Genomic DNA, 143,625 nt, shown 5'->3' with positions numbered 1-143,625 from the left:
TAATTTTTAAAGCCTGTTTGGTAACTGGCCTGGGGAAAGGGGCAGGGGCCTCCCTCTGCCACATTTATCTCCTGTCGGTTGTGTCCCTGGCTGCTTTGCGGGCAGGGGCAGCGACTGAGCAGGACTGGTGTCATCTCCCTCCCAGCAGAGACTTAAAAAATATATATATATATATATATATATTACTGATTATGCTATTACAGTTGTCTCATTTTTTTCTTTTATTCCCCTCCCGCCTCTTCCACCTACCCACCTTAGTTCATGTCCATGGGTCATACATATAAGTTTGTATTTATGTATGTAAGTTCATGGGACATACATAGAAGTTCTTATACAATAAGTTCTTTGGAAATGGAGAAGTATGGGAAACTTCTCCATTTCCCATAGTATTCGCAACCTCCCCCTGTCTATTTTGTAGCTACACTTATGCTTCTTATTCCCTGTACCTTTTCCCCCATTCTCCTCCCTCCATGTGATCTCCATTTCTGTGAATCTGTTCCTGATCTAGTTATTTGCTTAGTTCATTTTTGTTTTTGTTTTTTTAGGTTCGGTTGTTTATAGTTGTGAGTTTGTTGTCATTTAACTGTTCGCATTTTTGATCTTCTTTTTCTTAGATAAGACCCTTTAACATTTCATATAATAAGGACTTGGTGAGGATGAACTCCTTTAACCTGACCTTATCTGGAGAGCACTTTATCTGCCCTTCCATTCTAAATGACAGCTTTGCTGGATAAATTAATCTTGGATGTAGGTCCTTGCCTTTCATGACTTCGAATACTTCCTTCCAGCCCCTTCTTGCCTGCAAGGTTTCTTTTGAGAAATCAGCTGATAGTCTTATGGGAACTCCTTTGTGGGTAACTGTCTCCTTTTCTCTTGCTGCTCTAAATATTCTGTCCTTATCTTTAATCTTGGCTAATGTAATTATGATGTGCCTTGGTGTGTGCTTCCTTGAGTCCAACCTTTTTGGGACTCTCTGAGCTTCCTGGACTTCATGGAAGTCTATTTCCTTTGCCAGATTGGGGAAGTTCTTTTTCAGTATTTTTTCTAATAAGTTTTGAATTTCTTGCTCTTCTTCTTCTCCTTCTGGCACCCCTATGATTTGGATGTTGGAACATTTAAAGTTGTCCTGGAGGTTCCTAAGCCTCTCCTCATTTTTTTGAATTCTTGTTTCTTCATTCTGTTCTAGTTGGATGATTATTTCTTCCTTCTTCTCCAAACCGTTGATTTGAGTCCTGATTTCCTTCCCTTCACTGTTGGTTCCTTGTATATTTTCCTTTATTTCACTTTTCATAGCCTTCACTTTTTCCTCTATTTTGCAGCTATACTCAACCATTTCTGTGAGCATCCTGATTACCAGATTTTGAACTCTGCATCTGATAGGTTAGCTATGTCTTCATCGCTTAGTTGTATTTTTTTTCTGGAGCTTTGATCTGTTCTTTCTTTTGGGCTGTATTTTTTTGTCTCAGCATGCCCGTTATGTAGTAAGGGGTGGAGACTTAGGTATTCACCAGGGCAGGGCAACCCACATTGCTGCGTTGTGGCACTGTATGTGGAGGAGGGGTCTCAGAGGGAATAATGCTGCTTGCTCAGCTCTCTGTTGGCTTTCAGTCACTTCCCCTGCTACTCACAAGTGAATTGGGCCCTTCTGATACTGATTTCTGGGTGGGTGGGTTTGTGTATGTCCTAGGACCCTGTGGGTCTCTCCAATGAACTCTCCTGTGAGGCTGTGAGTTTCTCCCATCACCACAACCCCCAAAGATTTTTTTCAGTCAGAGGTTTTGAGACTTCATTTCCCTGAGCTGGAACCCTGGGTTGTGTGGTCTGTCTTGCTCTCCAGATGTTCCTCCTGGTTTATCTGCATGCAAATGTGGAACTGCCTGTTCCTTCAGCTGCTGCCTTGCTGCAAGTGCTCTTCACCCTGGCTGCCTGTCTCTGCCCCTCCTACCTGTCTGGATGAATGTTTCTTCTTAAACTCCTTGGTTGTCGGATTTCCATACAGTTAAATTTTCTGGAAGTTCTGGTTATTTTTTGTTTTTAAATTTGTTGTTGTCCTTCTTTTGGTTGTGTGTGGAGGCAAAATGTATCTATCTATGCCTCCATCTTGGCCAGGAGTGTCTTCCCAGCAGAGACTTAATAGCATCTGGCTACACCTTCATCTGAGGCACAGATCCCTTCCCAGTCACACCCCCACCAGGGGTCGCCGCCTCTGCTCTCAGGAATGTGGTGTGCACCTCCCTGATGTTGACCTGTGATTCCCGGGGGAATCAAGGATTCTTCTTGTCCTGGTTCTACTTCCCAGGGTCTGTGACACAAGGGCCTCAGTGTAAGTTCCAACACACTCTAAGCACTCATTTCTTTGCTTCTTGTGAAAGCTGTTGTGAATTCTCTTGGAAACCGGGTGGGAGGGTCTATGAACAGTGTGGGGAAAAAGTAGGTTTACAGTTGTGACTACGTGAAACAGAGTTGATTCTTGTATTATTATTTATTAATTATTGTATTATTTTCCATACAAACAACTGTAAACCTACTTCTGCTCTGCCCTGTACACACTGGCTGTGCTATGTTCATCACACAGCCAATGTGTACAGGGCAGAGCAGAATTAGGTTTACAGTTGTTTGTATGGAAAATAATACAATAATTAATATCTTCACACCCAGGGCAGTCAGGTTCTTCTGGAAGCTGCAAAGGCTCAGCCAGTTTTCATCCCTACCTGAGGCCCCCCAGACTGTGAGGAAGACCTGGGTGAGCCCAGAAACCCAGAAGCCCTATCACAATCCCCACCCCCATTCTGGGCTTTGCCCAGCCCAGTGTGCTGCCTGCCCAGCCAGATTATCTGCATCCGTCACCACCAGTCTTGCAGAAGCTGTGGGCTGCTCTGTTCCTGTCCTGGGCCCATCTTTGGTGGCACTTGGATGCAGGAGGCTTGGGAAGCAGCAACAGCTTCAATTTCTGGTTGAGGATGCACGGGCCCAGGAGGTCCTTCCTAGCTCCTCAAACTCCCATGGTCCCTAATTCCAAGGGATTCAGGGAAAGAAGACCCAGAATAGACTCTACAGCAGAGTGATGTCTGGATTGTGCTCCACAAGGCTTGGCACATGGGAGGTGTTATTTGGTATCTTCTGTGTGCCAGGCAGCATTCTAGAACTAGAGCTACAACAGGACTAAGACAGACTTGGGCCTGCCCGGGCAGATGTGAGAGTGTCAGCTGCAGCAGAAGCAAACTCACAAAATGCTTTATAAAGCATTTCTTACTTTTTAAATTGTAACTCCCAGCCCTGGCCAGTGTGGCTCAGTTGGTTGGAGCATCGTTCCATTAACCAAAAGGTCATGGCTTTGATTCCCAGTCATGGTGCATACCTAGGCTGTGAGTTTGGTCCCCAGTCGGGACACATACTGGAGGCAACCAATCGATGTTTCTCTCTCTCTCTCTCTCACTCTCTTCCCCTTCCTCTCTCTCTGGAACCAATAAAAATATGTCCTCAGGTGAGGATTAAAAAATAAAAAATAAATTATAACTCCCCGAGGAGAAACATTGAATTAAAGTAATTAAACTTAATTATAATTATTTAAGTTTAATTTCTTGTTATGAGAAATATAATACTAATGAGTAAGATTTTGTCATATAGATGTACCATCTAAGTTTTTTCACCCCCTCAAGAACCAACTTTTGCCTCCTTTGAAAATGGACGGCTAAGAAAATTATAAACTGCACTTAGTGCCATGAAGGAAAAGGAGGCACAGGTAGACTGGGACTCTTATTGGGTGCTGGGCATGGTAGATAGCCCACAGCTTCAGAAGCCTCCATGTAAGGAGGGAGGGCAGCAGCAGGAGGAGTAGAAGTTAAGTAGGCAAGGAGTGCATCGAGTATGCCAGGAACAGCCTGCCCTGAGGTGGGAGGGGACCTGGTGCTACTTGGGGGGCAGATCACCTGGGGCCCTGCAGGTCATAGCAAAGACTCTAGACTTTATTTTCAGGCATAAGGGAAGTCATTGGAGGGTTTTAAGTAGGGGAGAGATGTGATCTGATTTACATCAAGTGGCAAAGGCTCAGCCGGGGTCCAGCCCTACCTGAGGTCCCCCAAATGGTGAGGCAGACCTGGGTGAGCCCAGAAACCCAGAGATCTCAGTGAATCTCAGTGAGAGAAAGTTGAGGGGAGGCAGATTAGGGCCTTGATCAGCAGAGTAGTCACTCTCTGCCATCTGGTATGAAATGTCCTTGTCTCTGCCAAGTGAATGGATGCCTTTCTGCCTCAGACCCTGCTCCATGCCCCCACCAACATGAAGCTTTTTCTACCCCCATCCCCAGCCCTTGGGTCAGACAGCCTTGATTTGACTCTGTCACTCTGACATTGGAAATGTCATAGCACTTCTCTGAGACTCAGTCTTCTTACCTGCAAATCAGGGGTACCAACACTGATCTGACAGGATTATAGGTGGCTTCAGTAAACCCCTGGAGGACACAAAGACCCATCATAGACCTGGCACACAGTAGGTACTCAGTTAATAAATTTGTCCTTTTGGCTCCTGACTTCCAGCACCCCTTCTGGGCATGTGCAGTACCAGAGAGTGAATGATGAGCATTAGGCACTCTGTTCCTCAGGCTCCAAACTCATTCTTCTCTACACAGTTGCTTTCAAACCAGAGCTTAATTCTCTGTGTTCCCCCTTGTGTGCACATCTGTGGCCAAGATGAGCTTGCCTTTTAAACCCTGGACTCAGTGTCTCTTCTGGACTGAAATATTTCACAGGCTACTGTGGGGACAGACCTGCCTATCTTGGGGTCCCAGGAGCAAAGGCAAAGACTGGCTGATTGTCTGACCCTCTTTTGGAGCCCCTTTGGTCTCCTCTGTTACGTGTGACCTTAAGTAAGAGGTAAACTTCCCCAGTTCTTTCAGGGAAGTTTTGTTGGTTGTGAAATGGAGTGGAGAGAAATACCCCCTCCCCCAGCCTGCCTCTTTGATTGATCTCAGTGAGTCTCAATGAGAAAAACTTGGGGGGTGGGGTAAGGATTACGGCACCCAGGTCTGCCTCAATGTCTGGGGGACCTGAAGTAGGGCTGGAACCTGGCTGAGCCTTTGTCACTTAATGTAAATCAGATCACATCTCTCCCCTACTTAAAACCCTCCAATGACTTCTTCCCAAGATGGCAGTCACTCTCTGCCATCTTGTAAACTTAAAAAATATAAGGGCCTTGCAAGGTAAGAGGCACCAAGCATTAACTGAGATCAGTGAGAATAGTTTTGGGGAAGCTCTGATTCAGGAGGAATCCTAAACAATGCCCAGATAGTATTCTGATTAGGAGACAGGATCAAGGGGGTATTCATGATAAAGGGAAGGGGAACAGTTACATCCATAGAAAGGAGGCATTTCTACTGGTGCAGATAACATAGTGGTGTTAATTCTACACAGTGTTTTAATTTTTCAGTCCAGTAGTCATAATAACTGCTTTCTTGTTATCTTTGCAGTTTTTTTGAGAAGCAAGTTTGCTTAGGCCCCTTCCAAAGGCTATTTTGTCCTGTTTTAACCTTCTAACATTGAGGCAGGTTGTGCAAGGCAGGCCCTGTAGCATAGCAGCTCCGGCTCCACTTTGGAGTGGTTCAATTTATATAAATATTCACAATCTCTTGCTCATTCTCATATTTCTGCCAGAACTTCCCTCCAGAATTCTTGGTTGCAAGGAACAGAAGTGACTCTGTCTACTCTAGGGCTTACAGAAGGTATAGGATCACCTTCAGGGTCTGAGGAGGCTAGAGGGGCCTGGGCATCCAGGCCAATCTGGGCAGGATTCTACTGTGGCCCTTGCCCCAGATATTAAGTTCAAGAGTCTCAGGCAGCGGTGGCATATCAAGCAAACCAATGTCTGGGAAATAAGACACTGTCTACCCAGGATTCTACACAGGCAGCTCCTTCCCAAATAAGAAGGGATTTAATTGTTGTACAGCCACCCCAACCCAACACACATATTCACTACACTTCCCCCTTCCTGCCTGTGAACTTCTACTCATCCCACAAAAGTCACTTCTGCCAGTTCTGCCTTTGTGAGGTTCCCATATTAGTCATGCCTTTTTTGGGGTTCTGCAGACCTTTCCTTCCCTCTCTGCTGCCCCAGTCCCACTGGGCAGCCATGCCTCTGTCCAAGTCTGCTCCCTGTACCAGACTGCTCCCCTGAGACCCCATTTATTAAGTGCCAGGCATGGTCCTGCACACTTTGTATGGGTTATTGCATTGAATTTTCACAACAGCCCTGGGAGGAGGGTTGCCTTTCCCATTTTACAGATGATGAAAATCAAGCATAGAGATACTAGGCCATTTGTTCAAATCACACAGCTGATGAGGGGCAGACCTGGAACCTGAACCCAGGTAGCCTGGCTCTAAGGGTTGGTGTGCCAGGGGTGTTTAGTCTCCTCAGGACAGCTCCATCCAGGAGATGGCCACTTGGCTTCTCTTCCCCTCTCTGATGTTTGAAGACAGTGCCCTTCCTGTACCCCACCTTAGGCTGGGTTAAACGCTCTGCATCACTCAAATCTTGAAGTTGTTGAAATAAAGACAGCACACAGGTCTTAAAACATTGGCTACCTACTGTAGCAGGTGCTGCCAGGCCCGACCCTAACCCAGTCACCGCAGCTCTGCTACAGGCTTTCTCTGGGCCAGTGTAGTGTCTGGATTTTCCCAGCTGGGCAGAGCCCCAGGCCCCTGAGGAATCATGTTGAGAATATATTCATATTGCCCTCGGTCTCCACATCTGCCCCTGTCTCCCTTTTCTGTGGATATTTCCTAGGGTCTCCTTGCATTCAAATCTTTCCCTCAGTGTCTGATACTGGGAAACCCTAAGGAGATGGTGCTTCTGAGAATGATAGTAGGCAAGGCAAGGCAGGGCCTAACATGGGTCCCGTGTTCAACCCACAGGAGTGCTCAATAAGTGGCCCTGAAGTCACCACGGGGAGCTTCGCTACCCATTGGGGCCACCCTGCTCTCCTAAGTTCTCCTGGCTCCCCACAGAATGTGGGTCTGCTTCTCTAGGTTCTCTCACAGCTTTAAGCTTTCCTATCACATTGCTCCTCCTCTTGCCTACCCACCCCAGTCCCTCCCATTCAGTTGTGTGGCCTTGGGTCACTACACCACTCTGATTCTCCTCCACACTCTCAGCCCCCTGTGCAGGGCCCTTCTCAGGGCAAACACCAGCAGGGTTTACTCAGCAACTCAATCTTAGTTCTCATAGCATCTGCCAGCACTCCTGGCTAAGGGCCCCAGGGGAGTGGGACCCTTTGGGGCTGTGGTTCATCTTGTCTGGGCCACAGTGTGAGGAGGGCAGCTGAAGCTGGTTGGAAAAGTTGACAGGGTAGAAATCACAAAGGACCCAGAAGCGCCTACCACCCACCACTTGTGTGCATAGCCTGCAGATCTCCTTATGGGGACTTCATACCTAATGCCCCCTCTTCTGTGCTCTTGGATGACTGCTCACATATTGGTCCTATTTCAGAGAACAGCTCTGGGGCCTGCTTCACCCTGTACAGCAGAGTTGGAGTGCCTGGGAAGTGATACCCACATCCTTAGGTATCACCAGCCAATCTACTACCATAGAAAAGCCCAGCTCCTTGCCTTAAAGTGGCACAAACTCAGAGGTGTAATCTGCATACCAGTGTTCCCTGGGATCAGGACTTGGCCAAGACCAAATACATGCTTGCTTGGCTTCTGCTCTCTGGTGTTTCCCTTGCGACTTTACCGGTTTCTGCCAAAACTTCCTTTATGAAGCACTGACACCTTGACCCTTGCCTGATGCTCTTCTTCTAGAAGAACCTGACATATAACAACTTGCTGGCCCTGGGCATCATGGGGCATTTTAATAGAGCAAATTTATTGGTAAGGATCTAAGTTTGGCTGTTTATTAAAAACAACAACAAAACCAGACTGACAATGGTTTGAACCAAACAGATAATTATTTTTCTCTCTCCAGTAACAGTGTGAGGGTCTGTAGCAACATTTGGGACCACAGGGGATCAGGGCCTAGGTTCTTTTCACTTCGTTGCTCTGCCATTCCTAAAGTGCGTGATGCCTTTATCCATATGACCATGGATGGTTCCCCAGTGCCAAGCCCATGTTCTGTGTGACAGGATGGGGGACGAGACGAAGCATATGGCACATCTCTTTTCTTGAAGGCCATAACCAAGAAGCAGTCCATCACTGGTTCACATTCCATTGACTATGCTTCTGTCACATCGTCATCCTTAGCTTCAAGGGGGGCTGGAAAATGTAGTCTTTACATAGGCAGCTGAGTACCTGCTTAAATACCCGGGGCTCTGTGACTGTAGCTGGTGTGGAGTAGAAATGGGGGAAATCTATCAATTCCCACCAAAAATAAGGAGGACAAAATATTCCTCAAAGCTGGAACACAATTCATCTTTCAGTGAGAATAGTCTTTGTTTAAGAAAACATGCTGGGGATTCTGGGTATATAAAGCGGGGTTCCTGTTTGGGAGGGCCAGCATAGCACAGCACAGGGAGCAGTGGAACTCCGGGCAGCCTTCAGAGACATTCAGTGTGCCAGAACATCCCTGAGCAAGGAGCTGAGAGGAGGGGCAGAAAGTGACCAGAGAGGAGCAGCCTGTGGTGGAGAGACCCTCATTATAAACCCCAACCTTCTCTACTTTTCAGTTAAAGTGAGACATGCACAGCAGCCTGGGAGGATGCTGCAGACCAAGGAAAAGGAGTCAGGTGTCCATGGGAGTCTAGACAGGCAGGAAATGGTTGCAAAAAGATAGCCAAATTGAGAATGTGAGAAGCATAGGGCACTGGAGCAAGTGGGGATATTGAACCATTAGTCTCCTGAGGATTTCCAGAGAAGCTTTGAGAAAGCCAAATTTCCCCTACAAGGGGTCAGGGCAATTTAATTTAAAATATTAATGGGTGGGACATTCAAAGGGTGAGACCAGAGGCAGACCCAACCTCTGGGCTCTGGAGGCCCCACCAGCTGTTCTGTTAGAATCTCCTCTCTGACATGCTTGCTGAGGGCTGGGTGGGGACAGCGTCTGACATTGGCTTGCAACAGAGAAACTCTTGGGAGGCCTGACCAGGACAAGTGGCCAGCTTTAGACAACACTAGAGCAGGATCAAAGGGGCTTCACAATCAGCATATCCAGAGGCTGATCACAGCAGGCACAACAATATGCTGAGCACTTGTACAACAATTTGCATGATGTGCTTGGGTTTGAGCCTCACAGTCAACCAGCCTGAGGGTCAAGCTCACCCATAATGGAGACAACAGTAATCAAGAACCAACTACAACAGGAAGGCCCACATAATCCACACAAGGGACATTCTTAGAGCACCCAGCTCAGGTGATCAAGGAGACTGCACCATTGAGTACCATAAGACAATTATATTACAGAAGGCCACCCCACCAAGTCTAGGAGTCATAGCAGTTCTATTTAATACATAGAAACAAACACAAAGAGGCAGTCAAAATAGGGAAACAAAGAAATAGGCCCCAAATGAAAGAACAGGAGGAATCTCCCAAAAGAGCTAAATGAAATGGAGGCAAGCAATTTATCAGAAACAGAGTTCAAATTAATGGTTACAAGGATTCTCAATGGCATGAAAAAGGACATAGAAAAGATAAAATACAACCAGTTTGAAATGAAGACTACATATTTGATACACTGGAAGGAATAATCAGTAAGTTGGATGAGGCAGAAGAACTAATCAATGAATTAGAAGAGAATGTAGAAAAAAAAATCACTCAATCAGAGTAGCAAGAGAAAAAAAAAAAAACCAGGAGGATAATTTAAAGGATATTTGGGACAACATGAAATGAAACAACATCCGCATCATAGGGGCACCAGAAAAAGAAGAGAGAAAGGCATAGAGAACCTGTTTGAAGAAACAATAACAGAAAACTTCCCTAAACTAGTGAAGGAGAAAAGTCCCACAAGGTCAGGAAGCACAGAGAGTCTCAATCAAGATAAACCCAAACAGACCCACACCAACACATTATAATTAAAATGGCAAAGGTTAAAGACAAAGAGAGAATCTTAAAGGCAGCAGGAGAGAAAGACAGAGGCAGTTACCTATGAGAGTTCCCATAAGGCTGTCAGCTGATTTCTCAACAGAAACACTTCAGACCAGAAGGGAATGGCATGAAATATTCAAAGTAATGAAAAGAAAGAATCTGAAACCAAGTTACTCTATCCAGCAAGGCTACCATTTTTTTAAATTTATATTTTTATTGTTTATGCTATTACAGTTCCTAATTTTTCTCCCTTTCCCCACCTCCTCACCCAGTCCTATCCTCTCCCCACCCCAAACCCATCCCCATATTGTTGTCCATGTCCATAGGTTGTGCACAAATATTCTTTGGCTAATACCTTCACCATCTTTCACATCACATCTCTTTTCCTTTCTGGAAGTTGTCAGTCTGTCTTATGTATCTAAGCATCTGCTATTATTTTGTTCATTGGTTTATTGTGTTCACTAAATTCCACATATATGTGAGATCATATGGTATCTTTCTTTTAATTACTGGCTTAATTCACTTAACATAATTTTCTCCAAGTCCATCCATGTTGTTGCAAAATGTAAGAGTTTCTTCTTTTTTACTGCTGGATAGTATTCCATTGTGTATATGTACCACAGCTTTTTTATCTCTTCATCTACTGATGGGTATTTGGGCTGTTTCCTGCCCTTGGCTATTGTAAATAGCACTGCTATAAACAGGGGTGCATATGTTTTTTGTGTTGGTGTTTTGGGATCCTTGGGGTATATTCCTAGAAGTGGAATCACTGGGACCTATTGAGGGACTTCCATTTTAAATTTTTTGAGGAACCTCCATATTGTTTTCCACAGTAGCTGTACCAGTCTGCACTTCCACCAACAGTGCACTAGGGTTCCCCTTTCTCCACATCCTTGTCAACACTTGTTTGTTGATTTATTGATGGTAGCCATTCTGACAGGTTTAAGGTGATATCTAACTGAGGTTTTAATTTGCATTTCTCTGGTGATTAGTGATGTTGAGCACTTTTTCATATGCCTATAGGTGCTCTGTATGTCTTCTTTGGAGAAGTGTCTATTCAGGTCTTTTGCCCATTTCTTAATCAGGTTGTTTGTCTTCTTGACTTTGAGTTGAATTAATTCTTTGTATAATTTGGAGACTAAACCCTTGACAGATGTATGATTGACAAAGATATTCTTCCTTACAGTAGGTTCCTATTTATCTTGCTGATGGATTCTTTAGATGTACAGAAACTTTTTAATTTCATGTAGTCTCATTTATTTTCTGCTTTGTTTCCAGTGCCTTAGAGGATATATTGGCAAGAATATTGCTATCTCAGATATGAGATTTTACTACCCATCTTTTCATCTAAAACTCTTATGGTGCTACAACTTACATTTAAGTCTTTTATCCACTTTGAGTTTATTCTTGTGTATGGTGTAAATTGGCAATCTAGTTTCATTTTTTTTTGCATGTACCTGTCCAGTTTTTCCAACATAATTTATTGAAGAGATTGTCTTTCCTCCATTGAATGCTGTTTCCACTTTTGTCAAATATCAATGACCATAAAGATGTGGATTTAGTCCTGTGCTCTCTGTTCTGTTACATTGATCTATGTGCCTGTTCATATGCCAGTACCAGGTTGCTCTGACTATAGTGGCCTTATAGTATAATTTTATATTAGGTATTGTGATCCCTCCAACTTTGTTCTTTCTCAAGATTGCTGAGGCTATTCAGGGTTTTTTAGGGGTTCCATATTAATTTTTGGAATATTTGTTCTAGATCTGTAAAATATGTCATTGGTGTTTTAACAGAAATTACATTGAAAGTATAGATTGCTTTGGATAGTATGAACAGTTTAATGATGTTAATTATTCTGATCCATGAGCATGATGTATGCTTTCACTTATTTGTATCTTTTTCAATTTCTTTCTTCAATGTCTTATAGTTTTCTGAGTACAGGTCTTTTCCCTTCTTGGTTAAATTTATTCCTAACTACCTATTTTTTTTGTTACAATAGTAAATGGGATTGCTTTTTAAATTTCTCTTTCTGAGAGCTCATTATTGGTTTATACAAATGGTATCAATTTCTGAGTATGGTTTTTGTAGAGGATATAACCCTTGTAAACATGTATGCACCCAATATAGGAGCATGTAAATATATATAAAAAAAAAAACCGTTGATGAACTTCAAGAGAGAAATTGACTGCAAGTCAGTCATAGTAGGGACTTTAACACCCCAATTACATCAATGAACAGATCTTCCAGACCAAAAATGAACACCTAAAAGAATTAGAAATAGAACAACAAGAAAATCCAAGAGTAAGTAGAAGGAAGGAAATAATAAATATCAGAGTAGAAGTAAATGACACAGAGGACAAAAAATACAAAAGATCAATGAAGCCAGAGCTGGTTCTTTGAAAAGATAAATAAGATTGATGAAACTTTAGCTAGACTCATCAAGAAACAAAGAGATAGGATGGTGGCGAGTTAGGTGGGAGTGGAGTCCTCTTCCCCCTGTGCACAGGTGTAACACCTGGCTGATCTTCTGAGGAACAGAGTGAACAGCCAACGGAATCCCAGCATATATGAAGTTTGGAGGCCAAAACTGTAGAGGACATTGAAAAACAGACAGTAGGGAGATTGCTTTGGAACGGCAAGGTCCCTGGGACCAGTGTGGGGACCAGGGCTGTTGCAGCTCCAGGCCTGGTGCCTGCCCGACCTGCTGCAGGATTCTTGGAAGAGATCCAGGTCAACCGCTCTCTCCCCTGACAAACAGGGAGAATAGAGTGGCATCAGGAAGGACCTGGATGCTTGAAGTTGCTAGTGGGAATAAAGACGAAGCGGCAGACGCACAGGGGCAGTATTCACCTGCTGAGACTGTGGAAGTCAGCTGGGTCATTACCAGAGAAATTGGAGAGTCGGGTGATGCCTGAAGAAGGGAGATGAGTTGGGCTGTGATGGACCCTGACCTGGATAGTCTCTGGTCTGGTTGGAAAGTTGGGCTGTTTGAGAGGCCAGGAGCTTGTTAGGAGCCGCAGGCTTGAACAGGAGGATTTTGTGCTCAGTGGCTGTTTAGGGAACTCTCCCTTAGCTGCCACTGCCAGGCCTCGGCAAGACCTGCCTCCACCACTGCCTCAGCCTCCTTGGTGGCCCGGCCAGCACAGCCTTGGCCACATTCCTGCCCCTGACACCATGACTGGGGCTGCACTTCTGCGCTCCCCACCAGTGGCAGAGGCTCTGTGCCGTGCCTGTGCCCAGTGCCTCAGTGGCGTGTGCCCCACACCTGCCCACTGCAGTGTCTCCAACCCCGCAGCAACCTGACTGGATTCACTGCTGCCAGTGGCCGTGCCCCTGCTTCTGCAGCTGTGCCCACCCAATGCTGTAAGCTGCTGGGGCTATGTTCTGCCCCTGCCATAGCAATAAGGTGCCCCTACCCCACATGGCTGGAGTGGCTCGCTAAGAGGAAGGAAGAGGGTACCTCCCCCACCTCCCTCTGCAAAGGAAAGCAGCAGCATGGATCAGGTAGTCAGTAGTCCCCAGAAAGACTTAACTCACTGGAGCGGTTGAGCTACCCTGAAGAGACTTTGAGAATGCCTAGTACCTAAGACAACAAAGAATGAGAAGGTGGTGTGTGAGTTGCCCCTAATTGGTGTGCTTCAAGGACAGCACAACTGGTGGATTGAAGGCTCTGGCTGGGGGCAGAAGGGCACTGGGAGCCTGGCAGTGAACTGAGGAACTGGGCTGCAGGCTGGGCAACTGTGAAGACTGTGGCCCAGGCCTAGCCTCCATCCGTGCAAAACCATAGGAAGGGAGAAAAGTGAAACCCAGCCCCCCTCAGCCTGCTGCAGCCAAGAAGATCAGCAGAACACGCTTGGCCAGCTTAAAGCCAGCAGGAGGCTTCGCCCCCCTCCCCCTTGCTTTCTTTCTTTTATTTTTAATTCACAAGTGAGACAATAAGACCTGGATCTGTGAAGGGACAAGAGTTAGACCCAAAGAGGGATCATCACAACAACTGAGAAACTGAGATAAATTTCACTTTGCTATTCCAGATAACTTGCAAGTTATAGTTTATTATTATTTTTACTTCTTTTATTTTATTAGTATTTTTTTAAATTTCTCTATTTCTTTTTAGTTTTCTTCATCTTGTTTGTTTAATTGCATTGTTTGACTGGTTTTCCTTGTTCTCTCTTTCATAGCGTATTTTTAATCTTCCTTCTTTCACTTCACTTATGTTCCAATAGCACAGTACTCTATGTCCTGTACTTCCTAATCTCGTTATTCAGATCACATAGATTCTGTCATATGATTGCTGTTCCATTATTGTTGTAAATAATTGTTGTTCCATACAATAGTAAATACTATATAGCACCTGGAACTTAGCCCATTTCACTGTCTCTGGAACTTTATTACTGTTGTGGTTAACTTTATTCTCTCGCACACTAAGCCTATTTTCCATCCTTCACTCTCACTATATCTCATAATCTGACCTCCCACAAGCTCACTGTTTTCTGGATCCAACTCACAATCCTTTCCCCCGCTAACAAGAGTCTTATATTCTGAAAAGTGGCTAGTTAGGTGAAATAACACAGTTAACACTATACCTATCCAAAGGATCTCCTATCTCTTCTCCGTGGGTTGGTACTTTAAATCCCATTGAATAAACTCCCACTGTCTTAATCCATTTTGCCTTACCACTCCAACTGAAAAGAGTAGGCGGGAGCTGTGAACACAAGTATACCTGCTGGAAGAGAGAACCCACTAACAAAGTTACCACCAACAGATAATAATGGAAGAAGGTGAAGAAGTGAGTGTAAGCCACACTAACCTCCACCCAGGACCAATCTGAAATTACAACTAAATGGTGGAGAAATTACCCAGAACAAAGAACTGAACAAGAGTGAGAGAGAAGCCTCAAAACCTTGGGGAGACAGAAGAACCAGCTTCAAAACAACCTGCCCACACCCAAACAACAGCATACATGATGTGGTGGGAGGAGTGCCCCTCAGTTAACCAGCTGGAGGGAAGGACTCACCAAAGAAAGACGCAACAACAATCAAAACCCAAAGACATCCAGAGAGCCAACATAAACGACAGTACAAGAGGAAATCAAGGTGACTGCACTACTGAATCTCACAGGTCTCCTACGATAGAGATTCACACCAGAAACCCAGGGAGTCAAAATGGATCAATTTAAGAAGCAGAGGCTAACAAGAAGAGTCTCACAAACGACGGGAAGAAAAAGAAACAATCCCTAAATTGAAAGGATAGGAGGAAACCTCAGAAAGAATGCCAAATGAAATAGAAGCAAATCAACTATCAGATATTGAGTTCAAAGCATTGGTTATAAGGAAGCTCAATGAGCTCACAGAGAATTACCGAAAACTACAAGGAAACTATGATGAACTCACTACAAACTATAGCAACATGAAAAAGAAAATAGAAACAATCAACAAGAGCCAGGAGGAAATGAATAATACAATTTCTGAATTGAAGGACACAGTAGAAGGAATCAAAAGCAGGCTAGATGAAGCAGAGGATTGAATCAGCGAGATGGAGGACAAAGTAGAAAAAAACACCCAGAAAGAGCAAGAAAAGAAAAAGAGACTAAGAAAGAATGAAGAGGTGTTAAGAGAACTGCAGGACAACATGAAACATAATACTATCCATATAACAGGGTTACCAGAAGGAGAAGAAGAAGAGCGAGGGATAGAAACCCTGTTTGAAAAAGAAATGATGGAAAACTTCCTTAATTTGCTGAGAGAAAAAGTCACGCAAATCCAGGAAACACAGAGAGTCCCAATCAAGAGGAACCCAAAGAGGCCCACGTCAGACACATCATAATTAAAATGTCAAAATTCCAAGATAAAGTGATAATCTTAAAGACACCAAAGGGGAAACAGGAAATAAGATACAAGGGAGCCCCTATAAGACTAGCAGCTGACTTCTCAATGGACATGCTCCAAGCCAGAAGGGAATGGCAAGAAATACTCCCACTAATGAAAACCAAGGCCTTGTAGCCGAAACTGCGCTATCCAGCAAGGCTCTGAATTAAAATGGAAGGCCAAATAAAGAGTATCCCAGACAAAAGAAGCCTCAAAGACTACACCTCCTCCAAACCAGCTCTGCAAGAGATACTAAAGGGACAACTTTAAGAAAAGGAAAAAAAAAAAAGTGAGAGAGAGAGGAACACAGTCATGAAAAAATGGCAAAGAATAAATACGTGTCACTAATAACCTTAAATGTAAATGGATTAAATGTTCCAATCAAAAGACATTGAATAGCTGAATGGATAAGAAGTCATGACCCACACATATGATGCCTACAAGAGACCCACCTCAGAACAAAAAACCTACACAGACTGAAAGTGAAGGGCTGGAAACAAATATTCCAAGCAAATGTACAGCGAAAAAAAGCCAGGGTAACAATACTCATATCAGACAAAATAGACTTTAAAAAAAAGGCCATAAAAAGAGACCCAAAAGGTCACTTTATAATACTCAAGGGAAGAATTCATCAAGAAGACATAAACATTATTAATATATATGCACCCAACATAGGAGCACCCAAATACATAAATAAATCTTGGAGGACGTCAAGAAAGATATGGACAGCAACACAATTATAGTAGGGGATTTTAACATCCCACTGTCAAAAATGGATGGATCTCCCAAACAAAATATCAACAAAGATATTGCAGCATTGAACTATGGGCTTAACTGATACATAGAGAGCCTTTCATCCCAAAGAAGCAAAATACACATTCTTTTTAAATGCACATGGAATGTTTTCAAAGATAGACCACATGATATGACACAAAGCAAGCCTCAACAAATTCAAGAAAATTGAAGTCAGCAACCATTTTCTCTGACCACAAGGGACTGAAACTAGAAACCGACCTCAAGGAAAAATTTTCAAAACACTCAAACTCATGGAGATTAAATAGCATGCTATTAAACAGTGAATGGGTCAAGCATGAAATTAAGGAAGAAATCAAAAAGTTTCTGGAAACAAATGAAAATGAACTCACAACAATCTAAAGCATATGGGACACAGCAAAGGCAGTCCTGAGAGGGAAGTTCATAGCGATACAGGCTTACCTAAAAAGAATAGAACCATTTCAAATAAACAACCTAACCCTACACCTACAAGAACTTGAGGAACAACACCAAAGACATCCCAGAGCAAGTATAAAGAAGGAAATAACCGAGATCAGAGAAGAATTAAATGACATAGAGACTAAAAGCACAATTCTAAGGATCAATAAGTCCAGGAGCTGGTTATTTGAAAAGATAAACAAAATCGACAAGTTTTTAAGCAGCCTCATCAAGAAAAAAAAAAAAAAAAAAAAGAGGACCCAAACAAACACAATGAGAAATGAAAGAGGAGAGACTACAACTGATACCACAGAAATACAATGGATTGTAAGAAATTACTACGAACAACTATATGCCAAGAAATTTGAAAACCTAGGGGAAATGGACAAATTTCTAAAAAAATATAATCTTCCAAAACTCAGTGAAGAAGCAGAAAGTCTGAACAGACCAATAACACTTGATGAAATTGAAACAGTAATCAAAAAACTTCCGACACACAAAAGCCCTGGAGCTGACGGTTTCACAGGAGAATTCTACAGAACGTTAACGGAGATCTAACCCTGTCCTCCACAGATTATTTCAAAAAATTCAAGAAAATGGAAGACTCCCAAACTCTTCTTAGGAAACCAATGTCATCCTAATCCCCAAACCACATAAAGACATAACAAAGAAAGGAAACTTCAGGCCAATATCGCTGATGAATGTAGATGCTAAAATCCTCAACAAAATATTGGCAAATATTTTGCATCCAGCAATACGTTAAAAAGATCATAGACCATGGTCAAGTGGGATTCATCCCAGGGATGCAAGGATGGTACAACATTCACAAGTCAATAAACATAATATACCACATAACATAATGAAAGTAAAAAATCACATGATCATATTAATAGATGTGGAAAATGATTTGATAAGGTACAGCACCCATTTATGATAAAAACACTCAGCAAAGTAGGAATAGAGGGAGCATGCCTCAACATAATAAAGGCAATATATGAGAGACCTACAGCCAACATCATACTCAATGGACAAAAACTTAGAGTTTTCCCACTATGATTAGGAAAAACAAGGATGTCTGCTTTCACCACTACTATTCAACATAGTATTGGCCACAGCGACCAGACAAGAAAAGGAAATAAAAGGCATCCAAATTGGAAAGGAGGAAGAACAACTGTCACTGTTTGCAGATGACATGATAGTGTACATAGAAAATCCAATACATTCCACCAAAAAGCACTGGAAATAATAAATGAATTTGGCAAAACAGCCAGATACAAAGTCAATATTCAGAAATCAAAGGAAGTTTTGTACACCAACAATGAACTATCAGACACAGAAGTCAGGAAAATAATCCCTTTGATACAGCAACAAGAAAAATAACGTACCTAGGAATAAACCTAATCAAGGAGGTGAAAGACCTGTACTCAGAAAACTACACAACACTGAAGAAAGAAATTAAGGAAGACACAAACAAATGAAAGCATGTACCATGCTCATGGATTGGAAGAATCAACATCATCAAAATGGCCATACTACCCAAAGTGATTTATAGATTCAATGCAATCCCTATTAAAGTACCCATGACATATTTCACAGATATAGAACATACAGTTAGGAAATTTATATGGAACCATAAATGACCCTGAATAGCTGCAGCAACTTTGAGAAAGAAGAATAAAGGAGGAGGGATCACAATACTTAATATCAAACTGTATTACAAGGCCACTGTAATCAAAACAGCCTGGTACTGGCATAAAAACAGGCACATAGACCAATGGAACAGAACAGAGAACCCAGAAATAAACATAAGTCTCTATGGTCAATTAATATTTGACAAAGGAGGCAGGAGCATAAAATGGAGCAAAAGTAGCCTCTTCAACAATTGGTGTTGGGAGATCTGGACAGCTATGTGCAAGAAAATGAAACTAGATCACCAACTTACACCATACACAAAAATAAATTCATGGTGGATAAAAGACTTAAATACAAGTAACGACACCATAAAAGTCCTAGAAGAAAACATAGGTAGTAAAATCTCAGGTATCCCATTCAGCAATATATTCATTGATATGTCCCCTAAAGCAAGGGACATAAAGGAAAAAATGAACAAATAGGACCTCATCAAAAGAAAAATCTTCTGCATGGCTAAAGAAAACAGCATTAAAATGAAAAGAGAGTCCACTGTATGGGAAAACATATTTGCCAATGATACCTCAGACAAGGGTCTGATCTCCAAAATATGTGAAGAACTCACACGAGTCCATGCCAGGAAGACAAACCCAGTTAAAAAATGGGCAAAAGACCTGAATAGACAATTCTCCAAGGAGGACATACAGAGTGCCCAGAGACATATGAAAAGATGCTCAACATCACTAGCCATCAGAGAGATGCAAAGTAAAACCACAATGAGATACCACTTCACACCAGTGTGAATGGCCATCTTAAATCAACAAACACAGGGGAACCAAGATGGCGGCATAGGTCGACACACTGCGCCTCCTCGCACAACCAGAACTGACAGAGAATCGAACAGCAAGGGGGACTGACACCAAGGAAATAGAAAATAAACACATCCAGACTGGTAGGAGGGGCGGAGACGGGCACCGGGGTGGAGAGTACTCGCGTGGCTGTGGCGGGACTGAGACTGGCAGAGTGTGGGAGAAATGGTGCAGGCAGTCCGAGCACTAGCAGACCCTGCGGCCCCACATTTGCACAGATAAACCCAGAGGGCCGGACTCAGAGTGGCGGAGAGTGGGGCAGGCAGAGTGGCGGGTAGCACCCTGTGGCACCACATTTGCCCACAGATAAACCTGATGAACGGCGGGCAACGCAGCAGACCGTGCAACCCAGGGCTCCAGCTCCGGGAAATAAAGCCTCAAACCTCTGATTCAAAGTGCCCCTGGGGGTTGGGGCGGCAGCAGGAGAGACTCCCAGCCTCACAGGAGAGGTTGTTGGAGAGACCCACAGGGGCTTAGAGTGTGCACAGGCCCACTTACTCGGGAACCAGCACCAGAGTGGCCCAGTTTGATTGTGGGTAGCGGAGTGAAAGATTGAAAGCCGGAGGAGAGTGAGGCGGACGCCATTGCTCCCACTCGGCCCCTCCCCCACGTACAGCGTCACAGCTCAGCGACCAGCATTACCCCGCCCCTGGAGAACACCTAAGGCTCCGCCCCTTAAAGTAACAGATGCACCAAGACAAAAAAAAAAAGAAAAAAAATGGCCCAAATGACAGAACACTTCAAAGCTCCAGAAAAAATACAACTAAGCGATGAAGAGATAGCCAGCCTATTGGATGCACAGTTCAAAGCACTGGTTATCAATATGCTCACAGACTTGGTTGAATCTGTTCGAAAAACAGATGAAAAAATGAAGCCTATGCTAAGAGAAACAAAGGAAAATGTACAGGGAACCAATAGTGATGAGAAGGAAACTGGGACTCAAATCAATGGTGTGGACTAGAAGGAAGAAACAGACATCCAACCAGAAAAGAATGAAGAAACAAGAACTTGGAAAAATGAGGAGAGGCTTAGGAACCTCCAGGACACCTTGAAACGTTCCAACATCCGAATTACAGGGGTGCCAGAAGGAGAAGAGGAAGAACAAAAAATTGAAAACTTATTTGAACAAATAATGAAGGAGAACTTCCCTGATCTGGCAAAGGAAATAGACTTCCGGGAAGTCCAGGAAGCTCAGAGAGTCCCAAAGAAGCTGGACCCAAGGAGGAACACAACAAGGCACATCATAATTACATTACCCAAGATTAAACGCAAGGACCTACATCCAAGATTACTGTATCCAGCAAAGCTATCATTTAGAATGGAAGGGAAGATAAAGTGCTTCTCAGATAAGGTCAAGTTAAAGAAGCTCATCATCACCAAGCCCTTATTATATGAAATGTTAAAGGGAGTTACCTAAGAAAAAGAAGATCAAAAATAGGAACAGTAAAAATGACAGCAAACTCACAGTTATTAACGGCCACACCTAAAACAAAAACGAGAGCAAACTAGGCAAACAACTAGAACATGAGGGTTGTCAGTAAGGGAGTGGGAGGGGGAGAGGGGGGTAAAGGTACAGAGAATAAGTAGCATAGATGATAGGTGGAAAATAGACAGGGGGAGGGTAAAACTAGTGTAGGAAATGTAGAAGCCAAAGAACTTATAAGTATGACCCATGGACATGAACTATGGGGGGGGAATGTGGGAGGGAGGGGGGTGAGCAGGATGGAGTGGAGTGGGGGGGGAATGGGACAACTGTAATAGCATAATCAATAAATATATTTAAATAAAAAAATCAACAAACACAAATGTTGGCAAGGATGTGGAGAAAAGGGAACCCTAGTACATTTTTTGTGGGAATGCATACTGGTGAGGCCACTGTGGAAAACAGTATGGAATTTCCTCAGAAAACTAAAAATGGAATTGCCTTTTGACCCAGAAATTCTGCTGCTGGGATTATTGTGGGGAACCGTTCCAAGAGTGGGAAATGTGGCTCAGCCCCCACTCGGAAAACCTGTGGGGAGCGAGGTTGGCGGGCAGGACCCCCGTCCATGGATAAGTTCTCCAGTGGGAAATCAGGCCTGCATTGTACTTAGACTGCTATGAGACTTGCTCTTGCTAAAAAATTTCCTCACCCTGAATTGAGGAAGCAAATGTTTACTGAGTATCTTTATCTTCCCAGAATCTGGGCTAGACCCTCCAGGTATGGGACATAGCCCTTTCAACCATTTACATTGCAAATATCCTCCTTTGATGTATTCAGTGACTTCCTCTCCTGTGTCTGCAAAGATAACCACCCAAAACAAACCTTTGTATAGTAAAGAGGACCGTTGATGTTAAGGGCCTCAAAAACCTATAAAGGCTGGTCACCCCAAGGCTCTTGGCCCTCCCCCCTTGAGGGAGTGGCCGAGGCGCTGAGAGGTGCTCTCCTCTTGAGAGAGTGGCCGCCTGTCCCTTTTCCCCCACAGGACGTCTGTAGTCTGTGTGTGTGTGTGTGTGTGTGTGTGTGTGTATGGGAATACTGAAACCTCAACAGCAGATCTTGCGGGCCGAGATCTGCATCAGATTATATCCTAAGAACCCTGAAACACCAATCCAAAAGAACCTATGCACCCCAATGTTCATAGCAGCACAATTTACAATAACCAAGTGCTGGAAGCAACCTAAGTGACCATTGGTAAATGAGTGGATCAAAAAACTATGGTACATTTACACAATGGAATTCTGTGCAGCAGAGAGAAAGAAGTTGCTTATACCCTTTGTGACAGCATGGATGGAACTGGAGAGCATTATGCTAAGTGAAATAAGCCAGGCTATGAGGGACAAATACCATATAATCTCACTTTTAACTGCAACATAATCAACAAAAGAAAAATGCAAACAAAATATAACCATAGACCTTGAAACTAAGTACAATCTAACAATAGCCAGAGGGGAGTGGGGAGGGGACCATGAGGAGAAGTGTTTTTAGGAACTACTATAAAGGATACATGGACAAAACCAAGGGGGAAGGTGGAAACAAAGGAGGGAGGTGGGTTTGGCTGGTGTGGGGTGGGAGGGTAGAAAATGCGTACAACTGTAATTGAAGAACAATAAAGTAATTAAAAAAAACCTAAGGTACATTTACACAGTAGAATACTATGCAGCAGAAAGAAAGAAGGAGCTCCTACCCTTTGCAACAGCATGGATGGAACTGATGTATCATATGATATCACATATCATATCATATATGATAAGATGTGATATATGATATGATATATATCTATGTCTATATATATACCACATCTTCTTTATCGGATTTCCTATTGATGGACATTTTGGTTGTTTCCATGTCTTGGGTACCATGAATAATGCTACAATGAACATAGGGCTACATATACCTTTGTGAATAAATATTTTTGAGTTTTCTTGGGTAGATACCCAGAAATGGGACTGCTGGGTCATATGGGAACTCTATTTTTAGTTTTTTGAGGTACTGCCATACTGTTTTCCATAGTGGCTGTACCAGTCTACAGTCCCTCTAGCAGTGAATGAGGGTTCCTTTTTCTCCTCATCCTCTCCAACACATGTTACTACCTGTCTTGTTGATAGTAGCCATTATTATAGTTGTGATGTGGTATTCTATTGTAGTTTTGATTTGCATTTCCTTACTAGTTGCTGAAGTCAAACATCTTTTCATATTGTATATTTGTTGGGCATTTGTTTGTCTTGGTGTCTATTTAGGACTGTTTGGTGTTGAGTTGTATGAGTTGTTTATATATTTTAGATATGAACTCCTTGTCGGAGCTGTTGTTTGGAAATATTATCTCCCAGTTGGTTGATTGCTGTTTTGTTTTGTTGTCAGTTTCTTTTGTTGTGCAGAAGCTCTTTAGCTCAATAGATAGTCCGATTCATTTATTATTGCCTTTATTTCTCTTACCTCAGGTCAAATTTATAAAATGTTCTCTACAACCAAGGTTCATAAATTTAGTATGTATGTTTTCTTCTGAGCAATTTATTGTTTCAGATCTTATATTTAGGTCTTTGATTCATTTTGAATTAACATTTGTGCATGGGGCAAACTGTAATCTAGTTTCATTCTTTAGAATGTGGCTTAACAATTTTCCCAGCACCATTTATTGAAGAGGCTTTCCTTTCCTCATTGTGTGTTTTTGGCTCTTTTGCCAAAAATTATTTGCTTATATTTATGTGGTTTTGTTTCTGGGCTTTCAATTCTGTTCCATTAGTCTATGGGCTTGGTTTACTGCCAATACCATGCTGTTTTGACTACTGTAGCTCTGTTGTATAATTTGAGGTCAGGTAGTGTGATAACTCCAGCTTCGTTCCTTTTTCTCAGGATTGTTTTGGCTCTTTGGTGTCTTTTGTGGTTCCATAGAAATCTGATGATTTTTTTGTTTTATTTATTTATAAAATGAATTGCTTTCAATTCATATATAGTTCTTGGTTATATGACCATTTTAACGACGTTGATTTTTCCAGTCCATGAACACTGAATATCTTTCCTTTTCATTGTGTTTTTTTAAATCTCTTTTAATAACACTTAATAGTTTTCAGTATACAGTTTTTCATATCCTTTGTTAAGTTTATTCCTAAGTATTTTATTCTTTGGTTGCAATTGCAAATGGAATATTTTTTTTTGAAGTTTAATTGTCAGCATATAGGAAAGCAGTGGATTATCGTTTATTGATTTTGTGTCCTGCAAACTTACTGTATTAGAAACAAATTCATTGTTTCTAATAGTTTTTTTTGGTGGAGTCTTTGAGGTTTTCTGTATACAGAATCATATCATCTGCAAAAAGTGACACTTAACTTCTTCATTTCCAATTTGGATGTATTTTATTTCTTTCTGTTGCCTGATTGCTCTGGCTAGGACTTCCGGTTTTATGTTAAATAAGAGTGGTAAGCATGGGCATCCTAGTCTTGTTCCCGATTTTAGAGGAAAAGCTTTCAATTTTATACCATTGAGTATGATGTTAGTTGAGGGTTTGTCATATATGGCCTTCATAATGTTGAGGTACTTTCCTTTTATGTCGTTTTCATTGAGTGTTTTAATCATAAATGAATGTTTTATCTTTCTAGATGGTTTTTCTGTATCTATTGATGAGCTCAAGTGATTTTCATTCTTTGTTTTGTTAATGTGATATATTACATGTATCAATTTGCATATGTTGAACCATTCTTGTGCCCCTGGAATAAACTCCAATTGATCACAATGTATTATTTTTTATGTACTGTTTTTTTTTTATTTTTCTAGAATTTTGTTTAGAATTTTTGCATCTGCATTCATCAGAGATATTGGCCTGTAGTTTTCTTATTTTGTGTTATCCATTCCAGATTTTGGTATCAGGGTTCTGTTGGTCTCATAACATGTGGTAGGAAGTATTGCCTCTTCTTTAATTCTTTGGAAGAGTATGAGAAGGATAATCTTTGAATGTTTGGTAGAATTTACTAGTGAAGCTATCTGGTCTTGGACTTTCTTTTTTTTGGGTGGGGGGGAGGTTTTTGATGGTGTTTCAGTTTCCTCAATGTTTATTGGTCTATTTAGATTTTCCAGTTCTTCACAATTCAGTCTGGGAAGGTCATATATTTCTAGGAACTTATCCATTTCTTTTCAGTTATTGAATTTGGTGGCATATAGTCTTTCATAGTATTCCATTATGATCCTTTGTATATCTGTGATGTCTGTGGTAACTTCTCCTCTTTCAATTCTGATTTTGTTTATAAGAGTCTTTTCTCTTTTTTCCTTAGTGAATCTAGTCAGGGTTTTGCCAATTTTATTAATCTTTTTTTAAAAAACCAGCTCTTTCTTGTATTAATTTTTTTGTATAGTTTTGTTGGTCTCTATTTTATTCAATTCTGCTCTAATTTCTATTACTTCATTTTGTCTGCTGACTTTGGGTTGCTTTTGTTCTTCTTTTTCTACTTCTTTAACATGTACTATTAGATTGTTTACTGGGGATTACTCTTCTTTCTTGAGATAGGCCTGTAATCATATAAACTTCTCTCTTATTACTGCTTTTGCTGCTTTCCAGATGTTTTGATATATCATATTGTCATTCTCATTGGTCCCTATGTATCTTTTGATTTCACCTTTTATTTCTTCTTTGACCTAGTCATTTTTTCATAGTTTGCTGTTTCATTTAAACATATTTGTGAGTTTCTGTACTTTCTTTTTGCAGTTGATTTCTAATTTCAAAGTACTGTGTTCAGAGAATATGCTTGGTATAATGTCAACCTTCTTGAAATTGTTGAGGTTAGTTTTGCCTACATTCAGGTGAGCAGAGTCTATTCCAATAAGGAAAGTGATTGTCTGGTGTGTGTCATCCTGGTTTAGTTACCCTGGCTTCATGTCATCCTATCTCTTGTCATTCTGGCTTTTGTTTGAGGGTCAGCAAATCTCCTGGGGCTGAGATGCCTGGAGGTCAGAGTCTATATCTTTTAAAGTTAGTTCCTAGGATTCTTATACAAACCTACTGTTTATCTATAAGCTACATACTGGAGCCAGCATTTAGAGAGAAAATGTCAAAAGAATGGTGGGGCCCTGGCTGGTGTGGCTCAGTGGATTGAGTGCAGGCCTGTGAGTCAAAGAGTTGCAGGTTTGATTCTCAGTCAGGGCACATGCCTGGGTTGCCAGCCAGGTCCCCAATAGGGGGCGCGTGAGAGGCAACCACACATTGATGTTTCTCTCCCTCTTTCTCTTTCCCTTCCCCTCTGTTTAAATAAACAAAATCTTGAAAAAAATGGTTGGGTGGGTTACACTTCCCCATGTTAAAATACCCCACTGTTATCGAACTCTCTTTAGCTCTGAAAGAGAAAGGACACTTGCTTCCCCAACCCGAATAGCCAATGGAGTGACCCCTGAGTTGTTCAGACCCCTGAGTCTGGAGGGAGTGGCAGAAACAGGTGTCACGAAGTGTCTCATGCAGTAGTGCAGCCAATCCCAGAGAAGCTGGAGGGAGACACAGGGGAAAGGACAGGGAGCCCTGGAATGGGTTCACCCAAGAGGAGCCCGTGCCTTTAAAGCATCATGGTTCCAGCAGCATCAGGTAAGCTCTCGCTAGCCCTTGCTTGGGAATTCTTAGGTGACAAAGAATCTTTGTGCAGTTGCCTAAGGAAAATTTCCTGTAGGGTGTAAAGCAGTCCTTTAGAAACATTCACCACATGGCTTGTCTGGAGATGTGCATGTCAGGGCTGGTTTTCTCTAGGAGTTTGTTCAGGATACAGATCTCAACATTGACATGGGAAATCCTGCCTCCCAGGGTGTGAAGCCCCAAGACAGGGGCCTCCCATTACTACTAAAGTGACTGAGATGAGGATGTTTTGATTCTTCTAAATTAATCTCATGCGCGCACAACTAGGAAAAGCCAGCTATAAAATTAGGCAGAACGAATGAGAAAAAACTATTAAAGACTGTCTCAAAACTTAAAAATGGCTACGCTCTAAGCTGAAGTGAAACTGTAAAGGATTTTTGAGAGAGAGAGAGAGAGAGAGAGAGAGAGAGAACTTAGATGGATCGACCTAAGGTGTTCTTTAGGTGTCAACCCAATTCTTTGAGGTATTAAAAATGGCTGTCCCTATTTTACAAGGGGAAGGTCATTTGGAACTTGACTTGTCTTGTACAGATATAAATTGTAAATGCTGTTGGGAAAAATTTTGATTCAATTGTTTTTTTTAAATAAATTACTGAGTTTTTCTTCTGTGGCTAAAACATCTGTGTGTGTGTGTGTGTGTGTGTGTGTGTGTGTGTGTGTGTGTGTGTGTTGGAAATGTGAGGTTGTTACCAGATGGGGTAGATGGGGTCTGGGCCCAGAGTGGATCTGCCTTGGGCCCACTGGTAGTGTGTGGATTCTTGATTTCATGTAGGAAAGATCTCACAACCTGAGTCCACATGATTATGAGGATACGTTTATTAAAGCTGAACACAGTGAAACAAAGGAAGGGCTTAAGGTAGAAGAAGCAACAGGAAAAAGAGAAAAAGGGGGCTTTGAAGACATATTCAGGGGGTAATCCTGGGACAAGCTGCTGTTGCCCACTGCTCCCCTGGTTTCAAGTCTCAAAGCAGGGGTATACTCTAACATAAGTGCACTCTGTGTACAGTATGTTTCTTGAGGTTGGGGTCAGAGAAACAAACGAAAGGTTTAAGGTATAACAAACAACAAGAGAAAGCCTAGGCAGGAGTGCTTTGGCTCATTGAGAAATTAAAGTCACAGTGACAGAAGTGAGCTTACTGGGAAGTCAGAGGAAAAGGGTGCCTTGCAGACAGGTTCAGGGGGTTAGCCTGGATAAGTTGCTGCTGCCCACCGCTCCCCTGGTTGTAAGTCTCATGAAGACCCTTAGAGCATAGGAGAAAAAGAACAGAGATACAAGGTGTGGGTGTGCTCTAGCTAGAGTGTGCCATGAATTATTTTTCTTGAGGGTTTTTATCTACCTTTGGCTGGTGGAAATTCTAGGGAAGGTCTCAGTGGAGGGTCTTAACAAAATATTCATTAGCTTTCCAGGTGTGTCCTTCAATATGCTGTTTCATCAGAATGTGTGTGTAGAGGTGTCAGGGGTTATTTTCTTGTTAGTTTCATTTTAAAAAAAAGGTTTTATTCACTTATTTTGAGAGAGAGAGGAAAGGGAGGGAGAGAGGGAGAGATACATCAATGTGTGGTTGCCTCTCACGCACCCCCTGCTGGGGACCTGGCCCACAACCCAGGCATGTGCCCTGACTGGAAATGGAGCCAGCAACCCTTTGGTTCACAGGCCAGTGCTCAAGCCATTGAGCCACACCAGCCATACTTGTTACTTTCATTTTTAAAGAACATCATCAAGAATGTCATTGAAGAGGGATGGGACTGAGACCATTCTGTCCTGGAACGATCTGGAAGGTGTAAACCATTTGCTCCTTAGTGTCCTCAGTTAGGGAAGATAAAACCTTGTGATTTATTAGCCAGCTGTAAATGGCTCAAATTATTTGGCCTTGTTTAATTCTTTTGTCTCAGTTTCCCTTATTCCACCTCGCAAGGAATCTCTGTATCTTCTTACTATCCTGCCTCAAGATAATTTTTTGCCTTTGGATGATATTGTAAAAATTAATTTAAGGCATGTGCTTATAAGAATTGAGTATTTTAAAATTCTCAGAAATGTAGAAACTAATTCAAATGCTTTTCAAGTTCATATGATCTGTAATTAATTGCTAGTCAATAAAAGCTGTGTTCTGTGCATGAGGCCTACTCAGAGCAGGAATGCTTCCAGCCCTTCAAAATGGGTACCCTCTTAATAAAAACCTATTTCCTCCCCCACAAATCTTTGTGTTATGCTTGTACTTGGCAGTGACAAGCAGCCAGACCACAGGCTGCCTGGTTATATGAAGATGGATGTAGATCTTGCCCTCACTCTGCAAGTCACTGGTACCAAGCCCTGGAAGACAGGGAACAATTTGAGATTACAGGAGGGAGTCCAGTTTTTGTGGGAAATGTCAAGGGAAGGCTTCTAAAGGAAAGTTGCCCTTGATCTGAGCCCTGAAACATGGATAAAATTTGGAAAGAGATAAGGAGACATTTTACTTAGAGGGAGAATCTTACTCAGAGGCCTGAAAGTTAAATGCAAATATCTTTTCATGGAAAGCATTCAGGTTAAGGTGACAGAAATCCCAAACTATAGTAGCTTGAATAATAAGGACAATGAAGTATGCAAAATGAAGAAAAGTTAAGAGGCAGGTAGTTCCACAGGTCAATGGAGCCCCAGGCTTCTTCCATCTTGCTTTGCCCCCTTCAGTGTGGCTTTTGTTCTTAGGCTTATTGCCTTCTCGCTGCAAGTTGGCTGCTTCAGCTCCAGCCATCACATTATTTTACTACCACCTTCAAAGGCTGGAGGTAATGTAGGTATATCAGGAGGATCATCTTTCCAAGTCTTCCCTTATGTCTCACTGCTCAGAAGAATGGAATTCTACGACTGGGTTAGACCAGTTTGAATTCATCCTCTGGAGCTGAGCTGTCTAAGAGAACTTCTGTGTTGATTGGCATGTCTAGATCTGTGCTGCCCTTTTGGTGCCCCTTTGGTGCCCACTAGCCACATGTGGCTACTGAGCACTTGAACTGTATGTAGCTAATGGGACTAAGAAATTAAATTTTTATTAAATTTAATTTTAGTTAATTTACATTTAAATAGCTGCACGTGGCTAGAAACTACTCTAATGGACAGCACAGCTCTAGAGGCTAGGCACTTTGCCTCTGTTGAATAAGGTCTTAGTTTGGTTATTTGGGGAGAAGGAGATAGTTGCTAAGAGGGCAACCAGCTGGCATGTTGGGTGTGTGTTAGAAATCAGGTGTGTGTGGGAGTGAGTGGGGTGGGAAAGAGGCATTAGAGAAGGGTGTGTGACCTCAAACACTTCTGGCTCTTTCTCCAAGGTTGGTGAGAACTCACCCCAGGAGTGGATCTGTGTGCTGGATTCACTGCTTGCAGACTTTCAGCCCCCTCTGAGCTCTGTGGAAAGAGCAGCTTCCTCTGCAGCATTTCTGAGGCTTGATTTCCTGCCTCCACTAAAAGTTCTGATCCCTCTTCAGGTTTCTCCAGCTGAGGGCCTTTTCCCAGAGAATGAAGGAATTGACACAAAGCACAATTCCAAATGTCGTTTATCCTCTCCTAAATCACACTCTTAACCTGTCGCCATCCCCTCAGACCAGAGTGTTGAGACTACAGGAGTTACTCATAGGTGCATTGTCGTGGAAATGTGCACCTGAACCTTCAGGGAGGTGCACCTCCAGCCCATTTCACAGGTGAGAAAGGTGAGGGTGTCCCACTGGGCTGATAGGTGGGACATGCATCTGGCCTGGCTCACCCAGAGCAGCAGGGTCTCTCCTGTGAGGCCTCTGGAGCCAGAGCTGGCAGCAGCCATGGCCATAACTCAGGGAAAGTCAATGAAATGTTGTTTGGGTGTATTTTTAACCTTGCTGGCTCTGAGTTATATTTGGCTATTCATTCATTTATTCACTTATCCAATATGTAGCCACTGGCTACACTGTAAGCTCTCTGTTGAACACAATCTGCCACAGTGGAGTTTGGTGTGGTAGGGCTAAAAGACAAGCAAGAAACAAATAATCATAATTAGAGTCATAGGCAGTGCTCCTGTAGAGGAATGAGGGCAGGGGAGGCTTTTCCAGCTTTTGACTGCATTGACAGGAAGTATCTCAGAGGAGATGACATAAAGCCAAAGCTTCAATAATGAGAAGCAGCCAGCCACGGAGGGCACTGGGGCAGAGACAGGTACAAGGGGCCTGTGGTAAGGTACAAACAAAGTCTATTGGAGGAGTGGAGAGAGACCAGGGTGGCTGGAGGGAGCAGTCCACTAGACTGTCCAGGCAGACAGGGCTGTTGGGCTTGACTGGAGCCTGGGGGAGCAGCCCCAGGGTTGTGCGTTCCTGCCAGAGGAAGCCTTTCTGCTCCCTTTTCAATTGCTGACTTGACTGGCCCTGGCCCTGCAGTCTTTGTGGGATCAGCAGGAGACCCAGACCTTTATGGAAACCCAGCTAGATATTACAGACTGCTCACTCTCAGTAGCCCTGAGGTTGGGGAAATCTTCTTCCCACCCCATCCTGTGGTTCAGAGTCACCATGTGCACCCAGAGTGGTGACGGGACTTGCCCAAGACCACAGGACTGGTGAGGGGCAAAGTCGAGATGAGTCCAGATCTGAAAATCTCTGAGGTTGGTGGTATCTCTTCCTTGACACCAGTGGTTGTTAAATGAATTCATTTTGTCAACCATTTCTCCTAAGATTCAGCTTACAAAGTGCATAAACCTAAATACAGCTTGATTCATGTTTACATGTGTCCACGCATGTGGCTAACTACCCAGCTCAGGAAACAGAGTGCTGCCAGCCCAGCCCCTCCACAGGCAGCTCCATCCAGACCAATGTCACCAAGAATCATTTGGCCTGTCCTTGAGCTCCATGTCCGTGGCACCGTGCAGTGCACGCTCCCTCACACATGGCTTCCCTCACTGAGGGCCCTGTCTGCGCAGGTCATCCAGGGGAGGCCTATGTTGGCCTCTCGCTCTCGCTCTCGCTCCAGCTGTGCTGTACTCCATGGCACAAACATACATGGTGTGTTTTGCCTTGACCCTCTTGATGGCTTGCTTTGATTTATGGCTATTCTGAATAAAGCTGCAAGAACACTCCATATCTTCTGGTGGACATATGTCTTCATTTCCTTTGCGTTCACACCCAGGAGTGAACTTGCTTGGTCTTAGGCTCTATTTGTCTGTAGTAGATACTGCCAGGCTGCTTTTCAAAATGGTTGTCCTAATTATTCTCTTGCCTACACTGTATGGAAGTTAACTGTATGAAATGGGGGGTATGAAAAACCACTTGCTCATGAGCCCTGACATATATAACAGTTGAGAAGCTAGATACCAGATTCAAGGAAGAGAGGGAGCCTGCAGCCTCTCCACTCCCACCCTATGCCCCAGTAGATCCTAGGGTTCTCTGGAACCCAGTTTGAAAACCCTTGATCCAGCCTAGCCAATCCCAGCCCTGGATGTGTACAGTAGTAATGGGCATGGGCAGAGGGCAAGGCTTGTTAAAATACATGTTCTGCAGCTCCATTCCTGTAGAGTTTGATGTGCAGTCTAAAATGGAGGCCCATTATCCATATTTTTTATACCCCCACCCTGTCAGCCCCACCCAGTGACTCAGGCCCACAACAGGGTTAGAGATGGAAGTCGACACGGTACCTCAGAAATGCGTTTTCCTGGAGAAGTTTAGCCAGATAGTGCCTGGGTTTTATTTCCCTCTAAGTTGCTTTGATTCAGGTCCAGGAAAATCCACACATCATCAAGTACTACTGGGTCCCAGCCCTTCATGGGGCTGGAGGACAAGGTTGGGGAGCATGGCCCCTGTCCTCCAAAGGCTCCCATGCTGGCAGGAGGAATGTTGCTGAGCAGGTCATTTTAGGGCAGGGCTGGGGGAGATGGCTGGAATCAGGGGACAGCAAACATGGCCCAGTCCCTCAAAATTAACTTGTCTGGGATGTGATGGTTGCACACGAGTTGGCTATGCTCTCTAGTGAGGAAAGAAGAAAGGGTGTACCCAGTAGAAAGACCAGCAAACTGCAAAGCCATGGCAGGTGCAGAATGCCAAATTTCCTCTGGGGCTGCAGGTGCACAGGGGAAGCCCCTGCTGGCCAGCAGGAAGCCAAGCAGGCTGTGAGTCCCCCTCTTCACCTCCATTTTGTTACCATTCAGATCAGAGTCAAATAAAGGAGACACCCCCTCCTCATGCCCTTCAAAACAGGCTGGCCCTCCTAATCTCTCTGGCAAGGGCCAGGATTCCCACTTAATTAATGAGCAGCCAGTGCAAAAACGTCAGGAGCAATTTGAAGGCCCCCTTGGCCTAAGACTTATCTGCAATGATACATCTTTATTAATGATGCTTTAAATAATGCAACCCTAACTCCCAGAAGAAACGGTCATGGCCACCCATCTCCTGGGTGTGCATTTTCCACTCACTGCTGCTGCATCCCTTGATTTCCTCCTTTGCAGATGGGGATGAGGCCCATCGATACCTCAGTCTCCTCACCTGTAAAATGGGGATATGGTGTGTATCAATTTGCTACTGCACTACCCCAAACATCCCTGAAATTCAGGGATACAAAACAATAACAATGTTGTTTACCTCACAATTCTTCGAGTTGGCAGTTTGGGTTGGGTTCAGCTTTTCTGGGCTTGCTCACTGTCTGCAACCTCACCTGGGATGGCTGGGCCTTGTTCTCCCAGAGGCTGTCTCACTCCCCAGCAGGCCAGACAGGTCAGTCCATTCGGCAGCAGCCAGGTCTGCAGCATGATAGTGGAAGCTGCAAGGCCTCTGGACGTGGAGCTTCAAATCTGGCCCAGCACCACCTCTGCCTTATCCTGTCGGCACTGTAAGTCTCATTGTTTGCACCTGTCCCAGGCCAGCTGGCTTTGGCCCGACAATTCAGTAGATGAGACATTCCCAAGTTATCCCATGATGCTCAGGTCCCAACACTAAGGTGTTGCTCAGGTATGCTCTGGAAGGCAGGAGAATTCAGGCTTGGGCACAGAGGCTGGGACAGACCTGTGTGGATCCTCCAGAATATAGTGAGAGGGTCTCTAGGAGGCATGGCCCGGGACCCCCTTCCAGGCTCTACTCTGTGGGAGCAACCTGCTCCCCAGCCCCTGGTCTGCCTGCTTTGCCAGCTCTCTGGCTGTCTCACAACCTTCCTTTCCTTTCTCATGTGTTTGTTTTGTGTCAGTCAGGTGTGAGGGGGATGCCCCAGGCAACTGCTCCTTGCACCTGGGGAGGAAACTTCAGTGTGAGGAGAACGATAGAGCCCAGTGTTTCCCAAGCTGGGACCTATGCCAGGGGTTCCTTGGCCTCTGGCTGGTGTCTCCTGGGTGGCAGGGCCATGACAGCAGCAGCTGCAGCAGCAGCACTGTTTGCTGTGCACTCCCCTGGGCTCACCCCCTTTCGTTCTCATGATAGCACCCTGGGGTAGGTCTTACTAAGCCTGGTTTTTAGGTGAGGAAATTGAGGCACAGAAAGGTGAGTGGCTTGCACAAGGTCACACAGTGAGTATAGGTGTGGCCCTGGGAAGTCATCCCTGCTCAGCTGACGGGCCTCAGGAGTCCAGGGGTCGGGACAGCCAGCTTCCTTGTCTGTGTCATGGCACAGAATGTCTCTAGTCACTTCTGATGTGGGGCTGCTGTCACCTGCCACCATGGAGATGGGGAAACTATGCCCCACAGAGGGTGTACAAACCCACCCCAGGTCATGTAGATGGCACAGGGCAGGGCTGAGAATCAGTCCTAAGCGGTTGGGACTCTAAAGAGTCCTGAATCTTGGCTGCCCTGCTGGGAAGATTCCAGGCTCCAAGGGATCAAGTGAGGCTGTCTTTCCCTTTCAGGGATATCCATTCCTCAAATCTTTGCTTTCTGGAGTTCCCTCTGACCTGGGCAGAGGGGAGAGAAAGACCCTATGTCAGAGAGCTTTGGCTAATGAGTGGCTGTGGGCAAGAACAAGGAGCGTGGCCTGGCTCCAGACCCATCTGCTCTGAGGTCCTGGCTGTCTGAGCCCTATCACCCAGGCAGGTTCTCTCGGCAAGGAGGGTCTCAGAGACCCCTCAATTTATAGCAACAGCGGCAACAATAATAATACAGCTCTCATTTCTTGAGCACTTCCTGTGTGCCAGCTGCTGTCCCAGAGCTTTGTGCACTTCACCTCACTTCCTTCTGAAGCAGAGCTGGGATTGCCCCACTGCCCCCACCCCCCAGGAGAAGCAGACAGAAGCGCAGAGTGGGTGAAGGACTTACCTCCCTGGGTAGCTGGGGAAGGGACTTAGGGTTGCTCTAAGATCTTGCTCTCTTCACCTCAGACCTATCACTGATGGGTATACTGAGGCCTGGGGAGAGGCAAAGTCTCACCTTGGTCTCTAGTACTTGAAAAGAAGAGACAGGACCCAAAACTCCTGGTGCCAATGATAATGAAGGGATGTGGGGGAGGAGGCCCCACATCCTGAGCAGGTTCCTTCACCTCCCCGGGCCTCAGTGTCCCCATCTATAAAGTGAGATGTTAGCAGCACCTGCCTCAGAGAAGCCATTTGAGAGTGAAGTGAGCTAACACCCATAAAGCAGCACCTGCGAATGCCAGCTGTCATGGCCACACTAATGGCTGGTATGGATGGGGTGCCAGGCCTGTGAGTTCTCTCTGCAGCCTGACGAGGTGGCTGGTGTGCCCTCCCATGTACAGATCAGCTCATAGAGGCACAGGGGTAAGGAGATGGCCTGAAGGCCTCAGCAGGGAACATAGGCCATGGGTGCAGGTGGTGGTGCCCCGCAGAGCTCCACAAGGACACGGCCCGCTCACCCCCAGCCCTGCCAGAGGAGACAGCTGGGACTGAGCGTCTGGTGCTCCCCCACTGGGATCCACCCCTCACTGTGCTCCCCCCGCCTAAGCCAGGGCTAGCTGGTCCGGTGGGGACTGGATGTTTTTGCCTCACACACCTCATGGTGCCCTCCTGTTGGCCAGGGACACTGCCCAGCAGTGACTTTCTTAATCAATGAGCGGCCCCTTCATGTTTTGCTGACCAAAAATTAACAATAATGGTAGATGCTCAGGTGGCCCTCTTGTTGTGCCAGGCTCATTCTGAATACTATGCACACTCGCCTTAATCTCCTCACAATCACCTAGGGCAGGAAATAGTGTTAGCCCATCCTGCAGATGGGCACACTGAGCTGGCAGTTTCACAGCTGGTGAGCAGCAGGGTTGGGCCTTAAAACTGGGCAGTGGACCTAGAGGCCTCACCTTAATCCCCACCCTTTTCTTATTTTATTATGTGTTTCTTATTGGGGAAACTGAAGCACTGAGGGGTGTGTGTATGTGTGTGTGTGTGTGTGTGTTTCCCCCAACCCTACCAGGCAGGAAGGAATGAATCTCAGATCTGAACGCAGGCTCTCCAGTTGCAGAGGCTGTGGAAGTCACCAGGCCACCATTGGTCCCACCATGGCCTCCGCCCAGCCAGCCCTTCACTAATTGGTCCACTGCCCCCTCTTTATCAGCTTTTCTAGCCATTTCACACCTTTACCTCAGTCCCAGGCCCACATGTGTGAACTCTGGTGGAGGGTGGCCTCTGTGCCTCTGTGTGCCCTTCTGAGGAATAGCCTCACACCTCCTGTCTAGAGGGCCACCCAGGGCTTGGGGAGGTTGGGCATCACCCAGGGGGCTCACATGACACTCCAGGCTCCTGGACCCCTCTCTATCCACTAGGCTCAATATTGGAAGTCTTCATGGGGTTGACAGGGCTCTGTGGGGACCTCTGCACAGCCTTATCCCCTGGACTTGGAAATTCACTTGGCCTGTATGGTATACAGTGGGGGGTCCTTTCCGTCTTCCAACATCCTTGACTCCAGAATCTGCTCCCTACATTAGGCCCTTCTCTTCCCTTTGAACCATCTGTCTTGCTGTGGAGGAAGCTATTCATAGCCATGATGATGCAAAATTTATAAAGTGTGGCTGGTAGGACCAAATCTACCCTGGCACAGGCTGCACCCCCTCCGGGCAGCTCTTCCTGTGTGTGTGCCAATGCCTGCGGGCGAGCACACAAGCACTCGCGTGGGGGAGGGCTGGCTCCCTCCCCTGCCCTCTCCCTCAGTGCCCTCTCTTCCTGGCCCACCTGCCTGAGTTTCCACTCCTAGGGGGACCCAAACTTAGCAAAGTCAGTGTTTAGGATTGAGGGGACATGGCTTGTGGCATCAACTCTCTCCCTTTTTTATGTTTCAGCTGCACTCATGCTTCTGTTTCCTCACCTGAAGAAGGGCTCGTTGTTGCCATAGGAATGAGACACTCTGAGAGCCCACACTGTGGACCCAGGCACTGCTCTAATGGACTCATTCAGTTCTTAGAAGACCCTGTGAAGAAGTTGTAGTCACATGCCTGTTATATGTGGGTAGAGTGAGGCATAGAGAGGCCAGCTGAAGCAACCAGGGCCCGAAGGAGGGAGGACTGGGAATAGGTGGAGCTGGGATCTGAACCCTTACCTATCACTTATTTACCACTGCTGACCCAGTGTGTGACCCTGTCTCCCTCGTCATCACGTTGATAGACTGATTGCCTACCCTTGAAGAACCCACAAGCAGGAAATTTCTGGGCTAGAAGCTTTGTAAAAGACTGATGTCCATCTCCTTCCCAGATGGGTGGGCAGGGTCCGGGGAAGAGATGTGAACTGATCAAGGACACAAAGAGATGGCTGCTCTGGCTCAGCTCACAGCCACTCTGTGGGGGACCCCTAGTCCTAGATGTGGTCTGGGACAGCTTGGGAGCCTCGCCTACCCTGGGCTGCCAGCCTGACCACCTAGACCTCATGCAGATGCCGTGGCCCCTGCTGGCAAGGGGTCCAGGCCTTCCAAGAGGAGACTGACACTGCGTGGCATGGTGTGGTGCTTTGCGAGGCACTCTGCTCCTGGCACACTCACCCACTCCCTCCCTCAGTCCTGCAGTGGCCCTGCAGCAGGCCTTCTGCTTACCCCACTCCACAGAAGGGGAGTGCCCAAGGTTGCACATCTGGCAGGTGGCAGAGGAGGCATGGCACCCCGGCGGTCTGGCTCATTATGTCAGCTGTTGCTTATGCTGTGGTTCTGCTGTGGATCTGCTCTGTCCTTGGTGGGTTTTTCCATTTTAATTGAGGTGACATTTACATAATATAAAATTACCCATTTTAAAGTGTATAATCCAGTGGCATTGAATATATTTACAGTGTGGTATAAGCATTTCCATTCCAGGACATTTTCGTCACCCCAAAAGGATACCTTGTACCCATTAGCAGTCACTCCCCATTCCCCTCCACCAGCCCCTGGCAAGCTCTAGCCTGTTTTCTGTCTCTGTGAATTTGCCCATTCTGGACATTTCATATAAGTGAAATCATACAGTATCTGGCTTTTATGTCTGGCTTATTTTACTTTGCATAATGTCTTCAAGGTTCATTCATGTTATAACGTGTGTCATAACTTCATTCTTTTTTATGGCTGAATAATATCCCATTTGTTTTTCCATCATCTGTACATGGGCATTGCGTTGTTCTGCCTTTGGACATTGTGAATAGTGCAGTTATCAACATTCATGCACCAGTTTTATGTGAACACTGGTTTCAGTTCTCTTGGCAGAGACCCTGAGGAGAATTGCTGGATCAGATACGGTCCCTGGTGTTTTAAGATTCCTGTTCTTGTTGGTGAGGCCCTTACAATTGTCCTTGTGACAAGCACCCCTGCTTCGCTCAGCTGGATGCATGTCTTTCCCCTCTGCTCCCCTCTGACCTGAGTGTGTCTTTCTTTCTGGGCATAAGCCCTCTGTCTGTCTCCCCCCAAGCTGTACTTTTCTTCTTCCTTCCGTTGTTACTGGGGACTCTGGCCACGGTCCTAGGGCTCCAAGCGACCAGCCCACCAGCAGGGAAATCAAGGTTTACAGGGGGAGAGGGTCTGGCCAAGTGCGAAGGAGCTGGGCCAGACCCTTTGACCTCAGGCCCATGGGACAAGTCCTGGCTCCTTACACTGTCTCTGTCTGTCTCATACAGGGTGTTGCCCCCAGAGATAGCCAAGCAACAGGACACTCACCTCCCATTTTTTAGGGGGCATTGGCTTTCCTCCAAGATCTGGGACAGGATGTCACACTTTTATGTAAAAACAACGCCAGCTGGATTCTGCATCGGAATGGTAAACTCACATGAATTTTTCATCCTCAATCACAAGTGTTCAAGAAATATCCTGGCCTGGGTGGGTAGAGACATGCCAGGGACCTGCCCTTGCCACAGCCCCCAGCTGCTCAATGTGGGGATGTGACTGAAACTCCGAATGATCTCCTTAGGGCATGCATTTGGGATGGGTCTTTGCTGTCCCTCTGCTTGCCCAAAAAGAAGCAGCAGCTCTCTCTCCCTGTCCGGCTGCCTATCTGAAGCCCTAGGTGGCAGGGAAAGAGGCCCTCCTATGCAGAAGCATGGCTTTCCCACCGAGGGCCCTGGCACTGACTGAGACTTTGGCTCTACTGGGTTTGCAGCACCCCCGCCCCCTCCCCTTCTGAGCAGCAGTGGACACTTTGTAAATAGTGAACTGATCCTTGGATTTGTTCCCCTTGGGATCCCACGTGTGCCCTTAAAACTGTGGTGTTTGCCACTCCCTTCCCTGTGCAGGTGAGGAAACTGAGGCCTCCAGTGAGGTCAGGCTTTTTCCAAAGTTACCCATTGAGGCTGTGGGGGTAGGGATGGGTCAGGAAGAAGCTCCTTTGACTCCTGCCTGAGGCATAAGTTTGTCTCCTTTCAGTAAGTCCTGAGTTTAATGCCAATATGTTCTCGGGTCCTGGATCCTTAGCCATGGCCCCTTGGCCATGAGCACCTGCCCCTTCATCAGTCCCTGATGAGGGCACTGGAGTACTGGGGAGGAGATGAACCACCCTTTCAACAAGTGTTGAGTAAGTGTCTACTCTGAGCTAGGTAGGCTTTGTCACCCAGGGATGCCCGGAACAGGGGCCCTGGCCTCATGGAGCTGACGTTCTTGTCAGGAAACAGACAGTAGCAAGGAACCAGGGGGAGGTGGGCACTAGGAAGACAAAGAACGCAGGGAATGGTAAGACAAAGGTCAGGGAAGGCCTCTTGGAGCAAAATCCTGAACAGAGTGAGGGAGTGAGCCATGAGATGCCTGCAGGTGGGGGAGCAGCAGGTGCAAAGACCCTGAGGTCTGTCTGTGGTTGGTCATTGGAGGAAGCTGCTTAAGAAACAGCAGAGATCACAGTCGTGGTCTAGCCTGTAGACACATTCAGTTTGGCCTACAAAGAATTGGCTCTCCTGATGACTTTAAAATTTGGAACTAGTGACAAACATTTTAAAATCTAAGATTTTTTTTATCATGAAAAATCCAGATTTCTAGCCTCTCTTAAGGAATCATAGCTCTGACAACACCAAGCCCTCATTTTGGAAATCTAGAATCAAACAGCATCCACCCCTATGCCTCAAATTTCCTCTCACTACGCTCTCTTGCCTGAGTGCTGTAGGATTTGCACTGGTGGCACTGGCCGGGGTCATTTGTGTGTCTCCCCAGAGGATGGGACACAGATCACTTAGGTGCTGCTGCAGACTTTTCTTCTCTGTATTCCTTCTAGAGCAAAAACTGGTAACTGAAGTTGTGAAGCACCATTGCCACCAAATGAGGCAGGACTAAAAGGCTGCACAATGTTGTTTTCCTAGTTCTCTCCAGTTCCTGGAGTTCACAGCAATTTTTCTACCACTGGAAAATCAGGGATACACTTGCCCCTTACTGTATCTATGCTGACCCTAACTGTAAAATCTCAGGTATGTTGCCCTGGCTGGCATGGCTCAGTAGATTGCATGCAGGCTTGTGAACCAAAGGGTCGCCGGTTCGATTCCCTTTGAGTCAGGACACATGCCTGGGTTGCAGACCAGGTCCCCAGTAGGGGGCATGTCAGAGGCAACCACACATTTATGTTTCTCTCCTTCTCCCTCCCTTCTCCTCTCTCTAAAGATAAACTGGGAGGAAATAAGCATTGACTTGCGTATCTCAGGACTGAAATGGGAGAAGTCAGGGTCTTTGATGTTTAGGGCTAAAAATCTTACATATGTTCAATTCAGGGTCAAAGAGAGATTTGGGGACATGTCAGCCTTTAGGTTGAAGCCAAACACAACCTGACATGCATGTCGGAGATCTGGGATCAAATCACCCTGTCTGCTATCTTTTCTTCTTCCTTTCCTATTTGGCCTTTGTCTCCCATTCATTGTTCAACCCCTGCCTTTGAGCACCTGTTGTGTGTCAGGCCCTGGAGGCAGGGCCTCTGATGAAAGTCTCCCTCTTGTCCCTACCCCTTACTCAGCTGGAGCTTGAGAGTGGGAAGGAAGAGGGTTTTCGACTACCTCTCTCCGTTTTGGGCAGCAGCTACACGTTTTCCACAGCTTAAGGAGGGACAATTTCCTACAGGTGCTGCTTGCTGGTGTCCACTCTGTGCTGGCATCATCCATGTAACCAGTTCCCTAGGAGCAGCTCTCTCTGAGAGACCTGGAGGTGTGCTGCTTCCTGGCTGCACACACTAGAGCAGTCTCTTTCCTCACCAGACCTGGGAGTGTCCTGAGGGAGGGACCAGCTTCTTCCTTCTTCAGTCTGCAGAGTCCAGTAATGACATGGAGTGACATGTGCAGGAACCATTCCCATCTCACCAGTATCCCATGAGCTGGGCACTCTATAAGCTCTCGCTACATTCTAATAGGTAGGTAAACGGAGGCATGTGTTCTTAGCCCAGGCTCACAGTGGGGCCTATGCAGCTGAGCTGGGGGGGAGGCGCTGGCCCAGGCTTTCTCACATGAATGGACGGATGGATGAATGGGAGAAGCAGGGCTCTGTGCATGTTTTGGGGGTGGGAACTAGGTCTGAGTCCCAGGCTTGCTGGGGATTTGCCCACCATTATCTGGTCCCTGATCCCAGGCTGGCCAATGTTAAACTGGAGCCTTTGGCCTGGAACAGAGACCCCAGAGCAGCCAGGGAACTGAGCTGGGCTAATGGGCTTGTCCTCCCAGCTGCTGCCCTGAGCAGCTGGGCCCCATAGATGCACGTGAATGGGTCTCATAGAGAGATGGTGACAGGGCTGGGACAAGAGCCTGGGTCTCTGCCTGCTTTCCACCTACCCTACTGAAAAAAGGCTGTGTCTGTCCCAAAGGTAAAGTCTGTCCTCAGACTGCTGGCTTTTGCTACAACCCCAACCCTAGCCCAGACTCCCTCTCCTCTTGTTCCACTATGGCCTTCTGCTCTCCTTAAATACCACAAGCTTCTTTCAGCAACAGGCTTTTGCCCTTGCTCTTCTCTCAGTCTGCGATACCCCTCTCCCAAGCCCTGTTACTCAATTAGGAGGTCCTCCCTGACCCGCAGTGTGCTAAGGTGCTCACGTCTGGGGGCTCGCCCATCAGCTTTCTCATCACTGAATGTGATCATATACTGACAACCTCTCCGGTGCCAAGGGGCAGGGGCCAGGCCTCCTTGCTGGCCACAGTGCCTGACCTAGGGGCCCTGGCATGTAGCAACTACTCGGTCAGTTGGAGGAATGAGTAAAGCCTACTGGGCATCTGGCACTGGCACGAACAGCTTCTGCATGCTCTAACTCATCCTACTTTGCAGATGAGGTGACCAGAGTTCAGTGAGGCTCACAGATCTGCTCAAGGTTGCACAGTTGGGCAGTGGCAGAGGTCAAGGGTGGGAGCTGTCTCATTGTCAAGACAACACCATGGGACACTGAAGGGGGAGGGTGAGAAGGAGAAGTCCGTCGTGATGTGGGGCCCAACTTCCAGGCCTGGGGGCCTGGGTTTTCTTTCCTTCTGTCCTGTCGGCCTCTCCCATCTGCTGCTCTCACCTCTGCCCCAGAGCCCTGCCTGATGGAGCAAAGAGGGACCTTCAACCATCCTGCCATCTGAGAGGTGGCTCCACCTTAGACAGGAGAGAATACAGATTCTGGAGGACATCTGGATCTCTCAAGGCTGACCAGTCAAGGGGTCAGGGGTGCAGTCACCAGCTGTGATGGCTTGGGCTTCCAGGAGGCCTCTGATGTGGTCACCTCTGATGCTATCGCTTCATGCCACTTCTGGAGTGGGTACACCCAGGGCCAGTCTGGTGGCTCAAGGTTGTCTCAGAGAGCCAGCTCCCCACCCCCTGCCCTGAGCATGCCACTGAGCCTGGCCCTGGCCCCTGTAGGCCTCCAGGGACACCTCATGTGCACAGGACACATCCCACCCCAGAAGGTGGGGTTACCTGTTCTGAGGCTCCAGCAGACATCTCCTCTGTTCCTGTTGTTCAGAACAGAAGCATGTGCCCACCTAGCAGCAAGGGAAGCTGGGAGGCAGACCCTGGCCTCCAGTCTCTGGGGCAGTGAGCATTGGCCTGGCCACCAGGGCTTGCTTTGACTTCTTTCTCCTGCCCCCTTAGTAGCAGATGCGATGGGTTCTGGGTCCCAGACATAGGACTCCTCTTCATTCTTTTTCCCAGACACTGAGAGCCTTCATACACTCAGGCCTGACCTATTCCTTATACCAGAGTCTTCTTAGGACCAGGTGTTTTGCTGGCGGATGAGGAGGTGGGGGGTTGTGTGGTTCAGAGGGTCTGTTTAGTGGTTTCGATTCTGCATTTTGGGCCTGTGGTTGAGCCTGGCAGGAGCTTCTCACAATGCCAATTCCAGGAATCTTGAAAGGACCCAGGCTGTGAGCTTCTGGGGTCCTGTTACACACTCAGAGAAAGGCTACTCAGAGAGGCTGAGCTACTTGCCTGCTGTCACACGGCACCTGCCCTTGCCGTGCACTGTCTCTAGACCCCTGCCAGGTCATTGCTCCTTCTCTCTTTTCCCAGAAGCTTGAAACTTGGGGCCAAATGGGGTCTGAGGGCTCAAACCTAATCTTCCATTCTGCCCAAGGTCACACAGCACTCAGTGGCAGGTGGGACCCCTCCCAGGCCAACAAGTCCACTGGTTCTGCTGGGCTGAGTCCTCATAGGGCACCATGTGGGGGCCCTGAGGAAGGAGGGGATGCAATGCAGTGTGGGAGTGCTAACCTTTCCCTCACCGGTCTCTCCATGGGGGTGTAAGACAGAAAGGCATGATGGACACTTGTTTCCACGGGTCAGGGAGCCAGTTTAGTTGTGTGAGGGATGGGTGTGGGTCCCTGTCTGTGAACCCTGTGAGGGGCCAGCTAAAATGAGGGTGCTCCAAGGTTGGCAGCCTGAAGAGTGGGTTGTAGTAGGGACCTAGCTGGCTGCTTCCCTGGTGCCAAGTGCCATGGTAGGAATGGGGATGATTGATGTGGCATTGTTTGGGAGCAGCCAGCAGGGAGGACATTCTCAGGACAGTACACAGGCACTGCTAATCACACCCCACATAGGCTGGGCTGTGTCCAGGCTGGCTCAGGGCTGTCATGGAGGCCCTGCCACAGCTTTGGCGGTTGTGAGCCTAAAAAGGGTATGGGTCTCCACCCCATTAGCAGCATAGGTAACCACAGAGGAAGCAAAAGGAAGAGACCAAAAATCTGGAGCCAGGGATATGCTTTGCTAACGTCTGGGATGTTGTCTCTACACACTTCCTTAAGCATTAAACACACCTTACTCTTCTTTTTTAGAATTATATTTTATCGATTATGTTATTACAGTTGTCCCAATTTCATCTTACTATTCTTCCACAATATTTGCCGTGTACCTTCCTGACCACTGGCGGTGTGGGTCGCCTTCTGCACCATCAGGTCCTCTGTGTGAAAGGCTGTCCCTCTGGCTGGAAGGCGAGCCCTTTCCAACACTTAGCTATTCAAATAGCACTCCTGCAGCAGTCCTGAGGTCACAGCTGCCACATGTCCTAACTATTTCCAAAGGATTTGCATGCCGTCGTCCAACTCCTGGGTCAGTGGGTTAGCAGGTTTCATTTTTACATTGAATTTGTAATGGACACACTGCACACAGAGCATTAAGGCACAACATGGATGGCTCCTGCCCGTCTCTGTCCTCCAGCCTCTCATGGCTCTCTAGAGGCAAGAACTGGATTTCCCGTGTGTCCTTCCAGAGGCCTGCATACATACATAACATCGGTACAAAATCTTTTTTTGTGGTTCTTATTTTGAACAATAATAACAAAGACAACAAAAAACATAGCATGTGTGAATGTTGTTATACACCTTGCTTTTTAAAAAAACTTGATATATCTTGGAAGTTTCTCATGCCAGGATTGAAGGAGCCACATCGTTCCTTTTCTCTGCTTTGTAATATTCTACGGTAGGGTGTCACTGATATTCAGTGCTATTTAGTCCATCAGTGCCTCACAGTGGGCATCCTTGTGTCTGACCTTTTGCTCTTGCAAACAGGCTGCAGTGAGCAGCTTTGCTTAGGAGTCGCTTCACACATGTGCAGAGATATCCATGAGCTAAAGTCTTTAGTGGGCCTGGGTGGGCGGTCATTTCTGACAAGCTTACCTAAATGGCCCCCATCTGGGCAGTGATGAGTGTGATGATGCCCAGTGCCCTGAGCTATGCTGGGATCTTTGACAATCTGATGGTGTAAATGGCACATTCAGGTAGATTGAATTTGGTTTGCACTTTTTAGAGCTGGCAAAGGTGGGGTAGGGGTTGAGGGAGGCACCCTTGGCCAGGCAGTCAGCTCTCACATGGGTAGGGCAGCACTGACCATGCTCAGGATCAATAAGGAACCCATGGGTCCCAGGTAAATGTCAAAGGCAGGCAAAACTTTGTTGGGGCCTTTAAATGGGTGAAGGGTTTCCTCAGGTTAGAAGGAGAAGGAAGGGCATTCCAGGCAGGTGCGACAGCACAGGCAAACACAGGGAGGTGTGGAAATCAGGATGGGCTCAGGGAATGGCGAGGTTGTTGGCTTGGCAGGAGGGGACAGGGGCAGGCCATCTTGCCAAGAGCCTCAGTGTGTCCTTTGGACACTGGGGAGCCAAGTGAGAGGTAGGAGGGAGGTCCTGGGGAGGAGATGTGCAGGGGCAACCCTAACAAATGACCTTTAGCCACTAATGAACCCAGAATGGAGTCGAGGCCAATGTTTTATTCTTGGCCACGCAGAACCATCAATCACCAGCTCCTGCTGCCCAGCTGGCACCACATGCCATCCCAGGCTATTTTGGGCTTGGGCTTGTCTCCCTGTTCTCCAGATCCCTCTCCTTGCTGGGGTGGGGGGTGGTGTTTGTTCTGCTCAGAGTGATAGGCCAGAAGCCAGAGGTCAATTCCTGCTAAGCATTTGGGTAAACTGGTAAGAGGTTCAGAAAGGTGCAGTAGTATGATCAGGACCCTGCCACGGAGGAGGACTGGGACTTTCGTGTCCCCCATGCAGCCCTGAGGCAGGTAGGGGGATGCACTCCCATGTGACAGGAGGAGTATGGAGAACCACGGGTGCTGGATGGCAGGCCAGATCCCATGGTGAGTCAAGACCAAGCCAAAACTGGAGCTGGTCCCACTGTTGTCACTTTTCCCAGGTTCTTTGCTCACCACGCTGCCTCTAGGAAACAGGTGTCCTAACCCCCCAGAGGAGCTCAGTTCCAGTGTGCTGGCTCCCTCATGCCCTCTACAGACACCTTGGAGACCTCCTCAGGGACTGTCTGCTGCCAGCCACTGGGGCCTCGGGGAGGGGTAGTTCCTGACCACTGCCTGGGCTGGAGACTGTCCCAGCCTGACTCTCTTTTCTTACCTCTCTGCAGCATGAGCCTTGAAAAGGACGGACAAGCAGCCTGGAAATCCCAGAACCTCAGGCGTCCTGGCAGAGCTCCCTCAGAGGACACACTAGAAGCCCCAGGCTCAGAGAGGGAGGAAACCCACCCAGGATAACACAGCATGGCACTGACAGAGTGGGGATAGGGCAAAAAGAAGGAGCACATATTAATTTGTTTTTACTCTGTGCCTGTGGTGTTCCTGCTGCTCGACTTGCTGCACTTCAGTTAATCCTCAAGAAAACTCTGGGTGATCTTGGTGGTGAGGCTGAGCCACCCCCAGAGCAGTGACCCCCCACTTAGGGCTCCTTTCCCAAGATCAGGGCACCCAGCCCCCAAGCCTGGGGTCCAGAGGAGACAGAAAAAGCAAGGAAACACATGCAGTGACCTTTGGTGTCGAGCAACCCCACCGGCCACTTGGAGATGCAGAGCTGGCACCTCAGCAGAGCCCATGGAGCCACTGTATCACTGGGCCTGCATGTTTCTCAAAGCATGGGCTCCCAGGGTGGCTGCATGGGCTTCCAGAGTGGCTGAAGCACTTACTACACACCAGGTGTGGTCCCATTGTCTCCCCACCTCTGTGATGGAGCTGGAGGCTCGAGTTTTGGGCTTCAGTGTGAGCCCTCCCCGCTGTGATCTCGCAGGGGTGGTGGCAGGTCCTGGGATGCCTCTTGGTCTTGGAGCTGTGCCTTGCCTGGGCACTCCAGGAAGCCAGTGTGGTTGGAGTGAAGTGGATGACAGACAGGGGGTGCGTGATGGTCAGAGGGTTTGGGCTAGATCGTGAGGGTCTAATTGCCAGGTCCCCACTTGTTCACAAGCTGCTGTGTGACTTCAGGCAGAGGGCAGGCAGGGCCCATCCACCTCATGCTCTAGCTGCCTTGTCACACTAGCCCAGAGGTAGCAGGGGTGGACTGGGGATTTGGACTTGCCCCTTAGGACTCCATGCCCTCTGAACTTGGTCCATGAGGATGTGCCACTGTGTTATCTGGGTGAACATCACAAAGCTCCTGCTAGGCCCTGCAGGGGTTTGCTGAGGACCCAGTGAACTACTACCTTCAGTCCCAGGAATCTTGGGGGAGACTCAGGGTGTGTTGGAGAATGAGAGATCTACTTCCTCTCTGCATCAGTCATGAAAGTCCTCCCTAAAGAGATTGGAGGGAGGATCCTCAAGGAATGCCTCTGCTTCCCTGACAAAGAGTCCAAAGCATTCTCTGCTTCTTGCACCCTCATTCACTCCATGTGAAGCTGGTGCAAGGCACATCTTTGTGCTACCCCGCCTCTGCTTGGCCTTCAGGGGTTGGGGGAGCAGAAAGGGGCGGTTCTGTCCCCACCACCATCTCCTGCTCTAGAGGGTGATGAGTCAGCCAGCCAGGGGTTAAAAGCTGGAGTTAGGTGTGACTTACTGTTTTGTCACCCACTAGCAGAGGGAAAGCCTCTCTAAACCTCAGTTTCTTCATCTTTAAAGTGGAGCTGGGGTGTTGACTGGGAGGAGGAGCTGTGTGTGATGCATGTGGTGGGCACATGTGTCCCACCCAGGTTCTATCTGCTGGGGCCTCACCTTGCTTGGGCAAGCTCACATCCCTGGCCCTCCAGTGGTGCATTCTCTGCCCTGGCCTGGCTGGAAGCCTCAACCTACACTCCCCACCCCTTCTCTGATTCCTGCCTACCTGTTGGCTGGAACTGGCTTGGTCTCCATCAGGTCACTAGGACAGGTTGGGCACTGGCCACCCTCTGTGGAGACCCTTTTAGATCTTCTGATCCCCTAGACGTGTGTCTGAATCTAGATATGGAAAGCCAGTCCCTGCCTGTGGGTTGTGTGGATTCCTGTAGAGCCCCTGGTGGGCTGTTGTAATGCCTCTGCTTGCACACTTCTGAAGGTCAAGGAAGCAAGAAGCCAAGCTGGGGACTGACTGCTGTGCCTTTTCTGAAGTCCAAGGGCCTGGGTTGTGCCTCCTGCTTGAACTATTCTGGCTGTGTGATGGTGGGTGGGCTCGCCACTGTCCCCCTCTGGGCATCAGGGACTGGAGGAGGCCTTACAGGGGCTGTTGAGAAAGCCAGGCAACCTTAGGAGAGAGGAGCCCACAGGCTTTGCACACATGTGAGCAGATTGACCCTGCTGCCGGGAGCATCTGATGGATAAAGTCATGGTCTGCACTGTCATTTCCACTGACTAGGAAGGATAGGGAGATTACTGGGGCCAGGCTAGGAGGCAGGAGGTTAGTGCCAATGCCAAGCCTGGACCAGAGACATCCCCCCTCTGAGCCTCAGTCTTCCCTGTGGGTGGTGAGCATGCCAGGCCTGGGTGGTCACCCCAGAACCCTGTGTCCTGCTTTTGTCCTTCCTGGCCCCGAGCACTGCCCAGGCTGTCTCATTGTCCGTGGACACACCGGCACATTCATCCCTTGTCTTCCTTACTGCAGTGCTGCCTCATGGAGGACAGGGATGCCATCTGGCTTGCTTACCTCCCCAGTGCCCGGAGCAGTGTCTGGCACATAGCAGATGCTTGATAAAAACTATTGAATGAATGAATTTGATGAAATCATGATTGTTGGTCTTCCGTATTCTATAACACTTATTGGGCAGCCACTTTGTGCCAGGCCCTGTGCTAGGGGCCAGGGACCCTGTGGTGACAGATTAATAACCCTGCCCTTGTGGAGCTGACATTCAAGTTAGGGGATCGATAAGTATCAGGTGGCAATTAGGTACCTTGGAAAAATAAGGCAAGGGAGTGGGGGCCCATACTGCCAGGTCGGGATGGGCTGCACTTCTAAATCTGGTGGTCCAGGAAGGTCTTCCTGAGCAGGCAACATATGAACAAAGACTTGAAATGGTTAAGGAATTAAACAAGAATCCATTTGAGAAAGAACATTCCTGGCAGAAGGAACAGCAAGTGCAAAGACCCTAAGGTGGGATCATTCTTGGCATTTTCAACTCAGGAAGTAGCAATTCCTCACTTTCCCTCACCCCACACCCAACTTGTCAGTGAATCCTGCCGTTGTACCTGCTGAATTGCAAACTGGACTGCTTCCCCCACCACTACTTTCACAGTCATCCTGCCACTGGATTAGAGTTGTGGCTGCCTCATAGCCTCCCTGGGCCACACTTGCCCATTTAACCTCCTCTTTGGCAACTGGGAGGTAGCTTAGAACACAGAAGTCGCCATCCTTGCAGCAACTGTGAAAAAGAGTTTGGTGATTACACCAAGAGTTATTATAGGACCCAGCAATTCTGCTTGTAGGTATAGTCTCAAGAGAAATGAAAAAAGACATCCACACATGTACAGGTACACACATGTTCATACATCAATATTCACAGTTGTCACAAGTTGGAAACAACCCTAATGTCCATCAATAGATGCATGGATAAAGAAAATGTGATGAATTCATACAATAGAATATTGTTCAGCTATAAAAATGAATAAAGTACTGATACATACTACCACATGGATGAATCTTGAAGACATTATGCTAAGCAATAAAAAGCAGACACAAAAGACCTCATATTGTAAGATTCCATTGATATGGAATGTCCAGAATAGGCAAATTCACAGAGACAGAATGTACATCATGGTTTCCAGGGGCTGAGGAAGAAGGGAGTGGGGAGTGACTGTTTAATGGGAGTCAGGTTTTCTTTTAAGGTGATGAAAATATTTTAGTTCATCCATCCATCCATCCATCCATCCATCCATCCATCCATCCATCCACCTATCCATCCACCCAACCACTCATCCCCTCACCTATCCATCCATCAATTATTCATCTGCCATCCATTCAGTCATCTCAGTCCACCTGCCCACCCCATCTAATTGTCCATCCTTCCCACACATACGCTCACCTGTTTGTCGACTCATCCATCTGTCCACATGTTCATCTATTTTCTTCCTTCATCATTTATTGCATCTGTCTCTGCATTCATCTCTCATCTGCAGAAATTTTTCTAACATCTGACTCCAACCTGCTCAGCAGAAATCTCTTCACCTTCCACTGCTGATTAATCCAACTCAAACTTTAAACTTAGTGACACTTCAAGGCCCTGGAAAGCTCTCATCTCTCTTCTCACTTCTCCTACTGTTCATTCCAGAAGTTAGTGTGCACTAGGCACTGTGCCTGCTGTCCCCAGTTTCCCTCCACTGGCCTGAGTTGGAAGCTGTTCCTGAGGGTCTGGACTGGGTTTCTGCAGCCCAGAGAGGGGAGGCGAGCCATGAGCATGGGAGCTGGAAGGGAGGGGATAAATAGGAACAGATTGATGAACTGAGCCTCAGTTTCCCCATATGTAATGAGGGGATGAACAATGATTACCTTGCCCCACATTCGAAGGTGGGTCCCTGAGCTGCCTGAGTTCCAGAGTGGAGGAGGGTTTGTTTGCTCCTCCCTTTTCTCCCTGCCACTTACCCTCTTAACAGTCCTGATGACCCTGGGCTTGGGAGGGAAGTGCTTGCTGTGGGAGGAGGCATCTCAGCCCCCATTAGCACTGTTAACTGCCCCTGGGGAACCAGGGGTCACCCAGTGGCAGCTGTAAGGCCATTAGCAGTCCATTAACCCTATCCCCTTTCTCTCCAAACCCCTGCTTTACATCAGGTCCTGCCCTACACTTCCTGGCAGAGCTTCTGGGCTCCCACAGCAACCCCACCAAGCCTCAGAGGCCCCATCAATGGTCAAGGCCCAGTCAGCCTGTGCCTGGTCCAAGCAGTGGAGGACAAAGGCAAGAGAGCATGGCAGGCATAAGCTGGTGGCTGGACCCACTGAGCCGGTGGTGAGGGCAGGTAGACAGGTGTGCCCCGTGGGGCAGCAACTTAGCACAAAGTCCCTTCTGCCCTTTGCGAATAGAAGTTGTGTGCTATTTTCTGCGTTCTCTCCCCAACATATGAGAAGTGCATTTCACTCAGCTGGGGCTGTGCCAGGTCAGTCAGTCAATCAACAAATGTCCATTGAGCATCAGACCTTGGGCAGCAGGGCACAGGCTTAGACTCTCTTAATTATAGAAGATTCACCAACAACTAACTACTTGTTGAGCACCCCCTGTATGCCATGCCCTGGGACACAGCAGTGAAAGAGGCAAGCATTCCAGCTGGGGAGATGAAAAATGAACATGTAAAAGAATAAATAGGACAATTCTCAAAAGGATAGTACCATGCAAGAGATCAAATATGGTGTCATGTAAGACAGAGATGGGGTGGGTGGCAACCAGAGAGGGAGAGAGAGGTGGGAGAGGACACAAGGGGCCATAGGAGTTTGGATTCTTCTTGTTATGAAAAGCAGAGAAAGGGCATGATCTGGCTCAAATTTCTTAGGGTCCCTCTGGCTGTTCTTGAGGTGTGAAAGGGGCTGTGGCTGTAAAAAGGCTACTACATGAGTCCTGGTGAGCCAGATGGTGGCTCTAACTGGGCTAGGGAAGTGGAGGGGGGATAGATTCAGATCTGCTTGAGTCTGAGTCACCAGGAATTAGAATCCTCATGAATCTTAGAATTAGACTCCCTTAATTAGAACTAGAATAAGAAGCCTCATAGAATCCTGACATTAAAAGCTGGCAGGAAGCTCAGGGGGACCTGATTCATCTCCTTTGGCCTCAGCAACCCAGCCCCACCTCAGCCTCTTCTGAAACAGCACCCCCTCCTCACACCCCCACTGTCCTGGCTGCTTTAAAGGGCCAGCTGCTGAAAAACCACATCCCCCGAGTCCCTCATGGCGATGGCGGCCATGCAACCCAGCCTGTCTCATGAAGGGGAAGGGTCATCAAGGAACATGTATAAAGGATCCATGGACAAAGACAATAGGGAGGGGAGGAGGATTGAATGTGGGAGGTGGGGGTGGTAGCGCAGGGGAGAGTAATGGGGGGGAAATGGGGACAACTGTAATTGCACAAAAATAAAAAAATAAAAGCATAAATCATATCATTTTAAAAAAGAGAGATTTATGTGACTCTCAGGAAGAACTGATGAGGCTTATGCCATTATTCTTCCCATTTTGTTGATGAAGAAACTGAGGCTCAGTGAGGGACTGGGTCCTGCCTGGTCTCAGGGCCTGGCTTCGGGGTGGACAGGACCAGAGAAGAGGGGCAGGTCTGGCAGGAAGAGAGTATCTGGCATATTTTGTCAGCTAGCTGCCTGTCCAGCCTGTTAGGGGAGGGGACCAAAGAGAGGCTTCACTGGAGAATGAGTGCTCAGTGATGTCTTCATTGGGAACCTTGAGGACAAAACTGTTACAAGGGCTCAATTATTTTATAAGGAGCTTTCCAGCGCCAGGAGAGAGCCACAAATATTCGCAAAGCTGAAATACGTGTGTGGGGCTGCCACAGGGGCATGGAGTTTCTTTTTCCCAATTGGGAGGAGTCAGCCTCATGTCTGTGCCTGGAAGGTCCTCTTCCTCACAATTCTCTGCCCCATAAGTCACTGATGGTGGAACTTCAGGCATTTGGGGAACTCTTTGGTAAGGATCCAGAAACTGACAGACCCTCTCTCCTTTCCCCAGTAGGTGGTGAAGGGGTAGAGACATAGGGAGCTGGGCTGTTGCAGGGCCACCACCAGGTTGACACTCTTTGTGGCTCCCCACAGCCCTCCTGTAAGGACCCAGCCCCCTCGACCTGCCCTGTTGACCCCCTCAGGCCCTCCCTATATCCCCACAATGACCCACTCTCATTTTAAACTAGTCCCAGGAGGTTCCTGACTCCAGGCCTTTGCCATGCAGTTCCTGTTGCCTGGAACAGCATCTTTGTTCTGTTCAGGGCTTGGTTCAACTGTTCTCTCCTCAGTGAACCATCTTGTGTACCTCACTTGCCATAGGCTGGTCACAATATGCCCTTGGTTACCTTGGTTAAATCAGCCCCTCATGGGGCTTCGGTTAGCTCATCAATTCAATGAAAATCACACAGAAATTTCAGAATTTTGAGATGTCAGAGCTGGGAGGGACGAGGATCTCTGTGCGCAGAGAGAAGTCACAGGCCTAAAGAAGGTTTGTAAAGAGGGTCTGACAGAGATGAGATGCCTCCAGGGGTTCTGCCCCACGGAGCCTGGCCCTTGGCAGGTAGTCTGGGCTAGTGATCAAAGCAGACATTACTGTTATCATTTTACATAAAAAAACCCTTAAATTTTAAACTAATTTTTAAAAACATGATTTTGCTTTTATAGGCATATCTGGGAATGGAATAGTGGCTGGGAAATGGGAACCCCATTGCTGGGGCTTCTCAGGAGTTGGCCCCAGGGGCCTTAACCCTAGCCCTAACCCTAATCCCTTGGAGAAATGGAGATGCTAATTGACCCTGTAGTTCTGGGGCCTGTGGGAGGCCTGCAGAAAGGGCTGGGCTCTGATCACAGAGGCTCAGTGATCCTGACAGTGGCTGTAAAGGTATGGGGGTGGGACATGGGTGGGAGCAGCCCTCCTTGGAGCCCTTACTAACACACTACCCTGGCCCAGAATCAGGTGTCTGGATGCAGCTGGGGAGCAGCAGGAAAGGAGCAGGATCTGGAGCCTGATGACAAAGGGAAGCTGACCCGAGGCTCTAGGGGAATCTAGGGGCAGCAGTGGGAGGCTGCCAGGGCCCCCACAGCCTGCAGCCCTGGTACAGTGGCCCATTTTACAGAGGTCAGGGCAGAGGAGAAGAGAGAGGAGGAAGAACAGAGACTCCTAGCCTCTGTCCTCATTCATTCATTCACTCACTCACTCATTCACTTCTTTGTTCATTTATTCTCTTGTTCTCATCACCCTCTTCCTCCCTCACTTCTTTAGTTCAGTAAATAGTCCCTCAGCTTCTATTGTGTGCCAGAATGCATGTTGAATTTTGGGGATAATGGGCGAGAGGGCTTGTTGATAGTCTGGGCTGGAGAGGAGTATGGAGGTCTGAGAATAGGCAGCTGTCCCCCTTCCTCCTCTGCCCTACACTTCTTCCACATGAACCCCAAAGCCTCTGCAGGGTCCTGTGTAGAGGGCAAAGACCTAGTTAAGTTTGAAGTTTCCGGGAAGGTTTGGGTCAGATGCTACAATGATCTCTGGACACAAGAGATAAGTGAGAAAACTAATGCCATAAATGATGAAGAAAAGAAACAGATGGACAAACAGATGAATGATTAAGTGAATGGATGGATGGTTGGATGGTCCAGATGGTTGGGTGGAAGAAGTATGGACAGACAAATGGATAGATGAATGAGTGGGTAGATGAATGAATGAATAGGTAGGCAGATGGATAGACAGATGGGTAGGTGGACAAATGGGTTGATGAATAAATGGATGGTGGAGTAAATGAATAGATGGGTGGATCAATTGAAGGGCAGTCAACTGGGTAGACAGATGGCTAAGAAGATGATGATGATGATAATTATAATAAAAACACCTATTGTTTATTGAATGCATCCCATGTGCCCTGCCTGCACTCTACACACTCAACCTCACTTAATTTTCATTACAATGTAATGAGAGAGGGATTTATGTTCCAATTTTACAGATAGAAAACTAAGTCTTAGAGATGTCAAATGACTTATTAAGGCTCACAGCTGAGAAGAGGCTGAGTTGGCTTAGCTTTCAGTGCTGCCCTGCTCTTCAGGACGGGGTTGCCCCCACATGAGTGGTCACCCTTTGGGGGCAGGCATCCTGTCTGGGCATTTCCAAGGCTCCCAACAGCTGCCCTCTGGAGGAGGAGGTCTCTGTGGTGATCTGTTGGCTCCAATCTGATGTTTATGGTTACATTTGGCCCCAGAGAAGTGAGGCGGGATATTCACCCATATCCTCCACATCACACTGGCACCAGGCAGTCCTGCCTGTGGGGAAGGGAGTGTGGGTGGGAGGGCATCTGACATGACTGATACAGACAGAGGGACCCCGCTCCAACCAGTCCTGAGATTCCCAGGGCCTGTGCTCCATCTGGCCCCTCAGACCCCAGCCTCACCTCTCTGAGTCTTGGTGCCCTAAGGAGACAATGGGCAGCCTCAGGAGCAGCTGGCTCAGTGGGATGTTAGAAGTGTGCACTGAAATGATGAAAGTTAAATGCCTGGCACATAGCGCCCACTCAGCTTCCACTGGTGGCAGTTCCAACCAGTTCTGTCATGTCCTTGTGGGAGACCCTGGGCACGTCACTTCTCTCTGAACCTCAGTCCTTTTCTCTTTAACACTGGGTGCTTACCTTGCAGTGTTGTTCAGATTCTTTAAACAAAGCTTTATTTTTTTCCTAGGCACATTCTAGGTGCCAGGGATACAGCAGTGAATAAAACAAACATTCCTGCCTTTGTATATACTTATATATGTAATTTATTTACACATGTAAGTAAATTGTATGGGGATAACTGATATAGGAAACCATAAAACTGGGGAAGGGATGATGGAATGGGGAGGGTTGCAATCTTCAATAAGGTATCCAGAAAGGACACCTTCCCCGAGAAGAGATATTTGACAGAGACCCAAGGATGGAGAAGGAGTGAGCTATGCAGAGATCAGGGGAGAGCACTGCAGCTGAGGGAGGGCAAGTCCTGGAGTGGGCAGGACCTGCTGTGCTGGGGAAACAGGGAGAAGTGTGAGAAAGAGGAGACAGGAGATAAGATGGGAGAGGTAATGGGAGCCTGGAGGCTGTGGCTGAGCTGGGAGTCCTGGGTGGGTGTGAAGCAGATGGTTTTCACAAGCTACAAAGGCTGTGATATGAGAGGAAGGGGCTGTTTCTCTCCAGTAGAACAGCCTCTCCCTTCTGGGCCCTTCAGGGACTCAGCCCTGCCTTCCCCTCACGCTCTGCTCTATCCCAGCCCTGGGGTTGCCCCTGTGGAGGTTTCTGGGAGCTGGTGGCTGCCCTAGACCAGGCCCTAGGCAAGGACTGGCCTTAGGAGCTGAAGAGCTTGTGGGGCTCATGCTGGGAGACAGCCTGGCATGCGAGACCCCAAACCTGGGCTGCCTGCTCCAAACACAAGACAGGAGACTGTGAATGGGAAGGCAGGCATGTGCCCAAAAGTGGCATAAAGCCCACATTGCTGCTAGTGTCACCTCTGGAAACTTTATCTTTTCCATTTGGAAAGTTTTTTTGTCCAAGTTTTCCCATGGCAGAGACCCCTAAGGATCCCACAGCACAGCCAGGCATAAACTGAAATTGTTTCAAAAGCAAAATGATAAAAATCATTTCTGAAACTCCCACTGCCCTCCCCAAATGATGCTGGGAGTAGGGATGTGTCCAAACTTCAGAGGCCCGGAGACTGGTACGGCTGAAAGGGGCCCCTCCCCGGAATGGGGCCTGGTGGCAGGGCCAGTGCTGGCCTTGCCCAGCATGAGCTATGTGCTGACACAGCCCTGAATTCCCCATCTTGCTCCCCTCACTGCACCCATTTTGTGCCTAAGCCATGGCTCAGCCAAAGGCCTAGGACAGTGGTGCCCTGGCTCTGGCTCTGGCTCTGACCTTGTGGCTGTGCCTGGGCAGGCCTGATCTCTGCACACCCCTTCCACCCACACACACGGGGCAAGCTGACCAGAGCCCCTGCCCAGCCACCCCAGGCCTGCTGCTCAGGGACAGCTGGGTCTTGGCTTACTTGCACACCTCTTGTGATGCAGTGCTCGCTACCATGTTGGACTTTGAACTCCTCGGATCTTTAGAAAGATTGTGTTTGCCTCTGAACTAACAGAGAGAGGCTGAGCTTTGGCTTCCATGAGACCTTCATTTTACTAGCCACACACACCCAGCTCCCAGCACTAGCCCTGTGTGCTTATTGCTCCCTCTCCACTCCCACTTTAGGCACCAGAAAACTGGGGGGAACTTGAACCCTGAAACCACTTTCCTCTGGGAAGGGAGCAGTGATTAGGAGTTACTTCATGGCTACATGACCTTGGACTTAATGTCTCTGTGACTCAATTTCCCTCATCTGTGAAATGGCAAAATGCTCTAACTGGGGGAATGAAGATCTGAGTGAAGGTGCCGCCTGGAGAATTCAGTGTGTTGGTTGCGGGGATGGATGGACGCACTCTGAGGTCTGTCTAAGGGGCAGGCCCCAGGGTTCAGCCAAGTTGCCAGCTTTGGGAATTCAAGGAGGGGCTACTTTCTCCATACGACTTACCTCCCCCATTCAAGAGCCCCCACCTGCCACTGCTCTCCATGACCTCCTAGCCCTCCCAGCTCTTCTTGTCACCATCCCCCTCCTCATCCTTTGAGTTCTAATTTCAGGGGCTGGAGATGGTGGGCTTGTAGGGGCTTCTGGAATGTCCAGGATGCTGGGGAAGGATTGAGACCTGCAGCTGGTGATGAGAGGGTTCTCTGTGTAGACTTGGAAATTGGGGCTCCAGGGGTGGTAGCATGAGGCCTCCCCAAGGCATGAGGGAGCCAGAAGCACCTCCCAACTACAACACCCTGCCTGTCCCTCCAGCCAGGGCTCAGACATCCCCACCTGATGGGTTTTAGACATACTGGAGCTTTTTTAGACAGACATGCAAGGCCCAGAGGCCAGAGGAAGGTCCCATGCAAATAGGCCCAGGACTGGATGGTGGGGTCTTGGCAGGAGACTATAGGTTAGTAGGTCCAGCTCTATCGTGGTGCCATTCCTCAGGCCCTTTCCTGTGCCTCAAACCCCTCCTCAGAATCCTGTCTTACATGTATCAGATAGCACACAGGATCCCAAAGGGGCCAGGTACCACAATAGTTAAAAAGCGCCTTGTGATAGGTGAAATATGTCCTTTTCTAATGGTGGTTTATCGATAATAAGGTTGAATAGCAGGTTTAATTTCAATAACAATTCCAGGCCAGAAATAAATGCAAATGACATTTGGGAAGAGGCAGGCACTGTCAGTTTTCTGGGTGATAACATCCCAGGCACTGCTGTTGATAATAGGGTTTGCTGCCTCAATTCACAGTCCAACGAAGCATTAAATTCCAGCATTCCAGATAGAGGTTAGTAAAAGTAGAGATACTTTGCTTCATTCAAATATGTGGACCCTGTGTCCCAACCCAACATTTCCCCTGCTCCTGCACTCCCTGCCAAGGACAGCAACAGAAGCGACAACAACGACACATTTGGTGATTAACGCTGACAAAGGACGATCTCTGGTCTTAGGGAGGCCTAGCATTGTGCCAGACACTGGGTGAGTGCTTTTCCCTCCTGTGATCCTCACCACAGCTCTGCAAGGCAGGCACTGGAATAGTGCCCATTGTGCAGGAGAATAAACTGAGGCATAGTGAGATTAAGTAACTTGCCCAAGGCTGCACAGCTTGTGAGTGCTGGTGCCAAGATTTGAACCCAAGTCTTTTTGACCCCACATCCTGTGCTGTTACTCACCCCCTACTAGAATGCCTGGCACACGAGTGGGGTTTAATAGATGTTCGGCTCATTTAAAGGGTCATTGCTGAATCCTCTTTGTTCACAGAGGAACATTCCCTTGGGCTGGGCTGGGCTCCCAGGATTTACAACTGATTCTATATTTATCTTTCCTTTCCCTAGGCAGGTCAGTGGGTTTTATTTTATTTTATCTATTAAAAGTTTCTTTTAATCCTCACTCACGGACAATCTTTTTGATTTTTAGAGAAGAGGAAGGGAGGGAGAGAGAGAGGCAGGGGACCATTGACGTCAGAGAGAAACATTGATTGTACACGTGCCCCTACTGGGGACAGAACCTGCACCCCAGGCATGTGCCCTGATGGAGAATTGAACCTGTGACCTGTAAGTTTACTAGCCAATGCTCCAACCCACTAAGCCACGCCGGCCAGGACCAGGTTAGTGGAGTTGATACTAATTGCCCCTGTGCTGTTGCTGGGTCAACCTGGGGGGAAGTTTACTCCAGCTCTAGGACCAAATTCCTTAATCTAGACCAGCACCAAAGCTGTGGTGAGGGTTTAACTAGGCAGAGATGCAGGTGGGAAGGGCACTCAGCCAATGGAACAGAGGGGGCAAAGGCATGGCAGTGGGCACTCTAGAGCCCCACTAGAGTGGTCCAGCCAGGCTGCCCCATGGGAGCTTCTGAGAGATTCAGGCCATCACAGAGTGTTTATTAATCACCACAAACAGGATGGGGTCGGGCAGCTCCGCGGGGAGTTGGGAGCAGGAAGGAACCAGGCTTGGAAAGGAGCAAAGTGGGGCATTCAGGACGGGCAGTGGGGGCTGGGGCTTTTTGGACCAGCCTCCCAGTCTCCCCTTCCCTTAGCTTTTGGTTATTTTAAAAATTAATTAATATTGGGGCCACATGGAATTCTTGGACATGGTATAAAGATACAAAAGACTTATGGAGCCCAGCTCTCCAGGTAGCCAGTTTCTGTTATCTTTTTTCCAGAATATTCTACCAAACACACACGGGTAAGTGCATATGCATGTCTCACTTAAAAAAAAAACAACCAGCCCTGGCTGTTGTGGCTCAGTGGATTGAGCACTGGCCTGCAAACCAACAGGTTGCAGGTTCAATTCCCAGCCAGGGCACATGCTTGGGTGGCAGGCCAGGTTCTCAAATGGGAACATGTGAGAGGCAACCCATTCGATGTATCTCTCACACATTGATGTTTCTCTCCCTTTCACCCTCTCTCTAAAAATAAACAAATAAAATCTTTAAAAAAAAAACAAAAAAACAAAAAAAACAAAAAAAAACCAACCAAACCTGATGGCATCCAGTACCCTCTCTTCAGCCCTGTGTTTTTTTCACTATGTCTTTGAGAACTTTTCTCATTAGACTTATTCAACAAATATTTACTGAGCACCTATTAAGTGTTCTCATGTGGCCAGACTGACCAGACCCTTGTTTTCACGGCGTTGATGTTGTCCTTATCTTCTTGCAGCTGCACTGATGCATGCTGCTGGGCTCCCACTCCCGGCAGTGCCCCACAGGCTGTTGCTGCTCTGCAGTGAGAAACTTGGGCACGCTCACACATCTTGCTGCCAGTATGCAAGCAGCTCGTAGGATAAATTCCTAGACATGGAACTCCCGGGATAAAGAGGCATGCCTTTTTAAGTTGACCAGCTGTCACCAGATTATCATCAAAAGGTTGGGGTTTAGGTTTCAGGCAGGGAGGTGATTCGGGTGGAGAGGGAGACATGGAACGGAGGTGGAATGTGCTTGGGGAGGGAGGCAGAGATGCTGCCTTGGCCTTCAAGGAGCTTCCAGTGTGAGGAAAGGCAAGATCAGAGAGGGACAACGACCCTGGAGAGATGTGATGGGGCAGCCCAGGAGGCTATAAGTGCCCGGAGGTGGGTGGGACACAGCATGGGAGCGGGAGTATTCAGGGAGGCTGCCAGGAGGATGCCTCTTCATTGAGCACCCACTGTGAATCTGTGGCTGTCCTGGGCCCTTCCCACATGTTACCTTGGGAGACCCGACAGCCAGATAACCTCCTAGATGCTGGGCCCTGTCATAGGGGAGCAGCATGCCTGTTCCGCAGCTGATAAAATGAAAGCTTAGTGGCTGAAAACGAGAGCTGAGGCCCCAGGAATCCAGTCACCTTCCCACTGCGCTGTCCCTGAGAATGGCCTAGGCTTCGGGACCTCCTGTAAATGGGAGCTTCTGCCTTGACTCCTAGGAATGGACCTCAGCACACCAGAAAGCCTGTCCACCCCGTCTCCGGGCTGTCAGGCTTTATTACACTGACAAAACAACTTGACATAAAAACATTGCTTATTGTACAAACTGCAGAAACCATGAAGTCGTAGGATGTGCCCATGTGTGACATGCCCAAACTACTCTCATTCCTCACAACCCACCCTCTGCCAGCAGAGGAGGGAGGCTGAGCTGCAGCTTGCTGGGTGAGCACAGGGCCTGGATGCAGGCAGGTGGGCCTGAGACCAAAGCACTAAGGGAGCAGGTGTGGGCGTTTGCCTGCATGCCAAAGTGAAGGAAGGACGAGGTGCCCTCTCACTCTCAGGAGGACACACTACTAACAGTTTCATCTCCAAACTTCCCTTTGCTAATGCAAATATGTCTGTAGTTTTTCTTAACATAAACAGGATCAAGCATTACACCCTATTCTGACTCTTGATCCTTTTTTGGCAGGTAGGGAGGGGAGAGAGTGGATCCTGGCCAATTAACTCTCCATTGGCAGGCCCGAGAGGCCTACATCTTTCTACTTTAGAGCCAGGTCCACCTCAGAGAAGACTGAGGTCCAGGACTTCAGCTCTGCCCCCTTGTGAGGAAGGAAGGGTGAGGGGCTAGTCACAGATTTTGGGGGCACAGGCCCCATTCCTAGTGTTGTGGGCCCACATGGGGACCCCCACATGGGGGTCCATGGGGGTCACAGCGTGGAGGCAGGCAGTACCCACCAGGGTGAAGGGAGCAGGGTAATTGGCTGGATTATTTTTGTGGGGAGGGAGGCCTCCTTGAGGGAAGCTATTTTTAACAGTGAGAGAGGCGGAAGTGCCTTCCCTCCCTCCTTTACTGCCCTTTATTCCTGTCATCCTGGGGCCTGGGACCTGCAAGCTTTGCCTGCCTTCCTGGAAACTCTCCGTGTACAGGAAGGAAGAAAGGGAGGAAATGCAAGGATGCCCTTGGCCTGCCAGGCCGCTCTGCGTTAGAGAGGAGGAAAGAGGGTGAGGAGGTTTTATTTATTTAGAGAGGGGGGAAGGGAGGGAGAAAGAGAGGGAGAGAAACATCAATGTGTGGTTGCCCCCATACGCCCCCCCATTGGGGACCTGGCCCACAACCCAGATATGTGCCCTAGACTGGGAATTGAACTGGTGACCCTTTGGTTCTCAGGCCAGCACTCAATCCACTTGCTAGTTTTTTTAAAACCCACCACTTCTACAACCAGCCCCTGAGGACATGACGAGAAGTATTAGAACCCATCTCAAAAATCTCTTAAATTAGAATATGGATTGTTTGGGTTGCAAAACTCTAAAGTCCAGGGGTAGATCTAAGGGCCCCAAAGGAGCATGTCTGGAATCTTGTGTCTCTCAACAAACATCTCAGCCCTGCTCTCCTCTGGGTGGGCCTTGTTTTAGTGGGGCTCACCATATGGGGGGCAAAGGTGGCCCTAGCAGCCCCTGAGAAATAAAGCTCCTTCTTTTCTGGCTGATTCAGCCAAAGCCTGGAGCCAGTCCTCATTGGTTGGCTTCAGTCACATGCGCATCCCTCAACCAATCACAGTAAAGTTCACAGCCAGGCCTGGCTCACTTGCCTGCCCCTGGGCCCCGGGAATAGTCCCAGACCCCCAGGAACACAGTGGTAGAGAATATTGGGTATAGGTGGTGAGTCCCCAGAGAGCAAGGTTCCCAAAAGAAGGTCCTAAACAATGGGAAGACACAGACCACTGATTCCTGCAAAGTTGTGGAGCCAGAACAGAAACCTCCTGATACCCAGGAGAGGCCAAATCATCCAGAGCCTAAAGCCCTGGCTGGCTGTCAGCCCCATCGCTGTTCCCCTGGCTTCCAGCAGCCCATCCTCCTGACAGCTGAAGCTCCAGGGGTGGCAGGGAGGACGGGCAAAGGCAGTGGGGTGAGTATCAGAGCCTGTTCATGAGGGAAATAAGTCAGTTGGCCAGCTCTAGGCTGAGTGGATCAATGCTTACTTCCTGATGGGGTGGGCAGGGCTCCGTGTCCTTTTTCTAAGGCTGCCAGCCATTCCTGAAGTTCTGCTCTATTCAGATCAATGCCACAGGGTCAGCCCTGGGCCTGCGGGTACCTGGGGACAGGAAGGGGCCTGTGGCCTCAAATGAGCAAGACAGTCACTTTCTTGACCTCTCTGTACCTTTACCCCCTCCATAGCACCCCTGGCAAAGACCCACTGAGGTCGGGCAGCTCACATACTCCCAGGCAATCCTTTCACACAACAGCACGGCCCCATCTGGGTGTCATTTCTTCATCTACCAACTGGGGTGGAATATATATACCTATCAGCTGGAGCAGTCACAGCATCATCCTCCATGATGAGTTCGTGCAGTGGGTATTAACTTGGAGCCTTGCATAGGCCAAATGTACAGTTGGCACTATCCATTGTTATCATCACTGTTTTTATTCTTGGGAAAAATGACATTGAGAGAAGGGACTGGGCTAAGGGCCAGACTCCTGGGCCTGGGGTTTTCTCTGTTCTGCTATTCACTGCTTGAGTTATCAGGGGATACCTCCTTTCCCCTTGGCCCGGGTGGAGTGCAACCCTGCACCTTGTGATTTCTGGCCATGGGCTTTGTGCGTCCCCCCAGAAATCCATGTCTGGACCAGCCAGGCACAGTTCTCTCTGACTGCTGCTGGGGGTGGAGGTAAGAGGCAGGACGAGTCCCAGGCTGTGGATACTTGCCTGGAGGAGGAGGCAAGGCTTCTGCTGAGAGCAGGCCTGTGATTTCCTGGGTCTCTCCTGGGTCCCCCCATCCTGTGTCTCTTTGCTTTCACTCTGCAGATATTCATGGCAGGTCCACTGTGTGCTGGACCCTGGACTGTGAACATGCTGGACAGATTTCTCCCTGCCTTACAGACCTGGCATGCCTTGGAGGAGACCAACAGGAAATGAGGTGCTTCAGTATGGGAAAGAATAAAATGGGCCATTGGAGACCCTGGGTGGGCTTCTCCATGAGGTGCTGCTTGAGCTGTCCCTGAAGGAAGAGTAGTTTGGAGACAGTCCAGTGACAGAATTAAGCTAATGGCATCTGAGGGCCTGAATAACTAGCCAATATGTCTGGAACAGAAAGGCCAAGGGGGCTGGGTGAAATGAGGGCAGATAGGTCCTGGGCCTCAGGGACTTTGGCTCTCACATCTGCCCTAGAAGAGTTTGAACTGGGCAATGACATTAGCCTACTTGACATTTCAAGCGTCTCCTGACACAGGGGCTGGGGATAGGCCGAGCTCTAGGGCAGGGGGTTGGGGATAGGAGAAACCTGGTGGGCTCCTGGCAGGAGGTAGCCCTCAAGGCACTTGGATGCTGGAAGGGTTCTGGGGCCATTGTTGAAGCTGCCTGTGGTGTCAGACAAAGAGTCACCAGTGAGGGACTGTCTGGTTTTCACATCTCAATCAATGATTAATTTATGACTGAAACAAATGCATTGTCATTGTCATATTAAGACATGAATATTATAAGAGCCAGCAGACTGAGTCTGCTGCCCACTCAGACCAGCAAGCCCCAGCCAGCAGGGTGCTTCCCCAGCCAACCCCCCTCATGCCCTGATGGCTCTGTGGCCTTGGAAGCAACCTTCCCTGCCTAGGCCTTGGTTTCCTCAGAAGGAGTGGCTCCAAATGGGATGAGAGTCCCTTTGGACTCCCAGCCTGTGGCTCTGAGGGTGCCAGGTCAGCAGATGTGTTTTGAAGGGCTGCTATGTGCCAGGCCCAGGGCTGGGAGGGAGACTGGGCCCCACCCTGGAGGGGAAGAAAGAGAATTTCAGATTAAGAGGAAGCCAGGCACTGGGCAGAATCAGAGGGCTTTGGAAAGGTATGCTTGTTGCTAGGACTCCTACTGTGTGTGGGACACCAAACTCCCTTTCATCTCATCAGCTGTACCCATGTCATGAGAGGGACATTATTCTTCTTGTTGTTGCAACCCCATTTTACAGAGTGGGACCTCAGCAAGGGACATGTCTGGGGTCCCTCCACCTGGTTCTGGTTGTGGACACCCCCCACGCCCCTCGACACAAGAGGAAGGAGCAATGCTCTACCTGGCTGTGGGCTTTGCTCTGGGAGGGCTCTGAGCCCCTTTGCGCACAGGCAGGAAGCCGTAGGGCAGGCATGTGAGCTGGTTAGCAAGATACCTGTGCACATCCCTGTCCCTCTGTGCCTCAGTCCCTGCATCTGAAACATGGGCACCCCATGTGGCTTGGCAAAGGGCCATGTATCCAGGGCCTCTAACAGCTGCTTGTGTGGTGTGATTATGATTGAGGATTGAATTCTGACACAGGAGGTAGGTCAGGGGGGTGGGAGGCGGAGCCTAAAGGGCAGTAGCCTGGGGAGTCAGGCCTGCACCTCTGCAGGGGCATTCTTTGCTCAGTGACCTTGGGTGAAACACTTGCTGTCTCTGTGAAAGGCATTGGATAATAGCTCTGGGGAAGTCTCTGGGCCCAGGAACAAGACATGGCTTGCCTTCCATTGGCCCCTTAGTGCTCAGCAGGGTGAGCACTCTGTGCGTGTGTGAGCATTAGGGTTGAGAGTGCCCTACGCTCATCCTCTTGTCCTAAGAGCTGTTAGAATCCTAGACCTGGAAGTACCCCAGATGTTTCCATCCTTTCCTCAGCCAAGACCCAATCTCCCAGAGGAGGGGAATCTGCTGGCTTCTCTGGGGAAAAGGGGGAGGAGAAGGTGGGCATCTGAGTCACTTCCCTCCTCGGTTACTTAGATGGAGAAGGAAGAAAAGTTTCCTGAGAGCTTTTGGTCCCCTGAGAGGTTGTCTTCAAGGAAAAGGAGGAAAAATCCAGGACACTGTGTGCCAGTCTCAGGCATTGTGGGGGTGTTTGGCTGGAATCTTCTGGGATGTCCCTTTCTCAGCCCTAGGCAGCCATTCCTGGCAAAGGGAGGGGCTCTTGGTCCTGGGGTCAGACCTGGCTTTGAGGCCCGGCTCTACCTTCAATAGCTCTGTGACAGGCAAGTGACCATCCCTCTCTGTGCCTCGGCTCCTTTACCTGTAAAATAAGACCAGTGACTCCAGAGGGTCACAGAGTCAATACAATAACCCTAGCAAGGTCCTGAGCACAGAGCCTTGCGTGTGTGGAGTGCCCTGTTACCCAGTCAGAGCTGTGCTAGGTGCTCCAGGTCGACTGCATCATGAATCCTCACTGCAGCTCCAGGCACTAGGAAATCTCACTACCCCCGCTTGATGATGGGAGCGTGGCCTGGAGAGCTGAAGTGATCTGCTTCCACAGCTGGCCAGTGGAGGTGGTGGGATTTAAATCCCAGACAGCATGAGGTTGGTGAACTCTCTGGGTGGCCTAGGCCAGGTGGCACTTTCCACCTTCCTAGGGCCAGGAGCCTGGGCAGGATCCTAGGCTGGAGCCTGGGGCAGGTAGGGCCTGCAGACTGCACTGTCTGAGCAGCCAGCAATCTGGGCGTTGGCCAGAGAGCCATCCTCCTCGGTTATAATCCTGCAGCCAGTCTCCCTGCTGTGCAGACACATAATTATATTTCACATTAAAGGGGCAGCTGGAGGCTGAGGGGGCCTGGGAGTCATTTCAGGCTTGTGCTCTGGGCATAGACCAGCATCCGTGACCCAGTTCTGTGGCTCCAAGGCTGAGCTAAGGGTCAGACTAGTGATAGAGTGGGATCTTCCTAGGCCAAGGCCCAGCTGGTTAGGTCTGTCTGTCAGGATGAAAGTCCAGGGCTGGCAAGAGGCTGAGAGATCTAAGGCCCAGACAATAGGCCCCAGCAGGCTGGGAGGGCAGGACTCCTGGGGACAGGCTGGGAAAAAGCCTGAGACTCCAGAGGCAGGACTGTGGAGAGAAGGGATAACACGGGAGTCAGGTCTGCAGAAAGGGAAGCCAGAGAGAGGAGCCTGGAGGGGATTGGAGATAAGCCAAACAGAGCTCAAGATGGGAGGGGAGAGATGCTACTAAAGAGGGGGAGATGAAGTGTGTATGCATGTGCATGCCTGGTGTGCAAGGGGAAAGGATTCTATGGGAATGTACGAGCCAGGATCTGGGCGCACAAGTGCACATGTGCAGAACTACCTTGAATGTGCACACATGATTGTGTATGCCCCTGTGCACTTACAACCATCATGTATGTCACAGCATGAATTTTATATGTATAAATGAACTTGTCTACCAGCAGTGTTGCACGCGTGTGTGCAAGATCCCCTTGCCTGTGTGTGCACACTCTATGCACCTGTTTGTGCTTGTGTCCCCGGAGGACATGACACTGTGTGCGCGCGCGCCAGTGTCCGCGCGCGCGTCCCACTGGGCAAGTGGCTGGTGGTGTGTGTGGGGGGCGCATTCCGGGGCTGGAGAGGCGCTTAGCTAGGCCAGAACCCGGGTTGCGGGGGACAGCGGCGGTTCGGCACGCAGCGGGCGTGCTCTCGTTTGAGAGTTAGAGGAGTTGAAGAGCTGGATTCCGGTAGCAGCAGGGCGCGGAGCTGGGGGTGCGCTGAGCTTCAGCCTCTGGCCGCTCCCTCTCTCTCCATCCCTCTCTTGCAGCCTTCCACCGGCCTCGCGGCTGCTACAGCCTCCATGAGAACTGTAGTCTGGGTCGAGGGGCTGGTGCGGCTGGAGCCCGCGGGAGGCGCCGGGCGTAGGAGCGTGGGGTGAGCGCTGGGCCTGCCTGAGATCAGATAACAGTCAGCGGGGGAGGGAGTGCGTCGCCAGCGCTCTAAGCCCAACCGAGGAAAAGGACTACAGCCACGCAGCCGGGAGTGAGCGCCCGGTGCCCGGGGGCGTCATCCAGGGGCGTGACCCCAACCCATGGCTAGACCTAAGCTATTGGTGGTCGGAACTGATGCGCCCCTTGGCATGGAGCGCCCCTGGGTGCTGCCCTAAGGCGGCGGCGGCGATGCAGCCGGTGCGGCTGCGTCCGGGGCCAGGAACGGCCGATCGGAGCTCGGAAGACGCGGAGTGCGCTGCGCCCCGGGAACTGACTGAGGTAAGTGCAGGGTCGTCCAGTTTTGCCCGGGGCCCGGCTTCCCCTCCCCGCAGGCCCCCTCTGGGCTCAGAGTGAGCAGGAGGTAGTGCAACAACTGGGAAAGTGGGGTTGGGAGGGTTTTTCTTCTTCTGGTTTTCTGGGTTTTTTTTCCTTCCCCCCTCCATTGGTGAGCCTTTGGAGGAAATGCTGACTGCAAGCTTGTCTTTCCCTGCCATGTCTCTGGCTACTACGCCACTAGGAACTTCGCTCCTTGCTAACCTTCGTTCTGGGGGCGCTTCGGGAAACTTTGAGGCGCTCTCGGTTCCCTTTGGCTGACTTGCACAATGGGGTTCGGAAGGCACTTTCGTGCCCACCATCAGCTCTGTGCTTGACCTTCCCGGAGACCCTGGGATCAGGGTGGGGCGGGGGCGCTGTCCAGGAGTGGTCCGGAAAATGCCTCAGGCCAAGATCTGAGGGTCCTTGGAGTCGCTTCTCTTTTTCGCTTTCTGTGTTCTAATGGAGTAAAAATATGCTGGAAATGGTGTTCTCCGCTGGTGAGTGAGCCGATGACTCCGACAGAAGCTTTTTGCTTTCAGAAATAGGCCTTGACGGTGGAGGGTAAGGTCCCACAGCTGAGTAGCCCCTGAGGCATCAGGGCAGGGTTCCCTGCGAGGTGTGCCTGCAGGCTCTGGATGTCTGGGGAGGCAGGGGTGAATTGGGTGGGGAAGAGGGCTCATTGAAAGGCAAATGGGGTGGGGAGATCCCGGGGAGACTTCAGAATGAGCTGAGGCCCAAGGGGGTGTCTGCTGCTTGTTCAGATGGAATGTGCACACCTCATGGGAGTACTTTAAAACCTGTGCTCAGAATGGGAGGTCAAAGGAAAGTGTTTCTTTGGAGGTGGGCTTCAATTCTAGGAGGTTCTTCTGCCTCTCCACAGCCTGGACTTGCTGGGACCTGGGGCTACCTGCTCCCCGTTTTCTAGGGGGCATGACCATCCTGGATTGCTGTCTGTGACTATTTCTACTTTTCTTATTTACTCCCTGTGCTCAGGCTGGAGCCCTGGAATAAAGTGCCGGGGGAACCTTTTCCATCCAGATCCACGTCCTGAAACCCTGGTTTGCAGACTCTGTCTCTCCGAAGCACAGAGGCACCCTCGGGTGGCTGAAATCAACAGCCATCTCCTTGAAGGTGTGAGCCCAGAAGGCACTAGCCTTCTGGCCTACCCCCACCGCACTACTGCCCTGCCCGAACCCCAGCTTCCCCTTGTGCTAGGTTGCTCCAGACTCTAGATTGCTGCCATGTGGCCACAGAGAGTTAGGTGCCATGTGGCCACAGAGAGTTAGGTAGGAGATCCCAGTTCTGGGTACTGCCATGGGAGGCTTATGATAGAATAAACCCTGCCCCCAACCTCCTTCCTGGGCCCTAAGAGACTCCTCTGCAAAGTCTGCCCACAGCTTTCTGGTGACTCCTTCCTTTCAGCCAGAGGATCAGAGGTTGGCAGCTCTAAGAGAGGTACCTTGGAAAGGCTCCCATCAGGTAGGGCCAAGACCCCGGGGGGAGAGCAAGGTGCAGAAGGGTAAGGGCTCACTTAAACACACCTAGGGACAAGAAGGGGGTTTCCATTGTGATGGATAATAGAAATTTCTCCACTGGTGCACTGCCGAGCATGCACAGTGGGCACCCTTCATGCTGGGTGTTAACACAGACCTGGCACAGACACAGGCCCTAAGTCCCCAACCATCTCCTTAATCTCCACTCTAGGTGAGTGTACAGCAGAGCCCCCTCCTCAGCCTGAAGGGAATGACCCTTGTTTTGGGAAGGGGACAGAGCCTGAGTTTGTCAGCCTGTCCCTCGACCCCACCCCATGCCCAACTGCCACGTTGGATTCCCATAGGGCTTCCAGGCTGCTCAGGAGGGCACCCTTCCAGATGAGTGCCTAGGGAGGGATATTCAGGGAGCTGTGCTGTGCTGGGAGGAACAGGTGCCCAGAGAGCGGCAGGGCCTTGCTGAAAGTCACACAGCAAGCCAGGGGTTTGAGCAGAAGCTTCCACCTAGCTCTCTGCTGCCAGGCCTCCTGTCCCAGGGTCATTGTGCCCCTTCCCTCAAGTCCTCCCAAAGTAGGACAAGACACTACAATTGATTCTGTGGCAGTGAAATAATGACAGCAATGACAATAGTTATGACAGTAACAGGGACAGCAGCACCCTGCAGCACTGGGACCCGGTCTGCCTGTGGGCAGTTTCCTCTGGCTTGGCCAGGCCTCCAGTGTCCTGGGCCATAGTTGGCAGTACTAGCTGTGGCACCTGGAGGCCTTGGCATATATCTCAGGTGAAAGCGACTGTGTCATCACTCCTGGCAACCTCTGTGGCCCTTGCCCAGTCCCAGACCAAAGGTTGTGGTGCCTCCTCTCAGGCCACCTGATGGCTGCTCTCAGTCCTGCTGCTCCCAGGCCCAGCGCTGGGCTGGGCCAAACCTCTGAGAGGTGCAGCTGACATATGCTGCTGTGTCCCTGACAGGGCTTTGCTGTGACACATGGGCACACCTGCCTCTCCACTGGAGCCACTCCTGGAGCCCTGCCATGGGCTGGCATGGAAGAGGGTCTGGGAGGGAGGCAGTTTGTGGGCAGCAGGAGGGGTGGGGCTGGATCAGTCCCTGGGAGGCTGTAGTGGGTGTGGGCTCAGTCCCATGGGACTGCTGCTCTGGGGAATTGGCAGCATTATGGAGAGTCAGCTAAGGCTGAGGATGAAAGAAAGCTGGCTAGACACTGGGTGATGGGCCAAGCAGGGAGCCTAGAGATTTCAGAGGAGCCTTGGGGTGGGGTAGGGTAGCTGGGCCAAAGCAGGCAGGTTTTCTAGAGGAGCTGGGGATGCAGGCAGGACTGGTACCTTGGCTGGTCACTGACTGAGGGCTCAGCCCTCTGACAGCTGATTTAATTTCCTAATGGTCTGCTAGTATAGATGGTGGCATCAGCTTCATTATACAGATGGGAGTTGAGGCACTGGGAAGGACTTGAACCCATGCCCCTCAGTCCCAGAGCCCAGGCACTCTCTCAGGGACAGAACTGTGTATTTCCTCATTCCATTGACACCCTGCCAGGTACATCTGTGTGTCAGGCTGCCCATGGGGCTGCCATGATGGCATGACATCCCCTCCTGCCACCCCTTCCCATGGGGCTGGTCCCACATAGGCCCGGGAGTCTGCTTGCCATCTCAGCTCCCATGTTGCATATCCTGGGACCTAGTGAAGGCCTGGCCTGCAGTTGGTGCTCACCAAGTGTTTGGTGGGTCAGTGTCTGGGCTGCTTTCTCTGGCCACAGAGACCTCAGTGGGCCCTCTTCTGTGGCATGGGCTGTGGCTGGTGGGGAGCTCGGGATGGAGACCGTGTCTCCAGTGCAGTGTCTGACATACAGCAGGTGCTTAATGAACCAGTGTTAAGTAAGTGGAGGCCTGGCCCTGCTGTTGAGGATATCAGTGTTTGGAAGGAGACTTCAGGACAGACCGCGAGGGCTTGCGAGACCTGTGGTGTGACTGCGGCTGAGTTACTTCTCCTCTTGGGTCTCAATTTGTTGTCTGCAAAGTGGGACTGAAGTCCCAGCTGGGGAGGCTGCTGAGAGCACCCAGGATGGGAGAGAAGGAATGTGAACCTCTGTGTGTGCCTCTGAGCAAGAGGTCTCAGCAGAAATGGGCATGTGGAAAGGGAGCTCTGTGAAGGAGGGGATGTCCGCATTTGTGATGCCAGAGCCTTGGGAATTCATCATTCCAGTGCAGCCTGCCCTTGGACACTTGAGGCCCAGAGAGGGTAAGATCTGCTGTAGCAAAAGAGGGCCTGAGATGCAAGCCTCCTGCTCCTGCTGCATCCTCAGTGCCCCACTCCTTACTCACTCCCTGTACCACCTGACAGACGTTCCAGAGCTCAGGTCTTTTTGCCTGGTTGCTGAAATGGAAGCCTCAGGGGCAGCGTGAGGCTGCGGGGACCTCGAAGACCCCAGGTCTGGTGCCCTAATTGGCCTTCTGTCCTGGAGCATGGGACACAGCTCTGTTACATGGCCAGGTAGGAGTGGAAACCCCTTTCTCAGTGGCTTCAGGGAGCAGGTCTGTGCTGCCTGTCGTCAGTGTGGCAGTCAGTGGGATTGGCCTCCTGACTCCTGTGGGGGACCACCTCTGCCTGCCGGGCTGGACTGGCCTGAGCTCAAGGATGCAGGCTTGGAGAAGGCCAAGGAGCAAAAATAAAAGCCTTCAGAGTGGAGGCTTTTGTCAGGGCACCCCAAGCTGCAGCTGTTTGAGCTCTGAATGTGCATTTGATACTCTCTGGGTGCTTTAGTCTCAGCAGAGCCCTGGGCTCAGGACCCTGTCATGGTTCCCCTCTCCTGCAGAACAGAAGCCACACTCCTCACCATGGTCCCCAAGGCCTGGCACAGTCTGTTCATCATTATTGGCTTCATTTCCACCACTCTTTTCTTCCACTCAGGCTACTTGCCTCCCTCCTTGCTGTGTCTCCAAAACACCAGGCCTGCTGCTCCCCCAGGGCCTTTGCACTTGCTGCTCCCTTTGCCTGGAATAGTCTTCCCCAATCTCTACACACCCCCTGCTTCACCACTTTCAGATCTTGCCTGGATGCCATGTCCTCCATGAGGCTGCTCCTGGCTTTCCTGAATAACATCATGGCCTCCCTTTCCCTGCACTCCTTCTCCTGCATTTTTCTCTTAAAATTTTTTTTTATTGAATTTATTGGGATGACATTGGTTAATAAAATTATATAAGTTTCAGGTATAGGTTAATAAAATTATATAAGTTTCAGGTATATAATTCCACAATACATCATCTGTATATTGTATTGTGTGTTCACCACTCTGAGTCAAGTCCCATTCCAACACCATTTTCCCCCCCTTACCCTCTTCTACCTCCCTCTCCTGCATTTTTCCTGTGTAGGACTTAATGTCATCTGCCACATGATGTTTTATTTGCTTATCTTGTTTACTGCCTGTCCCCCTGAAATGCAAGCTCCTTGTGTGCAGGGTTTTGGGTCTGATTTGCTCCCAGCTGATGCCCAGTGCTACAGCAGTGCCCACTGTATGTAGGGGCTCAGTAAATGTGCAGGGAATGATGGGTTGGCTTGTTCTTGCATGATGCCTGACATGGAGTGAGTGCTCAGTAGCCGTGGGAGCCAGAATTATTGTTCCATTCTGCAGATGAGAAAACTGAGCATCAGAGAAGTGACATCACTGTCCCAGAATGGTGGAGCTTGTTGGGGGCAGAGCTCCGAGCCTTTGGCCTGGCAAAGAGGATCTGAGCTAGCATTTATTTCAGGCCCCTACTCCGCAATGAGCTGTATCTGTGACCTTAGCTGTTTCAAGCTCTGAGCCTGCTATGTCCCTCGCACTTGGCCTGCTTCCAGCTTAAGATGTCCCTACTGCACCCCTGTGAGGGGTAGAAGCTGTTCTCATTGCATATCTGAGCAAATTGAGGCACAGGGAGATCCACTACTCAGCTGTCACTGGCCCCCCCTTCCTGTCCATGTGACTAACCCTTCCTCCAGGAAAGTGTGTGGGGTCCAGCTGCAGGGCTGGGCTGGCCCAGGGCTCGGTATCTCCATTTCTTGCCCAATTAAGCTTTTTCAGGTGTCTATTGGCCATTTGTATTTTGTGTCAGTATGTTTTACTTCCCCTGCACGGTCTCTTTTTTGAACATGACACCCAGATTTAAAATTCTTGTTTTTTATTTTTTAAGATTTGCTATTTTCAACTTGAGCAGCTTCCACTTTAAAAAGACCCACATGCTTCCCCTTAGTCTCTCTCTTGGTCTCCCACTGCCTGGGACAAGGTGAGGCATACTTGAGCAGACAGGTTCCAAGGGGCTGGGACCCTGCCAGAGCTGCTGGGCTCCACCAAGTGCTGGCTGTGGCCTCTCTGGTGGATCCGACTCAGGCAGGGCACTGTCTCTTGAGGCTCACCTCTGGGGCAGACAAAGGACTGGGACCTCATGAGGACCAGAGTGTGTCCAGCTTGCCTGTGGCTGTCACCAGCTCTGACCTGTTGTTACCCTGTGAGGGGGTGTCCTGGAGGTGGAGTGAGATATGACATCCCCATTGTGGGAGTGGGCAGCCTAAGGCCGAGAGGGGAGCAACCACAGCCGGAGGTGGCACAACTCTTTAGAAGCAAGGGGAGGGACAGTGGATGAGACCCTCTGCCCCACGAAGCCTTCTGGCAGCTATTTGGAGACTTACTTAGGGAGCTGGGGCTGGGAGGAAGGAGCATGTGTGGGCATGGGGAGGTGCTGAGCTGTGTGTCTGTCTGTGTGTGTGTGCATGCATGCTGGCGTGTGTGTGTGTGTAATGGAGAGGCTAAAAGGCCAAGGACAAGAGAGGTCAGGGAGAGGTTGTGTGTCCCCCATCCCCTACCCACCTCCCTCTCCTTCCAGCTGCAGCCTGAGTCCCCTGAGCTAGTGGCTGCAGCCCTGCAATTCTCCAGCACTTAAAGCACAAATTAATCGCCACTGGCAGCTGATGTTCTGGGTGGTAGCAGCCGTGCTACCCCCGGCCCCTGGTTCTGTGCCTCTGGGCTCTTGGTTTCAGGCCGAGTCCAGGACAGATTTCCATTAAGGCCTGTAGAGACCCAAGGAGGACTGGGAAGGGCTGAGGAAGGCTGTCCTGTCTCTTCACAGGGCCAGAACCTGGCACAGCACAGAGTGTGCGGGACCTGGGTCACAGGGAGGGCAAAGGCAGGTGAACTCCTGGGGTTCTAAAGGGTGCTGGGATCTTGCAGCAGGTGGGGAGCTTAAAAGTGGGCCTTGTGGAAGTAAGGTGTGGACAGAACCAGGAACCCTCCCCTTAAACACCATCTCAGAGGCCAGCCCTCAGCCTCTGTTGTCTTGCTGGCACGCTTTTTCCCTTCTCAGAGAGGCCTCATTTGTCATTTTGCTTTCAACAAGTAGCTCTGTACCAAGTGTGCTGTGCCTCATGCTGGAGCTGGGGCTGATGTCTGGGAAGGTGGGGAGGTGAAAAAAAACAAGTAAACAGATACATAAAGAAGTATACAGACTTTGTCATATTCTTTTGTTAATTATTAAAATATTTAATTACAAGTGTTACATGCTCACAGTGAAGTAATAAACAGTTATAAGGGTAGAAAGTGAATTTCTCCTTTTCAAACTGTCTCCAGCCCCACCCGAAGCTTTATGTTCTCGAGGTGCCCAACATTAGAGAACCTTCTGGACTGTCTGGGTGCTTATGCAAACATGTGAATGTAGTTATGTGAACATGCTGACATCTACAGCCCCCTCCCCTCCCTCCCTTCCTTTCTTGTTTCCCCATAGGATCATTCCACACCTGCTGCTCCTGCCGGAGCCCAGCACCCTGGGCCCAGGGACTTCATCCTCTCTTTTTATGGGCATTCGGTTGAGGGCTGCATCAAGTCCCCAGATCATAGACTGTTAGCTGTGGAGTCTTTGAATACACAGAGCCATCAAAATGCATGGGTCATGGATTCTTTGAGGCATGAAGTTGTAGTCTCTTTTAACCAGAGAACCTGGGATTGCAGAATTGGCTCATCTTAGCCCCAGGAGAGGCTCTAAATCATTGCCACCTTCCTCAGACACTCTGGGAGCATTTGGAAAATCCAGACCTCTTGGCTCCATCCCCAGAAATTCAGGTTTGGAAGGTCTGGGATAGAGCCTGGGAATCCACACTTTTCCATCTCCCCAGTATCACAGCCCCCAGCCCAGCCCCCTGTGGGGAAATCACCCCCCTGCAGTCAAGTCCCCTGAACTCTGGGGCAGGTCCCACCCTCTCTGGGCCTCGAGGACCCCTGGGCCAACCCAGTCTCTACTCGGTGCCCTATAGACAAGTAAGAGGCCACCACTCTGCTTGAACACAGCAGCAAAGGTGCTTGCTTCCATTATGTGCTCTTTTACGATTCTCAGATGGGGAGAAGACCTCTGTTTGGGGGAATTGGTCACCCCTGATTCATCTCTGAGCTTCTCCACCTCAGGTGCCCACCACCCTGTCATTCCTATAAGGTGGTTTGAATTCAATCTGCAGAACAGTCCCTGCTTTGCTGCACCGAGGGCCCCTGTTGGAAAGGACCTGAGAGACTGAGTCCATGAGAGGTGTCAATCACCCCTGGTGCTCTTCTTTCCTGAGCCTCAGCTTCCCCATATGTGAAATCTGGGCACCCGTATACTCATCCCCTTTCAATGTTGGCTCTTCAGGCAAGGCAGGGGAAGGCCACTCTCTTCCTCTTTCCCTGATCTCCTGCCCTCTGCGTTGTGGGCTGGAGGCTCCTCTGTCCGTCACCGTGGCCTGCTGGGCCTCAAGCTGTCGGCAGCACCTGCTGGGATAGGGCGGCCAAATACTCCTTCCCCAGGCCCTGGGAGCCTTCAGACCACTGGAGGGGGTGCCCTAGAAGACTCTGGGGCAGCCCAGCTCTCCTTGGGGACTGCATAATGGAATAGACCCTGGCTGCCCTCTTCCTTTCCTTTACTGGCCTAAGAGGTGTCCATAGGGCCTGGCCCTGATCCTACAACAGACACCCTGGCCCTGAAGCTCTAGGGCCAGACTCTGGGCCCCATCCTGACTCAGCTGCTCTCTTGGCAGCCTCAGCCCCAGCTGGGTGGTCCCAAGGGGCTCTCCACTCACTCTGTCCCAGATCAAGGGCAGGTAGACAGGGAGTGAGTGGCTGGGGAGTAGCTCCCTGGGAAACTGACCTGATGAGCCTGTGGTCTGTCTCCTCATCTGTGAAATGGGAACCCCAGGGAAAATTGGTTGAATGAATCTATACCCTTGACATTGTGTCTGGGGTGTGGAAGGAGCGCCGGGGCAGCATTCCAAGGGGATCGCCACTCAGGTCCAGAAAAGAAAACAGGTGTGAGGACAGTGGGGAGCAAAATCGGACCCTGTATTAGTTTCCTGTAGCTGCCATAACAAATCACTACAAGCTGGGTGGCTTAAAACAACACAGTTTTATCTCCCAGTTCTGGAGGCCAGAAGTCTGAAGTCAAACTGTCAGCAGGGGTCCCACCTTCAGAAGGCTCTGAGGGAGAAGGGTCACATGTCTTTCTCCTGGCCCCTGTGACTCTTGGCAGGCCTTGGCGTTCTTTGGCTTAATTTTAATTGCTGTGTCTGTCTTCACCTACCCTTCTCCTCCCTGTGTCTTTTCTTATTTTATAAGGGCAATTGTCATTGGGTTTAAGGCCTATCCTTATCAAGGATAATCTCATGTCCAGATCTTTAACTTAATTATATCTGCAAAGACCCTTTACCTAAATAAAGTCCTGTTCACAGGTACTGGGTGAACATATCTTTTTTCAAGAGGCCATTATTCAACCCATTACATGTGATCAACCTGAATACAGTGCCCTGTATCCTGACCTTGTCTTGTTTTAAAAGAATATTGTATTTTAACAACATATCTTGGAGACATATAGTGTTGGGGTTATGTGCTTGGTATCTGCTATTTACCAGCTGTGTGTACTTGGGCAAATTATGCAACTGTTCTGTGTCTCAGTTTGCTCTTCTGCAAAATGGAGGTATTAATGGTTCTTACCCCCGTGAGGCTGATGGGAGCAATCAGAGGTAATGTGGTGAAGCTCTAGGACAGGGAGGGTGTGGTAGATGACACCTTTTGTTAGCACATCGATCGGCAAAATTGTTTTAAAATCTAACTGGTATTTCTTGCGTGAGGCTGAATTTCCATTTTGTTCACTTGCCTTATTTGGATGCACTTCTGTTACTGCACATATCGCTGCTACAAAGACCCAGGGACTTACATCCTCATGCCTGGGCTGTCTGAGCAGAAAGTTCTGGAAATGGTCCTACTGGGTTGGATGGGTCTTTTGTGACTTTTGAGAACGGTCACTGCTGTGTCTTCCATGGTGTCATTCTAGTTCTCCCACCCCTTGGCTGAGTGAAGCATGCCTGGTTTCCTCCACCCCGGACTCCCTACCCGCCTGGCCACCAGCACTTCCTGTCACCCAGACCCTACCAGTCCTGGCCATGAAGAGTGGTGACTCCATGTCAGCCACTTGCCCTGCATTTTTCTTGTTTCAGGGCCAGGCAGAACATCCTTTCATCTGAAAACACCTTCCTGTAGTCCCTCATCTGGCAGCTGCCAACTCCTGTGGGAAAGTTATTTCCCTGGCCACCCTCCCCCAGGTTGAGGTCTGGGAGTTGGGTGGGTTGCTCCTGCCCAATGTGGGGCCCTTTCTCATTCTAGTGGATCTTCATGGCAACCCCAAGGACAGGAAGTAGCTGTCCCATTTTATAGATGTGAAAACCAAGGCTTGGAGAGGCCACACAGCAGCCTAGTCCAAGCCTGGAGCCCAAGGGGAGCTCATCAGGCATATGGGTTTCTCTGAAAGCTCACTGTTGCTGGAGGGCAGAGTTTCACCTCTGCCAGCCAGCCCTGCCCCAGCCCCCTTCCTGGGCTGCTAGACAGTGTCCCTCTGCAGATGGCTAATGTACTGATGAACTGCTGTCATGCCCTGGCCTGATTCCATTTGGCCTGGGGCGCCTGGGTATCCTCGGTCCCCTTCCTTGGCTCCCAGCCGCTGTCAGGATATTTTGGGGGTTTAGCAAAATGCGTGCCCTGGTGATGAATTCAGCAACCCATGGTGTCACCAAGTGCTTTCATTTCTCAGGAAGTGGCATGATGTTGTGCTGAGAATTGGCACTCAGAAATAATAATGAATAATGACTGCTTACCCAGTGCCTTGTGGTGCCAGGTGCTGTGCTCAGTACTTTCTCGAACATCTCATTTAATTCTCAAAACATCCTGGCTGGGTGGGGAGTAGGGCTTGAGAGAGGAGGCCACTGAAGGAGGCAGGTGGCCAAACCACATTTGAAGCCAGACCAGAAGCCTTGCGAATGGGCCTCAGTGTTTCTCTGATGGCACAAAGTCCTTTAAGAATGCCATGGGCTCTGCTGGGCTTTCCCTTGAGGGGAGGTGGGAATGCCCTGCGCTGAGGACCTGGAGATGTCTTGTTTGTGAAACATCTCAGGCTTGGAGTTGTAGAGCTGGCCATGAGCCAGGGTGGTCTGGATTTTAATGGGCATGCCCCTATCTACTTGCTGTGTGACTAGTGGCAGACAGCTTCACCTCTCTGAACCTCACCTCCCTACTCTGAGAAATGGGGCTGTCTGCTCTGTTTAAACTGTGATTGTGTGTGCCAGGTATGAGAACTACTTCAGAATTCTAGATGACAGAGGGCTCTCCGAATCCCATAATGTTCCACATGGAGTCACTGAGGTCCGCAATGGGGAGAGAGGGACTGGCAGAGATGATGTCCATACTGAGTGACCTTCATCCCTTCATCCCCTGTGCTGAAACATGGTTCTGGTATAATATTCCACATTCTTACTTCCACAGAACTAGGATAGAAAGACAGGTCTTTGCTTGAGTGCCTACTGTGTGCTGGGAGGCTCATTCAGGGGAAAGGTTTCATCCAAGGTCTTGCTAAAACTCTCAGGGTGGGATCCTGCCCCCTTTATCCACTTCTTAGACAGAGACGAGGCTCACATCTCTCCATCGGCCCCATGTATTGAGAGTCCCCACCCTCCCTTGGCCAAGTGTGGTGCTTCTGTAAATGTGGAGGTAGGTGCATCAGACTGTCCATGAGCATGTCCATAAATATTGTGAGATGCCCCATGGTATGATGAAGGCAGGTTTGCTGCTTGGGGAGAGAATGGAGCTGTTGCTCACTTATTTATTTATGTACTTATTCACTTAACTTTGGATCCAAAGTAAATCAACTGTGTGGCCTGAGTAGAAGTCTTTGAAGTGAGCAGGGGTGCAGGGTGGGGGTGAGGTGGGGTGGTGTGTGGCAGAGCACAGAAGGTTCCCAAGGAAGGGGGCTCTGGCTTCTTGTGCCACAGGAGGATGCTGTGGCACTGATGCTTCCCAGCATGAGTGTCCAGCCAGTGGAGATCTTCGAGAGCCCTTCAGAGCCATCCCTGGGGCCCTAGGCGGGGGCTAGGGCAGAGAGGTCCCTTGTCAGTTGCTTCCTGAGCCCATCCTAGCCCTCCTGGACATGCAGGGAAATGGAATTAAAGGATATGAACCCAAGTCCAGCTGTGCAGCCCTCTGCTGCGCAGGGTGGCCAGTTGGCCTCATAGACCTCTCTTAATCCAGGTCCTGCTTTTAAGTTTGGAGTGCTGCTTCCAGATCCATCCCTTTTCTCCAGGAGGACAAAAACCCTACCAACACCCTTTCATGATAAAACTTTTAGTAAAGAAGGAATACAGGGGAACTTTCCCAATTTGATAAAGAATATCTACAAAAAACTTATACCTAACATCATACCTACTGGTGTGAAACTCAAAGATTCCCCACAAAGGTCAGAAACTAGGCAAGGGTGCCCCATTGCACCACTCCTCAACACCACGCTGGAAGTTCTAGCTAATGCAATAAAAGAACAAAAGGACATAACCAGTATACATATTAGGAAGGAAGACATAAAATTGTCTTTGTTTACAGATGACATGATTGTCTATGTAGAAAATCTGAAAGAATTGACAAAAAGGGAAAAAAAAAACCTTCCTGGAACAAATAAGCAATTATAGCAAGGTTGCAGGATAAAAGGTAAATATAAAAAAGTTGGTTGATTGCTTTCCTATATATCAGCAATGCACAAGTGGAATTTGAGATTAAAAATATCATTTACATTAGCCCCTCCAAAATGAAATACTCAGGCACAAGTCTAACAAGATATGTATAAGATCTACATGAGGACAGCTACAAAAATCTGATGAAGGACAGCAAAGAAGGACCAAATAGATGGAAAGGTATTTCATGTTCATGGATAGGAAGATAATATTGTCAAGATGTCAGTTATTCCCAACTTGATCTATAGATTCAATTCAATCCCAACCAAAATCCCAGTAAGTTATATTGTAGATATTGACTGATTCTAAATGGATTTTAAAGACAATAGAGAGGCAAAAGACCTAGAACAGCCACCACAGTATTGAAGGAGATGAACAAAGTTGGAACACGGATAGTATGCAACTTTAAGACTTACTGTAAAGCTGCAGGAATCAGGACAGTGTGACTTTGGTGAAAGAATAGACAAGTAGATCAATGGACAGAATAGAGAGCCCAGAAACAGAACCACATGCAGTCAGTGGATCTCTGACAAAGAATCAAAGGCAATACAATGAAGCAAAGACAGTCTTTCCAACAAATGGTGCTAAAACAACTGTATATACACATGCAAAAAAAAAAATGAATCTAGATACAGTCCTTACCCTTCAGAAAAATTACCTCAAATGGACTGCATACCTCAATGTAAAATACAAAACTGTAAAACTCCTAGAATATAATGGAGAAAACCTAGATGACCTTGAGTATGGTGATTACTTTTTAGATAGAATACCAAAGGCACAGCCCATGAAATAAATAACTGATAAGCTGGAATTTTTTAAAATTAAAAATTTTTGCTCTGCAAAATGTATTGTCAAGTGAATGAGAAGCCACAGGCTAGGAGATAATATTTGCAAAAGACACATCTGATAAAGGGCTGTTATCCAAAATACAAAGAACCTTAAAGTTCAAAAATAGGAAACAAGCAACCTGATTATAAAAAATGGGCCAAAGTCCTGAACAGATAGCAAAGAAGATACATGGATGGCAAGTAAACATCTGAAAAGATTTTTCACATTAAATGTTGTCAGGGAAATAAATGCAAATTAAAATGAGATACCAGTAACTATTTGGCCAAAATCCAGGACTCTGACATCACCAAATGCAGGTAAGGATGTGAAACAACAGGAACTTAAATCGTTGGTGGGAATGCAAATTGGTATAGCCACTTTGGAGGACACTTTACCACCCAGCAATCATACTCCTTGGTATTTACCCAAGGAAGTTGAAAACTTATGTTCACACAAAAACCTGCCCATGGATGTGTATAGCAGTTTTATTCATAGTTCCCAAAACTTGTAGGCAACCAAGATGTCCCTCAGTAGGCGAAGGGATAAGTGAACTGTGGTACATCCAGACAATGGGATATTAATCAGCACTAAAAGCAAATGAACTATCAAGCCATGAAAAGACATGACAGAACCTTCAATGCATTTCACCAGGTGAAAGAAGCCAAGGTGAAATGGCTGCATACTGTCCGATTCCAGCCACATGCCACTCTGGAAAAGGAAAAGCTATGGAGACTGTAAAGAACGGTGGTTGCCCAGGATGGAGAAAGGGAGATGAATAGGCAGAGCACAGAGGATTTTTTAGGGCTGTGAAGCTACTCTGTATGACATTATTATGGTAGTTATAAGTCATTCTACATTTGTCCAAACCCATAGAAAATACACCAACAAGAGTGAACCCTAGGTAAACTATGGACTTTGGACAGTTATAATGTGTCAGTGTAGGTTCATAGATTGTAACAAATGAAACTTGCTGATGAGTGATGTTGATAATGGGGGTGCTGTGCATGTGGCGTGGAGGGAATGTGGGAAATTGTTACCAAACTCAAGGGACTCACCACGTAGGTGCTTTATTCAAAAACAAGAGGTGGTTGTTGCAAGGCAGTTTTATTTACTTTCCCCAAGTAAAGGAGGCAGGGGATTTATGTTCAAAGCTCTGCATCCTTGAAGTGCTTTTATACACTATTTGGTCAATTACACATTTGTCTTAGTTCCTTACACTTACATATTGGGTTGGGTTTCTGTCAAGTATATCATATTACAGCTGGTCTGTAAAATACATTTTAACAGCATAGGCAAGTATAGCATTTAGTAAGAATGGCCCAGACCTTGAGATTCTTGCCCTGCCTAATGATTCCTCCCTGAGATTTTTCACTCCACATTCCTGAGGGAATAGGGATGAGGGCCGTATCTCTGTAACTGGTTCCTGCTGAACATGGGTGGAGTGTGTGTTTGGACATGGAGCAGTGAAAGTCTCTGGCTGCCTAACTTATGAAAGCCTTGGGGTCCCCTAGGTTCTGGGGGTCCTGAGGACAGAGTGCTTGAAGAGAGCTCTACTCTAACAGGAGACATGTGTCATAAGGGGTGAGGCAGCAGCGGGAAGAACCAAGGAGACGGAGGCCCTGCCACCCATGAACTCACATTCTGGTGGGGCTCCAGCGAGCAAGATGGACCAAGGTGACAGCCTCCCTGAGGACAAAGGAGCCAGCAAGGGAGCGAAGGGGAGGTGCTATCATATTTGAATCTCTTCCCATAAAATTCAGGACGCCAAGCGATGGTTTTTATTCAGGGGTCACCTATTGAGCTGCTAGGACAGGTAGGATCTGGGCAGGAAGTGACTCTGGAGAGGACGAACCCAGTGGATGAAGCCCAGTAACCCCAGAGGGGGAAGGGATACCAGATGTGACAGGTCTACACAACATCCAGTCGGCATCCCATGGTTTCTCAGCCACACTGACGCTTGTTGCCAGGTGGCCAAGTAAAGAGCTGCACCTGGTAAGGCATCTGGGCTTGGGGAGGGAGGCTGAACACAGCCTTCTGCATCCACTCCCCTGGGACAGTGCACCACAGAAAAGCCCCCTGTGAGTGCAGCAGGCTCTCCCGGGGGACATAAGCTCGGTGTGTGTACACGCAATCACACACACACACAGGAGGAGAATAAGGCGACACACGTGAGGCCACCCTGTCCTAGCCCACACAGCACAGGGCCCTCTGTGATCAGACACCCTGTGAAACACTGTCCCCCAGTTAGCCGGCTACACAGCTGCAGCTCCGAGGCAAACGCCCCTGTGAAAATCAGGATTAAGGGAGAAAGCACCACACACTGGCAACCTCTTTGTCCCCAAAACCAACTGCGTAGCAGGCACTGGGACGAGCCTTGAGAAGAGCAGATCACCTGAGGTGTGTACATCCCACAGTTCCCACTTCTCACAGGCTGTGGCTCTGTCACCCCTTGTCCCCAGTTTAGAAACAATGGGAGCTCAGGACTGAGAGTGAAGACAGGAAAGAGGTGCAGCCACGGGTTGTCATGAGACAGAAAAATAAGGACAGTCAGCCATGCAGTGGGGCTGCTCACACGAGGCACCGCCCTGCCTCACTCAGGTCCAGCTGCAGATGCCTGCACAACACTCACCCCCTACTACAGCCCCAGGTCCTGGCTCCTCTCCTCTGGAGTCTGGACTCCTAGAGCCAATGGGCTGACAAGGCCTCCCAAGGCTGGCCCCAGGTCCCAGACACGTGGGCCTGAGGGAGGCAGAGGACAGGCCTGGCTGCCTGGCTCACCTGCCACAGGGCAGACCCAGTCTGCTGAAAGGACGGCTCTGGGTGACGTGGCCTCCCTGCAGCTGTCTCTGTCCCAGCCCACACTTGGCAGAACACTGTTCTGTTACTAACCCCCATGGCTGCCTCTGCTGGGACAAAGCAAATGGCTGCCCCACCCTGGGCTTCCTGGCAGGGCCGGTGCCTGGTCAGCCCACAACACTGCCAGTCAGCAGACTCCCACAGCCACAGGGGCCTGTGCCCAGGCTGAGTGGGGGACACTTTCCAAGCGGGGACGCAGCTTAGAAGCCCCTTGTACTGCCCACGGGTGCAGAGAGTAAGTTCTCTCACCTCCACCTGCCCCACTCCAGCCTCCTCACAGCTTTGGAGGGGAGAGAAGGAGCTAGTAGGCAGGTGCTCAGACAGGAAACTGGTCTCAGGAGTCTTTTGGACTTGGCTGGGCTCTGACACAAGGGATGCACCTGCCCAGAGTCAGTGACCTCAAAACTCTCCTTCTGGGTGTATACTTTTTCATATAAATGGACAGGGAACCAATAAATTACTTTTTTAAGATCCTCCAGGGCAGCTAGAAGTAGGTATTCCAATATTAATGAATATTTGGCCTTGCTCAACCTTACTCTTTAGTCACTGCAGGTACCAGGTTTCTTGACTGCATACATTCACGTGTGCATGCAGACATAGGACACTCTGACCACTCTAAAATGTTTGACAGATTTTCCCATCAGAATAAAAGCAATTCATTTTCCTGTGTCATTTCCAACTTCCTCCCACACTATGTGGCTAGGAAGCCCAACCTTTTGGCTTCTGTTACTCAAAACACATACATGTGGCTGATTCTACCTACTTCACTTTGCAAGTCCAGTAAAGCTGACTCAAACTACATTTTTAAACCTTAGCAGACTTTTCTCTCTTTTTCTTGCACAATCCAATCAAGTGATCTTAGGTTTATTTAGTTTTCAATACTCCCAGGGTATCTGGCCTCTGGACCACACCTTTGGTAAAACTTCTGGAATCATACCTGCTAATAGACTGCCTCCTTATACCAATGAGACTCTTTGAAGAGATGAGCTATGTCATTTTTCCTTATCCTTCAGAGGAAGAGAAGCAGTAGGAATCTTATTCAAACAGCTCATAGATAAAACTAGTAATGCTTCCCATGTAACCCAAGCATGTATCTTTACACACCAGTAGCCATAGATTGGCCCCCGAGTCCCACAGCCAAACCTTTGCTGCTCCGTCCCACTGGTCCCAGATCACCTCCCCTGGAAACCATGAGCCTCCTCCGTGAAGGTGTCTTGCTATGTTCAGGAAACTGCGTGGGTGCCATTCATTCCCATTTCCCATCGTGAGTTCTGCTCTTGCGCGGTGGCTCCAGACAGTGTCCTCCCTGGGTGGAAGCAGGATGGGGAGGGGGTGCAGAGGAGAGGCTTATGTGTGGACAGTAAAGGCTGAAACCCGAGGAAGCCAAGAAGCCGCACTGAGAAAACAGTGCATCCCAAATGCATAGCAGACTCCCAGCCTGGAGCAGTTTCCTACCATTGACTCATTCATTATTATTTCTTAATTTACATAAGAGCTTAATATCTTTCTTTTTAAAGATTTCATTTGTATTTATTTTTTAGAGAGAGAGGAAGGGAGGGTGAAAGAGGGAGAGAGACAGACACATCAACCAGCTGCCTCTTGCCCTGAACTGGGGACCTGGCTCGCAACCCAGCCATGTGCCCTGACCAGGAATCAAACTGGTGACCCTTTGGTCTGTAGACTGGTGCTCAATTCACTGAGCCACATCAGCCAGGGCAAGGGCTTAATTCCTTTGAGTCAAATAAACAGAGCTCTTTTTATCCAATTCCAAAGAATGAGTATACCCCAAGGGCTGTATTTGGTTATCAAATTTAACTTCCCACCCCCACCCCTTAGCTGGCACATTTACATATAAGACAAGGCAAACGCAAATGTCCACACAAAGGACAAAATCCATCTCTTGCAGGACAGACAACCACACAACCAGACCAGAGATTGTCACCGAGGATGTCTTGGATTGCCCTGCAGGCGTCCCTCAATCCTCCAGGTTAGATCTAGTTTGGGCCCTGAATCCGGCATCCTGGAGACAGATCCTGCCTGACCAACCAGAGGTCATCAACCAAGGATGCCTTTTTAGTGTGGCTTCTCTCACTTAGTGGATTGTTTCTGAGGCTCATCCATGTTGTAGATCAGTGCTTCAGTCCTTTTTATGGCTGAGGGAGGCTTCACTATATGGATGTACCACATTTTGTTTATCCTTAAGCAGTTGATGGACCTTTGGCTGTTGTGAATCATGATGCTGCTGTGAATATTTGTGCACATGGTTTTGTTTGAGTAGCTATATTCAATTCTCTTGGGTGTACACCTCAGGGCAAAACTGCTGGTCCTGTGGTAGTTCTCTGTCTAAGCTTCTGAAAACATATGAGAGGGAACCCCCCAAAAAACTGGAATTATCTTCTGGCAGGCCCCTTGTAGCACATGCTTCCCCACTAGGCAAGTGTTCTAGGAACCCGTCTGTATCAGTGCACCAGGAGTATTGTTGAGAGAAGCTGTGTTAGGCTTCAGCGAATTTTTTTTTTTGAAGACTCTTTGAACAGGTTTGCCCATTTCACAATGGGTGCATTATCAGCACACCTGCCCACACCTTGCTGAGAGTTCAGCAGTTTTTGACCCAAAAGGCAGGATCTTCACACTCCACCCTCCCTATTTACTGGATCTTGCCCCCAGCCACTTTTTTTTGTTTCCTCAGATGAAAAAGTCCTCAAAGGGAAATGTGTTGCCACTGTGAAAGAGGTGAAACAAAAAACAGCAGAAGCACTAAAAGGCACCAAAATCGATGAGTTCACAGGGGATTTCCAAGCCCTAGTACATTAAAAATAAAAAAATTTTCTTTATTTAAAAACAAAAACAAAAACAAAATTGATGAGTTCAAAAACTGTTTTGAGCAGTGGAAAAAGGCTTGTTAAGTGTGCTGCATCAAATGGACAGTACTTTGAAGGTGACTGAAGTTTAAACGTGAGAAAATAAATACACAATTTTAAAAATGATTTTAGTTCTTTATTTTTAGAGAGGGGATGGGAGAGAGGGAAACATCAATGTGTGGTTGCCTCTCACACACCCCCTACTGGGGACCTGACCCACAGTCCAGGCATGTGCCATGACTGCAAATTGAGCCTGTGACCCTTTGGTTCTCAGGCCGGCACTCAATCCACTGATCTACACTAGCCGGGGCTAAACACACAAATTTTTAATAAATAAATTCCAGTTTTTGGGGTGCCCCCTCATATTACCTCTAAAAGGCTTCTTCCAACATTAAAACACCTCCCTGGAGGCCCCTAGCTCCTGCCTCACTTCTCTCTGTCAGGAACTATACACCTCCCAGGTGGTGTCCCCACTCGCTTTCTTTAATTGCTCCTCTTGGCCTTTACCTTTGTGATGCCAGCAGAACTGTTGAGGTTCATGGTCACCTCCAGCCCTCATCCTGCCTGCCCTTGATCCCCTTGGAACACCTCAGTGGCTTGGCACTTACGCTGCTTTCTGGCCCTGTGGCTCACCCTCCTCTCTGAGGTCTGCTCACTGGGGTGTCCCCTCCTTCCCTTGCACACCTCAGCCCAACCCTTACCCAGCTCCTAGTTTTCATCCCTAGTACAGACCTTTCTCCTACTTCCAGGCTCAGCCACCCACCTGCCCATGTGGGTTTCCCTGAGGTGTCTGCAGGTGCCTCAGATTCTCCATGGCCAGAGCTGAGCTCCCACCTTCTCCAGAGCTTCTGTTTCCTCCCTACCTCTGTCCCACTCCTTGAGAGAAGATGAGGCTGCTACATAGGCACCAAGGATGACCACCCAGAAATGCACAGGACAACCCCACAGGTGAGGAGGGCTAAGCTGGGCTTCCTTCTTTTGGCAAGGCTACTTCCTGGCTCCACTGATTCACCATCTGGGCTTCCCATCTGCACAGTGAGTGTGAGAACCCAGTCTCCACATGCTGGTGCTGTCCTTCCAGTGAACCCAGGTGACTTTTGTAGATGGCCAGATTTGTGGCCTGTGCAGGGGGCTTTCTGAAGGGGTTTCCCCTCCTCTCGCACTTCCTGAGCAGCAGTGACTTCTGCAGGAAGCAGTTTAGGCATGCCACAGGGCTCTTCTGAACCTTAGTTTCCTGGGTATGAAATGGGAATAATCTGCCCACTAGAGTTCTTAGTGGGGCCACGTGTCTAGGGGTGCTTGTGGGCCTGGCACACAGTAGATGCTCTGCATGTTCTTACAGGGTTATGGACACGGACGTGTGTGTGCTCAGCAGTGCTCAGTTCAGTGGGTGGGGCTCCCCAGGAAAGCGTGTGTCTGCCTGGTTCGGTGGGGTAATTAAAAAGCCAGGCAAGGGACAGCTTTCCCTCCACAGGTTCTCTCTCTCTGTGTACCTCCCCCCTCACCCCACCCCAAGGCTGCAGCTGTTTGGGGCAAGAGACACTGGCCCAGCTGATCCCCCTACCCTAATTACCTGTCAGGACTGAAATGCTGGCGAGAGCCCCCCACTGAGGCTGTGCCCAGTGGCTGGATTTGGAGGGGATCCAAGCCAGCTGGCTTCCCTTGGCCTGGGGGTGCTAGGCTAGTGCTATCGAGAGAGCGGGGATTTATGGATTCTCCTCTATTTTCTCTTTCTCACAATTGGTGGAACCTAGGCAAGTGGGTTCAGAGGGTGGGGCCTGGGGCCAGCCATGTAGACAGGGTCAGGCTGTCTGGATGGCAAACAGCATAGATAGCTTGTGGCCCACAGGGAGGGATCTAGCTCAGGGGCAGTATAGAGGGATGTTGATTGTGGAGAGAGATGGAAGGCCTAACGGCAGGCATGGGCAATGGAGACTGGGGTTCCTTGGCTGTGTGTGCTGTGATCAGTGGAATGGGTGTGACCTGAGGGCATAGGTGGGGGAGGGCAGTACGGGCAATGAGGGTGACATGGCTTGGGCCCCCAGTCCCCCATGTTCTGACCCTCAGTAACTTTTGGCCACTCTTGCCCCGCCCACCACTCTGTGGAGGGGCCCAGGTTGCTCTAGGCTAGGGCTGGAGTTTTAAGTCCATGTGTCTTTTGAATTTTTTGTTGTCTGCCTGCATCTCTCCAACTCCCAAGTTCTCTAGCTCACCTAGTCTCCTGCCCCCCAACACTCCCCCTTCCCACACACACTTGGCTGGAGGGATACTGCAGGCTCCTGGGTCTCAGGAAAGGACAATTGCTTTTGCAAGTAACCCTGGAAGGTCCCTTTCTCCTGTTATCTCCATTTACAGATGAGGACTTGAGGCTCAGGTTTAAGGGATTTGGGGGGGCCCAGGTGCTCTACTGAGCCCTGGCCTAGGTGTTGTTAACTGGTGGTCATTGGCACCAATTCAACACCAACAGGAATCCCCAGTTTGGGGTGTGGTGAAAAAGGAAACTATTCAGTGCAAAACAGCTCAATTGTAATACAGCAGAGCTGTGGAAACAACATGGCTGTGGAACAGCTCAGTTGTGATGCAGCATGACAGCGTGACTGACACAGCCTTAGGGCCAGGCCCCTCTCCAGGTAGACAGCTCTGCTGTCCTCTGCACTGGTCTGCTTTGTGCAGTGCTCATCTGTTCTGTTCTTTGGTCTTCTCTGCTGTGGTGATGCATTAGCCAGGGAAATGCCATCTTCCGTCTTTGATGGGATGGGAAAGTACATTCCCAGAGCCAGAAGGGAGCTGGCTTATGTAGGTGGAAGTCTCCACCCCTGGGCCTTGATTGGTCTGTCCTAAATGAGGGCTCCAAATTCTTACAGTTTGATTGGTTCAAAGGGCACTGTCCTATTGGTCATAATAGATCCGCTCTCTTTGGTCAGAGCTGCACAGCTCCTATGCATAGGGAAAGTCTCCGTCCTATTGGTTGAAATAGGATTCCAGGAACTCCTTTATAAGGGCTGCTCAGATGGCAGGGACACGGTGCAGGCAGGCAGGCAGGCAGTGCAGGCTTTTCCATGAAGTGCAGTTTGCATGAGAGGCCTCGGTGTAGAAATGGCTACTAGGCCCTGTTTTTAAAAATTTGAGCCCATTTAGCCACCAGGATCCCTTCTTAACTAGGTGTTTTCTTTCTCAGGGTTCAGGGTAATCAGGGTCAGGCTCTGGCTGATGGGCAGCTGTCAGAAGCCCTGCATTGGAGTCCCACATAGTCTGTCTAGTGTTGTTGACTACCCTCAGGACAGGCTCTGCTCACCCCTTCCTGGTATGCAAGAGGCTGTGCAGCTCCCTGCCTCTGTCCAGCACTTCAGGTGCTTTGCCTGTCTTGCTCATGGGGCCAATGTTGTCTGCAGGCAATTGATCTGGCACTAGGCCCTTTAACGTCCCTCTGGGGGCTTCAGACTCCTATCTGGGCTGACCTACCACCAGGGGAGAGAGACATGAGCGGAGGGAAGCCAGTGGGCCCAGAGGGGTCTCTTTTTCCAGGACTGATTGCTGACCACCCACTATGTACAAGGTGCCTACTTGTCCCAGTCCTTCCACTTTACAGGTGAGGCCAAAGAGGCCTGGATGCATGGTGTAGTCCCACAGGTCTGAAGTCAGCCCCACGGCCCTACTTGTCCTCTGTCCTGCTCTCACACTCGCATAGGCTGGTGGCTGGCAGAGCAGAGCTCCTCCGAGGTTAGGCTTAGTGGGTGCCACTGAGGGGCAAGGGAACCATCCCTACTGCAGGGCACTTCTGGTCGCCAGTGCTGGCCTCTCCTGCCTGTCCCATGATCTGTAGCAGAGAGGGGAGTTTGAGTCCTGGCTCTGTTCCATGTGAAGTCTCCAATGTTCTTAGGCTACCTCCCTGTGTCTCAGTTTCCTTGCCTGTAAAATTATAATATCTATTTCTTAGGATTCTTGTGAGGCTTAAATGAGAGACTCCAGGCAGAGCACTTGTGGACAAGGCCTGGTATACAGTGCCTGCTTGGTAAACACGGGATCTCATTACAGGTTGTTCTTGTTCTGAATACAGCCTTGGAGGCCTTGCTTCATGCCTGGCCCTGTGCTGGAGGCCAGAAGTGAGTTAGGACTAGAAGCTCAAATGGAGGCTGGGGTCAGAGGAGATGCCTAGTGTGGTCAGAGCTGTGACAGGGAGAAATCCAGAGGCTGCAGAGGGTTGGATGAGTTCCCACACCCAGCTTGGGGGACTGGAGGATGTGCCAGAGGCTAGCCGGGAGCCGGGCCCCCTGAGTGTGGGGTGGGGTAGGGGGAACAGTCTGAGCAAAGGCATGGAGGTGGGAATGGCTGGGAGTTCAGTGTTGCCAGAGGTTAAACCATTAGAAAATGTCAGTTCATTTTCTTTCTAGGAACACTTCTCAGGCCTTGCTGGAGCCAAAGAAAAGGGGTGCATAGAAATGCATGAGGACCTCTGGAGCTGGCATGCCTGCAAACAGACTATGAATACACAGCATGGTCAGTGCTGCCCAGAAGTCCTGATGATGCTAATGCTAGTGATAGTGATAATGATGTTTTTCTATGCTGGGCACAGTTCTAAGCAGTTTATGAACTCAGTATTCCTCACAAGAATCACATCTTAGTACCCCCATATTACAGGCAGGGAAACTAAGGCCCTGAGTGGTGAAGTGACCTGCTTAAGATCTTGCCACATCGGAGTGGCGGAGCTGCTATTTGAGCATGGTCGGTGTTCAAGCAGGGGTTGTGGACTGACCTGGGGAGAGGGCAAGTGTGTTCTGACTCAGGGTGAATGGGTAGAGCTGCTCCTTGGCAGAGCCTACCCTGCCCTGCCCTGTCCTGCTGTGTGGGCCAGGCACAGCTTGCCCTCTGGGCCCCTGGGCCTCTGCAGGGGGCCGGGGACAGACACCCCCCTCCCCCTGCTGCTGCTCCAAGCTGGGCTACACTTCTGCTGTTCCTGAGTCCCTGTCAGGCCTGGCACAGTGGTTACTCTGGGTCCCTAGCTGGCAGGCACTGGCTGGGTGGTCACTCAGAAGTATCAACTGCCCTGGCCTTAGCGTTGGAATAAGTATGAGGGGCTGGTCGGCTCTTAGAGCTTGTTGAGGCTGGAGATAAGTGCTGTACGTGCCTGGACTTGCTTTGTCTCCACAGCCCTGTAGGGAAGGAGTGACACCCTCCAGGCTAGGAAATTGAGGCTCAGAGAGGTTCAGCTGGGTACCTGAGGTATACAACCAGGGTGTCACAGAACTGGGATTTGAACTCAGAGTCAGCCACAGCAAAGCCTGTGCAGTCTGTATTCAAGCAAGTGTGCTTTCTTGGGCTGTACAAATGACACGAATGCTAGTCACAGCACCTACCAGCTGGGCAATTTCTGTGCTGGCCACCAAGTCCTTGCATGTTCAGTCCTGCCCTTGGAGGGGCTTTTGGCACCCAACTTCTAGATTTGGGATTTGAGATTCTAGCTGACTCTGTTCCCAGAAGTCTCAGGAGAAGCTAGGGATTATGGGATGCTCTAGGGTTGGGCAGGGGGTTTCCAGAATTCCCAGCCCAGTGTGGACGTGACTGGGCCTGTCCAGCTGGGCGAAGGGCACCTTCTCTGTGAGTTGATGAGGAGAGGTCAGCATTGTGATTCCTGATCCCTTCACACTTGTCTCTGTGCTGACAGCTGGGTCCTTGGAACTACCAGAGCCGGCCAACCTGGGCCTCTACTTGGCATTTGGGAGGTAGGTCTGGACATTGAAGCATTGAAGAAGTCAGGTGAGGAGACCCCACATGGCTGTGGTTTCGGGCAGCAGTGGGCACTGACTGCACTGAGCCATTCAAGTCCTTTCAGGGGCTGCTCCCTGGGCACGTCAACAGAATCACCCAGGGCATGGATTGGAACGCATTATTAGTCAAGGTCATCTGTCTGGCATCCATTCTTGGCTGTGCAGTCCTGGGAAAGTTATTTCACTTCTCTGAGCTTCGGTTTCCTTATCTGTAAAACAGGGATCATGATGGGGCCTATCTCAGAGGGCCACTCTGGGACTCAGGAAGGCCAAATGCTGTGTAGTAAAGGCACGGGCTCTGGTGCCTTCTGCCTAACTTTCGTCTCCACCTCTGCCTCGTATAGACTGTTGGCCTCGGGTAAGTCACTTCACCTCTCAGAACCTCACTTTCCTCATCTGGCAAATGGGGATAATAGCAGACTCTTTCCTACAGGGCTTCCTCAGGACACAATGAGCAGAAGGCCTGCCACAGGCTATCAAGCAACAGCTGCCCCCCAAAAGTGGGAGAAACCACAGGCATCTGCCTAGAAAGCTGAATCTGCTTCCCAGACATCCCTGTGGGGTTTAGTTCTGGCTGCCCATGGGCAGCGATCACAGCTCTTGTCCTCATGCACTCTGTCTGATGGAATATAAATAGCATGCAACATTTTCAAGTGAGATTAGGGGAGAGTGTCTGTGGGTTGGGCCCTGCCAACAGAGGTAGCAAGACTGATGAGTTAGGAGCTTGTGAATAAATCACCACACGATCTGGACTAATGGACTAGCCATGGGGTAGCATGTACAATTAGTGCATTAATTGTCCAGGGAAGGTGACCTCTGTGCTGAGTGGCCAAGTGTCCCCTGGTGTACAAGATGTCTGGTGTCTGGGGTGCCCTTCTCTGGGGATCAGTGAATCTGGGAGCGGGTCCTCCCCAGATCCTACAGAGGCATGGTTGTGGGGTGGGGCAAGCGTGGGAGGGCACCTCATCCTGCTTGCTGTCCTCTGAGGTGGGATCCCCAGCACTCTGAAGGGTTCCTATACTGGGGACACACGGCCAGTCAGGCCTCATAGAGGGCCTCTCACCTGCATCCCAGCTCCCAGCAGCCTTCAGCTGGGACAGGATGGGGCAGGACCTGGGGCAGGTCCTGGGGCAGGTCCCAGTGCAGGTGGGGAAGCTGTGAGCAGAGCTGACCCCTTCCCATCCCTCCAGCTCTTTTTTTTCTTCTCAGCCTCTTTGGGCTTGGTGGTTTGAACCCAAGCTGTCCCAGCGTGGCCAGTTCCTGCCGTGTTGCCAAGGTGACCAGACCATCCACATTGCCAGCGCTGGGCGAGGGACTATGGTGCACGCACATATACATAGCCTGGGCTTGTGCGCATGTGTGCACAAAGCTTAAACACACACATGCCTGTGTGCAAAAGCAGACACACAGAGACCTAGCCCTGAGTGTCCAGCACTAGAGCTGGTGTTGGCTCAGGTTCATCCTCATGAGGACATGTGCACCGAGTTTTCCCACGGAGGAGCAGAGGCACACAGCTAACATTCACAACACCTGCTAACACACACCGCTGCGTGTGAGACGCAAGCTGTCGGATCACTCACTTCATACCTTGCACTTTCATTCACTTGCATCCTCACCTCTGCACGAGCACCTCCTCTGGCCACCAGTCATCCCCACCCTGCCACCTTCGGTGGACAACACCAAGCCATGGCAGTACCTCCCACCCCAGCACCATGGGGCTTCTTTGCCACTGGGGGCATAATGAAGGTGCAAGTTTTAGGCACCTTTGGGCCAGAGCCCTGGTGCCTGCCATGGTGAGGTGCTCAACACACCTGGTACTGACTGCTATCCTTCCCTGCCTTTCTTTCCCTGGGGTCACCTCCTAAACTGCCTGCTCCCAAGTCTTTGACTCAAGGTCTGTTTCTGGGGAAATGCAAAGTGGGGCCAGGTGCACATATATCCCTGACAATCCTAGAATAACATGCACTGTATTCCAGGTGGTGTGTTCATGAAAGGATGGTGCACACATGAGCACCTGTTGCGTACTGGACCGTGACCTGGGCACCTTGCATCCACTAACTTCATTAATTCCCAACAGTTGTACCAGGGAGGCACTAACATTAGGCCTATTTAACCAGTGTGGAAATTGGGGCAAGGATTAATAAACAAATGTGCACCTCAGAGGCGGAGGCAGGGCAAGTTAGAGCATGTAGAGGCCAGGACCAGGCATAGGATGAATCCATACCTACCTCACCCTAACATATCCCCGTCCCGCTTTGCTGGCAGATGCTGGTGTGCAGGTGGAAAAGGGGAGCACCCTCATTCATCCTCTCAGCTCTGGTCCTGTGCCCCTGCCACCAGGTGCACATGACCTCTCCAGGGTGCCTTGTTTAGGAGGGGACAACCCCTCTGGCACTAGCTGGCCTGCTGCTGTGGGCCACTGGATTCTCTCTACCCTGTTTCTTCCTCTTGGAGCACAGAGAGACCCAGGTAGTCTCTTCTAAATTTGTTGGACACTAAATAAAAACTTCAGGAATGAGAAAACTTTTCCTGGGACTCTTAGTAGCTGCCTCACCTGCTCTCAGGCAGAGACCTGCTGGTAAGACCCTTTGTTCTAGGACAGATGCCCTTAATCTTACCTCATTCTTCTGGGTACAGGCTCAGAGAGGGTCAGTGGCTCAAGATCACATAGCACAGCAGGGACCAAACAAGGTCCAAATGCCAGGCCCTCACCCCACCAGCCCTAGGCTGTCTGTAGCCCATGTGTCCCTACAGCATCAGTTAGCCATGAGGGACAGGCAGTGGGAGCCATTCAACTAGGAGGTGGTCCTGGGCCATCTGGAGAGACTTGTTTCATCTACGGACATTAGGACCAGGTATATGTGGTCAAGTGCAGGGTCTCTGTTCCCATGGCCCTTGAAATTCTAGATTCTCATGCCAGCTCTGCTCTGGACTAGCTTTGTGGCCTTGGACAAGGTGCTCACCCTCTCTGAGTCCAGTTTCTTGTCTCTATTGAAAGACATGATTGCATGAACCATAGCAGCATGTGTCAGTGTTGGGCATGCCTCATGCATGATGGTGTACGGTTTCAGTTCCTTAGGGTTGGAAAGGCTTGCATGGATGGTGAGGTTGGTGTGAAATAGCTGTGGGGTCAGAATGTCAGTCTAGTCACCCTCTAGCAGTGAATGCCTTCCCACCCTGAGCCTCATTCTACATGAGGCTGTGCCAAGAACAGCCTGCACCTCACTCAGGAAAGGTGAGGTAATGCATGGAAGGGTGATGCTATCAATACCTTTCCCTGTGTTCCAGAAAATTCCTCAGGTTCATGTTCCTGGCCCAGGCCCTGGGAAGATTCCCAAGGGATTTAGGGTTTGGCCTTGGACATCGTAGATAGGTCACATGCAAGACCCCTGCCTGCCCACCCCATCCTTTCCCTTTCAGACCTCATCTTCCCCTTCCCTCCTGCTGATCCGCTTGCCTCAGAATTCAGCTCCTCCTTGCCTGTTCGAAGCCCTGGCTCTCTCCCAACCAGCAGGATCACAGCTCCCGCAGGGTGTCGTCCAGCACCTCCTGCAGCCTGAATATTTTCCATTTATTCATTTCTCCTGAAATGTCTGTCTCCTCTCCTATCTGTTCTGAGCACTGAGGCAGCAGGGGCTTTCTACCCTGTCCACACTGTGCCTCACATGGGGCCTCACAAGACTGGTGCTCAGTGTAGATGTGCTATGGAATAAATGGACAAATGAGGAAGACACATCCCAGGCAACCCCACCATTTCACAGGGGAGGCCACAGTCTCCATCTGTCTGGTCATGGATGCTTTTGATGTCCACAACACATGGGAGAACCCACATAGGACCATAAAGGAAACGAGAAATGTGACCAGGACCCAGAGGAGCCTCTGATTTGACAGACAGGGAAACAGTCCCAGACAGGGCAAGGTCCTGTGACAAGTTGAGACTGAAGTGGTCTTGGGATGGACTGCAGTCCTGCCGGCCATGTAGTAGTGCAGGCCTCAGGGGCACGTTGGATTAGACTCCTGAGGGGCTTTGGACCTGGTTGCTGTTGCCCTCCTTAGCCTCCTCCTGGGAACTGGTCCCAGGCTCTGGACAGTCAAACCTAGGCCCTGGCCTCAGGGGTCTCCTGGCTGCTGGGGGACACTTGGAGGGATAGGTAATTAGTGCCCAGAATGGTCTGGCCTAGGACTGAGGGAAGCACAAGGGGTCCGGGATTGGGGGTGGGTGTTGAAGGATGCATAGGAGATGGAAAGAGAATGAGGAAGAGAGGGCATTGGGAAGAGGGTCTGGCATGTGGGCAGAGCAGGGAGGTGGGAAGCATTCCCTCTGAGGGCCATTTCTAGGGTAAATGAGGAAGTGGGCCCAGGTCCGCTCTGAGCTGTCCCTGCTCCCTCTCACCTACTCTGTCCCCTCCCTGTCATTTAGCTCCAGCCCCATTGCTCTTCCTCCAGTTTCTTGAACAAACAGAGCAACATTCCAGCCTCAGGGCCTTTGTCCCTGATGTTCCAGAATTGCTGTTCCCACATTCTCTTAGAGAGGTCTTTCCTGACCTCTAGGACAGTGCCTACTCTGCCTCCAGCATCACCTGGGTTCTTTTCTCCTCAACATGGTTTCTGTTTGTCTGCCCCATTCAGATGTGAGCCACAGGCACAAAGAGGCGCAGGAGGTGAGTGAGTAAATGTCGAGTGTGGTTCTGGTGAGCCGGTGATGCCCTCAGCAGCTCTCTCAGAGCTGGGCTGTAAGGGGAGTCCTGGGTGGAGTGATGGGCCCACCCTATTTTCCTGGGCTCCTGATCTCAGAACTCAGCCTCCTGCCCATGCCAGTTGAACCCTAGGACCTTCAGAAGCCTGTCAGGCCCTCCAGGGAATATTCTGGTCCCTAAACAAAGCCAAATTTACAAAATGAGGAGGAAAGGAAAAGGGAAACTGAGAAAGCAACTGTCCCTGTGTTCCCCCAGCAGAGCTTTTGGGTCATTGCAGGACAGAAGCTGGGGGCTCAGGGCATGGTCCTGCCTGGCCTTTGCCTAGACAGGCCTCATATTGGGCCCAGCCCATGTTGAAGAAATACGACTTCCAAGGTGGGGTTCCTCCCCACCCCCCACCTTCCATAGGGACAAGCAGGCCTGGAGGGCTCCTTAGGGAGGAGGTGGCTGGAGCACGGAGGGACCAGAGGCAGGATACCTCAGTGGCAGGCTCAGCTCTGTGGCTCATGACTGGTGACCTTGGACAAGGCTGTGCACATCTCTGTGCCTTATTCCCTCCTTTGTCAAAGATGCTTAAGCCATCCTACCTGGAATAATCTCTAATGCAATGCCAGGTACTCACTGATGCCAGGCACTGGTTCCAGGGGCCCAAGAAACATGTTGTGGGGACTTGGCAAGGAGCACCAGGGGACCCAGGGGCATCTTATCTTGGAAGGCCTCATAGAGGAGGAGGCATCCTCTGAGCTTGAAGGATGCATTGAGTTCTGGAAGGCAGGGCAAGGCATTTTGTGGTGAGGAGCCAGCTTACACTGAGGCCCTGAGGTGTGGACATTCCTGAGACATCGCTTACTGAGGATTACATGACCCTCAGTGGGGAGCCCAGCCCTAGCCCTCTGTTTATTCCTAGTGTGTGTCCTTTTCTCTTGTTGATTTATAAGAATGCTTTGTACATTAAGTACATCAGTCTTTATTTTTTAATAACAAACATCAAATAAACAAAGCATTTATACCTTTTATTTTGCTTATAGTGGGTTTTGATAAACAGCATCATAAATATTTTTATCTTGGCAAATTTTCCAGCCCGTTTAGTCATGGTATTTTTTTCTTTGGTTCGGGATGTTCTTTTTTTTAATTGCATTTTTCCATTACTGTTTAACCCTCTTTCGCCCTCTTGCACCTCCACCCACCTGCCTCCCCCTACTCTCCACAATCACCGCACAATTGTCCATGTCCATGAGCCCTTTTTTTTTGCTCGATCCCTCCACCCCCTTACCACATCCCTCCCAGAGCTGTCAGCCTGCCTTCTATCTATGAGTCTGTCTCCATTTTCCTTGTTAGTTCAGTTTATTCATTAGATTCCACGTATGAGTGAGATTATATGGTCTTTGTCTTTCTCTGACTGCCTTACTTCATTTAGCATAATGTTCTCCAGGTCCCAGGATATTTCTTGTTACTTAATCTCAAGTATTTGCTTTCCCACACACATACATGTTGGGCACTTAAGAAATGTCTGAGACTCAAATTAGGTTGAAGCTTGAAAACTTACTGCTGTAAGAAATATAGGAGCCTTTGCTCACTGGGTTTCACCCCCTGGAGTTCCTTCTGTCCATCTGCTCATTCCTTCCAGCTCCGGGAAATAAAGCCTCAAACCTCTGATTGAAAACGCCCGTGGGGGTTGGGGCGGCAGCAGGAGAGACTCCCAGCCTCGCAGGAGAGGTCGTTGGAGAGACCCACAGGGGCCTAGAGTGTGCACAGGCCCACCCACTCGGGAACCAGCACCAGAGGGGCCCGGTTTGATTGTGGGTAGAGGAGTGAAACATTGAAGTCCGGAGGAGAGTGAAGCGGGCGCCATTACTCCCTCTCGGCCCCTCCCCCACGTACAGCGTCACAGCTCAGCAACCAGCATTACCCCGCCCCTGGAGAACACCTAAGGCTCCGCCCCTTAAAGTAACAGATGCACCAAGACAAAAAAAAAAAGAAAAAAAATGGCCCAAATGACAGAACACTTCAAAGCTCCAGAAAAAATACAACTAAGCGAGGAAGAGATAGCCAACCTATCGGATGCACAGTTCAAAACACTGGTTATCAAGATGCTCACAGAATTGGTTGAATCTGTTCAAAAACCAGGTGAAAAAATGAAGCCTATGCTAAGAGAAACAAAGGAAAATGTACAGGGAACCAATAGTGATGCGAAGGACACTGGGACTCAAATCAATGGTGTGGACCAGAAGGAAGAAAGAAACATCCAACCAGAAAAGAATGAAGAAACAAGAACTCAGAAAAATGAGGAGAGGCTTAGGAACCTCCAGGATATCTTGAAACGTTCCAACATCCGAATTATAGGGGTGCCAGAAGGAGAAGAGGAAGAACAAAAAATTGAAAACTTATTTGAACAAATAATGAAGGAGAACTTCCCCGATCTGGCAAAGGAAATAGACTTCCAGGAAGTCCAGGAAGCTCAGAGAGTCCCAAAGAAGCTGGACCCAAGGAGGAACACACCAAGGCACATCATAATTACATTACCCAAGATTAAACGCAAGGACCTACATCCAAGATTACTGTATCCAGCAAAGCTATCATTTAGAATGGAAGGGAAGATAAAGTGCTTCTCAGATAAGGTCAAGTTAAAGAAGTTCATCATCACCAAGCCCTTATTATATGAAATGTTAAAGGGACTTATCTAAGAAAAAGAAGATAAAAAATATGAACAGTAAAAATGACAGCAAACTCACAGTTATTAACGGCCACACCTAAAACAAAAACAAGAGTAAACTAGGCAAACAACTAGAACAGGAACAGAACCGTAGAGATGGAGATCACATGGAGGGTTGTCAATAGGGGAGTGGGAGGGGGAGAGGGGGGGAAAGGTACAGAGAATAAGTAGCATAGATGATAGGTGGAAAATAGACAGGGGGAGGGTAAGAATAGTGTAGGAAATGTAGGAGCCAAAGAACTTACAAGTATGACCCATAGACATGAACTGTAGGGGGGGAATGTAGGAGGGAGGGCATGGGCAGGATGGAGTGGAGTGAGGGGGGGGGGAATGGGACAACTGTAATAGCATAATCAATAAATATATTAAAAAAAAGAAATACAGGAGCCTTTGCTCACTGGGTTTCACCCCCTGGAGTTCCTTCTGTCCATCTGCTCATTCCTTCCTGCCTGGAGTGAGGTCCAACTGAGGCACTCCAGGGGCCTGTGACCTCTCTCCAGCATGAGTCAGACTCAGAGATGTGATGGTGGAAGTGTGTGTGGCGGGGGGAGGGTGGGGGGCAGAGATTTCCTGCTGGTCAACTTCCGTGTATTAACTTGCTAAAGCACCATCATCACCCCATGAGATATTTACCATAATTAATGCCATTTTACAGGTGAGAAAACTGTAGTTCAGAGAGGTTATATGACTTGCCCAACATCATATAGGAAGGGACAGAGACAAGATAGGAACCCAAGCCATATTGCCCCAAAACTCATACTTTCAAACTCTCCTCTGGGATCCAGTCCAAGCTCATTAATATGCATTCATGGCCTCTCAGAGCCTCAGTCTCTTTCATGTGTTGGTGTAGTGCTTTGGCTGCAGTGCCTGTGCTCTTAGGCACTCGATATACCTTCTCCTTCCCCGTTATTAGGGCATGCCCCTGCCTGTTTCTCTACACCACCTGCATGCCCTAATCCCTTAGAATCCTGGAATCTCAGGTTCGGAAGGGCCAGCCCCTCAATGGCAAATAGGAACAGGAAGTTTCAGAGGCAGGGAGTCCTTGGCCAATGCCTAGTGTGCGAAGAACAGAGCCAGGTGTGCTCCTCCGTCTGTGGAACTTGGAGCCCCACTCATTGTATTGTGGTTGGTTTCAGGCTGTGCTCTCTCTGCTTCTGCTGCTCCCTCCAGGAAGCTCCTCCATGCCCCAGCTGGGTCAGATGCCTTCCCTGGGATGGGGTGCTGCCTGAAATAGCCACTCTAGCAGAGAGTGCTCACGGGCTTCTGTCCTCTGCTGTTCCCAGAGGCCTGGGGCCAAGGACACTCTGTCTCCCTTCTGCTCTTGCCCCCTGTAGAAGGATGTTCTTGAGATAAAAATACCCCTGGAAGCATTCCCTGGTGCCTGGCCTGACCTGTCGTCCACCCCTGGGGCCAGAACCTCCTGTGCTGGCTTCCCTCAGGTATCAGAGGATAGATGTTTGGCCTTGCTGGAGACTTGGTGCAGTCTTCCACTGGGGTCAGTGTGTCCAGCTACGGAATGGGGGGGCCTGAAGGGTCACGGGCTCTTGTGGTTGCTGTAGACAGCACGTGCCAAGCACTGCCTGCTGGCCAGTACTCTCCAAGGCACAGAGAAGCAAGGGAGCTAGGCTGCTCCCCGGTGGAGGGAGCTCATGGCTCACTTGCTTAGTTGACTGCTACAGCACATTTGGAGAACATCACTTATGGCCAAGCAGGAGGGCGGGGGATGTGCCAGCTTGAATCCTGTTGGGGACCCCTATTTCTGCTCTGAGCTGCCTGTGCCAGCTGCCAGAGCTGGAAAACCCCTGTTGGAGAACACGGGGAGGACCTGGTGCCACCTCTGGGTCTGCCTCGTGCCACATACTGGGACAGGGCCTTGGTTTACCTACTTGGCAGGCTCCTGAGGTAGGTGGAGTCTACCCATTTTGCAGATGAGGAGGCTTAGGCCCAGGGAGAGGTCCACAGTAAGCTGGGAGAGTGGCCAGGCCTTGAATCTGGAAACAAGGACTCTCTCGCCCCTTGTGTGCCACCCCTTCTAGGAGGGTTGACGTCATGTTGGTAATGATGGCAGCTGCCTCCTCCTGGAGCCCTGCTGTGCCAGGCCCTGTGTCCAGAGCATACCTCCCTCATCACATTGAACTGCACATCCCCTGGGACTCTAGTCATTAGCCCATTTTGTGGAGGAGGAAGCTGGGCCTCTGGAAGGAGAAGTACCTTGCCCTGTTCCCCTGGAGGTGTCAGCCCCAGCCTTGGCTGACAGGTTGGCACTGGCAGGAAGGTGCGGAGGGTGCTCCAGTGTGGGTCCAGGCCCTGCGTTTGCTGGCTGAGAGGCTGAGGGCCAGTCTGGCCTGTTTGGGCTCTGGCTGCCCCTCTGTTGTGTGTAAACCCTGCCCTCCCCGCCACCCAGACTACCCCATCTGAGATTGTGACCATGCATGACCCAGGAGAACGTCTGGTAAACTTCAGATGGCTGAACTCTCATCATGGGCTGCTGCAGGGTGGCAGCAGGAGCACTGGACAGGGCATCCAGAGACCTGTGTTCTTGTCTCCAAGGTGCCACTCATTCAGTTGCTTTGTGATCTTGGGCAAGTCACTTCTCTGTGCCTCAGTTTCCATGTAGAATGGAGCTAATTTTGCCTCCCTCATGGGCAAGAACCAATCTGACTGACTGGATTTGTGCGTCCAGAGAAAACCCCTCTGAGGAAATAGAGAATCAGGAATGAGGCTGAGAGAGCCTGGGGCAGGCCAAATGAACAGCAGGAAGCCGGGAGTGGCAGGCTGTCCACCCTCATCCCTTCTCCCTAACCTTTTTTGGCTCCCATTGCCCTGTGACAGACACCTCTGCTCAGAGTTCCAGCTGTTAGGTGACCTGGGGCAAGGGACTTAACCTCTCTCACCCTCAATTTCTCCATTTGCCCAGTAGGAGGAATCATCTGTCCTTCAGGGTGGGGCCTTGAAAACTGGAATAACTGAAGCCAAGAGCTAAGCACACAGGGCCAGGCACAATGTGAGCCCACTCAAGGGGATGGGCATAAGATTAGAGACCTAGGCACAAGTCCTTGCCATGGGAATTCCCAGCGGTTGGGCAGTGGTCTGTGATGGAGCCTCCCCGAGCCTCAATTTCCCCATCAGTTTTGAGTGTGAAAGACGCAAGAGAGGCACTGAAGGGCCCAGGGAAGCTGCTCAGGGAATGATGAGGGATGGGGAAGCAGTGGGTGAGGACTGGGAGTTTTGAGGTGACAGCCTGGATGGACCATACAGGCCATCTCCATACAGAGTAAGCAGAGGCCCAGAGAGGGGAAGTGACTCATCCAAGGTCACATAGCTTGTGAGAGGCAGAGCTGGAACTTGAACCCATCTCTGTTTGCCCATTGCTATTGTCGGCCCCAGGAGGCTTATCATGTGCGGTGACTCATCAACAGTTGCCTTAGTCCCAGCCAGAAAACCAGTGTGACAGTGGATTACAGCCAGCCTTGGATGTGAAAGGGTGGGGCTTCATGGGCTCAGTGGCTGGCAGGTGGGGGAAGGTGAGAAGGGCATCCCAAATCAGCTTGCCTCTGGAAATTCACAGAGCCTCTTCCCAACACACTCTTCTGTGATCCTTACAGCAGGATCCTTATGCGGGAGATGAAAGCAGGGGGCCCCTTTGACAGATGGGAAAACTGAGGCTTGGGGATTGCAGGGACCACATAAGATGTGTGTATGTTCAAGGCAAGTCTCTGACAAGTTACTGTATAGTCATATACCTATTCACCCATTTATCTATTTATCTGTCTCCCCAACCACCACATTCTTCCATCCATTCATTCACCTACAAATATACCCACCTACCCACCCATTCATATACCCACCCGTCCATTCATAGTCTGCCTACCCATCTATCTATTATTGACTTATCCATCTATCCACCTACCCACCCACCCATTCATATATCCATTCACATGCCCACATACCTGTGCATAATCCATCCATCCATCCGTCTACCTGTCCACTAATTTATCCATCCACACACCCATCTACCCATCCGTAATCCATCTATCTATAATCTACGTATCCATCTATAATTATCCATCTATCATGCATACATCCATCTATCTATTCATACACCCACCTATCCATCCATCTGTAATCCACCCATCCATCCATTTACACACCCACCTACCCATTTATAATGTGTGGTGACTCATCAACAGTTGGATTTATTTTTTTTTAAGATTTTATTTATTTATTTTAGAGAGAGAGGAAAAGAGGGAGAGAGAACAGTGATTGGTTGTCTCTCTCATGCTCCCACCTGGGGACCTGGCCTGCAACCCAGGCATATGCCCTGACTGGGAATTGAACCAGCAAACTTTTGATCTGCAGGCTGGCACTCAATCCACTGAGCCTCACCAGCCAGGGCAAAAGTTGGATTTATAATCCACCCACCCATCCATCCATAATCCATTCATTCAGCCATAATTCATCCATCCATCTATTCATTGTCCATCTATCCATCTATGTATGCATTCATCCATTCATTCATTTATCCATCCACACACCTATCCATTCATACTTTACCCATCCATTCATCCATTATCCATCCACCCATAATCCAACTATCCATGCATTCATCTGACTACCTGTCCATCCACCCTTTCATTTATCCTTTCATATAGCCACCCATCCATCATCCATCCACTTATCCATCAATCCACAGGTGGGCCCTGTGATTGGAATTGGGAAGGCTCTTCAGGTGGTGGCTAGGGGCACAGGCTATGGACCTGAGTTCCTCTGTGACTTTAGGAGAATTAACACATTACCTACCTCTCTGGAATGGGAACAACAATAGTTCTAACCTTGTGGGTTTGTCGTGAGGATTACTTGAGTTGATGTCTGTAAACCACCTACCACAGTGTCTGGATGCAGTAGACACTTGCTAATTGTCAGCTGTTATTTTCTCTGGGGACCCATTTTGTCTTCCCCTTCTCTGGTTCTGAAAGTTTGTCATGGACAGGCGGACATGCTGTGAAGGTATGGGGCATCATAAGTGTGGGAGGCACCCTCCTCCTCCTAACAGGGCCCTGGGGGTAGCAAGCAGAAGTGTGGGTTCATGTGGAAATTTCTGACTTCTGAGCCCCTCTGAGGAGAGCAGACCATCTACAGTGATTTGGCTTTGCTTTGTTAACTTTAGGGTCTTCTAGAGACTGATTCATCTCTAGCTGATGCTGGAAAAATGGCAGCTGCTGCTAATGCAGCCTTGAAGATAGCCATGTGCCCACTCAACACCGTTACTTAGAAAATAGGATTCAAGAGGTAAGATTAAGGTCACTGATGTGCACCTGTCTATCTAGTCATCCATTCAGCCAAACATGCATCTATGCACCCACCCACTCATCTATCTATTCATCTACCTACTCACCCATCTATTCCCCTATTCAGCCTCTCATTCACTCACTATCCATCTGTTAGTTCCACACATCCTCCCATCCATTTGCCATCTACCCACCTACCTGACCCATCCAGCCATCTTTCCATCTGTGTATTTATCCATCTTCCAACTATTCATCCACCCCCACTCCCAGCCATTCATCAATTCACCCAACCACCCATGCATCCTTCCATCCATTGATTCATCCATCTATTCCTCCACTCACTAATCTATCCACCCAATCCATCCAGTAATTTTTCACCCATCTAACCCATCTATCTTTCTTGTTACTACTCATCCATCCATCTACTTATCTGCCAGTTCCATTTATCCATCCATATGCTTGACCAGCTGTCTGTACATATAGCTGTCTCCTCATTCATTGGTCCATCCATCTCCTCATCCATTTCTTCATTCAGGTGCTTATTCCCTCATCCCTTTTTCTGGTCAGTGAGCATTTCCTGGATACCCTTTCTGTGCCAGGCCTGCATCAGCCTCTCTGCGCCTGGGCAAGGTCAAGTCTCACATGAGGTAGAGAGTAGTTTCTGACCCAAAGAGGAGAATCCAGGGCCAGAGAATCCAAAGGGCTTTATGGAAGTAGTGGCCTTCAGCTGATCCCTGATGGGTGAGAAGATTTTAAACGTTCCCTTTCGCTGTGATTTGGGGGTTGGCCACATGAGGAATGCCACAATGAAATCCATCAGGAGCCTGTTGCTGTGTCCAGACAGGAGTGGCCTGGACAGCAGGGTGGCTCTGAGAATTTGGGAGGTAAAATACATAGGACCTCGTGAGGGAATAGATAAAGATACTGATGGAGAGGGAGGAGGCCAGGCTTGTAGCTGGGGCGATTAGAGAAGTGGTCAGGCTGCCAACTAACCCCATGAAAAGTGGGAGGAGGAGGGGAAAGGTGAGGGTGAGGAGAAGGTGAGGAGGGGGAAGAGAAGAGGAGGGAGAGGAGGAGGTGGGGGAGGAAAAGAGGGAGAAGGAGGTTTGGAAGAAGAGAAGAAACCATGTTGACCCGTGGTGCTGTGGAACATCCAGGAGGGGAAGCTCGAGTTCAGGAGCCTTTGCTGCAGAGGGGCCACCTGAGACCTGTGAGAGAGAGCCCAGGAGACTAGGTTCCGTGCAGGTAGTTTAGTGGCTGGTGATCCCAAGGAGTCTTGTACTTGAGGTGAGTGGGGAGTGAGCCAGGAAGGGAAGGAACCACTGTGGGGTGGATTTTTGACAAAGCCACTACTGGGGGCAACTGGCTGAGGAACTTGGGGAGGCAGCATACAGCAGGCACTCCTGTCAATCATCAATTGCAGGTTGCTCGTGGGGCATTCATTCCCTAGCTTGCCCTAGAGCTATTGGGCAGAAAGACTGTGTTGGTGGTTGGATAGTGGGCAGTGGGCGCTGGAATGGTGAGGGTCCAGGGAATAGGAGGAACACTGACCACTCCCATCCCTATCACATAACGTATTGTTGCTGTTTCTCTCCTCGGGCCTAGCAAGGCCTCAGCACAGAAAGCCTGCACTATGTCAACCCCGAGTGTTTTCAGGCTATGGGTGTACACTGTGGGGAGAGGCTGGTCTGTGCGTTGGTGGAGGGGAAGGGAACTTGGCCTGCAAAGGTAACCCTGCACAGGAGCTTGTCCTCTTCTCCCAGACTCTGAGAATGCAAACGGTCCCCCTTCCAACCCTCCATCTCCCCTCCAGACCAAGTCTTGGCTATCCCCAAGCTAGCCTCAGCTTCCTCTCTGGGGCCCCCTGAATGTGCCAGCATGCTCCACCCTGCTTCTTGCTCCATGGCACCCCTACCAGGAATGCCCCCCAGCCCCTGGCCCCTGCCCAGGCCTGTGCACTCCCAGCCCCTGGTGCCTGTCACTGCTGAGCTCCTTGCCTTGCTGCAGTACACCCTTAGGCCTGCCCATCTGCAAAATAAAGATTGTATTTTCAAAGGTCTCCTCCTAAGCCTGATGAAGAGCAAATGGAGTAGGAGATTCTGAAGCTGTCCCAGGACACAGTGAGAAAGTTCCAAGATGGATTAGTGATATCTGCCACAGGGATGGGCTAGAGAAATGTGTGTGTAAGCCACATTCTGGTTTTCCCAGAACTAAGTGATTTTTAAGGATTCTGCCAATGGTAGGACTTGATCATGAGGTTGGAGTTCCCCGTCCCTGGACATTCTAAGCAAGAGCCGAATGCCTTGGGTCAGGGGTGCTGGGATGGGTTTTATCTCTGTTGTTGAGTGCTGAGATTCAGGATGTATGTATGTCTAATCACTACATGGGATGGCAAAGGCCTTGAGGACTGAGACTGAAATACAGTGTCATAACTGCATTCTGCCTTGGGGCCTGGGGGACATGTTTTTTTTTTTTCTTCTACCCTCAGTCTGGGAGCTCATCCCTTGAAGGCTGTGTGACCCTGGGCAAGTGACTCAATCTTTCTGAGCTTCAGTTTCCTCATCTGGAAAATGGAGTAATAGTCATAATGTTGTTGTAGGGATTAAGTGAGTTAATTAGAGCTCTTAGAACAGTGCGTGGTGGGTAATAAGCACTGGACGTACATTGATTACTATGCTTATACCTCTGACGTGGTCCCGGCCAGAGGAGAGGCCCCTGAAGGTGGGGGATCTTGAGTCCTGCCCCTCAGGGCCCCTCCATTGGCCATTATAGTCACTGCTTTCTTGGCATCTGAGAATGTGAGCCCAGACCTTGTCCTGGTCTCCTCCACATGTCATTGAAACCTGAGGTGTCCAGACCCTTCGGGGATTGGGCATGGAGTGTCCTGCTTTCTCTGTCTAGAGGCCCTTCCCAGTGACTTTCGGGCCCCTCCCCTGGGTCATGTGGTAGCTGCCTCTCTAAAATCCCAGCCCAGGCCTGACCAGTGTTATGAGAATGCTAGATGCCAGAGGCTGTGTCCACAGCTGCTGGGCTGGCAGGGACAGCTGCAGCACTTCTCCAGGGCTCTGGGTCCATGTGCTCCACAGCCTGCTAGGCTTCTTTCACTGCTGTCTCCAGTCTGGAAGTCACCCCATCTCTTTTGGTTCAGGTATTGCACCCAGTGTCTCTGTCCCATTCCCTCCCAGCAATGCCCAGGGCTCTTGCTGGCCAACCTGGGCACCTGCTGACAATGGTCCTATTATCTCTACCATCTCATCCCAGCCCACAAGTTGCTTTGTGACTTGGGAAGAATCTCAGCCTCAGTTATCCCATCTATGAAATGGGGAGCTGGCCTGTTTGCTTGCTAAAGCTTCTTTCATCAAAACAAACCTAATTTCATTTCTTATCTGATTTAACCATGGGCAGCCTCTGAGCAAGAGTTAAACACCTGCATATCCCTGGTTGAGGATATTGTCCCACATTTCTTTCTATTTAAAAAATTTTTATTTATTGATTTGAGAGAGAGAGAGAAATATCGATTTGCTGCTCCACCCATCCATTAATTCACTGGTTGATTCCTGTGTCCTGACTGACCTGGGATTGAACCCGCATTGGGACGATGCCCCAGCCAGTTGAGATGCATGGCCAGAGCTCATCCTACATTTCTTAAATCGAGCCCTTAGAGACCACAGAGCTATGCAACCTTCTTGCCAAGCCAGCGTTTATGTATGAGGAGTGTCCTTGGGACATTTGGTAAGTTGGTGTTACTCATGGGTTTTCTTTTGGGGCTTTCTTTGTGGTGCTGTGTTCACCAAACCTATGAGGGACTCTCCACTCCCTGAGCGTGTCATACACACATGCATCCACACATGCACATGCATGTACACAGACAGCACAATGAAGGCAAGAGAGGCTGAGACTGAACTATACTCGGCTCCCACTCTGTCTCTGTTCTTTACTTTCTGGGTGACTTGGACAATTGACTTTGCTCTGAGTCTCAGTTTCCAGCTCTAAGAAAAAGGGGAGCAGGTATGAACATGACCTTGTTGATTTTTTCCTATGTGGTTCTAGGAGGAACATCAACAGGTGAGAGGGTTGCTGGACCTGTGTGACATAGTCTGGGTGAGTCCTAGGTGCCCAGCCTTATAGAGACACCAGGAGTCACTGCAGCAGCCCCATCGACCTGGGAGCTGGCCAGGTGTGAGGCTGCTTAACTGCCAGGAGCCGTGAGCCAAGATGGGCTCTCTGGCCTTTGATTCTTGCAATTCTGTCCCATGCAGGCCTGGAGCTGCTTGGAGTCCCAGCTGGAGTAACCATGACCCGTTAGATGTCCCTCAAGGCCTCCAGGACACACAAACCCACCCCCAGCAATCTGGCAGCCTCCTGCCAGTATCTGTGTACCCCAACCTTGGCACCTCCCTTTGGAGGGTCCCCGAATCTGGGGCTGAGCTGTCTTCCTGGCACAGAGAGTCCTTGGGGTCCCCACCACCACCGGCTTCCTGCCTCCTGGCCCAGACTGAAGCAGCATCCATCATTCCAGCCTCCACCCTCAGCTCCTCCAATCCATGGTGAGGCGGCCAGGTGGAGCACCTGTGGGGGAAGGGTAGTAGCATGAGGAGAGGCCCCATGGAATCTGGGGCCCCATGACGGGAGACTTTGCATTAGACAAAAATGCTTCGAATCTCAGCTCTCCTGCATATTGGCTGTGGGGCTTTGGGGAAGGCACTTTACCTTTCTCAATCTCCATTCAGAGAGTAGACGTACAGATAGTAGCTACCTCCTTGAGCTGTGGACCGGCTGACCTAAGAGCATTCACTGAAGTGTCCGGCCTGCTCTCCCTGTGGTTGGAGGAGCTGGTTCTCTCAGGCAGTAAGTGCTGCATGAGCATCTGGGGATCCAGCAGCATCTAGAAACCTAGACAGATCTTGGGAGGGGTCTGCAGCCTCATGGCTCTACCCAACCCTGTCTCCCAGATATTAGGAGCAGAGGTGAGAGGTTGTGCTCCCCCAAGGCTCTGGTTGCAACTGGTGATACAAACCAGGGATGAATCCAGGTGTTGGTACCTCCTGGCTATGTCATTTCCAGTGTTCAAACCTTTGGTGGGTATTCAGCCACCTGCCTCCCTGCTCCTGTCCTGGGATCTTCTCTGGGGCCTCACTGTCTTCTGGGCATTTCAGGGCTCCCAACCTTGCCTAGCTCTGACCTCATAGTGCAACCAGGTAGGATCTGGGGGTGCATGGGGTCCCCATTGGTGGGGAGGAGCATGCCTAACCTTCTCATGCTCATGTCTGGGCCAGCTGGCTGGGGTTCTCCCTCTCCTTCCACCCCAGCCCTGCTGAGACAGAGTGAGGTCCTGAATACCTGCAGCCCCAGTGCTAAGGGCCAGATGGCTCCAGTACCCACAGGGCCAGGTGGTACCATGGTGCCCAGACTGCAGAAGCCTCAGCCTGGTACCAACAGGCTGTCCCAGAGCCAGCAGGGCATTGGGGGAGGGGTGGCCAGTGGCTTGTGTGTTCAGGGACTGGATGAGTACCACCGGCCGTGGGAACAGTGTTTGTCCAGCATGGGCACGGTACTGTGGGATGTGCCCTGAGACCACCCAGTGTGTGTGAGTGTGTGTGCATGGCAGGCTGACCAAGTGACACTTTGAGTGCTTTCCACGTGCTTTAGTTTAAGGCTGAGGAAGGTGGGTGTCAGGGAGGCCCCTGAAATGAGGTCAGCCAGTCAGTGACTCCTCTGGGCACCAACTTAGGGGCCCCCTCCTAGCTACTGCTAATGCCAAGGAGGAAGAGGGTGTGGCGTATGGGTTTTGAGGGTGCTTTGGATGGAGTATGTGAATTTCAGGAGGGTGGGTGGGGTCCAGCTTGGTGTGTTCTTGGGAACAGGGCCTTCAGTAGACCCTAGGGGGTGAGTCTGCAGAGAGGGAAACAGCAAACTCCCTGTGCCCAGCTGGCTGATGGTCTTGTGGGAGGGACTGCAACCCTGTGCACATCATTGTTGTTGTTATTACTACCTTTATTAGGCCAGAGGTCAGGATTGTGGGGTTACCTTGGGGACCTGCATGGGGTGTAAAATCCTCTGAGAACACAGGAAAAGCCTCTGGAGATATTCTAGTGGCATTAAAGCCAAGGCCTGAGAGAGGGAGATGGTGGGGAAATGCCTGGGAGGAGATGGTCCAGGGTGGGTTTAAAGGACAGGAAGGCCGCAGGCGGCAGCATGGCAAGTGAGGGGCAGGCTGGGAGGTGAGATCTGAGGGGTCCCGAGCTCTGCTCACACAGGTGCCACAGATGCCAGTGGGGACTGTGGCTTTGAGTAGACAATGGACAGGCTCCCTCTGGCTGCCGCTGGACTGGGGTTGGGCAGTAGCATGGAGGTGGGCAAGGTGGCTGCCAGGCTGGTCCAGGTGGGTGACGATAGGGCTGTGTGAGTGTGGAAGAAGGGGTCGATCCTAAAATATATTTTGAAAGCAGAGCCCTTGGGGTGGGAGTAAGAGAAGATGAGGATGAATTCAAGGTTTTTGGTTGGAAGTACTAGGAGGATGAAGTGGCAGGTTTCCAAGCTGTGAAGGAGGACGAGGAGCTGGCTTACAGTGGGAGGGAAGATTAGGATCCTGGCTGTGGATAAATTAGGGTCAAAACATCTTCCAGTCACATCTGAGGACCCTGGGTGGATGAATTTGTGGGCTGGTGCAGGACATCTGCTGTCCTATCTTTTGCAGGAGCTGTCCTACCTGGAGCCGGCCTGGGGGCAAGGAGCCAGGGCTGCCCTATCCCCGGGATGACTGCAGCCAGCCGGGCGAACCCCTACAGCATTGTGTCATCAGAGGAGGACGGGCTGCACCTGGCCACCATGTCGGGCGCCAATGGCTTTGGCAACGGCAAGGTTCACACGCGGCGCAGGGGCCGAAACCGCTTTGTTAAGAAGAACGGCCAGTGCAACATTGAGTTCGCCAACATGGATGAGAAGTCGCAGCGCTACCTGGCTGACATGTTCACCACCTGTGTGGATATCCGCTGGCGCTACATGCTGCTCATCTTCTCGCTGGCTTTCCTCGCCTCCTGGCTGTTGTTTGGCATCATCTTCTGGGTCATCGCTGTGGCTCATGGTGACCTGGAGCCAGCTGAGGACCGTGGCCGTACGCCCTGTGTGTTGCAGGTGCATGGCTTCCTAGCAGCCTTCCTCTTCTCCATTGAAACTCAGACCACCATTGGCTACGGGCTGCGTTGTGTGACAGAGGAGTGCCCAGTGGCCGTCTTCATGGTGGTGGCACAGTCCATTGTGGGCTGCATTATCGACTCCTTTATGATTGGTGCCATCATGGCCAAGATGGCCCGGCCCAAGAAGCGGGCACAGACACTGCTGTTCAGCCACAATGCTGTTGTGGCGCTGCGTGACGGTAAGCTTTGCCTCATGTGGCGTGTGGGCAACCTGCGTAAGAGCCACATCGTGGAGGCCCATGTGAGGGCTCAGCTCATCAAGCCAAGGGTCACAGAGGAGGGCGAGTACATCCCGCTGGACCAGATTGACATTGATGTGGGCTTCGACAAGGGCCTTGACCGCATCTTCCTGGTGTCACCCATCACCATCCTGCATGAGATTGATGAGGCCAGCCCGCTGTTTGGCATCAGCCGGCAGGATCTGGAGACAGACGACTTCGAGATTGTGGTCATTCTGGAGGGGATGGTAGAGGCCACGGCCATGACCACACAAGCCCGAAGCTCTTACTTGGCCAATGAGATCTTGTGGGGTCACCGCTTTGAGCCTGTCCTCTTTGAGGAGAAGAACCAGTACAAGATTGACTATGCACATTTCCACAAGACCTATGAGGTGCCCTCTACTCCCCGCTGCAGTGCCAAGGACCTGGTGGAGAACAAGTTCCTGCTGCCCAGCGCCAATTCCTTTTGCTATGAGAATGAGCTGGCCTTCATGAGCCGTGATGAGGAGGATGAAGCTGATGAAGACCAAGACAACAGCAGTCCTCAAGCTAGTCATGATTTTGACAGACCCCAGGCTGGTGGCAGTGCCCTTGAGCAGCGGCCCTACAGGAGGGAGTCAGAGATCTGACCTGCTGTCGGCCAAGGTGCAGCATCTGCCCAGCCAGGGAGAGGCCTGCATCCCCTGAGGGCCCAAGGTTTGGACAGAACAGGCCAGACACTCTGGTTGCAGACTCAGTAGTGTTTTAGATGTTTCATGTTTCTCCACAATGGCCTTGGAAGGTTGGTGGGAGAGTGGGTGGCTGGAGTGGGCAGTCCCCAGCCTCAGATGCCCAAGCAGGCTCAGGGGCAAGGAGGTGACCTCCTGTGGGCTGGACCTTCTGCCCGAGGAAAGGGTTGCAGTCTGCCCAGAAATAGCTCTACAGCTGGCCACCTAGACTCTGGGTGAAGGCTGGCAGGCTGCAGGGCAACCTGCTGGTTTTTAACTTGGGGAGAAACAATGGGTTTTGGCTTTCTCAATCTTAGCTTGGGAAAGACTGTTTACAAAAAAATCAACATGTGATTAAAAATCTTTTTAATTCATGAGGGTACAAAAAAGGGACAATTAGAATTCCATCTGTTTGCCAGGATGCAAGCAGCTGGGTGGAGGCTCCTGACGCTTCCCCAAGGCTGGATGGACCTCTGTCTCCTCTGTGAAGGCCAGGCCCTGGTGGGTGGCGGGCCTATGGAAAGCACAGCAACACCGTGGTTTTTTATGCACGTGGGTAGATTAGATTCCATTTGTGATAGAAAAACCAAGACCATGTTCATTATCATAATACAAGCTTCCCAGTGTCATAGAGGTGGAGGAAAGGGGCGAGAAAAAACTAGTTTGAGCTTTTTGAGTTTGACTTTGCCCATTAGAGATGCTTCTCAGGGTTGGATAGGAGACCTGCCTGCCATGGAGGGTTTCCTCTCCTCCAGTGCAATGGATTCTCCTGGTTCACTTCTCTCTCTTTTTCTGGCCAGTGGCCTCCACCCCTTTGAGAGAGGCCATTGGGAAATGCAGGAGTGGGTGGCTCCATGGGATGGAAGCCTGGTTCCCAGACTGAGAGGAACTGGATTGGCCCCATTTCATAAGGGGCCCCAGCATGACTTGTGCCTTAGAGACACTGAGTGGTCTGGCTTTCAGCTTCTGTTTTTATAGAACTCTCCCCACCCTGACTCTACCACGAAGTCCCTGCCAGCCTCTCTGTCTGCAGAGGCCAGGCTGACCGGTGCTCCCTCTGAACCTGGGGCAGCATGGGTGAGCCCGGGTGAGCCCAGGTGAGTGGCAGCCAGGCTGTGCCTGGCCTGAATGGCAGAGGAGCAGTCTTAGGAAAGATGTGGAATCGTTGGCTGAGGTGACTAGGAGTAGTGCACACATCCAGGAACTCTAGTCAAGAAGAGGTTTGGGGCTGATGGCTCTGCTGGCCCAGGAGCAGGCCCCTGGATGAGAACCTGTCCAATGGGGGCTTGTTTCTGGCAAAAAAGATAGCTGATGGGGCCTGGAACCTGGGATGGAGCTGGGACCCTTCCCAGGACAGCTAAGAGTCCTGTCCTCCCAAATGACCAGGCCCATGAGGAAGTTAGTACCGGCTTGCTTGCCCAGGCTGCTCCAACCATGCCCTCAGGACAGCTTACAACCTGAGGCACCAGAGACACTGGCCTAAGTTGGGGAAACAGGCAGAGTGGAAGGTCATGCAAATAAGGGGTAGGTCTCTAGTGACAGGGAGAGGCTAGGGCTTGGGTGGGGTCTCCTGACTCTTCTCTCCTCCTCTGACCCCTACCACAGCTGGAGACCTGACCTGAGGTCAGGGGCTGTGGAGGGCCTGGGCATGAACTACCAGCTCCCCACCAGAGACAGTCCGGCAGCCCCTGTATGGACGTAGGCCTGACTCCCGACACCCTGTCCCAGCCTCAGACCTCACCCTGACTTCTGGCCAAGAAGATTCACCCTGAAGCTCTGGAGGAAGCTCTTTCAGGATCTTCTGGAGGAGCCCAGCTGATTTACTCAGCCTTAGCCCTGGGGGTGAGGATGGAGCTGATGTTGGAGCACTTACTTACCAATCCCGTCCCAGATTGTCAGGCTGAGCCAGGGTGGAACAAGGTGGCCCCAGTTAGTTGGGCAGCATTAGGGGTTGGTCCTCTGATCTGCCCAACAGTCAGAAATCCTTCCAGGGCCAGGTGGACCAGCCTTCTACTCACTCCAGAGTATACTCACTCCAGAAATCACTCACTTCCACTCATCAGAGTATAGCTTACTGGAACTTCAAGGCTCTGGTGATTTCAGGTGGCCTGGTGTACCTCCTCTCAGGTCTGTCCCCTCCCAGGCCATGCCAGACAGTTCAGTCCCCATATCCTGTAGGAGAGAAGCTCCAAGCTGTCTTTCATCTCTCGCCAAAGGCAGATGGCTGTGTTTTTACTCTTCTGCCCTTTCCCCCTCCCCTGTATTTATTTATTTGTTTATTTATTTATTTATTTACTGCTTGTGCTAAAGATCAAAATAGTCTCCCTCTTTAATGCACTTGAAACTGGAGGGTGGTTGGGAGGAGGGGCTATTGTGTGTGCAGAGTGAGGATCCCATGGCTCCTGGCAGTGTGTGAGGGGGTGTGTGCACCACGTGTGGTGTGTGGAGAATGGTAATGCTTGTACAATGTGCATGCATGTGGTGTGTGGCGAGTGTGTGTGTATGTGTATGCACGTTGGGTGTAGTCTGTGCTGAGCAGGTGTGTATTCCAAAGTTCTCCTGCCCTCACCCTCCCAGGCAGCAGGATTTCCAAGAATTTTCTCAGTATTCTGAACCAGGAATTCCAAGGTTGGAGTAGGCTAAGGATGTGGCCTCTGGCATGCTCTGCCCTGGGACACTGAGCTGCTTATGCTGGAAAGGGCAAGAGTGTGTGTGTGATTGTGAGAGTGTGAGCATCAAGTGTGTGTTCAAGTGAAACATACAGTTGTTGCTTTGCCTGTAAGTACACGAACATGAGGATTCATTGTACACGGGAATGTTGTACAGATGTGTGCAAGTGACAGTCTGTGTGTGTGAATCTGGGATGATGACATAGATCCGTGATATGTATGTTTGTCTGCATACACACATAGTTTGCCCATATTTACCTGTAGCTGTGTGTGTGTGTGTGTGTTTTATATGTGGGCATTGGTTCACCACATTTTTCGGACTAAGAGACGCACCAGACCACAAGCAAACCAGGTAAGCTACATTCGGACTATAAGATGCACCCCCATTTTCCTCCCAAATTGGGGGGGAAAAGTGCATCTTATAGTCCAAAAAATACAGTCAATGTTCACGAGGATGTCAGACTGGGCACACACAACTTGGGACGGATGACGGCCATGGGCATCAGGACCTCAGCAGTCCCACTGGCAGTCTGCCCTGGTTGTGTCCATGGGGGCTGTGTGAGGCGTATGTGCCTGGGCATGAGGTGAAATCGGCACATGTATGTGAGTCCTTGGCATCCATCAGTGAGCAGTTGTGTGTAGGAGGCCTGTGTATGTCTGTCCATATGAATGTGTACGTGCATGTGGCACATCTGTGTGGCAGCTGTGCCAGGCTGTGAGCAGGTCTGGTGCCTGCCTGCTCGGGACAGTGTGTATGTATGTAAGTATGTGAAGGTTCTGGGAGCTGTACATGTGAATGTCAGGGGTCATGTGTCCATGTGTGTGCCCTTGCATTGCTGTGCCTCCCAGTCCCTGCCTGCTCAAGGGTCCTGGTGGGGGTTGGGGGACTTGGTGGAAAAGAGTCCTCTGCACAGGGGTGTCTGCCCTGTGTGAGAGCACAGAATGTCAAATATATTTTAAATGATGAATTTTCATGTTACTTTCAGTACATAGCAGTATCTGAAGAGATAGGCCATGAGACTAGACTACATTAAATGCATTTTGATCTCCTTGAGTGCCATCATGTGGAGATGTGTGTTTCAAAGGCCTTGCCTGGCTCCAACACATGCTGGTGGTTCTTGTGTTTCCTTAGCCCCTGTGTTCCACGGCGATGGGGCTCCCCAGAGGCCTTCAAAGGTTGTGGTGGGGGGAATATGGCAGCAGCTTGGAGACAGAGGACAGAACACAGACTCCACACAGACCCTGGTGTGCTCTTCCAGCCAGCATGCACACCCTCACTCCCCAGTGACCGAACACCTCTTCCCCATGGGCTTAGACTGCACATGTCACACCTCCCAGCTGTATGACCTTGCCCACTGCCTTGTCTTTTCTGGGTCTGTGTTTCCCACCTGTCCTTTCTATAAAGACGTGGTGAACACCTCTATGTGCAGGAGACCAGAGTCTCACTCTGGGACCCACAGGACTGGGGGAGGTCCCTTCAAAACTACAGCCCTGGTGCTCACTGCTGTGACAGGAGAAGAAGCTGGACCAGGCAGGGGGCTGGAATACCCCTACATCAGCCTGGCAGGGGATGCAGGGCAAGCAGGCAATGCTGGCAGGGGGACTAGTGCAGGCAGGGAGGAAGACATCCATGCAAGGCCTATTTGCAGGGGGAAAGAAAATTTCTTCTGCACCAAGGGCTCAGTCTCTAGCATTCCAGTGGCCTTCTGGTAGAGGCCCACAAGGAGAGAATTCTTTCCTTTACCCAAACTATTTTCACTACTGGAGAGATGTGCATCAGTGAAGGACCTGGGGATCATTCCCTTGCATTGCACTCGGAGTCCCTACCCCAGGACCCAGATGTGTCCATTGAGGCACTACATTGAGGCTGCTTTGGCAGGCAGAGAGTTTGGACAAAAAGCGAATAATAACCTGGCGCCTAGTACCCTCCTTCCTGACTCTGTCAGCTGCATCCTCTCCCTGAACCTCAGTTTCCTCACATGTGATCTGACATGGGGATGATGCTCTCTGAGGACTCAGAGTGCTGCACCAGGTGGTCCAGGCCCAGGTGTTAGAGAGCCTTCCTTTCCTGGGTCAATACCAAGGTCAGTGCTGAGGCCTGGGACTGCACTCCTCCTTGGTAAGGCTTGGTGCAGAGGCTGAGCTAGAGCTCAGAGACCACAGCCTTAGGCCAGGGCAGGGACCCAGGCTGGGCTCTGGAGCAATGCAATGGTACAGGTTGTATACTGTACAACCCCAGGGATGCCATTCACAGCCTCTACAATCAGGCACAGCAGTGGTAACCTCTAAGACTTGCCTTTTTCCTCACTTCCTCAGAGCTCCAGAGAGGAGTTGCCCATGGGCTTTCTGGGAAGGGATCCACAGCATACCTGGAACATGCAGTATTAGATTGTAGGGATAGGAGGCACAGATAGGGGCCACTTCTGTAGACACTTTTTCGTGAAACCACTGACTGGCTAGAAAAATGAAAGGGTGAATCAGCCTCATACCAACATACACACAACCATGCACACAAGCACATGTACACACACCAAAAATGCACACAGACACATACAACTGTGTAGAATATTATGCAGCCAGAAAGAGAATAGTTCCCTGATGCATGCAACAATGTGGGTGAATCTCACAGACACTATGTTGAATGAAAGGATCCAGACACAAGAGGATGCATGGTGTTCAAGTCTATTCATATGAAGTCCTAGAAGACAGTCTATGGTGACATAAATCAGGACAGTGGTTGCCTGTGGGGAGCAGGTGAGCCAGTCAGTGGATGTCAAGTGACAGAACTCTCCTGTTAGAGCAGGTGGCTGAATTTGGGCTCAGAGAATAGGCAGCGCCTGGATTGGGAGGGAGGGTCTGATGAGGGGAGGTCCTTGTCCATGTGTCCTGTCCAGTTGAGAATGGGTTTTACAGCTGAAGTTTGGAGGTGAATAACTTTATGGAGGCTGCAATGTCCTGCCCTTTTAGCTGGCCACTACTGAGATTTATCACTAAGGAAGAACCATCTAAGGGCAGGTGTAGAGAGGCAAGGAAGCTGGGCTGCCTGGAAAGGTGGGGTGAGTTGGGGGGCAACTGGAGTGTGGTGGGACCTCACTGAGGTGGTTGGCAGACACGGGGCATGTGACAGACATCGAGACCCTTGCTGTCCAAAGACACTGATGAGACTGCTGGCCACAGGTTCTGGCCTTCCCAAGAATCCCTTAGCACAACAGTTACCAACACCCCCATCTTAGCCCCTCAGAATCAGGCCCCATGTGCACTGTCCCTGGGAAGAATAGCAGGGCCCCGCCTCTGGGGCCAGATGGGCAGGTGGAAAAGGTGTGCTACTGAGCTCTGTTAACCAGCCTTGTGTGAATGTGAGGGGGGGAGGGAACTGGGGGGGGGGGGGGTCAGTGAGCCCAGCTCCTCCAAGGGATGCATCCCTGGATCCCAGTCCAAAGACTAGTGACCTGAGTGACCATGAGGCCCCAGTCCACATAGTTCCGACCATAAAAGGTGGGCTATGCTGGGCTCATTTCTTGAACATTCTGCTGAATATCAGAGGCGGAGTGTTCTTCTGTCCACCCAGCCAGGTGGCCTCTGTGGAGTACTGGTAAAGTCCAGGTGGCTGTGACTTCTACCTAGCACCCACTCAAAGGCAGGGACAGTGAGGCATGGCTTTTATTAATTTAGTGGGTGGGCTCTTCCTCCGTGCCTGACTCAGAAGTGATAAATGCTACAGACACTACAAACCAAGTGGGCAACAGAGAACAAGGGTAGTCAGAGGGAAGTGACCTTCATGCCATCCCTGAAAGGGCCCAGGGAATGAGAATGGCCTCTGAAGAACAACTCTTTGGATGTGAACCTGGCTTCACCTTTCCCTGATTCTGTGTTCTGGCCCAGGGAGCTAACTTCTTTGTGCCTGTTTTCTTCCCTGTAAAATGGGGCTGGTGATCATAAAGCAGTGTGTGAGGGATGAATAAGAAACAGGACAACAGACAGAAGGTATGTAAGTATGAGCTTTTTTCTCTCATCACTGTTATTGGGGGATAAGCATCCCAAGTTGGGGCAGCCTTGGGCTGGTGCTCTGTTGGCTGGGGGCAGGGCAGGGAGGCTGGACCACTTAGAGCCAGGGACAGAGTTCAAATGGGAGAGAGATAGTCTGGGGCTGGGGTCTGCCTCCTCTGGGTGTGGTGGGAGCAAGAAGGAACTGTGAAAATGGTCAACTTCTTAAGAAGATCACTGTGGCTGCCATGTAGGAAGTGGCACAGTGACGCCAGTGTGGTAACTGGGAAGAGAGGAGGAGACTTGCTCCAGACAGGCAAGCGAACCAGTTAGGAGGTTGAATGCACAGCTGGGCTGAGGGGGCACTCTGACTGAGCCTGTTGATTTTGGTGTGAGCTGCTGGGTGGATGAGGAGTGCCAAGAAGATGGTACTTTTGGATGTTTTAAGATGCCAACAAATGACACTCCACTTTAGAAGTCAGTTTGGCAGTTTTTTATTATGCTAAATGTACACTTAGCATAAGATGAGGCCATTCCACTCCTACATGCTGCTCAAGAGAAGGGAAAACTCATTTTTACACACAAACCTGGAAGTAATATTTATGACAGCTTTATGTATGATTGCCCCAAACAGAAAGAGACCCAAATGTCCTTCACCTGTAAGTGGGCAACCAGACTGTGACCTGTTCCCATGATGAAATGCTCCTGAGAAATGAGGAGTAATGGGTGTCAATTCTTGGACCAATATGATGCATCCCAAAGGTATGACACCGAGTTAAAGAAGCCAGACTGAGAAGGATCTCTTTTACATATATAGCATTCTGGAAAAGCCAAAACTATTGAGGTGGAGAGCACATCAGTGGTCACCAGGGCCCAGGGCAGAGGAGGGGGTGACTACAAAGGGTGGAAGGGGATTTTTTTTGGGTGATAACATCATTCTATGTCTTGATCATAATGATGGTCACACAGATATGTGCACTTTGTCATGACTCCTGGGACTCTATGCCACAAAAGATCAATATAGGTCAATTATATCTTTTTTGAAGGGGAAGGAAAAGCTAGCCAATGAAACTCATATATGAAGAGGTCCATGTGTCTGGATTTTAGAAGAGAGGTCGTGTCTGAAGGTTGAGGCTGGGAAGACATGGGTGTGTATGGAACCGAATGATTGTGAGAAGTTAATTATAGATGACGTGGCAGGACATGACAGGGAGTGAGATGTACAGAATGACTGGGGCTTCTGCTGAACAGGCAAGGCACCAGGTGACACAGTCTTGTGATACCTCAAATTCAGGAGAGGTGGTGCTTCCAGGGCTTCCCCCCATCCCAGGGTGACAGTTCAGGGGCAAAATGGGTTCCAGCAACCTCAACCAGGGCCGAGACCCTCCAGGGGGTCTGAGCTTCTGGGAAGAGAGGCTGAGGAGCAGGGGCTCCACTACAGCCTCCTCCAGAATCCCTGAGACACTTTGAAAATGACTAAAAGACAAGAGCAGCTTACAGTTTATTGTCCAGTTCCTTTTTGCAAATGGAAGGAAGCATGAGTAATAATAATTATGTAAGGAACATAGGGGTAAAATGAGACTATCTGGGAAGACCAGCCGGATCCCATGCAAAGGAGGGACAGGCTGGGGTGAGGCTTCCTCAGCCTCTTCTCTCCTTCTGCCACACCCATCCCTGCCAGGTGCACTGACCACCTCTTCCTGCCCCCCAGGGACTTGAATGTGAGTATGAAGGGAGAGAAGTTTCATATCACCTCACCTTGCAGCTCTGCTCTACTCTTTGTGGTCCATCTGTAGAATGGGGTTGTTGGTATCAAAGAGCTCAGAAGCCACCATGGCCTTGGAGGTTTACAGGGAACACCTGTGAAGACATGAAGTCTGCCGTCACATCCAGGGCAGCCACTCAGGCTTGGTACTTACACATGTACCTCGACAAACACTATCTCTCACACTCCTCTAAACACAGTGTCCCTCACACGCATCTCCAAATACCATGCCACACACATGTCAGTGAACACAGTTCACCACACTCACACTGGTGATACAGCTGTCACACATACATATGCATACATATATGCACACACAGTAAATAGTGATACCAGTAAACATGAGTCTCAAAGAAACACATCACTAAATACAATTCCTCACAAACACAACATTAAACAAAGTGTTAAATAAAAGGCAGAAAAAAAGACACACTCACATACATATGACAGACAGGCAGAAGAGATATTAAGATTGAGGCAAAAAACCTGACAAACAGATTTATGTATATGCATATACACAGATATACAGAAAGATAACATAGAGAAACAGAAAGATACAGAGACAGATAAAGTGACAGATAAATCTAAAGAGCTATAGCCTAGTAAATGAACAAATAGAGATAAGCAGAAACACAGACACATTAACAGAAAGACAGATAGACAATACAAAGATATGCAGAAACATGAATAGAGATACATATAAACAGACAGCTATATAGATAGGCACACAGACAGAGAGTAAAATAGGTGGACATATAAGCACACATATGTACATAGACTTTTATAGACAGACAGAAATAGAAACCAGAGAGAGACAGATGCACAGCCAGAAATTTGCCGTGAAGAAGATGGGAACGCCGGATGTGCTCATTGACACAAGGCTCAACACATCTGTCTGGGCCAGAAGAAAAAAGAATGTCCCAAACTGTATCCAGTTGTTCAGAAAACATAATGAGGATGAAGATTCACCAAACAAGTTCTATACATTTGTTACCTATGTACTGTATTTTTAGGACTTTATGACGCACCAGACCATAAGACGCACCTAGGTTTTAGAGGAGGAAAATAGGAAAAAAAATTTTGAAGCAAAAAATGTGGTCCTGCCTCTTGTGACCCGACTCCACCGCTGCCCCCCCCAAGCGAGCCAGGTAAGCTACATTCAGACTATAAGATGCACCCCCATTTTCCTCCCAAATTTTGGGGGGGGGGAAACAGTGCGTCTTACAGTCTGAAAAATATGGTACCTATTACCATTAAAAAAATGTACAGTTAGTGTGGATGAGAACTAATTTCTGATGGTCAAATAAAGCTGTAAAACTGCCTTTGGAAAAAAGTGCATATAGACAAAGAGATAAATAGTTATATAGGCAGAGAGATAGATGTCCCTATGTCTGTCTGTCTATCTATCTACCTATCTATCATCAATCTGTCCAGCAAAAGGGAGATAGCCAGGCATATAGATATATGGGTAGAAGAGCAGACTAACAAATGGAAAGACAAATAGACACATAGAAAAAGAGACAGATGGATGGATGGAAAGAGAGACCAAGAGACAGAGGTAGAGATATATGGGGGGGAGAAAGAGAGAGAGAGATATTGGTAGGTAGATAAAGAGATAGATAAAAATGTAGATGGAAAGACAGAGAGACAAAAGGGTGAAAAATAGGCGGGTGGATGGATGAATGGATGGATGGACAGATAACAGAGAGAAAGACAGGTAGACAAGTCAAATAGACATTAATGGACAGGTAAAAAGATGGTCAGGCTAAGAGAAAGACAGATGGACAATATATAGACAGACAAATACATAGAAAGAGATAGATGGAAAGACAGATGGATAGACATACAGAAATAAGTATATATATATAATATATTTATAATGATAGGCAGATAAATAGACATTCAAAAAGACACATCTACAGACGTGTAGGTAGACAGAGAAACAGATGTACAGAAAGAAAGACTGAGAGAAAATGGACGCTGATAGATATGCAAATAGGCGTACAAATATGTATACAGAGAGATTAGTTATATATATAGACAGTCAGGTAGAAGGATAGATAGATGAAAAGACATACATATAGAGAGATTAAAAAAGAGAGAAAGACAGACAAACTGTTGAGCAGACTGTTAAAGAGATAAATAGATACAATAGATGGAAAAATCAACACAGACAAATGGATATTGTATATGTAGACATGCAGAAAGAAAGATGAAGAAATAGACAAATTGACAGAATGATTGGCAAATAGATAAAGAGACAGCAACGTAAACAGAAAGATAGGCAGAGAAATGATTACAAAGGCAGACAGATATAGGTAACTGAATAAAAATAAATAAATAAATTTTAAAAAATCAGAGATTGACAGAATGACATATTGCAAATAGACAAATAGATATGCAGACAGAAAGTCATGCAGATAAAGAGACAAACAGAAAGAAACTAGTTGAATGACAGGTAGACAGACAGATATAACAATAGAAAGGTAGGGAGATAAATAGAAAGCAAAACAGATGGACAGACACCTCCTCAGAAAGACCCAGAGATAGAGAGGCAGAGAAGGACAGACAAGCAGGCAGACAAAAATGTCTTCTTTGTAAAAGCATAACAGTTTTTTCTTCAGCACTCTTGCATGTCCTGAATACCTTTCCTGGTATCTACTTGTTTCTTCTTTACAGTTAAGAGTGGACACCATGGTTGATGCCTTTATTCCACATTTCCTTTTAGCTGTCTGGCAACTGCTGATTGTTTCAGTGAAACTGTCTCATGGAATGGGTCCCAGAAAGGCGACGCCCTGGACAGGAGACGCAGCCCCCAAGGGCAACAACACTTAGCCCCCTTCCCTGAGGTAGAGAAAAGGCCCTCCAGGTGGGGTGGGTACATCTAAAATAAATAAAGAGGAGATTTTGAAGTCTCGTTTGCAATTATTATCTGTAGTGGGGTGTGTATATACGGGGCAATGAAGTGGAGAATCACAGAAAAAGTAAATGTCTGGTAGAAGGAAGAAAAATGTGCCTGCATTAAGAATTAAGGGCTCATATTGACTACATTTTCATTACAATACACAGTGAGTTATTTTTAAAAATTTAAATTGACAATCACTTCTTACTTAAGGAACAGATTGATAACTGAGTGTTAAACTTTACCTGAGTCAGATAAAGTGGACTTGTCAGTAGTCGTTACGCCCCTTTTAGTCCCCTTGCCATTTCTTTTTTAAAAATTTTTTACTGTTATTCAATTACAGCTGTCTGCCTTTTCTCCCCATCCCCCCACCCCACCCCAGCTGAACGCACCTCCATCCCCCGCCTCCACCCTCCCCCTTGATTTTGTCCATGTGTCCTTCATAGTAGTTCTTGTAATCCCCTCTCCCCACTGACCCCTCACCACTCACTCCCCCCTGACTATTGTTAGATTGTTCTTAACTTTAATGTCTTTGGTTATATTCTGTTTGTTTTTTTTTCTTTTGTTGATTATGTTGCAGTTAAAGGTGAGATCATATGGTATTTGTCCCTCACCGCCTGGCTTATTTCACTTAGCATAATGCTCTCCAGTTCCATCCTTGCTGTTGCAAATAGTATAAGCTCCTTCTTTCTCTCTGCTGCACAGAATTCCATTGTGTAAGTGTACCATAGTTTTTTGATCCATTCATTTACCAAGAGGCACTTAGGTGGCTTCCAGTACTTGGCTATTGTAAATTGTGCTGCTATGAACATTGGGGTGCATAGGTTCTTTTGGATTGGTCTTTCAGGGTTCTTAGGGTATAATCTCAGCAGCAGAATTGCTGGGTCAAATGGTAGTTCCATTTTTAGTTTTCTGAGGAAATTCCATACTGTTTTCCACACTGGCTGCACCAGTCTGCATTCCCACCAACAGTGCACTAGGGTTCCCTTTTCTCTGCATCCTCTCCAACATTTGTTTGTGGATTTGTTTATGTTGGCCACTCTGACTGGTGTGAGATGGTACCTCATTGTGGTTTTAATTTGCATCTCTCTGATGACTAGTGATGCTGAGCATCTTTTCATATGTCTCTGGACCCTCTGTATGTCTTCCTTGGAGAAGTGTCTGTTCAAGTCCTTTGTCCATTTTTTTTGATATATTTATTGATTATGCTATTACAGTTGTCCCTTTACCGCCCCTTCACTCAACTCCATCCTGCCCACCCCCTCCCTTCCACATTCCCCCCCTATAGTTCATGTCCATGCGTCATATTTATAAGTTCTTTGGCTTCTACATTTCCTACACTATTCTTACCCTCCCCCTGTCTATTTTCCACCTATCATTTATGCTATTTATTCTCTGTACCTTTCCCCCCTCTCTCCCCCTCCCAATCCCCTATTGATAACCCTCCATGTGATCTCCATTTCTGTGGTTCTGTTCCTGTTCTAGTTGTTTGCTTAGTTTTCTTTTGTTTTGGATTTAGGTGTGGTTGTTAATAACTGTGAGTTTGCTGTCATTTTTACTGTTCATATTTTTATCTTCTTTTTCTTAGGTAACTCCCTTTAACATTTCATATAATAAGGGCTTGGTGATGATGAACTTCTTCAACTTGACCTTATCTGAGAAGCACTTTATCTGCCCTTTGAGTCTAAATGAAAGCTTTGCTGGATACAGTAATCTCGGATGTATGTCCTTGCCTTTCATGACTTGGAAAACTTCTTGCCAGCTCCTTCTTGCCTGTAAGGTCTCTTTGGAGAAATCAGCTGACAGTCTTATGGGAAGTCCTTTGTAGGTAACTGTGTCCTTTTCTCTTGCTGCTTCTAAGATTCTCTCCTTCTGTGTAATCTTGGGTAACATAATTATGATGTGCCTTGGTGTGTTCCTCCTTGGCTCCAGCTTCTTTGGGACTCTCTGAGCTTCCTGGACTTCCTGGAAGTCTGTTTCCTTTGCCAGATCGGGGAAGTTCTCCTTCATTATTTGTTCAAATAAGTTTTCAATTTTTTGTTCTTCCTCTTCTCCTTCTGGCATTCCTATAATTCGGATGTTGGAACGTTTCAAGATATCCTGGAGGTTCCTAAGCCTCTCCTCATTTTTCTGAGTTCTTGTTTTTTCATTCTTTTCTGGTTGGATGTTTCTTTCTTCCTTCTGGTCCACACCATTGATTTGAGTCCCAGTGTCCTTCACATCACTATTGGTTCCCTGTACATTTTCCTTTGTTTCTCTTGGCATAGGCTTCATTATTTCATGTACTTTTCGAACAAATTCAACCAATTCTGTGAGCGTCTTAATAACCAGCGATTTGAACTGTGCATCCGATAGGTTGGCTATCTCTTCCTCGCTTAGTTGTATTTTTTCTGGAGCTTTGAAGCGTTCTGTCATTTGGGCCATTTTTTTTTTTTTTGGTCTTGGCGAGTCTGCTAGTTTAAGGGGCGGAGCCTTAGGTGTTCACCGGGGTGGGGTAATGCTGGTCGCTGAGCTGTGACGCTGTACGTGGGGGAGGGGCCGAGTGGGAGTAATGGCGCCCGCCTCACTCTCCTACAGATTTCAATCTTTCACTCCTCTACCCACAATCAAACCGGGCCCCTCTGGTGCTGGTTCCCGAGTGGGTGGACTTGTGCACACTCTAGGCCCCTGTGGGTCTCTCCAACGACCTCTCCTCTGAGGCTGGGAGTCTCTCCTGATGCTGCCCCAACACCCACGGGCGTTTTCAATCAGAGGTCTGAGGCTTTATTTCCCCCGCGCTGGAGCCCTGGGTTACATGGTCTGCTTCGCTCCCCACCGTTCATCTCGGTTTATCTGTGCTCAAGTGTGGGGCCTCGGGGTGGTATCCGCACTCTGCCTGCCCTGTTCTCCGCCACTCTGAGTCCAGCCCTCTCGGTTTCTCTGTGCGCGAATGTGGGGTTGCAGGGTCTGCTAGTGGTCAGACTGCCTGTCCCTTTTGTCCTGCACTCCGCCAGTCTAGGTCCCGACACGGCCACGCGAGTCTTCTCCGCCCCGGTGCCCATCTCTGCCCCTCCTACCAGTCTCGATGTATGTTTCTTTTTTATCTACTTGGTGTCGGACTTCCTTGCTGTTCGATTTTCTGTCAGCTCTGGTTGTGCGAGGAGGCGCAGTGTGTCCATCTACGCCGCCATCTTGGTTCTCTTCTTTGTCCATTTCTTAATTGGGTTGTTTGTCTTCCTGGAATGGAGTCATGTGAGTTCTTTATATATTTTGGAGATCAGGCCCTTGTCTGAGGTATCATTAGCAAATATGTTTTCCCATACTGCTGTTTCTCTTTGTAATTTGGTGCTGTTTTCCTTAGCTATGCAGAAGCTTTTTATTTTGATGAGGTCCCATTTGTTTATTCTTTCCTTTATGTCCGTTGCTTTAGAGGACGTGTTTGTGAGGGTGTTGCTGCGTGGAATGTCTGAGATTTTCTTGCCAGTGTTTTCCTCAAGGACTGTTATGGTGTTACAACTTATATTTAAGTCTTTTATCCATCTTGAGTTTATTTTTGTGTATGGCGTAAGTTGGTGATCGAGTTTCATTTTTTTGCATGTAGCTGTCCAGATCTCCCAACACCATTTGTTGAAGAGGCTATTTTTGCTCCATTTTATGCTTCTGCCTCCTTTGTCAAATATTAATTGACCATAGAGACTTGGGTTTATTTCTGGGCTCTCTGTTCTGTTACATTGGTCTATGTGCCTGTTTTTATGCCAGTAGCAGGCTGTTTTGATTACAGTGGCCTTGTAATACAGTTTAATATCAGGTATTGTGATCCCTCCTGCTTTGTTCTTCTTTCTCAAAATTGCTGCTGCTATTCGAGGTCGTTTATGGTTCCATATGAATTTCTGCAATGTTTGTTCTATATCTGTGAAATATGTCATGGGTACTCTAATAGGGATTGCATTGAATCTATAAATTGCTTTGGGTAGTATGGCCATTTTGATGATGTTAATTCTTCCAATCCATGAACATGGTACATGCTTCCATTTGTTTGTATCTTCCTTAATTTCTTTCTTCAGTGTTGTGTAGTTTTCTGAGTACAGGTCTTTTACCTCCTTGGTTAGGTTTATTCCTAGGTACTTGATTTTTCTTGTTGCTATATCAAATGGGATTTTTTTCCTGATTTCTGTTTCTGTTGTTTCATTGTTGGTATACAGGAATGCCTTTGATTTCTGAGTATTGACTTTGTATCCAGCTGCTTTGCCAAACTCATTTATTAGGTCGAGTAGTTTTTTGGTGGAGTCTATAGGATTTTCCATGTACACTATCATGTCATCTGCAAACAGTGACAGTTTCGTTTCCTCCTTTCCAGTTTGGATGCCTTTTATTTCTTTTTCTTGTCTGATTGCTGTGGCTAGGACTTCCAATACTATGTTGAATAGGAGTGGTGAGAGAGGGCATCTTTGTCTTGTTCCTGATCTTAGTGAGAAAGCTCTAAGTTTTTGCCCATTGAGTACGAATTTGCTGTAGGTCTCTCATATATGGCCTTTATTATATTGAGGAATGCTCCCTCTACTCCCACTTTGCTGAGTGTTTTTATCAGAAATGGGTGCTGTATCTTATCAAATGCTTTTTCCACATCTATTGATGTGATCATGTGATTTTTGTTTTTGCTGTTTTTTATGTGATGTATTATGTTATTAATTTGCAAATGTTGTACCTGGGATGAATCCCACTTGGTCATGGTGTATGATTTTTTAATGTATTGCTAGATGCGGTTTGCCAATATTTTGTTGAGAATTTTAGCATCTATGTTCATCAGCGATATTGGCGTGCAGTTTTCTTTTCTTCCCTTTTTTTCATGAAGTTATTTTATTTTATTTTTTAAGTTAACTTATTTTAATTTTTATTCAGTTACAATTGTCTACATTTTCTTCGTTGTGTCTTTATCTGGTTTTGGGATTAGGATGATGCTGGCTTCATAAAAAGAGTTTGGGAGTCTTCCATCATTTTGGATCTAATGAATAGTCTGTGAAGGATAGGCGTTAGCTCTTCCTTTAATGCTTCATAGAATTCTCCTGTGAAACTGTCTCGGTCAGAGCTTTTGTGTGTCCGGAGTTTTTTGATGACTGCTTCAATTACATCTGCTGTTATTGGTCTGTTCAGGTTTTCTGCTTCTTCATTCAGTTTTGGAAGATTATATTTTTCTAGGAATGTGTCCATTTCACGTAGGTTTTCAAATTTCTTGGCATACAGTTCTTCGTAGTAATTTCTTACAATCTTTTGGATTTCTGTGGTATCAGTTGTAATCTCTCCTCTTTCATTTCTTATTGTGTTTATTTGGGTTCTCTCTCTCTTTTTCTTGATGAGTCTGCTTAAAGGCTTGTTGATTTTGTTTATCTTTTCAGAAAACCAGCTTCTGGATTCATTGATCCTTAGAATTGTGCTTTTAGTCTCTATGTCATTGCACTCTGCTCTGATCTTGGTTATTCGCTCTTCTACTTGCTCTGGACTGTCTTTGTTGTTGATCCTCGAGTTCTTGTAGGTGTAGGGTTAGGTTGTTTGTTTGAAATGTTTCTGTCTTTTTAAGGTAGGCCTGTATTGCTATGAACTTCCCTCTCAGGACTGCCTTTGCTGTGTCCCATAGGTTTTGGGTTGTTGTGAGTTTGTTTTCATTTGTTTACAGAAAGTTTTTGATTTCTTCCCTACTCTCATTCTTGACACATTCATTGTTTAATAGCATGCTATTCAGTCTCCATGATTTTGAGTGTTTTGTTTTTTCCTTTGGGGTTGGTTTCTAGTTTCAGTCCCTTGTGGTCAGAGAAAATGCTTGATATGACTTCAATTTTTGAATTTGTTGAGGCTTGCTTTGTGTGCTATCATGTGGTCTATCTTTGAAAAAGTTCCATATACACTTGATAAGAATATTTATTTTGCTTGTTTGGGATGAATAGCTCTCTATATATATCAGTTAAGTCCATTTCATCTAGGGTATTGTTAAGTGACACAATATCCTTGTTGATATTTTGTTTGGAAGATCTGTCCATTTTTGACAGTGGGGTGTTAAAGTCCCCTACTATATTTGTGTTGCTGTCAATATCTTTCTTGAAGTCCTCCAAGATTTGTTTATGTATTTGTGTGCTCCTATGTTGGCTGCATATTTATTTACAATGTTGATGTCTTCTTGGTGGACTCTTCCTTGAGTATTATGATGTGACCTTCTGGGTCTCTCTTTATGGCCCTTCTTTGGAAGTCTATTTTGTCTGATATGAGTATTGCTACCCCTGCTTTTTTTCCCTGTCTGTTTGCTTCGAAAATTTGTTTCCTGCTCTTCAATTTCAGTCTGTGTAGGACTTTTGTCCCGAGGTGGGTCTCTTGTAGGCAGCATTTTTGTGAGTCCTGCTTTCTTATCCATTCAGCTATTCAATGTCTTTTGATTGGAGCATTTATCCATTTACATTTACAGTTGGTATTGATAGGTAGTTATTCATTGCCATTTTTCATACCTGTGTTCCTCTATCTTTCTCTTTTCTTTCCTTTCCTTCAAGCAGTCCCTTTAGCAGCTCTTGCAGAGCTGGTTTGGTGGAGGTGTATTCTTCTAGACTTCTTTTGTCTGGGAAGCTATTTATTTTGCATTCTATCTTGACTGGGAGCCTTGCTGGGTAAAGTAGTCTTGCTTGCAGGACTCTGGTTCTCATTACTTGGAATATTTTTTGCCATTCTCTTCTGGCTTGGAGCGTTTCCATTGAGAAGTCAGTTGCTAACCTTATTGGGGCTCCCTTGTATGTTACTTCCTGTTTCTCCCTTGCTGCCTTTAAGATCCTCTCTTTGCCTTGGAATTTTGCCATTTTAATTATGATGTGTCTTGAAGTGGGTCTCTTTGGGTTCCTCTTGCTTGGGACTCTCTGTGTTTCCTGGATTTGGGTGACTTTTTCTCTCCTCAGATTAGGGAAATTTTCCATCATTACTGTTTCAAGCAGGTTTTCTATCCCTTGCTCTTCTTCTTCTCCTTCTGGTATCCCTATTATACGGATATTATTAGGTTTTATGTTGTCCTGCATTTCCCTTAATTCTTCTTCATTCTTTCTGAGCCCCTTTTCCTTTTCTTGCTCTTTCTGGGTGTTTTTTCCTACTTTGTCCTCCAGCTTGCTGATCCAATCCTCTGCTTCATTAAGTCTGCTTTGCATTCCTTCTACTGTGTTCTTCATCTCAGAAATTGTATTCTTCATTTCCTCTTGGCCCTTGTTGATAGTTTCTATTTCCTTTTTCATGTTGATATAGTTTGCAGTGAGTTCATTGTAGTTTCCCTGTAGTTTCTGGTAGTTCTCTGTGAGCTCAGTGAGCTTCCTGATAACCATTGCTTTGAATTCAGTATCGGACAGTTGACTTGCCTCTATTTCAGTTAGCATTCTTTCTGAGGCTTCTTCCTTTCCTTTCATTTGGGGATTGTTTCTTTGTCTTCCCATTGTTTGTGAGACTCTTCTTGTTAGCCTCTGCTTCTTAAATTGATCTATTCTGACTCCCTGGGTTTATGGTATGAACTTCTATGGTAGAATGCCAATGGGATTCAGTGGTGCTGTCTCCTTGATCTCTTGAGCTCGCTGGTCTTGAGCTCACGTTTATGGGTCTAACAGGGTCTAATTCTGGTGTTTTCAGAGCTCCAGGTTTTATTGTGTTACCTGTGGGAAAAGGAGAAAGAAGAAAAAAAAAAGGAGAAGGGACGGAAGGAAAAAGGAATAGAAAAGGAAAGGAAGGAAGGAAGGAAGGAAGGAAGAAAGGAAGGAAGGACGAAAGAATAAAAAAAGATCAGAGGAAAGATCAGAAGAAGGAATTTTAACAAAAATTAAAATAAAAAATAAAAGAAGTCAGGAAGAAGGAGTAAAAGAGTAAAGGAAGGAAGGAAGAAGGAATAGAAAAAGAAAGAAGGACAGAAAGGAGGAAGGAATTTTGGGGGAAAGGAAAAAATAAGTCTTCTGCTGGCTTTATTTATTTATTTGGTGGTTTCATTTATATTTTTTATTATTCTTTTTAAAATTTTTATTGTTATTCAATTACAGTTGTATGCCTTTTCTCCCCATCCCTCCACCCCACCCCAGTTGAACCCACCTTCCTCCCCCACCTCCACCCTCCCCCTTGATTTTGTCCTTGTGTCCTTTATAGTAGTTCCTGTAATCCCCTCTCCTCACTGTCCCCCCCCACTCTCCCCTGACTATTGTTAAATTGTTCTTAACTTCAAGGTCTGTGGTTATATTTTCTTTCCTGTTTTTCTTCTGTTGATTATGTTGCAGTTAAAGGTGAGATCATATGGTATTTGTCCCTCACCGCCTGGCTTATTTCACTTAGCATAATGCTCTCCAATTCCATCCATGCTGTTGCAAAGGGTATAAGCTCCTTCTTTCTCTCTGCTGCACAGAATTCCATTGTGTAAGTGTACCATAGTTTTTGGATCCACTCGTTTGCTGATGGGCACTTAGGTTGCTTCCAGTACGTGGCTATTGTAAATTGTGCTGCTATGAACATTGGGGTGCACAGGTTCTTTTGGATTGGTGTTTCAGGGTTCTTAGGGTATAATCCCAGCAGCGGAATTGCTGGGTCAAAGGGCAGTTCCACTTTTAGTTTTCTGAGGAAATTCCATGCTGTTTTCCACAGTGGCTGCACCAGTCTGCATTCCCACCAACAGTGCACTAGGGTTCCCTTTTCTCTGCATCCTCTCCAACATTTGTTTGTGGATTTGTTTATGTTGGCCACTCTAACCGGTGTGAGATAATACCTCATTGTGGTTTTAATTTGCATCTCTCTGATGGCTAGTGATGCTGAGCATCTTTTCATATGTCTCTGGTCCCTCTGTATGTCTTCCTTGGAGAAATGTCTGTTCAAGTCCTTTGTCCATTTTTTAATTGGGTTGTTTGTCTTCCTGGAGTGGAGTGGTGTGAGTTCTTTATATATTTTGGAGATCAGGCCCTTGTCTGAGGTATCATTGGCAAATATGTTTTCCCATACTGTTGGTTCTCTTTTTATTTTAATGCTGTTTTCTTTAGCCATGCAGAAGCTTTTTATTTTTATTTTTTATTTTATTTTTATTCAGTTACAGTTTTCTGCACTTTCTCCCCATCCCTCCACCCCACCCCAGCCAGTCCCACCCCCCTCCTTCACCTCTCTCCTCCCCCTTGATTTTGTCCTTGTGTCCTGTATAGTATCTCCTATAGAAGCCTCTCCCCAGTATCCCCTCCCCACTCCCCTCTGGCTATTGTTATATTGTTCTTAATTTCAATGTCTCTGGTTATATTTTGTGTGCTTTTTTTCTTTTGTTGATTATGTTGTTGTTAAAGGTGAGATCATAAGGTATTTGTCCCTCACCGCCTGGCTTATTTCACTTAGCATAATGCTCTCCAGTTCTATCCATGTCGTTGCAAAGGTTATAAGCTCCTTGTTTCTCTCTGCTGCCTAGAATTCCATTGTGTAAATGTACCATAGTTGTTTTTCTGCTGGCTTTAAACCAGTCAGGTCAGTTCTTCTGGTCTTCCTGTCTGTGAAATGGGATGGGGTTGGTGGAGGGATTGGTTTCATTTTTATCCCTTCCTGAGCCACACTCTTCGTTGTTGCCCAGCCACCAGTCCAGTTCCTCAGGGTACTTCTACTCCCCCCTAGGCCTTTAGTCCACCAGTTGTGCTGTCCTTGAGGTGCACTAATTAGGGGCAATTCACACTCCACCTTCTCGGTCTTTGCTGTCCTAGATGCTAGGGGCTCTCAGTGCTCCTTCAGGGTAGTTCAGCCCTCTACTCGGTCAAGTCTTTCTGGGGACTGCAGTCTCCCCTAGCCCTGCAGCTCCCCTCTGCTGGGCGTTCTGCCTTCCTCCTAGAAAGCAAGTAGGCCCTGCAGCGTTCTGTGTGAAGGGGCTAGGTGGGAGATTTTCAGTCTCTGGTGCTTCAGGCGTGGTCGCCTGCAGGCAGCCAAGCCGTTGATCAGAGTATGCACCCACCCGGGGTTTCAGGTGTGGGCACCCAGGCCACTGATTGGGGTACGCACCCACCCAGGTGCTTTGGGCCTGTGCACCCAGGCAGCCGGGCTGTTGATCTGGGTGCACACTGATTCCTGGCTTTAGGCTTGTGCGCCTGGGCAGCCTGGCTACTGATCAGAGTGCGTGCCCACCCAGGGTTTCAGGTGTGGGTGCCCAGGCCACTGATCTGGGTGTGCACCACCCGTGCTTCAGGTGTGTGCTGGGACTGTTTATCTGGTGTTCACAGTCCAGGGGCTGAGGGCGTGGGGGTACAAGAGGCCAGGGCCGCTGTGGAGAATTCTCTAAACAGCCGCTGAGTGCCTCTATTTTTTCTTTTTCTTTTCGAGAAATTCCTCCTATTGAAGCCCCCACCTGCCTCTCCTGTCCAAACAAGCACCTGGCCTCTCACACAGCTCAGCTTGGCTCTCTCCCAAGAATCCTGCAGCAGACCCTGCGCCCTGGCCAGTGGCTTCAGCTGCCCTGGTCCCTGCAGTTGTCTCAGGGACCTTATTGTCCTTAAGCACTCTTCTTACCATCTGAGCTTTCAATGTCCTCTATCTTTAGTCTCCGATCTTCATATATGCTGGAATACCGTTGGCTGTTCACTCTGTTGCACAGATCAGCTAGGCGTTTCACTGGTGCCGAGGGGAATTGGACTCTGCTCCCACCTATCTCGCCGCCATCTTCCACCCTTTGTTCCCCTTGCCATTTCCTGGAGGACATTGACTGGACCTAGGCTGAAACTACTCGAACAGTGCCAACCCCCTATGCTTATGCTAATGGACTTTGGAGAGAAGGCCCAGTAAAGAGGTGGGGCTACTTTTATGCATAAGATGTAGGAATGTACATTTAAACAAAAAATTAGAGCTTGTGTCAGGAATCTTGGTGGCTTTCATCAGATTTATATTCACCTTGCCCTGAGAGCACCTATTATCCGAACTCACTGCTTTGGTTTTGGAAAATGAAGACAGACACATCATGTGCAGGTGAGCTGTGCATCCAGAGGCACCATGACTAGCACCTCCACTTACAGCTACCTTCGTCTCAGGGAGAAACACTATGTGTAGAATAATGCCATGATAAGAGAAAAAGGGGCTGGAAAGAGAGGAAATCAGAGTCAATGCCATTTTCATTGTGCAGGGAAACAGTAACTCAGGGGCCATACCTGAGTCTTGGGAAATTTGGGGATACCTGGTCCAGAAGCCTCTGTATCATTGAGTGTGTGTGTTCCTGTTCCTGTTAGTGTTGTCAGCTGAAGGTTGTTGTGGCCATTTCAATGAAGGAGTCCTCACACTGGGGTATGGTGAAGGGGGGCAGACTTTATTTAGTGTAAGTGGTTCAACTGTAAAACAGGGAAGCAAACTGGGTGAGGTGGTTCCAATGTTACAGCTCAGCTCCAGCAAGACAGCTCTGCTGTAGTTTCACCTCCAGCTGAGGAAACAGTCTTAGATGGACACTGAAAGTGAGCTATAGTAAGGCTGAGGTGAAGCTGGTTTATATAGAGAATAGTGCCCACCCTTATCCCTGATTGATCTGTTCTCATACAAATGAAGACTCCAAATCCTCACAATTTGATTGTTTCAAAAAACAATGATTGGGTGAAATGGAGCTGATTAGTCAGTAAAGATACAAATAAGGATATAGCTTATTATAGTGTATTGATTGATTTCATCCTAGGACCTCCTTTTCAAGAGTTAGTTCAGCCGGTAGGAATACAGTACAGGAGGCAAGCAGCTCAGGGCAGCTTTTCCCTGGAGCGCAGAGAGCAGAGTGGCCCTTGTTTAGCAATGACTACTAGACTCTGTTTATAAATTTGAGCCCATAACACAATGGGTCCCTTTTTGGTAGGTATGTTCTTCATAGGATCAACAGTGTGTTCTTGTGCATATTCCTCTGTGTGTGTGTATGTTTGCCCAAAACACGTGAAAGCCCTCTGGTTCTAGCAATGAAAAATCCCAGGACCTACATGGACAAAATCATACAAAAATCATTTGGAATATTAAGACTTTGTCAGCCTTGATTTATGTTTGGATGTGTTATGTCTTGCAGTTTTTCTGACTTTGAAAATAACCACTCAGCTAGGGCTTGCAGCTGAGGCTGTCTGTTCAGCAAATGGCATGCGGAAGCCACTCCCACAAAAGGAGTTATTGCTGAACTCTGCAGTTAACTGGGAATTTAACATTACGGGTGACATATTGCAACTTGTTTTGTGATGTTCAGATGTCATTAAGGACAAAACAGTGCAGATCTAAAATTTTATATGGAATCAGAATACTTTCTGCTTTTTGAATGTCTGACTAAGTATATACCTCAAGTGTTTAATATTTTTATTTATTTTATTTTTGCTTATTTTGTATCTAATGGAAACATTCATAAAAAGTTTATGCTGAAGTTTATGCTCTTTCTTGGAATATATCTAAACAGAGGATTCCAACTGGAACCAGCAGAGGGAAGAAAGCATTAGTCACTACATGGTTGCTTGGTCTGTGGACAGTAAAGAAATAAACTCCATGCCCTGGCACACTCAACAATTTTAATATGAAGATGTTTTATGCAAACAAACCAGAAAAATTGTTTATAGTTTAATGTGAAAGTCTCCATTAGTGCAGTTATTGCCTCTACCTTTTATCAAAAGCAAATACACCTTCTTGTGAGTTTTCTGTATTCCTGTTACAGAACAGACCGGGTTGGGGGGAGCTGAATGATATAAAAGACCCCCATTTTCCTCCGGGGGTTCCTCCCCCATACTAGGTTCACTTTGCCCGCTGCCAGAGAAAAAGACATCTCTCAATGCCAGAGATTGGTGAAAAGGAAAGGAATTGTTTATTTGAAATTACACAGACTAAAGTTCTTTAGAATACCCATAAACACACACAGTCCTTCTTTCTACCTCTGCCCAGTCTGGGGTACCATATCCATGATTCAGTCTCCCAGCACCATCCACGTGGCAAAAAGGGAGCACTTCCAAAGCTGCGTGGTCCTGACTCTCACCCAAGCTGCATGGTGCCAATAAGACGCCCAAGCCGTGTGGTCCCCAAAAAGGTGCCCAATGCCGTGTGGTCCCCAAAAGGAATCATGGTCCGAAGAAGAGATGCCAAATGGCTGCCATGCCTGGCTTTAAATCCCAGTGCCAATCTTTCTCTGCAGCCCCATTTCCAGCTCCTCCCACAATTGGCCACAGCTGCCAGCGTTCTAGGCAGATGTGGCCCTGTGGTGCGGAGCCAATTATCTCCAAGCTCTTCTGGACACCATTACAAATCCCTTTTGGGACGCCCCTCTTGACTGCACCCTGTTACATTCATACTGGTTGATGATTTCCATCTTCCATTTTTTTTCTTTTTTCTTTTCCTAGCACTCAGTCATTTAAAATTTTATATAGCTACAATGGAATTTCCCCAGCAAATGGTGCTAGAACAACTGGACCTCCGTGTGCAAAAAAGAAAAAACAAATCTACACACAGACCATACACCCTTCACAAAAATTAACTCAAAATGGATCATAGACCTATATATACAATGCAAAACTTAAAACTCCTAGAAGAGAATATGGGAAAAAACCTAGATGACCTTGGATAAGGTGGTGACTTTTTAAGATACAACACCAAAGACACAGTCCATGAAAGAAATAATTAATAAACTAGATTTTATCAAAATTAAAAATGTCTGCTCTGTGACGGACAATGTCAAGAGAATGAGATGTCACAGACTGAGAGAAAATATTTGGGAAAAACACATCTAACAAAGGCCTGTAAGCCAAAATATACAAAAAACTCTTAAAACTCAACAATAATAAAACAATCTGATTTAAAAATGGGCCAAAGACCTTAATAGACACCTCACCAAAGAAGATATATAGATGTCAATTTAGCATGTGAACAGGTGTTCCACATCATATGTCATCAGGAAAATGCAAATTAAAACAATGAGATACTACCTATTACAAGGGCCACAGTCTGGAACACTGACAACACCAAATGCTGACAAGGATATGGAGCAACAGGAACACTCACGCATTGCTGGTGGGATGCAAATTGGTACAGCCAATTTTGAAGACAGTTCTGCAGTTTCTTAAAAAACTAAATATTCTCTTACCATATGATCCAAACTGTATCAATCGCACTCCTTGATATTTGCCCAAAGGAGCTAAAAATATGTCTACACTAAAACCTGCATGTGGATGTTTATAGAAGCTTTATTCATAGTGGGCAAAACTTGGAGGCAGCCAAGATTTCCTTCAGTAGGTGAATGGATAAGTGAACTGTAGTACATCCAGACAATAAAATTTTATTCAACACTAAAAACAAATGAGCTATCAAATCATGAAAAGACATGGAGGAACTTCAAATGTGTATTACTAAGTGAGAGCAGTCACTTTGAAAAAGAATGTTTCAAACTATATGACATTCTGGAAAGGGCAAAAACTATGGAGAGAAAATAAAAATATCAGTGGTTGACAGGTGTTGGGTGGTGGGAGGTAAGAGGGATAAATAGGGGAAGCACAGACAATGTTTAGGGTAATGAAAATATTCTAGTTCATGCCGTAATGATGGATACATGTCATTATACATTTGTCCTAACCCATAGAATGTACACACCATGAGTGAACTATGGACTTAAGGTGATTATGATGTGTCAGTGTAGGTTTATCAACTGTAATAAACATACCATTCTGATGGGGGATGTTGATAATGGTGGAGGCTATGCATATGTAGGGGCAGAAATCATATGAGAAATCTCTGTACATTTTCCTAAATTTTTCTGTGAGCCTTAAGCTCCTCTGAAATGAAAGCCTTAATGAAAAGAAAAAAAAGAAGAAATAAACTCCAGACTTTGCTTCTTGTGCATGTGGTTTATTAATGTAACCCCAAACCTGAAGCAGGTCCACACATGCTTAATAAACACACTAAGTCTCTCTCTCTCTTTTTTATTATTATTTTTTTACCAGCACTCAGTCTTTCTTCCCCATTTTTAAACTGTTTTTTATTGTTGACACTACTACGATTGTCCTCAGTTTTTCCTTCTTTACCCACTTCCATCCAGCCTTCACCCTCCTTTCCTCAGGCCAACACCACACTGTTGTCTGTGTCTATGGCTTATGCATAAATGTTCTTTGGCTGATCCCTTCACCTTTCATCCAGCCCCTCCCCCCTGACAGCTGTCAGTCTATTACATTTATCTATGCCTCTGTTACTATTTTTCATCAACTTATTTTGTTCTTTAGATTATACATGTAAGAGATATTATATGGTATTTGTCTTTCACTGACTAGATTATTTCATTTAGCACAATAATGTCCATATCCATCCATGCTGTCCCAAAAGGTAAGAGTTTCTTTTTTTTTTTTTTTTTACTGCCATTAGTATTCCATTGTGTAAATGTAGCACAACTTTTTTATCCATTCATCTTGGGCTATTTCTAGACCTTGCCTATTGTAAGTAATGTTGCTGTGAATGTAGGGGCACATGCATACTTTTGAGTGGGTGTTTTTGGGTTCTTAGGATAAATTCCAGAAGTGGGTTCTCTGGGTCATAAGGCAGTTTCATTTTTAATTTTTTTGAGAAAACTCCATACTGTTTTTCACAATCCATTGAGCCACACCAGCCAGGGCTCATTGAGGTTTTAATTTACATCTCTCTGTTGATTAGTGATGTTGAACATTTTTCATGTCTACTGGCTACCCGTATATCCTCTTTAGATAAGTGTCTATTCAGTCAGGTACTTTGCCCAGTTTTTAAATTTGATCGTTTGCCTTCCTGGTGTTCAGTTGTACAAATTCTTTATATATTTTGGAACTTAACCCCTAATCAGATGTATCATTGACAAATATGTTCTCCCATAAAGTGAGTTCCATTTTCATTTTTGATGGTTTCTTTAGCTGTGCAGAAGCTTTTTAGTTTGATGTAGTCCCACTTGTTTATTTTTTCCTTCATTTCCTTTGACCTTGGAGATATTTCAGCAAAAATATTTCTATGCAAGATATCTGAGATTTTACTGCCTATCTTTTCTTCTAGAATTTTTATGGTTTTGTGATTCAAATTTAAGTCTTTTACCCCTTTTGAGTTTATTCTTGTGAATGGTGTATGTTGGTGGTGTAGTTTCATTTTTTTTGTATGTACCTGTCCAGTTTTCCCAACATCATTTATTGAAGAGACTGTCTTTCCTCCATTGAACGCTCTTTCCTCCTTTGTCAAATATTAATTGACAATAAAGGTGTGGGTTTATTTCTAGGCTGTTCGATTCCATTGATCTATATGCCTGTTCTTATGCCAGTACCAGGTTGTTTTGATGACAGTGGCCTTATAGCATAGATTGATATCAAGCATTGTGATACCTCCAACTTTGTTCTTTTTTTACAAGATTGCTGAGGCTATTTGGGGGTCTTTTTTGGTCCCATATAAATTTTTGGAGTATTCGTTCTAGATCTGTGAAATATGCCATTGGTATTTTAGTAGGAATTATGTTGCATCTATAGATTGCTTTGGGTAGTATAAACATTTTAATGATATTAATTCTTCCAATCCATGAACACTGATTATGCTTCCACTTATTTGTATCTTCATCAATTTCTCTCCTCAGTGTCCTATGGTTTATTGAGTATAGGTCTTTACTTCCTTGGTTAAATTTACTTATTTTTGTTGCAATAGTAAATAAGATTGTTTTCTTAGTTTCTTTTTCTGACAGTTCATTATTGGTGTATAAAAATCCCATCAATTTCTGAGTATTGATCTTGTATCCTGCTACTTTGCCAAATTCATTTATTAAGTCTAGTAGGTTTTTTGGTGGATTCATTAGGATTTTCTATGTACAATATCTTTTTTTTTTAAATTCAGTTAAAATTGTCTGCATTTTCTCCCCATCCCTCCACCCCACCCCAGCTGAATGCACCTCCATCCCCTGCCTCCACCCTCCCCCTTGATTTTGTCCATGTGTCCTTCATAGTAGTTCCTGTAATCCCCTCTCCTCACTGTCCCCTCCCCACTCCCCTCTGGCTATTGTTACATTGTTCTTAATTTCAGTGTCTCTGGTTATATTTTGTTTGCTTTTTTCTTTTGTTGATTATGTTCCAGTTAAAGGTGAGATTATCATGCTAAGTGAAATAAGCCAGGTGGTGAGGGACAAATACCATATGATCTATGTACAATATCACATCATCTGTGAGTAATGAATTTTACTTTCTCCTTTCCAATTTGGATGCCATTTATTATCTTCTTGTCTGATCACTGTGGCCAAGACTTCCAGTACTATGTTGAATAAGAGTGGTGAAAAGCAGACATCTTTGTCTTATTAATGACAGGGATGCAAGACAATCATCCCTGATGCCTTTTTTTTTTTTTAGGACAATTCAAGGGGTGTTCATTTTATTTTTTGTTTTTTTTTCATATATTTTGTTGATTATACTATTACAGTTGTCCCATTCCCCACCCCATTTATTCCCCTCTGCCCTGCACCCCCCCTCCCAACAGCCATTCTACCCCTTTAGTTCATGTCCATGGGTTGTACATATAAGTTCTTTGGCTTCTACATTTCCTGTACTATTCTTTTTTTTTTTTTTTTACCATAAGGATTGTGACCTTATTATTATTTTTTATTTTTTTAAATATATTTATTGATTATGCTATTATAGTTGTCGCATTTCCCCCCCCCCCACTCCACTCCATCCTGCCCACCCCCCTCCCTCCCACATTCCCCCCCTATAGTTCATGTCCATAGGTCATACTTATAAGTGCTTTGGCTTCTACATTTCCTACACTATTTTTACCCTCCCCCTGTCTATTTTCCACCTATCATCTATGCTACTTATTCTCTGTACCTTTCCCCGCCTCTCCCCCTCCCACTCCCTTAATGACAACCCTCATGTTCTAGTTGTTTGCCTAGTTTGCTCTCGTTTTTGTTTTAGGTGTGGCCGTTAATAACTGTGAGTTTGCTGTCATTTTTACTGTTCCTATTTTTGATCTTCTTTTTCTTAGGTAACTCCCTTTAACATTTCATATAATAAGGGCTTGGTGATGATGAACTTCTTTAACTTGACCTTATCTGAGAAGCACTTTATCTTCCCTTCCATTCTAAGTGATAGCTTTGCTGGATACAGTAATCTTGGATGTAGGTCCTTGCGTTTAATCTTGGGTAATGTAATTATGATGTGCCTTGGCGTGTTCCTCCTTGGGTCCAGCTTCTTTGGGACTCTCTGAGCTTCCTGGACTTCCCGGAAGTCTATTTCCTTTGCCAGATCAGGGAAGTTCTCCTTCATTATTTGTTCAAATAAGTTTTCAATTTTTTGTTCTTCCTCTTCTCCTTCTGGCACCCCTATAATTCGGATGTTGGAACGTTTCAAGATATCCTGGAGGTTCCTAAGCCTCTCCTCATTTTTCCAAGTTCTTGTTTCTTCATTCTTTTCTGGTTGGATGTTTCTTTCTTCCTTCTGGTCCACACCATTGATTTGAGTCCCAGTTTCCTTCTCATCACTATTGGTTCCCTGTACATTTTCCTTTGTTTCTCTTAGCATAGGCTTCATTTTTTCATCTGTTTTTCGAATAGATTCAACCAAGTCTGTGAGCATATTGATAACCAGTGCTTTGAACTGTGCATCCGATAGGTTGGCTATCTCTTCCTCGCTTAGTTGTATTTTTTCTGGAGCTTTGAAGTGTTCTGTCATTTGGGCCTTTTTTTTTTTTTTTTTTTTTTTTTTTTTTTTTTTTTTGTCTTGGTGCGTCTGTTACTTTAAGGGGCAGAGCCTTAGGTGTTCACCAGGGCGGGGTAATGCTGGTTGCTGAGCTGTGACGCTGTACATAGGGGAGGGGCCGAGTGGGAGCAAGGGCGCCCGCCTCACTGTCCTCCGGATGTCAATCTTTCACTCCTCTACCCACAATCAAACTGGGCCACTCTGGTGCTGGTTCCCGAGTAAGTGGGCCTGTGCACACTCTAGGCCCCTGTGGGTCTCTCCAACAAC

General features: G+C 48.2%; 1 protein-coding gene across 5 annotated transcripts; it reads left to right on the top strand.

Moving 5' to 3' along the window:
* Nucleotides 1–61,624: 61,624 nt before the first annotated feature.
* KCNJ12 (potassium inwardly rectifying channel subfamily J member 12) lies at nt 61,625–117,096 on the top strand. 5 transcript variants are annotated; one of them, XM_045199274.2, is made up of 4 exons: nt 61,625–61,743; nt 63,545–63,656; nt 109,536–109,823; nt 111,974–117,096. In XM_045199274.2, exons 3-4 carry the CDS (start codon nt 109,583–109,585, stop codon nt 113,317–113,319), a joined length of 1,587 nt encoding a protein of 528 aa, XP_045055209.1. In that variant the 5' UTR covers nt 61,625–61,743; nt 63,545–63,656; nt 109,536–109,582; the 3' UTR covers nt 113,320–117,096. The 5 variants fall into 5 exon arrangements, with proteins under 5 accessions (XP_045055209.1, XP_045055208.1, XP_045055210.1 ...); XM_045199273.2 differs by lacking the exon at nt 61,625–61,743 and adding an exon at nt 62,213–62,647; XM_045199275.2 differs by lacking the exons at nt 61,625–61,743; nt 109,536–109,823 and adding an exon at nt 62,213–62,647.
* Nucleotides 117,097–143,625: the final 26,529 nt, after the last annotated feature.

This window comes from Desmodus rotundus, chromosome 9 (assembly GCF_022682495.2).
Source record: "Desmodus rotundus isolate HL8 chromosome 9, HLdesRot8A.1, whole genome shotgun sequence".
Classification (NCBI taxonomy): domain Eukaryota; kingdom Metazoa; phylum Chordata; class Mammalia; order Chiroptera; family Phyllostomidae; genus Desmodus; species Desmodus rotundus.
The sequence above is the reverse complement of the archived record's forward strand: the minus strand, read 5'-3'. Positions and strand labels throughout refer to the sequence as shown.

Excerpts from the sequence above, each read along its gene's own strand:
- KCNJ12 (XM_045199274.2), top strand. The coding sequence starts at position 109,583 with ATGTCCCTCAAGGCCTCCAGGACACACAAACCCACCCCCAGCAATCTG. Across the intron at positions 109,824-111,973 it reads CTCAGCTCCTCCAATCCATG|GAGCTGTCCTACCTGGAGCC; the intron begins GTGAGGCGGCCA and ends TATCTTTTGCAG.